This window comes from Mustela lutreola, chromosome 3 (assembly GCF_030435805.1).
Source record: "Mustela lutreola isolate mMusLut2 chromosome 3, mMusLut2.pri, whole genome shotgun sequence".
Classification (NCBI taxonomy): domain Eukaryota; kingdom Metazoa; phylum Chordata; class Mammalia; order Carnivora; family Mustelidae; genus Mustela; species Mustela lutreola.
This window is the reverse complement of record NC_081292.1, coordinates 59,717,463-59,839,875: the sequence shown is the minus strand read 5'-3', so window position 1 is coordinate 59,839,875 and position 122,413 is coordinate 59,717,463. Positions and strand designations below refer to the sequence as shown.

General features: G+C 38.0%; 3 protein-coding genes and 1 non-coding gene across 7 annotated transcripts; 2 read left to right on the top strand and 2 right to left on the bottom strand.

Moving 5' to 3' along the window:
* Positions 1–32,927: 32,927 nt before the first annotated feature.
* Positions 32,928–53,561, bottom strand: ELOC (elongin C). Of its 3 annotated transcripts, none has more exons than XM_059166200.1 (4): positions 53,412–53,561; positions 41,927–41,980; positions 40,530–40,673; positions 32,928–33,325 (listed from the first exon to the last, which is right to left on the bottom strand). In XM_059166200.1, the coding sequence occupies exons 2-4, from the start codon at positions 41,928–41,930 to the stop codon at positions 33,135–33,137; spliced, it is 339 nt and encodes a 112-aa protein (XP_059022183.1). In that variant the 5' UTR covers positions 41,931–41,980; positions 53,412–53,561; the 3' UTR covers positions 32,928–33,134. The 3 variants fall into 3 exon arrangements, with proteins under 3 accessions (XP_059022183.1, XP_059022185.1, XP_059022184.1); XM_059166202.1 differs by having other exon boundaries at positions 41,927–41,997; positions 53,412–53,522; XM_059166201.1 differs by lacking the exon at positions 53,412–53,561 and adding an exon at positions 52,898–53,254.
* LOC131828336 (U6 spliceosomal RNA) lies at positions 33,473–33,579 on the bottom strand. Its single transcript, XR_009352358.1, has one exon. It is a non-coding gene; the product is annotated as a U6 spliceosomal RNA (small nuclear RNA).
* A 3,998-nt stretch (positions 53,562–57,559) lies between the features above and the next one.
* TMEM70 (transmembrane protein 70) lies at positions 57,560–65,188 on the top strand. Its single transcript, XM_059166196.1, has 3 exons — positions 57,560–57,905; positions 59,122–59,227; positions 64,655–65,188. Exons 1-3 carry the CDS (start codon positions 57,687–57,689, stop codon positions 65,110–65,112), a joined length of 783 nt encoding a protein of 260 aa, XP_059022179.1. The 5' UTR covers positions 57,560–57,686; the 3' UTR covers positions 65,113–65,188.
* Positions 65,189–71,278: 6,090 nt separating this feature from the next.
* Positions 71,279–100,656, top strand: LY96 (lymphocyte antigen 96). Of its 2 annotated transcripts, none has more exons than XM_059166198.1 (5): positions 71,279–71,482; positions 79,374–79,463; positions 89,913–90,041; positions 99,334–99,386; positions 100,530–100,656. In XM_059166198.1, exons 1-5 carry the CDS (start codon positions 71,371–71,373, stop codon positions 100,626–100,628), a joined length of 483 nt encoding a protein of 160 aa, XP_059022181.1. In that variant the 5' UTR covers positions 71,279–71,370; the 3' UTR covers positions 100,629–100,656. The 2 variants fall into 2 exon arrangements, with proteins under 2 accessions (XP_059022181.1, XP_059022182.1); XM_059166199.1 differs by lacking the exon at positions 71,279–71,482 and adding an exon at positions 73,481–73,632.
* The last annotated feature ends 21,757 nt before the right edge of the window (positions 100,657–122,413 follow it).

The following is a 122,413-nucleotide window of genomic DNA, read 5'->3' as shown; positions in this document are numbered from 1 at the left end:
CACCAATTCATTGGTCAAAAAGGGGAAAGGGAAAAGTAACATTTTTTTTGGCCTTGACTCTATAAACTATTTCAAGGTAACCAAATGATTGATGCAAGGAAATTCTTCAGAGAAGAATTTCAGTTATTGTACATGGAAACTATGAAAGAATAAAAGAATAATAATTGTGCTAGCCCTAGTGAAATGATGGAGGCCGCCATCAATCATCAATGGGTGCTAAAGCAATCAGTTTGAACAAAAAGTTGAAGGGGAACTTTGTTAGATGGATCATGCCAATATTCCTGAACCAATTGATTAACTTTAATATAAGTAATAGTGGGACAACCAGATACTATATGCCTTTTGAACACAATAAAATAGAAAGTAATGTGAAGTGCTCTTGCCAAACAAACAAACAAAAAAGCCCCAAAAAACAAAAAACTTATCAAGACTCTATATCTCATGATCAGTTTATAGGAAGTAAGGATGAGAGACATGTGAAACAGAGAAACTTATTAAATTGCATCACAAGGCTGCAAATAGCTAAAGTCAGATTATAGGAAATTCTACAGGACAAATGATGCAGTTTTTTAAATAAATGGCAAAAAGGGAGGTAGAGGAAAACTCAAAAAATAAAAGATAAGAAGTTATTAAACAAATGTATTCTGTAAACCTTGTGTAGAACCTGATTCAAACAAACTATAAGAAGACATTTTTGAGAAAAATAGATAACAGATAAACACAGACTGGATATGTGGGTTTTTTTAAGGAGTAGAGAAGAAATTATAGATATGAAAGACATAAAAATACTATTAAATATATAAATATATAGGCATAGTTGATGGTTCCTGAAGAAAAACAGCAAATGGAACAAAAAGTATTAAAAGATTTAGGTGGTATAATAAGGAATATATGTTTGGTTTTTGTCTCTGGTTCCTGACATGGAGTTCCTAAATCCCTTGGAATTTTCTTAGTGACAGGAGCATCATATCTTAACTCTTGGCAGGCCCCTAGTTATCTTCAGGTTGGGTGCTGATTGCCAAAAAGGCAAGCCTTGATTAGAATCCTGAAACTTTCAGTCCAACTTCCCAAACTCCCAGAGAGGTGAAAGGTACTGGATGTTGACTTAGTAATTGAGCATGCCTACCTGATGATGTCTCTACAACCTCCCTTGCCCAAAACACTGAGAGTTTTTTGCATTTGTGAACATGTACCTATGCTATGAGGGCAATAGTTTAAAGAGACTGAATAAATACAAGAACCAGAGTTAGATATGGCAGGAATGTTGGGATTATCAGAACAGGAATTTTTTAAAATTATGATTAAATGCTAAGAACTTTAATGGAAAAAGTATACAACATGCAAGAACAGATGGGTAATTAAGCAGAGAGATGAAAATTTTAAGAAAGTATCAAAAAGAAATGCTGAAGATAAAAAACACTAACAAGTGAAGAATGGCTTTGATGAGCTCATGAGTAGACTGAACATGGCTGAGGAAAGAACCTCTGAACTTGAGGATATGACAACAGAAACAGAAACAAAGAGAAAAAAGACTGGAAAAAACCCAGAAGACAATATCCAAGAACTGTGGGACAACTACAAAAGGTGTAATATATATATAATAGGAATACCAAAAGAAAAGAAGAATCAAAGGCAATATTGAAGCAATAATGACTAAAAATTTCTCCAAATTACTGTCGGACACCAAATCACGGGTCCAGGAAATTCAGAGTTACCAAGCAGGGTGAATCCCAACAAACGAAAGCAAAAACCTTAAGCCTATGCCTATATGCCTATGCCTAAGCCTACATGCACATTATATGCAAACACCAAAAAAATCAAAGATTAAGAAAAAAAATCTTTTTTTTTGTATTTCTTTGTATAGATTTTATTTATTTATTTGAAAGAGAGAGAGAGAACGAGAGAGAGAAAGCATGAGAGGAGAGAGGTCAGTGGGAAAAGAAGCCACCCTGGTGAGTAGGGAGCCTGATGTGGGACTCGATCCCGGAACTCGATTCTGGGACTCCAGGATTATGACCTGAGCCAAAGATAGTTGTTTAGCCAACTGAGCCACCCAGGCACCCAAGGAAAAAAAAAATCTTAAAAGAAGTCACAGGGGGAAAACGGCCTATAAAAGAACAAAGAAAAAGCATTATATTCAACTTCTCAGAAACCATGCAAGCAAGAAGAGAATGATGTAAAATATTTAAAGTGTTCAGAGGAAAAAAACACCAAACTACAGTTCTGTGCCTTGTGACATTATCCTTCAAAAGGGAAAGAGAAATAAAGACTTTCTCAGACAAATGAAAATTAAGGGAATTTGTTGCCAGTGGACCTGCTTGGCAAAAAATGTTAAAAGGAGTTCTTCAGAGAGAAGGAATAAATGAAGTAAAATAAAAACTTTAATTTTTGTTTTTCTTAATTGATCTAAAAGGTAACATTTTTCTCAAAATAATGACAAAAATGTATTCAATTATGTATGTGCATATATATTTATATATATTTAGGTATAAATGAAATGAATGATAGCAAATAATACAAGAGATGGGAGGAATGAGTTAGGATTACTTTGTTACTACAAGTTACTTGCATTACTCATGAATCAATATAGTGTTATTTGAAAATGGACTTGGATTAGTTGTAAATGTGGAAACTAGGGTAATCACTAAAAAACTACACACACACACATATACACACACTGCTAATGAAGGAAAGAAAATGGAATCCTATAAAATGTTCAATTAAAATCACAAAAGCGGGGCACCTGGGTGGCTCAGTGGGTTAAAGCCTCTGCCTTTGGCTCAGGTCATGATCCCAGCATCCTGGGATTGAGCCCCACATCGGGCTCTCTGCTCAGCGGGGAGCCTGCTTCCTCCTCTCTCTCTGCCTGCTTCTCTGCCTGCTTGTGATCTCTGTCTGTCAAACGAATAAATAAAATCTTAAAAAAAAAAAAAACACAAAAGCAGGCACTTGGATGGCTCAGATAGTTAAGCCTCTGTCTTTGGCTCAGGTCGTGATCTCTGGGTCTGGATCTCTGGGATTGAGCCCCAGGGAGTCTGCTTCTCCCTCCTCCCTCCCATTCCCTGCTTGTGCCCTTTGTCTCTTTCCCTCTCAAATATTTAAAAAAACAAAACAAAACAAAACAAAAAACCCACAGGGGAACCTGGGTGGCTCAGTGGATTAAGCCTCTGCCTTCAGCTCAGGTCATGGTCTCAGGGTCCTGGGGATCGAGCCCTGCATTGGGCTCTCGGCTCGGCGTGGAGCCTACTTCTCCCTCTCTCACTGCCTGCCTCTCTGCCTGCTTGTGATCTTGCTCTCTCTGCCAAATAAATGAATAAATATTTTTTAAAAAACCCACAGTAAATAAATAGAGAAAGGTAGACAACAGGGAAACAAAAATAGGAAAAAAGAACTGCAACAAGTAGAAAGCAGCAAAAATATGGTGGTGGACATTAATCCAACTCTTATCAATAATCACTTTAAACATCAGTGGTCCAAATACACTAATTAAAAGACAGAATATCAAGGTGGATCAAAAAAACAGGATACAGTTATATACAAGAAATATACTTTTTTTAAAAAGATTTTATTTATTTATTTGACAGACAGAGATCACAAGTAGGCAGAGAGGCAGGCAGAGAGAGAGAGGGAAGCAGGCTCCCTGCTGAGCAGAGAGCCCGATGTGGGACTCGATCCCAGGACCCTGAGATCATGACCTGAGCCGAAGGCAGCGGCTTAACCCACTGAGCCACCCAGGCGCCCCAAGAAATATACTTTAAATATAAAGACATATTGACTAAAGGGAAAGGAATGGAGAAAGATATATCATGCTAACACTGATCAAAAGAAAGCTGGAGCAGCTGTTTAATTTCAAACAGAGCTGAGTTCAGAGCAAAAAGAGTTATCAGGGAGAAAGAGGAGCATTGTATTATGATAAAGGGATCAATACTTCAGGAGAACATAAAAATCCTGAATGTGTATGCTCTTTAATACAGGGGCGCCTGGGTGGCTATCGTTAACCGTCTGCCTTTGGTTTAGATCATGATCCCAGGATGGGCTCCCTGCTCAGTGGGGAGCCTGCTTCTCCCTCTCCAGCTCCCCTGTAGTTGTGTTCCCTCTCTCACTATCTCTGTCATAAATAAATTTTTAAAAATTAAAAAAAAATAAAACTATCAAAATATGTGATGCAAAAACTGATGTTACTGCAAGGAGAAATAGATGAATCCACTGCTTGAGACTTCAACACCCCTCTTTCAGAAATGGACAAATCCAGCAGGCAGAAAAATCAGTAAAAACGATGTAGTTGAATTTAAGAGAACCATCAATCAACTGGGTGTAATTAGCATCTATAGACGGCCTCATCCAACAACAGCTAAATACACATTCCCCTCAAATTCACATGGAACATTCACATTCTTGGCCTTAAAGCACACTTTAACAATTTTAAAAGAATAAAAGTCATACATTGTCTGATTTTAGACAACAATGGAATTAAACTAGATGCAATAGAAAGATAGCAGGAAAATCTCAAAATACTTGAAGATCAGTCAACACAATTCTGAATAATGCATGAGTTGAAGAAGAAAATGCAAGAATAGGTTTTTAAAATATTTTGAACTAAGTGAAAATACAACTTACTTTACAACTTTACAACTTACAGCAAGTGAAAATACAAACTTTAGTTCATGGTAGACAGTGAAAGCAGTACTTAGAGGAATTTACAGCATCATATATATATATATTAGAAAAGAAGAGGGGCACCTGGGTGTCTCAGTGGGTTAAGCCTCTGCCTTCGGCTCAGGTCATGATTACAGGATCCTGGGATTGAGCCCCACCTTGGGCTCCCTGCTCAGCGGAGAGCCTGCTTCTCTCTCTCTCCCTCTGCCTGCTGCTCTGCTTACGTGTGCTCTCTATTTCTCTGTCAAATAAATAAATAAATAAAATCTTAAAAAAAAAAAAAAGAAGAAGAAAGATCTAAAATCAATAAAACCTTCCACCTTTGGAAACTAGAAAAAGAGGAGCAAATTAAATCCAAGGTAAATAGAAGAAAAAGAAAAAGAAATAATAAAAATTAGAGCAGAAATCAATGCAATAGAAAAAAAATCAGTAAAATCAACAAAATCAAATCTGGTTCTTTGATAAAATCATAAAATCAATAAGCCTCAAACTATGCTATCTAAGAAAAAAGACACATATTACTAATATCAGAAATTAAAGGGAGAGGGACACCTGGGTGGCTCAGTTGGTTGGGCAGCTGCCTTCGGATCAGGTCATGATCCCAGCGTCCTGGGATCGAGTCCCACATCGGGCTCCTTGCTCCGCAGGGAGCCTGCTTCTCCCTCTGACTCTACCTTCCACTCTGTCTGCCTGTGCTCGCTCTCACTCACTCTCTCTCTGACAAATAAATAAATAAAATCTTTAAAAAAAAAAAAAAAGAAATTAAAGGGAGATATCACTACAAATTCCATGCACATTAAGAGGAAAATAAAGGAATATTCTTATGAACAACTCTGTGCCCACAAATTTGGTAACCAGGATGAAAGGCACCAATTTTTTGGAAGATATAATCTGCCAAAACACATACATAAAGTAATAGACATCGAAATAGTCCTACATATATTAAAGAAATCAAATCAATAGTTGGTAACCTTACAAAACAGAAAGCACCAGGCCCAGATAAGATTCCCTGGTGAATTATACTATTTATATATTTATCTTAAAGACTTTATTTATTTATTTGACAGACAGAGATCACAAGTAGGCAGAGAGACAGGCAGAGAGAGGAGGAAGCGGGCTCCCTGCTGAGCAGAGAGCCTGATGCCGGGCTGGATCTGCCTCGATCCCAGGACCCTGGGATCATGACCTGAGCTGAAGGTAGAGGCTTTAACCTACTAAGCCACCCAGGTGCCCCGAATTATACCATTTAAAGGAAAAAAATTATACAAACTCTCCGTAATCTTTTCTAGAAAATAGAAGCAGAGGGAATAGTTCCTAACTCATTCTTTGAGGCCACCACTACCCTAATATCAAAACCATACAAAGACGGTATAAGAAGTCCGGTGTATCTTGTGAAAATAGACTCAAGATCCTTAACAATATATTAGCATATCTAATTCAATAATATATAAAAAGAGTTATACACCTTGAATAAGTCAGAATTTACCAAAGTATGCAAGACTGTAACCTAAAAAATGAATGAATGTAATCCATCATATCAATAGACTAGAAAATAAAAATCATATGATCATATCAATAAGTACAGAAAAAACATTTGACAAAACCCAACACCCATTTGTGATAAAAACTCTCAGTAAGCTAGGAATAGAAGGGAACTTCCTCAACTTAATAATAATTATCCATAAAAATCCCATGGCTAATATCATACTTAGTGGTGGGAAATAGCCTTTCCCACTAAGATTAGGAACAAGGCAAATATGTCCCTCTCATTATTGCTTTTCAACCCCATACAGGAAGTCCTACTAATGCAACAAGATAAGAAGTATATGGTTTAGGAAGGAAGTAACAAGAATGTCTTTGTTCACAGATGAAATGAACATCTACATGGAAAATCTAAAATAAATGATAAAACTCCTGGAACTAATAAGTGATTATAGCAAGGTTGTAGGATATGAAGTTAATATGCAAATATCAATTGCTGATGTATTTCAAAGAACAAGTGGAATTTGAAATTAAAAACACGTGATTTACATTAGCACCCCCCTCAAAGGAAATAATTAGGTATAAATCTAATGAAATATAAGACCTATGTGAGGGAAACTACAAAACTGATGAAAGATATCAAATAAATGACAAATAAAGAGATAATCCATGTTCATGGATAGGAAGACTGAATATCATCAAGATGTCAGTTCATCTCAATTTGATTTATAGATTCAATGCAATCTCAATCAAAATCTCAAAAAGGTATCTTGTGGTTATAAACAAACTGATTCTCAAGTCTATATGGAGAGGCAAAAGACCCAGAATAGCCATCTATTTCTCTACTGAAGGAGAACAAAATCAGAGAATTAATACTACTTGACTTTAAGATGTACTATAAAGCTACAGTGATCAAAGCAGTGTAGTATTGGCAAAATAATAGACAGATAAATGGACCAGAATAAAGAGCCCAGAAGTAGACCCACATAAATATAGTCAACAGATCTTTGGCAAAGGAGAAAAACAATGCAATGGAGTAAAGACAGTTTTTTTTAAAATAAATGGTCCTGAAGCTAGGCATCCATATAGGAAAGAGAATCTAGACACAAACCTTACATCCTTTACAAAAATTAACTCAAAATGAATCATAAATCTAAATGCAAACACAAAGTTATAAAGCTCCTAGAAGATAATATAGGAAAAATCCAGGTATCATTGGTTATGCAATGACATTTTAGAAATAACACCAAAGCTATGATCTATGACATAAATAATGGATAAGCTGGACTTCATTAAAATTTAAAAATCTTGTCCGGAAAAGATAATTTTCAAGAGAAGGATAAAACAAGCCACAAAATGGAAGCAAATGTTTGCAAAAGACACATCTGAGAAATACTTATCCCAAAAATATAAAGGATTCAACAGTAAGAAAACGAGATAGCAACAAGAAAATGACAACTTAGATTTAAAAATGGGTGGAAGACCTGAGCAGATACCTAGTCAGAGATATACAGATGACGAGGAAGCATATGAAAAGATGTTCAATATCACGTGTCATAGAGTACTGCAAATTAAAACAATGGCATACTACTAAACACCTATTAAAATACCCACATGGACAGTTCCAAATGCTGGAGAGGATATGGTGCAATAGGGATTCTCATTCACTAAGGGTGGGACTACAAAATGGTAGATTTCCTTTGAAGACAGTTGGAGAACAAAACTAAACATATTTTTTATACAATTCAGCGATAGTGCTCCTTGATATCTATCCAAAAGAGCTGAAAACTTGTGTCCACACAAAAAGCTGCACACATATTTATAGCAGTTTTATTTATAATTGCCACGACTTGGAAGCAACTAAGATGTTCTTCAATGGGTGAGTGGATGAGCTGTGGTACATCCAGACACTGGAATATTAGTCAGCTCTTAAAGGAAATGAGTTGTCAAGTCATGAAAAGATACAGAGGAAACAAGCACATATTACTAAGTGGAAGAAGCCAATCTGGAGAGGCTAGATACTGTATGGTTCCAACTATATAATATTCTGGAAAAGGCAAAAACTACAGAGACAGTTAAAAGATCAGTGGTTGCCAGGGCTTAGGAGGAAGGAGGGATGAATAGGCAGAGCACAGAAGCTTGTTTTAGGGCAATGAAACTATTGTGTATGATACTGCAATAGTGAATATATACCCTTATACATTTGTCTAACACCCGAAGAATATCTAACACCAAGAATGAAACCTAATGTAAAGTATTGACTTAATGTGATACTTAAGTGTCAGTGTAGGTTCATTGATTCTAACAAATGTACCATTATGGTGCAGGATGTCACTAGTGGGGAAGGTGTACATGTGTGAGGACGAGGGGTATGGTAACTCCGTACTTTCCACTCAGTTTTGCTATGAACCCGAACTTCTCTAAAAAATAAAATGTAGGGCACCTGGATGACTCCGTTGGTTAAGTGTCTGCCTTTAGCTCAGGTCATGATCTCAGGGTCCTGGGATCAAACCCTGGATCAGGCTCCCTGCTCAACTGAGAGCCTGCCTCCCTCTCTCTCTCTGCCCCTCTCCCATGCTCGTGCTCTCTCTTTCTTTCTCTGTCTTACGGTACTAGTGTATGAATAGACAAGTCAGTGTAACAGAATAGAAAATCCAGAAAAAGAACAAAATACATATGAAAATTTAATATGTGAAAAACTTGGCATCTCAATCCACTAGAGAAGTGATAGACACTTAAATAAATGGTATTGAGATAACTAGATAGCCATTTGAGAAAAACATCAAGTTGGATTTATGTCTCACAGTATATATCATAATAATTTCCAAATGAATCGAAGATCTAAGTGTAAAAAATGAAACCACATAATGACTAGAAGGAAAGCAGTCTGAGCAAAATCAAAAGACAAATGACAAAATGGTAGAAAATATGGCAATATATATATCCCAGATGAAGGCATAATCTCCCAAATATCTAAGTAACTCTTTTTTTTTTTCTTTTTAATCTAAGTAACTCTTAAAAATAAAGGGGGAAAAAGACCAAACACCTGACTGGCAAGTAGTCAAAAGACACGAACTGACAACTTACAGAAAAAAAAAAAAGAGAAAGATTCTTAAGCACATGAGAAACTGTTCACCTTTACCAATAGGAAGAGAAACACAAAACTGCATGGAGGGAATATCATTTCAATGGGAAATACCATTTCTCAGCTTTGAGGTTGGAAGAAATTAAAATGGTGTAAACCTGTAAGATTACAGGCAGGTTTATACATTATTGTTGAGAATGCAAAATGGTACAACCTCCCTGGAAGGGAATCTGGCAAGTCTAACAAAAGTAAATAGGCATTTACCCTTTGTCCCAGCATTCCTGCTTCAGAGAATTTATTTACCCCTCCACAACTACAAAACAAAATTTCTATGAGGTTATTCGTTGTGACATTATTTGTACTAGAAAATTATTGGAATAACTTAAGAGCCTATCCATAGTAGACCAGTTCATAAGCTATGGTGTAGTTACACAGTAGAATTACTGTGCAACTATGAAAAGAATGAGAAAGAGCTCTGTGAATGTACATGGAATGATTAAGTGAAAAAAGCAGGGCATGAAAGAGGAGGTAGCATGCTATCTTTTGCATACGAAAAAAAGGGGGGAAGACAAGCACACACAAACATGCATACATTTTCTAGCTCTCCCCACTGAAATGGTACAGAATTAATGATCATCCAGTAACAATAAGTACAAGACTTGTTTTCAAGTATTATTCCTCACTCAAAGGAAGAACTCATTGGCAACTGGCTGATTCCAGGTTTCCGGCAGGGAGAGCTCAAGGTTAGCCAAAAACTATGCCGTGCCAGAAAGTTAAGTGTTTATAGAATGATGAGGACATATAAAAAAGACCAGATATCCATCTTGAAAGGATTTCCACTGGTCATACTGGGATATTTCGGTTATGAAAAAGAATAATGATGGTAATGAATTATAAAATACTGAGAAAAAATTGATGAATCATGGCAGTACTCCAAAAGAAAAGGGAAAGGGGAAACCTCTTTTACAGAAGAGTGCCCGCTAATAAATGAGGAAGTAATGATTGAAAATCACCATTTTGGGGGCGCCTGTGGGGCTCAGCCGTTAAGCATCTGCCTTTGGCTTAGGTCATGATCCCAGGGTCCTGGGATTGAGCCCCACATCTGGCTCCCTGCTTGGTGGGAAGCCTGCTTCTCTTTCTCCCACTCCTCCTGCTTGTGCTCCCTCTCTTGCTGTGTCTCTCTCTGTCAAATAAATTTTTTTTTTTAAATCTTAAAAAAAAAACCACAAAGAAAATTTCCATTTTGTAACTATCAGAGTAATAACTGATTCAGGCAAAGATCATACGTGGACACTAATACATTAGATAAAGTGTTGTTGAGGAACAGGGTAGTCACAAACCACCAACTCTCAGCTTACTCATAAATTCCAAAGGGTAAAGCATATTCTTTATTAATAGAGATATCTAACTGATGATAACTATATGAACTGAACCAAAGAAACAAACTGAATGCCTCCTACTGGGATTTGAGGTTAAATATACAGCATTACTTATTTAATGTTCTTTGACTAAAATATTAACCTGAATCAAATCATGAAGGAATAGTCAGTCAAATCCAGAATGTGAGACATTCTGTAACACAATTGGCCTGGGCTCTTAAAAAATGTTAGCATTTTAAAAAACAATGCCGGTGTGACAAAAGGGGAAAAAATAGGATCGTGCTAGAATTAAAGAAGAGCAAAAAGATGGAGTCCCTGGCTGGTTCAGTTAGCATAGTATTGACTCTTGATCTCAGGGTTACAAGTTTGAGGTCCGCATTAAATATAGAGTTTACTTAAACTTAATTAATTAATTAATAAGAGTAAAAAGACAAAACAAAGGCAATAAGAAATCTTCAGTAAATGCTAGATTTTAAAAAGTTATGACAATTAAGGAAAATTTAATGTTACTGTATCGAAGTTACTTTGTTGCACTCACTGTATTGTATAGGAGAGTATACTAGTCTTTAGGGCAAACATGTTTTAGTGTTTATGGGTGAAAATGTCAAGAAATCTGCAACTTTCAGATGGTCAGTCAAAATTACAAATTTTACACACACACATATATATGTATTCTACATAATGAGAGAGCTAATTTTAAATCAGAACTTACAAAATGGTGGGATTTCTAGCATACACTTTCCAATCATTTATTTCTGGGAAATTCCTATCATTTCATCTGTTAGTTCTGTTCTTCTTTTTGTAGTTAGGGATCTTTATATTTAAAAAACTTACTATGAGGGACCCCTGAATGGCTCAGTTGGTTAAATGTCTGTCTTTGGCTCATGTCATGATCCCAGGGTCCTGGGATTGAGTCCCACATTGGGTTCCTTGCTTCTCCCTCAGCCTGCTACTCCCTCTCGTTGTGCTCTCTCTCTCTCTGACAAATAAATGAACAAAATCTTAAAAAAAAACCCTACTATGAGACCACTATACGCTAAGTACTCTTAAACATATTATGTCATTTAATAAACTAGTAGTGTATTTAATTGTTCCCATTTTTGTATCCGAGAAATTAAATGATTTGGCCAAGGTCATGCAACAGGTGTGCATGGTAGCAGGTGAATAAGTGGTAGAATCAGTATTCAATCCTCTTTTCCTCTACACCACACAGTCACGTGGTATCTAGACTCCAGGGTTCAGCTTAAACTCAGTATATATTTACAAATTGGCTGTGCACAAGACCCAATACAAGATTTATGGAAATTAAAAATATGTCCAGTGTTCCACAATTTGTAAGGGTAACAGACAAATGTAAATTATAGAATTATATAGGCACATATAATTACTTATGATTTAAGGCTAGTTGTGGTACATGCTGAAGTAGACATACAAATAAAAGCAAATGAGCCTGGGTGGCTCAGTGGGTTAAGCCTCTGCCTTTGGATCAGGTCATGATCTCAGGGTCCTGGGATTGAGCTCTGCTTCAGGCTCTCTGCTCAGCAGGGAGCCTGCTTTCCTTCCTCTCTCTGACTGCCTTTCTGCCTACTTGTGATCTCTGTCAAATAAATAAATAAAAATCTTTAATTAAAAAAAGCAAATGAGAAAACAGAGTTTGGGAAAGGGATGTTTTGAAATGGGTCTTGAAGGAGAGCTGTGGGAAAAGAAGGGAAAGCATAAGCATCTTTTTAAAAATTAATTGATTTTTCTTGGGGCATGGGGTGGTTCAGCAGGTTAAAGCCTCTGCCTTAGGCTCAGGTCATGATCTCAGGGTCCTGGGATCGAGCCCCGCATCGGACTCTCTACTCAGCAGGGAGCCTGCTTCCCTTCCTCTCTCTGACTGCCTCTCTGCCTACTTGTGGTCTCTGTCTGTCAAATAAATGAATAAAATCTTAAAAAAAAAAGTCCAATATGGATCTTTTTGCATCTTATACATTTCTAACTCTCTGAACATATGGAATATAATTACAACAAACAGTTTTAACTTCCTCTGCTAATTCTATCATCTGTGTCAATTCTGTGTTCCCATGATTGATTAATTCCATTATGGGTCATATTTTTATATATATATTCATATATATATATATACATACATACATATGCATATATATATGTACATGTTTTTATACACATTGACTACTAGGGGCGCTTGGGTGGCTCAGTGGGTTAAGCCTCTGCCTTTGGCTCAGGTCATGATCTCAGGGTCCTGGGACTGAGCACCACATCAGACTCTGCTCGGCGAAGAGCCTGCTCCCCCTCCCCCGGCCACCTGCCTACTTGTGATCTCTGTCTGGCAAATAAATAAATAAAATATAAAAATAAAATAAAATAAAAATTAATTGATTTTTCTAATTCCAAATAGCATACAGTGCTATATTATTTTCAGGTATTACAATACAGTGATTCAACATTCTGTACATTACTCAGTGCTTGTCCTGAATGTACTCTTAATCCCCTTCACCTATTTCACCCATCCCCTCCCCGACCCACACAGGCAATCAGCAGTTCTCTAAGAGTCTGGTCTTTTTGTCTATTTTTTCTTGTTTGGTTTCTTAAATTTCACATATGAGTGAAATCATATGATATTTATCTTTCTCTGACTTATTTCACTTAGCATTATACCCTCTAGATTCATCCATGTTGTTACAAATGGCAAGATTTCATTTTTTATGGATGAGGAATATTCCGTTTTGTGTGTGCATATATATGTATATATACACACATATATGTATATATAAAAATTTTTTTATCCATTCCTCTATTAATCAACTTAATCAATTTCTTCCCTATTTTGGCAATTATAATTAATACTGTAATAACCATAGGAGTACGTAAGGATAAGAATCTTTTCATGAAGACAAAGGAGTCAGAATGTTTGTAAGTGATAATTAGGACGGCATGGCAGCTTGTGAAGGAGGGTAGGGATATAAGTTAGATATATACCATTTTGATTATGAAGCAGGACAGAATGTGAGTGGTGGACTGCAGGTGCGAGAGAAAGAGGAAAAAGAGGAAATGAGGGACAGGGGCTACAGGAAAGGCCTGGCTCTCATAGCAGTGATCTGTTGACACAACTTCCAGGAGGACACATGACCTGGGACAGGGGTCAATACCTGTCAAGCTTGCTTTAGAGAGTAGACACCATGGCTGGGATCTCTAGGCAAAACTCACCAGTGCAGCCAGCGGTGGAGGTGCATTACAGTTTCAAGACGTGTTTGAAACAGATCTCACTTTGTTTGAGTTTCCATGGAAACATTTTTAGTCCCATTAAGAACATTTTGGCAGGGCGCCTGGGTGGCTCAGTGGGTTGGGCCGCTGCCTTCGGCTCAGGTCATGATCTCAGGGTCCTGGGATCGAGTCCCACATCGGGCTCTCTGCTCAGCAGGGAGCCTGCTTCTTCCTCTCTCTCTGCCTGCCTCTCTGCCTACTTGTGATCTCTGTCTGTCAAATAAATAAATAAAATCTTTAAAAAAAAAAAAACATTTTGGCAATATTTAGGCATGGTGTTTGGGCCCCAGTCAAGCAGGAAGTCCAGGTCTACAACATAATTGGTAAGGGAATTGAATTAGAATCAGAACCTTGCAGCAGATGTAAAGTCAGACCAATAAAGCATGGAGTCAGAGATGAGAGACAAGCTGTAATTCCATACATATATCCCAAACTTACTAGATATGAGCCTGAGAGCAAGAAATTTCACCCTATTCACCAGCAAATAATGGGGATGAAGTTTCTAAAATGCATTAGTTAACCATATTCGGACTGGGGACTCTGCATGACTCAGAGCTAAAGATTCTTGTGCCAGCTGCTGGTGGGATGTAATGTTAGAAATATAGGTTGGATTCAGAATGTGGATGGCCTTAAAAAAATATGTATTTTATATATATATGGAATGATATCACAATATCTTTCAGAATCATCCAGTAATGACAGAAAATGGCTTCATTTTTCATTGGTCCATAATAATAGAAGAAAGAATCCAGAAAGAGACCCACACATACACAGTAACTTGATTTATAACAAAGGCAACTGTGCAGTGCAGCGGGGGGAAAGAATGGCCTTTTTAGTCAAAGATACTGGGTCAATTAGACATTAATGTGGGAAAAAAAAATCTTGAACTCTGCCTAATAACATACATAAATATCAATTCTAGATGGACTATAATTCTAAATGTGAAAGGGAACATAAGAGAATAGCTTTAGGGCCTTGGGGTAATCAAAAATTTCTTAACACAGTATTAACACAAAGCATAAAGGAAAAATAATTTTATTATTTAAAATTTAGAACTGTTATTCACAAGAATCTAAGAATAAGAGGGTGAAAAGCAAACCACCAACTGATAGAAGATATTTTCTCTTTCTTCTTTTTTCTTCAAGATTTTATTTTACTTTCCTAAGTAGGCTCCACACCCAGCACAGGGATTGAACTGACAATCCTGAGATCAAGATTTGCATGTTCCTACCGACTGAGCCAGCCTGCACCTTCGATGATATTTTCAATACATCTAGCAAAAAAGATGCATATCTAGAGTATATAAAGAAGTCTCATAAGTAAACAAGAGACCAGCAACTCAGTAGGAACAGGGCAAAAGGGGCACTTCACAAAAGAGAATATCTAAACAAAAACAGTATTGCAGTACCTCCTCTAGAATGGCTAAAATGAAAATGTTACTAAGTGTTAGTAAGGCTATAAAGTAGCTAGAACTTCCATGCACTGCTGGTGAAATTGTAAACTGGGTACAACCATTTTGGGAGACCATTAGCCAGAAATTTGTAAAGCCAAACATAAACATTTCTTATGAATCCACAATTTTACTTCTGGCTATTAGCATAAAATGTGTATATATGAGCAGCAAAAGCCATGTACAAAAAATGTTCATAGCAGCATTATTTGTAAGAGCTCAAAACTGGAAACAACCCAAATGTCCATCAACAGTAGAATAGATAAATGAACTTATATTGTTCTGTATGTCAGTTATAACTCAATAAAACTGGAAAAAAAAAAAGTCACTACCCCTTCCCTGGAGAGGAGCGACTCAATGTTTTGTTAATTATTGAATTTAAAAACAAATCTGAGATCTCTACATGATATCTGTTTCTACTCCAGTTCTCTTGTGATCCCCTCAAGGACTAATTATAAAGTTGAACCTCCACAAGGGCTAAATGATATAGTGGGGGGAAAAAGGAGATGGTGGAAAAAAGGGGAGGTGGTTGACACATGTAGATACACAGGACATAGCAGGAAAGAATATATAGTTAGAGGCGTACTTGTCATTTTTACAATTGGTTGTAAGGCTAAAGCAGGTTTTTTTTTTAAGATTTTATTTATTTGACAGAGAGAGATCGCAAGTAGGCAGAGAGGCAGGCAGAGAGAGAGAGAGAGGAGGAAGCAGGCTCCCTGCTGAGCAGAGAGCCCGATGCGGAACTCGATCTCAGGACCCTGAGATCATGACCTGAGGAGAAGGCAGAGGTTTAACCCACTGAGCCACCCAGGTGCCCGCTAAAACAGGTTTTTATGGTTTTCCTCTTCAATTGTATTTCCTCTGCCTCCACTCAGGAAACATTCTGGCTGGAATTCTTTACCAAGTGGGGTGGCCTAAACTCCTGGTGATCCTAGTGATCCTGTCTTCATGGAGTTACAGTAATCTTTCATTAACGTTGATGCTGGATCTAAGGAATCTCCAGGGTTCAATTTATATTCCTAGTCTGAAACAATGATGTATGAGGCAAGAATTAGCTCTCCCCAGAGTATATTTCCTAGGTATAAAGGAGTCCCTGCTTCAGAACATTGTGGCAGATTTAGTTGTCGAGAAGGGTCATGAGGGATTAGAAACTATTCCTATTTAATTTGAGGGGTTCCTACTCTTTTCTTAATCAATATCTTAAAATTTACATAGTAGACATGTAGCCACAGTTACCAACTCAACTGAAATTTTATTTTTATTAAATTAAATTAATTTTTTTTTAGAGGGAGAGAGTGTGTGAGCTGGGGGTGGGGCAGAGGGGGGGAGAGATGGAGGGCTTGATCTCACAACCCTGAGCCAAAATCAAGAATTAAAGTCTTAACCTACTGAGCCACCCAGGCACCCTTCAACTAACATTTTAATTCAGCAATTTATTGAGTCAATCTTCAAATTTAGTTTTATAATGATCAAAAAGCTGCATGTGGCTGAAGAACAGAATACTAGAAATTTCCTAGAATTCTAACTGCCTTGAAACAAAACAGATTTGAGGTTATCCTCTTTTTTCAAGCTATTCATTACAATTAAAAGCGATCCTTCCACCTCTCAGGCTATACTTTCACACTGTTAATTCTTTATATCTTCCATTTTCTTCTTTGGTAAGTGCTTTGCAAGCATTCAAAGCCCTGTCCTCAATGGGCAAGAAATAACTTGAATAGCTAATTAACCTCCCTGAGCTCTTAATTTTCAGATTACCATTTATCAATACTACAGAATTGCCACTCCTTTGACCCTATCTAGCCAAGGTAATTTAAAAAAAAATCAGATTCCCCCATTTTTCTTAAAGAGTTTATTACCCTTAACCTACTTTTAACATCAATTTCTATAAGACTCATCATCTTCAACTGAAGCCAAGATAGAAAATAAAAAGCAAGTATTGAAGGATGAGGGCTCCTTGATCACATCCCATTGCGTGGGTAGTCAGGAAGCTGGGAAGAAGTCTCTTTTTGGCTTCTCTAGTAGAAGGTTGGGAGCTCCTCCTTCACTTGTATTTAGATGATGGGTATTTTCCAAATCCAGGATGGGAACTTATATGATATACAGCTAAAACAAAAGTAAACAAACAAAACATCCCACAAAAATGTCCACTGCATTTTCAACTTCTTTCTTCTAGACTTCAGAATTTTTCAGTTGACACTTTGAAGACTTTCTGTGAGACATCACATTGCCTGCACACATTATTGTCTGTTTTTTGCCTCCAGTATTTATACCTAATTTAAAAAATGACAATTTTCTGGAAATTTCCAAGAAACAGTAGTGTGTTGATAGCAAGTATTCTTTTTTTTTTTTTTTAAAGATTTTATTTATTTGACAGACAGAGATCACAAGTAGGCAGAGAGGCAGGCAGAGAGAGAGAGAGGAGGAAGCAGGCTCCCTGCTGGGCAGAGTCCAATGAGGGGCTCGATCCCAGGACCCTGAGATCATGACCTGAACCCAAGGCAGAGGCTTTAATCCACTGAGCCACCTAGGCGCCCCAATAGCAAGTCACCTAGGCGCCCCAATAGCAAGTATTCTTATGTTGGTTCTCTCTCTCTCTCTTTTTTTTAAGTGATATAATTGACATAAACACCATATTAGTTGGTTTCAGGTGTACAACATGACTTGATATTTGTATATATTGCAAAATGGTCATCACAATAAGTCTAGTTTATATCTGTCACATACATAGTTAGGAATAAAACCTCTTATGATGAGAACTTTTAAAATCAACTCTCAGCAACTTTAAAAATATGCAACACAGTATTATTAACTACAGTCGTCATACTGTATGTTACCTTCCCATGACATATTTAATCAGGAAATTTGTACATTTTGATCTCTTTTACTTATTTCAGTCCCCCACCTTCCACCTCTGGCAATGTCCAGTCTATCTGTTCTCTGTATCTATGAGCTTGATTTGTGTTGTTTTGGTTTGGTCTGTAGGTTCCACATATAAGTGAGATTGTATGGTACTCGTCTTCCTCCTTCTGACTTATTACACTTAGCATAATGCTTTCAAGGTCCATCATGTTGTTGCAAATGGCAAAATTTCATTCTTTTTAATGGCTGAATAGTAGTCCATTCTCTCTGCGTATGTTTAAGTGTATATACATATATGTGTGTGTATATATGTATTTATACGGCATTTTCTTCATTCATTCACTGATGAATACTTAGATTGTTTACATATCTTAGCTATTGTAAATAATGCTACAACGAACATGGGCAGAGTGGGGGGTGGCATATATCTTTTTGAGTTAGTGCTTTTGTTTTCTTCGGATAAATATCCAGAAGTGCGATGGTTGAATCATATGATAGTTTCATTTTTAATTTTGTAAGGAAACTCCATACTGCTTTCCATGGTGGCCACACCAATTTACATTCCCACGAACAGTGCACAAGAGCTCCCTTCTCTCCAAACCCTCACCAACACTTGTTATTTTGTCCTCTTTTTTAATGAAAAGTCCTCTGATGAGTATTTTAAGTTCAGTGTGATAACTATTGGCTTGATATTGTTTTAAAATAATGTATGATATATTCTGTTCCTAGTGTATTAGGTTAAAATCAGGAGTAGAAATATTTTACCAAATGACTTTTTTTTTTAAAGATTTATTTATTTATTTATTTGACAGAGAGAGATCACAAGTAGGCAGAGAGGCAGGCAGAGAAAGAGAGAGAGGAGGAAGCAGGCTCCCTGCTGAGCAGAGAGCCCAATGCGGGACTTGATCCCAGGACCCTGAGATCATGACCTGAGCCGAAGGCAGCGGCTTAACCCCCTGAGCCACCCCGGCGCCCACCAAATGACTTTTAAATGTCTATTGAGATGATCTTTTTTCTTACTTTTTTCCTTTGGTAAATTTATATCAAGACATCTTCTTGCCATCATCTATCTTTGCTTTCTTAGAATAAATCTCAATTATGGTGTAGTATCTTTGACTATAGTCTGGTTTTGATCTGCTATTATTTCATTTAGAATTTTTGCCTCTATATGCCTGTGGAAGAGGCTTCTGTGAATATCTTTTTTTTTTCTTTTCTTTTTTTTTTTAGGAGGGGATGTTTGGTCAGAGATTGAATTCAAGATACAGTTTTATAAGAGTTACTTGGAAATTTGCCATCTTTTTCTATGCTAAAATAATTTTCTAAGGGAATTATGTTCCTTAAATATGAAAAAACCAAACACTTAACTGTAAAAATAATCTAATCTTATACCTCTTTGGGAGAAATGCCTTGAAAATTTTTCTTTTCTTTTCTTCCATGGTTCATTGGTCAACTTAGATTTTATCTTGGTTTAGTTTTCATAATTTATATTTTCCTAAAAAGTCAATCACAATTCAAAAATTTACTGGAATCATTTTTTTTGTGTATACCTTTTCTCATAACAAATATTGGGCATTGTTTTTTCTTTTGATTTTATCTGTGCATTTTTGCCTTTCCATTTTTCTCTTGGTATGTCCCATAAATTTGTCTATTCTGAATCATCTCATATTTATAAATGTCCTTATAATCTACTAATTCCTATTTTCTGTTTCTAGTTTTGTTAATTCTTTTTTTTTTAAGATTTTATTTACTTATTTGTCAGAGAGCGAGAGAGAGCACAAGCAGGCAGAGTGGCAGGCAGAGGCAGAGGGAGAAGCAGGACCCCCCCCACCCCGGAGCAAGGAGCCTAATGCGGGACTCCATCCCAGGACTCCGGGATCACGACCTGAGCCAAGGCAGCCACTCAACCGACTGAGCCATGCAGGCATCCCATAATTTTGTTAATTCTTTCATCCTACTTTCCTTGGCATTTTTTTCAAATGTTTTAAATTTAGTGCTTTATTTTTTTTTCTCATTCTGTCATATATAATCGAGGCTATGAATTTCCTTAAGATAAATAGTTGCCCCTCAAAAAATTTTACTCTCTTTTGGAAGAGTGTCTTGTAATCATAACTATTTTTTCCCCTTCAGCTAGCTATTTTGATGTTTAAAATTTCATTAGGAATTTTGAGTATTTATCTAGGAGTGTAAATCCTGAGTCATATGATAATTCTGTTTAACTTTTTAAACAGTTTTTAAAATTTAAATATAGGTGACACAAAATGTTACATTAGTTTCAGGTGTTCAATTTAGTGATTTGGCAAGTTTATACATTATGCTTTGTTCACCACAAGTGTAGTTACCATCTGTCCTATTATATCACCATTACAAAATCATTGACTATATTCCTTATGCTGTGCTTTTTATTCTGATAACTTGTATATCCCATAAATGGAGGCCTATATCTCTTGCTGCTCTTCACCCATTTTGCCCAACCTCTTACCTGCCTTCCTTCTGGCAACCATCAATTTGTTCTCTGTATTTATAGTTCTGATTTGTTTATTCCTTTTTTAAAGATTCCATTTATGAGTGGAGTCATATGGTAGGTATTTGTCTTTCTCAGTCTTATTTCTCCTCGCATAATAAACTCTAGGTCCATCAGTGTTGTCTCAAATGACATGATCTCAACCTTTTTTTTTTTTATAGCTGAGTAATATTCCATTGTGTGTGTACCACATTTTCCTTATCCATCTGTCTATTGATGAACACTTAGATTGTTTCCATTTCTTGGATATTATAAATAATGCTTCAATAAACAGGGGTAGGTATAACTTCTGTTTTTGTTTTCGCTGGGTAAATATCTAATAGTGCAATTACTAGATCATATGGTATTTCTATTTTTATTTTTATTATTTTTATTTATTTATTTTTTATTTTTATTTAGTTATTTTTTAAAGATTTTATTTACTTAGACAGAGATCACAGGTAGGCAGAAAGGCAGGCAGAGAGAGAGGAAGGGAAGCAGGCTCCCCGCTAAGCAGAGAGCCCGGTGTGGGGCTTGATCTTAGGACCCTGGGATCAAGACCTGAGCCAAAGGCAGAGGCTTTAACCCACTGAGACAACCAGGTGCCCCTCTATTTTTATTTTTTTAAGTTTATTTATATATTTTGGAGGGGGAGGTGCAAAGGGAGAGAAAATGAGAATCCTAAGCAAACTCTACACTGAGCACAGAACCTGATGTGGAGCTACGTCTCACAACCCTGAGATCACAATCTGAGCCAAAACCAAGAGTTGGACACTCAACTGACTGCACTACCTGGGTAGTGTAGTCATATTTCTATTTTTAATTTTTTGAGGAAACTGATTCTGTTTCCCACAGTGGCTATAGCAATTTACATTCCCACCAACAATGCACAAAGTTTCCTTTTTCTGCACATCCTTGCCAACATTTGTTGTTTCTTGTCTTCTTGATTTTAGTTATCCTAACAGGTGTGAAGTGGTATCTCATTGTGGTTTTGATTTGCATTTCCCTGATGCTTAGTGATATTGAGAATTTTTCATATATCTGTTGGCCTCTGTATGTCTATATGTCTACTCAGGTCCCCTGACCAGCTTTTAATTGGATTGTTTGCTAGTTTTGATGTTGTTTGGCTTCTTTAGAATTGTATACATTTAAAAAAATATTTTATTCATTTATTTATTTGAGATACAGAGTGAGCAGGGGGAGAAATAGAGGGAAGTGACAATTTAACTTCTTCTTTACCAATATGGATGCCTCTTATTTCTTTTTCTTATCTAATTACTATGGCTAGGATATCTAGTACTATGTTGAATCAAAGTGGTAAGAATAGACATTCTTGTCTTGTTCCTTACCTCAGAGGGAAAGCTCTCAATATTCCCCCATTGAGTATCATGTTTACTGTGGGGTTTTCATATATGACCTTTATTATGTTGAGGTGTGTTCCTTCTAACTTTATTTTGTTGTTTTTTTCATGAGTGGATGTTGAATCTTGTTAACTGGTGTTTTTTTGTTTGTTTATTTGTTTTGTTTGCATTTATTGAGATCATAAGATTTTATCCTTTTGTTGATGTGGTATATGACAGTGATTTGCAACCTTCCTTATATCCAGAGAATAAGTTTCACCAATCATGGTGAATAATCTTTTTAATATATTATTATATGTGGTTAGCTAATATTTTTTTGAGGAGTTTTGCATGTACATCACGGATTTTGGCCAATAGTTTTTTTTGTGAGTGTGTGTCTTTGGTTTTGCTATAAGGGTAATTCTGGTCTTATGGAATGCATTTGGAATCTTCCCTTCTTCTTCTGTTTTGGAATAGTTTGAAGAGAATAGTTGTTTTTTTGTTGTTGTTTGTGTTTTAAGATTTATTTAATTATTTATTTGATAGAGATATAGACAGAGCCAGAGAGCACAAGTGGAGGGAATGTCAGAAGGAGTGGGGAGAAGCTGGTTCTGCGCTCAGCAGGGAGCTCAATGTGGGGCTCAACCCCAGGACCCTGGGATCATGACCTGAGCTAAAGTCAGACGCTGAACCATCTGAGCCACCCAGCCACCCCTAAAGAGAGTAAGTTTTAACTCTTCTTTAAATGTCTGGTAGGATTCACTTGAGAATCTGTGTGGTCCTGGACTTTTATTTTTTTGATAGTTTTTAAATGACCAATTCAATTTCATTACTTGTAATTTGTTGTTAAGATTTTCTATTTCCTTTACAAATAGAGCTTCCCTATGACCCTGCAATTTCACTGCTGGGTATTTACCCCAAAGATACAGATGTAGTGAAAAGAAGGGCCATCTGTACCCTAATGTTCATAGCAGCAATGGCCACAGTCGCCAAACTGTGGAAAGAACTAAGATGCCCTTCAACGGACGAATGGATAAGGAAGATGTGGTCATATACACTATGGAGCATTATGCCTCCATCAGAAGGACGAATACCCAACTTTTGTATCAACAAGGACGGGACTGGAAGAGATTATGCTGAGTGAAATAAGTCAAGCAGAGTCAATTATCATATGGTTTTGCTTATTTGTGGAGCATAAGAAATAACACGGAGGACATGGGGAGATGGAGAGGAGAAGGGAGTTGGGGTCATTGGAGGGGAAGACAACCATGAGAGACTCTGAAAAACAATCTGAGGGTTTTGGAGGGGCGGGGTGTGGGAGGTTGGGTGAGTCTGGTGGTGTGTATTATGGAGAGCACATACTGCATGGAGCACTGGGTGTGGTGCATAAACAATGAATTCTGGAACAGTGAAAAGAAATTCAAAAAATAAATAAAAATTTCTTCCTGTTTCAGTTTTGGAAGATTGTGTTTCTAGGAATTTATCCATTTTTAAAAAAATTTTTCATAGTATTCTCTTATAATCCTTTGTATTTTTGTTAGTTGTTACTTCTCTCTCTTTCCTGATTTTATTTATTTAAATCCTTTCTCTTTTTTCTTTTTTTTTTTTATTTTAAAGATTTTATTTATTCATTTGAGAGAGAAAGAGCACAAGCACACACAAACATGAGCAGAGGGGAGAGGCAGAGGGAGAGGAAGCAGACTCCCCACTGAGCAGGGAGCCTGACACAGAGCTATTCCTAGGACCCTAAGATCATGATCTGAGCTGAAGGCAGATGCTTAACCATCTGAGCCACTCTCACATGCCCCCTCTCTTTTTTCTTGATGAGTCTGGCTAAGGGTTAGTCAATTTTATCTTTTTCTATTTTATCTTTGTTTTTCTATGGCTTTTCTAGTCTCTATTTTATTTATTTCTGTCCTGACCTTTGTTCTTTCCTTTCTTCTAGTTACCCTGTGTTTTGTTTATTCTTTTTCTAGTTCCTTTAGGCACAGTTGAGGTTGAGCTTTGTCTTTTTTTTTTTTTTTTTAAAGAAACTAATTTTAAGTAATCTCTACACCCAACACAGGGCTGGAACCCACAACCTCAAGATCAATAGTTGCATGCTCTGATGACATGGCCAGCCAGGCACACCTGTTTGAGTTTTTTCTTGTTTTTTGAGGCAGACCTGAACTGCTGTAAACTTACCTCTTAGAACTGCTTTCACTGTGTCCCAGAGATTTTGGACCATTTTGTTTTTATTTTCACTTGTGTCCATGTATTTTTTTTTTTTTTAATTTCTTTGATTGCTTCATTTACCTTTTGGTTGTTTAGTATCAGTTTGTGTTTTTTCCACTGTTTTTCTTGTGAATTATTTCTAGTTTCATACTATTTTCATTGGAAGAGAAGCCTGGTATGATTCAGTCTTCTCAAATTTATTGAATCTTGTTTTATGGCCTAATATGTGATCTATTCTGGAGAATGTTCCATGTGCCCTTGAAAAGAATGTGTATTCTGTTGTTTTTGGATGTAATGTTTTCTATATATCTGTTATGTCCATCTGATCCAGTGTGTTATTTAAAGACATTGTTTCCTTATTGATTTTCCTTATTGATTTTCAATGACCTATCATTGATGTGAGTGGAGGAGTAAAGTCCCCTACTATTATTGCATTACTATCAGTTTCTCTCTTTATGTTTATTAATATTTGCCTTGTGTATTTAGGTGTTCCCAGTGTTGGGAACAATTGTTATATCCTCTTGTTGGCTTGATTCCTTTACCATAATGTAATGCCCTTCTTTGTCTCTTGTTACAGTCTTTGTTTTAAAGTCTATTTTGTCTGATAAAGGTATTGCTGCCCTGGCTTTGTTTCCATTTGCATGGTGAATGTTTTTTTTTTTTTTTTTTTTTTTTTAAAGCTTTTTTTTTTTTATTTATTAATTTGACAGAGAGAAATCACAAGTAGACGGAGAGGCAGCCAGAGAGAGAGAGAGAGAGGGAAGCAGGCTCCCTGCTGAGCAGAGAGCCTGATGCGGGACTCGATCCCAGGACCCTGAGATCATGACCTGAGCTGAAGGCAGCGGCTTAACCCACTGAGCCACCCAGGCGCCCTGCATGGTGAATGTTTTTCCATCCCTTCACCTTTAGTCTGTGTGCATCTTTAGGTCTGAAGGGAGTCTCTTCTAGGAACATGTAGATGGGTGTTGTTTTTTTTTAGCCTTTCTGCCACTCTGTGTCTTTTGATTGTATCATTTAGGTCATTTACATTAGGCCATTTACATTTAGGCATGTACTTATTGCTATTTTAAAAACTTGTTTTCTGGTTGTTTTTGTAGTTCTTTGTTCTCTTTGTGATTGAGGAGTATCTGCAGTGTTTTGTTTGGCTTTTTTTTTTCTTTATTTTTTGTGTATCTGTCACAGGTTTGTGGTTATCATGAGGTCCATATAAAATATACTAATAACAGTCCATATTAATTCAATGGTCATTAAGTCCAAACACATTTTTTTTTTAAAAAGGGAAAAAAATATTCTTTCCCCCTCTATCTTCCTTTTTTACCTCTTTCCCCATACTTTATGTGTATTTTTGTCACATTTTACATTTTTTTAAAAGATTTTATTTATTTGACAGACAGCAATTATAAGTAGGCAGAGAAAGAGGGGGAAGCAGGCTCCCAGCTGAGCAGAGAGCCTGATGTGGGGCTCGATCCCAGGACCCTTGGATCATGACCTGAGCCAAAGACAGAGGCTTTAACCTACTGAGTCACCCAGGCACCCCTAATTATGGCCATTTCTTTTACACTTAAAGAAGTCCCATTTTTTTGTTAGTTTTTTTTTTTTTTTGTAAGGTTAGTTTTATGGTGATAAACTCCTTTATCTTTTGTTTGTCTGGGAAAATCTTTATCTCTCCTTCGTATTTGAGTGACAACCTTATTGAGTATTCTTGTTGTTAATTTTTTCCTTCCAGAACTTTGAATATATCATGTCCCTCTCTTATGGCTTGCAGTTTCTGCTAAAAAAATCAACTGATAGTCTTATAAGTTTTCCCTTGTAGGTAACTTTTTTTCTTTGCTTTTGATTCTTTTTGTTTTCTTTCTCTCTCTCTCTCTCTCTCTCTTTCTTTCTTTTTAAAGATTTTATTTATTTGACAGACAGAGATCACAAGTAGGCAGAGAGGCAGGCAGAGAGAGAGGAGGAAGCAGGCTCACCACTGAGCAGGAAGCCTGATGTGGGGCTTGATCCCAGGACCCTGGGATCATGACCAGAGCTGAAGGCAGAGGCTTTAACCCACTGAGCCACTCATGTGCCCCCCTTTTTTTTTTTGTTTTCTTTCTGCTTTTAGGAGTCTCTATATCTTGTTTGAACTTTCTGTGCTTCTTGGACTTGGATGTCTTTTTCCTATCCTAGGTTAGGAAATTTTACAGTTATTTGTTCAAATAAATTTTCTACACCTTTCTCTCTCTCTCTTCTTCTGGGACCCCTATAATACAAATGTTTGATTGATGTTGTCCAAGAGATCTCTTAAGTTATTCTCATTTTTTTTCTCTTTTTCCTCTTCAGTTTGCTATTCTTTCTTTCAGATCCTGTTATGTTCTTTTGCATCTTCTGATCTCGTGTTGATTCTCTCTAGTGTGTTTTTTACTTATTGTATTCTTCAACTTTGATTCTGTTTAATATTTTCTATCTCTTTATTGAAGGTCTCACTGAGTTCTCCAATTATTTTCTCCAACTCAGTATCTTTGTGATTTTAAATTCCTTATCAGGCATTTTGCTTGTCTGTTCCATTTTCTTTTTCTTAGTTTTTATTCTTTCTTTTGGAACTCTCCATTTGCTTGATTTTCTTTTTATTTCTGTCAATTGGTGAAATGGCTACTTCTCCTAAGTTGAAGCGATGGTCTTGTGTATGGTGTCCCCTATGCAGATTATGCGTGTTTAGTGACTTTTGCTGGCTACCTGGATATACCAGTTACTCTTTCTAACTGTGGCATGTCTCCATTTCTCTTGCTATTCTTTGTTTTTCAGTAGCTGTTCAGCCTGTTCTTCCTCAGGAGCAATTGTTCTGTTAAGAGATGTAATCTGGCATGCTCTCTGGAGGAGGTGAGTTCAATCTTCCACATCACCATCTTGAACTGGAACCCCTCCTTTTAATTTTTTGAAGTGCCAAACTGTTTTCTATAGCAGCTGTTACATTTTATGTTCACACCTGCAACTTTTTAAGTTGCAAGTTTTTACACATTTGGGCCAACATTTATTTTTGTTCTTTTAAAAAATAGCTATCATAAGTATCTTATTGTGGTTTGTTTTTTCCCTAAAGACTTATGACATGAGGTTTGCATTTATTGTTGGTTATTTCTATATCTTCTTTAGAATGTTTATTCAGAGACTATTATGGGAGAACATCAAGAAGCTGGATCATTAACAATGTTCTTGAACCAAGCTTTCCTTCCTTTCCATTCAGTACTCTTCCCTGCAAGTGGCGGACTAGATGATGTGCAGATATCTCCAGTTGGTCTCAGACTAATCTTTTATTTCAATAATTACGTATCCGTAATTAAGACATAAAACTTAAGGTTGCAGTGGAACATGACTGAGACACTACCTTTACACACCAGCGGGTTTGCTTCAACTCAACATTTATTGAATGCTTGCAGTGTAAAGGTACTGTGCTGGGTACCAGGAAAGATAACAGAGTAACACCCCTAAAAAATAAAATAATTCTCCCCCTTCATTCCTACTGTTTTACAATCTAGTTTTTAGAAGATGTGCAGAAGGCAAAAATTGCCACTAGGAAAAGAATGTTAACAGTTGCATTAAAAAACAAATAACATAAATTGTTTTAGTTTCACAAGCTTTTGGCCTTTTTTAACTTTAGTATAGCCATTTCCCTAGTCAGTGAAACTTCCTGGATTCAAATCTTTAGGAATAGGTTTTCATTAGAGTAACTTCAGTGTTAAAAAATGGTATGGTACTTTACCAGATAGAGCTGTTCTTGCCCAGAACAGGAATAGTCTTTCAATATGATGTTGGAAAAAAACAGCATTCCAAAATGTTGCAAGCACGATGCTTAAACCCTGTCTACTTTGAGCAAAGTAACAGAGATGTGCTAAATTGTAAGTGAGCAATTTTATAAAACCCATTGAATTACAGCTTTGATGCTGCTACATTCTTCTTTTTGGTTTTTGTGACATGCCATGATACCTAAACCAGATTAGTGGCTACATGAGAAAGCTACTCTAATTTTTCTAGTTATACACCTTCTTCCAGAATGAGCCTGGCCATTTACCTTTATTCAGTAAGTTTAGATTAAACAAAACAAAACAAAAACACACCAAAAAACATTTACTGGCTATTGCAAAACATTTAAAGAAAAGCATCTCACACTAATGAGCTTATTCAAAAGAACACTTATTATAAGCTCTAAAGTCTGGAAACATTTTGAGCAACAATAGCCCTAAGTGAAGGATAATGTTCATTTGGATAGAAATGTTATATATTTAAGCATTTACTATTTCATAGGCACACCTCATGCATTACCTCCCTATCTCAATGCTGCCATTTCAATATTCTGTTTATGTCAATATTCTAACAACCATGACTTCCTTTTCTGGATGTAGCTGTCATAGGTCATGTCTAGAATCTAAGCAGCTTGTTTATTCTAATTTGAACTATATTCTGAATCTAGAACCTCACCATAAATTAGCTTGTGACTTTCTTGGACTGTAAGTTTAGTCTTAGTTCTTCATCAAAATAAAAACCAAATGGCAAAAGGCAACATATTGGTTGATCCAAATGATGGCTGTAAGAAACTAAAGAAACATGCATTTTCAAAAATGGATGAATTATGGAAAGACAAAAAATGTCTGAAGAAAATCTGAAGAAAATGTACTTTCCAATTCAAAATTATACTTGACATGGGATTCACAGAAATGACACTACACTGACTCAAAAAGTAAAATGTATTTGGTAAATCTGCATCAAAACTTAACATGCCTTATAGTTAAAAATCCTAGTGATATATTACAAAAAATCCAACAGTGGAACTAGAGCAGTTGATATGCATAGACATAATTAATCACAAGCCTTACTTCATGATGTAAAAGGCTGATTAAAAGATTTTAGACCATTCTGATTGAATAAAGTCATGAAATTCGAATTTTTCATATCCTAAGCTATCATCATATACATGCTTCTCTAATGAAGCAGTAGATCTTACCACAAATAAAGGCCTTAACATATAAACTTATATCTAGGTAAATATTGTAAGACACTTTTATATTAAAAATGACTGTAAGCATCTCATACTACAGAGGGGTAAAGTAATCTAATTCTGATGCCCCTGGGTTCTATTTAAGAGTAACAACTAACACAAAACTTATAGAACAATTTGATGATTAAGATGAAAGTTCTATCTTAAAGCAACTTTAAAATATTCAACAAGGGTACCAAGGCCATTAAATGGGGAAAAGAATAGTCTCTCTTTTTTTAAAATAAATATTTTATTTATTTTATTTGACAGACAGAGATCACAAGTAGGCAGAGAGAGAGAGGAAGAAGCAGGCTCCCTGCTTAGCAGAGAGCCCGATGCGGGGCTCGATCCTAGGACCCTGGGATCACAACCTGAGCCAAAGGCAGCGGCTTAACCCACTGAGCCACCCAGGTGCCCCAAGAATAGTCTCTTTTAACAAATGGTACTGGGATGCCCACATAAGAAAGAATGAGGCTGGATCATTACCTCACACCATATACGAAATGTAACTTAAAATCAAAGGCCTAAATGCAAAAGCTAAAATTATAGAACTGTTAAAAGAAAATATTTGCAAATGACTTAGGGGCACGGAGGGACCAATTAAGGGAATGTGGAGGAAGGAAACAATATTCCAACAGGGCATTGGAGGGGGGAAACTTGTTTTAACCTAGAAATACATGAAGTAAGTAATTTACACATGTATCTGTTTCAGCGTAAATTACTGATTTAGGGTATGAATGAAAAATGAGTTTTGGGTTGAGCTTGCATTACATGATACTGGTTTGAAAACAGCCAATATTCCCTTTATATTAACGATTATTGATAACCAGAACTAAAATTGGATTTTATGTAGCAGGCAATGGAAAACTATAAGGATTCTAAATTAATTCTAATTAATATATGTAGTACTGATGTACGGTATTTAATAATCAAAAGCAGCAAAACTAAAAAAAAAAAAAAACCCAGCAAAACTGAAATTTAGTTTTAAGAGATGTAACAACAAAGCCATTTTCTCTCACTTGTAATCCTAATCTTATCATCTGTATTGTTTGCAATCTTGGATTTAAGTAATATCCACAATCTTGTTTGTTCATTAAAAAAGTTAATGTGGTAAACATTATCACCCAATTAATGTGTAGTCTCCTAATTTGCTAAATATGAAATTAAGGCCCAGTAATTTGTTCAAGATCACATGGCTAATTAACGTAAGATTCCAGACTTTAACTCCCAGTTTTGTGCTCTACCATACCAAAAATACTTCTGAGTTAATCACTATTTGCTTAAACCAAGAAATCATTAGATACAATATTTGAGTTTAACTTAATAGAATTGTAAAATCTTGGCACATATATGACTGGAATTAAAACATATTTATATATTGCAAATAAAATGCGATATAAAAATCAACGGCATTTACTGATTTCTAGATCTTAAATGTTTTATCAAACTCAGAGATAACCAATCAAAAGCTCAACTTAGCACTACTAAGTCTGGATACATCCAAACTTCGTTAAGTTGTATGAAATTTATTTATAGAAAATTATATAGACAGGAATTTCTAGGGTTAAACACCCATAAGTCTTTAACAGCATTTTTTTTTTTTAAGATTGACGACCATTCCATGCACTGCAAGATGTCTCTAAATGTACTTCTTTTAACATGAGCTGAATTTGTATTTTTTTTAAAAGATTTTATTTATTGACAGATAGAGATAACAAGTAGGCAGAGAGGGAGGCAGACAGAGAGAGGAGAAAGCAGGCTCCCTGCTGAGCAGAGAGCCCGATGCAGGGCTCGATCCCAGGACGCTGGGACCATGACCTGAGCCGAAGGCAGAGGCTTTAACCCACTGAGCCACCCAGGCGCCCCTGAATTTGTATTTCTTGGTATCAAGAAGACTTCAAAAGTAAGGAGACTGTCGTTTGTCAATAATTACATGAAAGATAACCAACCTAAAAATCATAAAGTAATCTTAGTATAGAAACAAAATATTAACTGAATAAAACAGAATTTTGTGGTAATAGTTTGTGTGTAGAAAAAAAAGGTTGGGCAGATTTGCCCATAATTTGGCAAGTAAACTAATTACCAAGTGTCAGAAAACTGTTTTCAATGCTATATAAAATGAGCTCTTTGATTTAACCAAATAAAAATTTTTGCTATTAAATCATATGGCAAGATGTCCTGAAGCAAGTAGTTTCATGAATTCTCAGGAGAACGAAAAAATTAAAGTTAAAAAGATCAAACACCAAGTGTTCATCAAACCTTTCAGTCAAGAGCCTTTATTAACATGCAAGTATCATTTGCCGCAAGATATACAGTTTTTCCTAACCTTTCAGTTCTATTTCAGTATTTTAAACTTAAGGCTACTTCTGGATCTCATACATAAAGTAACCTACTAAAACTGGTCAAAGTTAAATTTTATTCTAGTTGTCACTTTGACCTTTAAGATTTATTATTTAGGTTTTTGACATTATTTGTCAGCAAGTAGCAGAATATAATTCTTGTACTTGATAATCTTCTATACTAAAATATGTACCAGTATGTCTTGAGAAGTTACTAAAATATATGCAATTAATATATTTAATTGCTTTCAGTAAGCTGCAAAGTACAATGTTAGGTCTTCTATGAGGAAAAATTACTTTTATAGATCTTGGTTGCTTATGTTCTTGGCAGGTTCCAGAAAAACTGGTCCATATTAAACCAGTCTCAAAGACCTAAGCTGAAGGCTTAACTATGTATCTCCTATAATGACAGCATTACCGAACTACTAAGTTAGAGATAATAATAAACGCTACTCCAGTGCTCCTTTTCCCATGCCTAAGCAGAAGTGCTCTGTCAAGTTTTTCAAATTTCTTGTGTGTTTAGTATAAAAGCTGAATGACCTAAGTCTGATTTAAGTAGAAGACCCACAGATTATGGGTATCATACTTATTGGGACATATTTTAATTAACAGAAGATAATTCATATACTATATCAAAGTGCATCATAAGATTTGCACTGCATCTCCCAATGTTTTAAAATTTTTTATAACGTTTCAGTTGGTGGAGGAAGACTGGAATAGTTCAGAAAAGTCTAGCTTTTAAGAGGTAAATAAAGTCTGTAATGAATCCTTTAAAACATTTAAATAATCAAAAGTGCAGTCACAACAAGGGACTATGTAAGAAGAATGAATATTGTGAAGGAAGCTTTATAGTGAGTGAAATACAGTACTTTGGATTGGCCAAAATGCACAATGCACATGAAATCAGTCATGTAGTTTACTTGTTGACCATGTGGCTACAGTTCAAAAAGTGATTGCTCCAAAAGCTATACCTAGTAATCTTCCAAAATCTCTTTTAAATAAAGTTCTTAAATTGTAGCAATAAACAAAAAGACAAGATACACTTAATACTGCAGTTTATCAAAAGACACATAAGAAATGTCAACTCTTATGTCTTTGACAATTATAAAAATCAATGTTCTGGCTAAGTTATAAACATGTTTATCATGAAATTATTTGCATATCTCTAATAATGCTAACAACAGTTTTAAGATCAGAATAGGTTTAAAAAAAAAAACACTAAAAACACAAAAATACATAGCCCCATTATTTACCTGTAGAATGTGTTCATTTATTCTTAAATTTCAGTATTTACTATTTCACCACTGCTCTAATTTTAAAAATCACATCCAAAGGATAAGGCAAAACCACCTACGAATTGGCATACTTGTTTATTTCTCAATTTGTGAAAATGTCCTTAATTTGTTGATGTAGCAAACAAATTTCAACTCTGATTGCTATGCAAAAGAACAGAAGATAATCTGCACACAGGCAACATGCTATATATGAAAAAATTACTAACTGAACTACAGGTATTAAATACTGAAAAAAGTTAACAGTTTATTATAATTTATTTTATTTAACAATCTAGGAAGTTCGCAGCCATCAGCAGTTCCAGTGCAATTTCAGGTGCAATTGGGAATTCAGGAATCTCTGTGGAGCTGTTAGTGTAGCGAACCTTGTAGGTAAAATACATGCATACTTTTGATAGTACGTGTGAAGGAATCTCTCTAAAATTGACTTCATTAGTTTCGTTCTCAGCAAACTGACCTGTAAAAGAAAAGGAGTATGTTTGTTACAGGATGAATGAATTCACATGTTGAGAAGTCCTAACTCTCAGTACTTCCAAAAGTGACCATATTTCGAGACAGGCACTTCCTCCTCCCTGCTCTTTTTTTTCTGTTCAGAAAACATTTTAAAAATACGGAATGCTTCACAAATTTGTGTATCATCCTTGCATAGGGGCAATACTAATCCTCTCTATATTATTCCAGTTTTAGTATAGATGCTGCTTAATGACTCATGGATGGGGTCTTTGAAGAGGTAAGTAAGACAAAAAACAGGATTATTAGAATGGACCCTAATCTAATATGACAGGTAACCTTTTAAGAACAGGTGGTTAAGTCAAAGCCACACAGAAGGAAGAAAATGTGAAGAACACAGGGAGAAGTCAGCCATCAGAGCAAGGAAGAGAGGCCTCAGAAGAAACCCTACCGATACCCTGATCTCAAATTCCTACCCTTCAGAACTATGAGAAAGTAAACTTCTATTGTTTAAATCACTCTGTCCAAGGTACTTTGTTACAGCAGTCTTAGTAAACTAATACAATGTGAAAAGAATGAACCCAACTAGCATCAAAAGAAAGACATAATTGATTTGAGTATAAATATAAAAAAAATTTATTAAGATTGCAAATGAGATTAATCAAGACTGAATTTTAAAATTCTAATTTTCTTCCAGGACTTTGGACACTTTAGCTTTTCCTAAGAATCATGGTGGCATGATTAAGTGAGGGTGAACAGGATACAAAAAAAGACAAATCTTTTAGAAGATTCAGTTTAAGGAATCAAATCTTTATGGATCATTAGGAGCCCTGTGCTATATGGAGTTGCCAGGTAAAAATAGATAATAAATATAATACTATTTAAAAGCAGTTTTAAAAAGATTTTATTCATTTATTTGACAGACAGAGATCGCAAGTAGGCAGAGAGACAGATAGAAAGAGAGGGGGAAGCAGGCTCCCTGCTGAGCAGAGAGCCCCGACTCGGGGCTCGATCCCAGGACCCTGGGATCACAATCTGAACCAAAGGCAGAGGCTTAACCCACTGAGCCACCCAGGTGCCCCTAAAAGCATTTTCTTAAGAAAGCAAACCTACTGTGTCCCCTTTTAGTTTTCAAAATTTTGATTATGTTAGTGAGAGCTCCTCATAAGCTACTTCCCTTTGTTTTAGTAACACTTTATAAACTTTTTTAATGATCTCAAAATTTCTTTAGCTATATAGAGATTATAGTATTTAGCATTTATAGGAAGAAAACAGGTTCTTAGCAGTCTAGGACTAGCATTGTATAGTCAATATAAAAGGGAAAAATGCTAAGAATGTAGTTTGTTTTTTTTTTTAAGTTTTCTAATAACGCTCTACTGGTTGGGGGGTGGGGTGGGAAGAAAGGAGAGCAGGACTGAATGAAGAATTAATTCATAGCAATGAGGTAAATTTTGGTTTGTCAGTGACTAAAACTCTCTTTCTTGCATGAAGTATTACCAACAAACAGTAAGCTTTTAATTATTTATTTATTTTTAAAATTTATTTGAGGAAGAGAGAGATCTCAGAGGGAGAGGGAGAAGCAGGCTTGCCACTGAGATCTCAGGACCCTGAGATTATGACCTGAACCGAAGGCAGACGCTTGACTGAGCCATTCAGGTGCCCAGTAAGTTTTGATATTAAATAAACATTAGGGTTTTTTGAGGTAAAAATCATATAACATAAAATTAACCATTTTAGAGTATACAATTCAATGTACGTTCATGATACTGTGCAACCACCACTGCTATGCAGTTCCAAAACATTCTCATCATCCCAACATAAAAGCCCATACCCTTTAAGCAGTTCCTGTCCATTTTCCCATCCCCAGCCTCTGGCAAATGCCAATCTTTCTGTCTCTATGGATTTATTCTGGATATTTTATACAAATGGAATCATATAAATGCAACTTTTTATATCTGGCTCCTTTCACTTATCATATTTTGAAGGCTGCATGTATTAGTACTTCATTCCTTTTGATGTAAGCATTAGTTTTGGGCTGCAGATAAACTAAAGGAGATCAAGCTTACAAAAACCAAATATCTTTTAATTTTATTATTAACTAAGATTTATTAACTTCCATGACCTTGGTTTTCTAAGTACATCCAAGCTCTATCCAGTATAGAAGTCCAAAAGTAATTCAACCTATGAACAATGAGTACTGGTAGCAACCAAACTGGCGTTCCTAAGTACTATTTTCCACTATAAGAAAACAGCTCTTTGGAAAAATGTCTGTTTTCATGATTAGAGAATAATTTTTTTAAAAAAAGATTTTATTTATTCATTTGACAGACAGAGATCACAGGTAGGCAGAGAGACAGGCAGAGAGAGAGGAAGGGAAGCAGGCTCCCTGCTGAGCAGAGAGCCCGATTCGGGGCTCGATCCCAGGATCCTGGGATCACGACCCAAGCCAAAGGCAGAGGCTTTAACCCACTGAGCCACTCAGGTGCCCCAGGATTAGAGAATAATCTATTAAATGAGCTTGAAAGGGGTGTCTGGGTGGCTCAGACCATTTAGTAGCTGCCTTTGGCTCAGGTCATGATCCCAGAATTCTGGGATCAAGCCCCATGTCAGGCTCCCTGGTCCATGGAGAGCCTGCTTTTTCCTCTCCCTCTGCCTGCTGCTCCACCTGCTTGTATTCTTTCTCTCTCTGTGTCAAATAAATAAAATCTTTAAAAAAAATAAAAAGACAACAACAAAAAAATGAACCTGAGAAATCTTGTTATTACAGAAAGTAGTACAGCTATCCAAGACTACCAGAGCCATGTCAAAAGGACATGAGACCAACCTGATGTGGCTCCTTCTGGCATAAAAATGGAACAAATGGTACAATTTGAGCACCAGTGAGAAAGACTGCACTAGATTAAAAAGCATCAAATAATAAAAAGTCACAAGTTGAAAATGAGACACAAAAAAATCCAAACAAAACCCAAAATACTCTTTGCTACTACATTTCATTACACTGAAAAATTATATGTAAAGGGAAAAAAAAAGCATTTATTTTTTCTTTGCTCTTCAGAGTTATATTTCAGGATAACCAAATAGTTCTTTATAATAAGAATTCTAACTAATAAATGCAGAAGAAATTTTAAGAATTAGAAAAGCACTGTTTTGTAATTCCAAATGAAGTAAATCTCAGCAATAATTACAATGAACACTAAAAGCATTATATGGAAATCTGACCACAGACTGTTCATAGATCAATCAGCTTGCTAACCCTGGAACTCACTTATCAATCTCAACATCACTAAAAGATTGAGACAACAGGAATAGAATGGTACCACCTATAAAGTATTCTTGCCTAGAAAAATGAACTGGATTCTAATCAAGCCTCTAGAGTTGTAATTATAAACTTACAAGATGAAATATTAAATCTAATTTAGATGTGGACATTTTACAAATAACCGCGTTTCACCATAAAATTCATGGTCTGAAAAAAAGGGAGAGTCCTGGGGAACTTTCATAGATTTTGCAAGTCAAATGACACTAGCAGGGAATAATCAGCCTGAAATACTCATAGAAAAATGGTAACAGATGAAAATAAGATTGGCAAAACATTGATAAAATTGAAGGTGGATGATGGGTACATGGAAATGTATTATACTACTCTACTTTTGTGTGTGTTTTAAAATCTCCATAGTAAAAAATACAGACAAGGAATTACAAGTGACCTCAAATAAAAACAACCAACAAAACTAAAAGGCAACATATGGAATAGAAGATACTTATAAATGACATACCTGACAAAGGTGAATAACCAAAATATATAAAGGACTTATAAAACTCAACACCCGAAAAACTGAATAATCTAATTAAAAAACGGACAGAAGACATGAATACACATTTTCCCAAAGAAGACACAGATGGGGGCATCTGGGTGGCTCAGTGGGTTAAGCCTCTGCCTTTGGCTCAGGTCATGATACCAGGGTTCTGAATCAAGCCCCGAGTTGGGGGAGCTCTGTGGAGCTCTCTGCTCTGTAGGGAGCCTGCTTCCTCCTCTCTCTGCCTGCATCTCTGCCTACTTGTGATCTCTCTCTGTCAAATAAATAAATACAAATCTTAAAAAAAAAAAAAAAAAAAAAAAAAAAAAAAAAAAAGACACAGATGGCCAACAGACACATGAAAAGATACTCAATATCCCTCATTATAAGGGAAATGCAAATAAAAACTACAATGAAGTATCACATCTGTCAGAATGGCTAAATTCTGGGTGGTTCAGTCAGTTAAGCATCTGCCTTCAGCTCAGGTCATGATCTTAGGGTCCTGAGATCAAGCCCCCACTGGGCTCTCTGCTCAGCGGGGAGCTTGCTTTTCCCTCTACCTCTGCCTGCCGTTCTGCTTATTTGTGCTCACATGCTCCCTCTCTCCCTAAAAATAAATCTAAAAAAATAAAAAAAAAGAATGGCTAAAGTCAACAACATAATAAACAACAGGTGTTGGCAAGGATTTGGAAAAAGGGGACTCTTTTTGCACTGTTGGTGGGAATGCAGACTGGTACAGTCATTCTGGAAAACAGTATGGAGGTTCCTCAAAAAGTTAAAAATAGAACTACCTTATGATCAGCAATTGCACTACTGTGTTTTTACCCAAAGAATACAAAAATACCAATTCAAAGGGATACATGCATCCCAATATTTATAGCAGCATTATTTACCACAGCCAAACTATGGAAAGAGTCCAAGTATCCACTAACTAATAAATGGATAAAGATGTGGTATGTGGTGTGTATTTGTCTATGTGTACACACACACACACACACACACACACACAAACTGGACTATTACTCAGCCATAAAAAATTAAATCCTGTCATTTGCAACAACACAGATGAAGTTAGAGTATTATGCTAAGCAAAATAAGTTAGAAAAAGAAAATACCATACTATTTCACTCTTGTATGGAATTGAAGAAAAAAACCAAACGAGCAAAGGGGGGGAAAAGTAGAGAGGCAAAGCAAGAAACAGACTCCTAACTTCAGAGAACAAACTGATGGTGACTAGAAGGGAGGTGGGTAGGAGGATGGGTTAAACAGGTGATGGGAACTAAGGCATGTACTTGTGATGAGCACTAGGTGTTGTATGGAAGTGCTGAATCACTGTATTGTACACCTGAAACTAGTATCATGCTGTACAGTAACTAACTGGAATTTAAATCAAAACTAAAAACAAACAAACAAACAAACAAAACACAAAACAAACAAAAAAAACCCCAATACAAACAAGGGACCTCAAATAGCCAAAACAATCTTGAAAAAGTAAGATAAAATTAGAGGCCTCACACTTCCCCATTTCACAGCTTACTCCAAAGCTACAGTAATGGAAATACTGTGGCATTAGCACAAGAATAAATCAATGGAATGGGGCACCTGATAGGCTCAGTGGGTAGAGCATGCAACTCTTGATGTCAGGGTTTTGAGTTCAAGCCCCACACTAAGTGTAGAGATTACTTTAAAAAAAAAAAAAAAGAAAAGAAAAAAAAGGACTCTCAATGCAAGAGAGTTGAGAACCCATAAATAAACCCATATAGCTATGGTTAACTTATTTTCAATAAGGTGCCAAGACCCTTAAATGGGGGAAAGAATAGTCTCTTTAACAAATGGTACTAGGAAGCCCGTGTAAGAAGGAATGAGGCTGAGTCATTACCTCACACCATATATAAAAATTAACTTAAAATCAAAGACCTAAATCTAACAGCTTAAATCACAGAACTGTGGAGGCCTGGGTGGCTCAGTTGGTTAAGGTCTGCCTCTGGCTCATGGCATGATCCCAGGGTCCTGGGACTGAGTGCAGCATAGGGCTCCTTGCTCAGCAGGGAGCCTGCTTCTCCCTCTCCCTCTGCCTGCTGCTCCCCTTGCCTGTGCTCTCTCTGTCAAATAAATAGGTAAAATCTTTAAAAATAAATAAAATCATAGAACTGTTATAAGAAAGTATTTGTAAATGATGTCTAATAAGGGGTTAGGGTCCAGAATTTATGAAAAACTCTATGACTAGTAACAAAAAGACTCACAGCAGAACTGAAAAATATTTAACAGATTTGAATAAACATTTCTCCAAAGATGATATGCAAATATATAGCAAACACCAGAAGCGATGTTCAGCATTTCCCTAACAAGTCCTTAGGGAAATGTTAATCCAAAATACAATGAAGAGTGCCTGGAAGGTTCAGTCAGTTAGGCATCTGACTCTTGGTTTCCGCTCAGGTCATGATCTCAGGGTCTTGAGACTGAGTCCTGCATTGGGCTCCATGCATAGCGGGGAGCCTGCTTAAGATTCTCTCTCTTCCTTTCCCTCTGCCCCTTCCCTTGCTCATGCTCTCTCTTAAATAAATCAATCTTGAAACAAAATACTAGGAGAGGGGTGCCTGGGTGGCTCAGTGGGTTAAACCTCTGCTCTGCTCAGTGGCTTAAGCCAGGGTCCTGGGATCAAGCCCTGCATCAGGCTCTCTGTTTAGCAGGGAGCCTGCTTTGCCCTCCTCCCCCTCTGTCTGCCTCTTTGCCTACTTGTAATCTCTCTCCCTCTGTCAAATAAATAAATAAATAAAAATCTTAAGGAAAAAACCCAAAAATAAAAAACAGGAGAAACCACTTCACACCTGTTCGGATGGCTAGAATCAAAAAATAGGAACATAAATGTCAGTGAAAATGTGGAGAAACTAGAATACTCATACAATGGTGGTAGGAATGTAAGATGGTGCATCTACTGTGCATTTTGGTAGTTCCTTCAAAAGTTGAACACAGTATTGTTCATGCTCTAGAAAATTCCAAGCCTCAAAAAAAAAATTTCTTTGAGGTTAAAAAAAAATTATCTTAAAGGAACAAAGAAAGAAAGAAAGAAAGAAAGAAAGAAAGAAAGAGAATGTTAAGAATAGATGTTTGGGAAGTGGTAACTTCTAAAAAAATAAACTGTATATGTAATTATGAGCACAAATCACCAATAGTGTCCTTCTGTGGTGAGGAGATTAACGATGGTAACTAAGGTAGGGAAAAGAGCCCTTCCTAGGAGGGGTTCCTGAGTTCCTGAAAACAGGAACTGGCAGAAATCAATTTTTCCAAAGCAACATAATCATGCAATAATGTCAGAACACTTATTGTCTCATTTAATGTTATGAGTCATTTAATTCAAGTAAAAACACATTAATAGTGAAGATTTATTAACAGAAAAGAAAGGAATGTACCTACCTGGGCCACTCAACATGGCTTTTATTGTTCCGGATGTTAGTGCATGTTCTCTTTTTACAATAAATTCATGACCATCCGAAGATATCAATTTGACATACATGGCATCAGGGCCTTCACACCCACCATAGGTTTTCTCTTCTCCATCTAAAGTAAATGATTTTTCAATCACAAAATTAAAAATAAATAGGTTTACCAAGGTTAGTATTTGACTAACTCAAAAGAGAAACATTTCTGGATGGTAACACCTACCAAGATTTTAAGATTTTTTAACTCTTTGTTTTATTATTACCTGAACACATTCCAATGTCAGAATAAATTACATTCAAGGATGTTACTTTGGATAAAAATTTACCAGTATTCTTCAAGGAAGTATTAACATTTTTTTTTTTTTTTTGTGAACACAGCAACATGTCCAAATTTGAAAGCTTAATCAAATTTTCAAATAGTAAAACTTTAAATCATGGGGAATACTCATGTTTAACATAAGATGTATTATGTACATTTATGAAAGAATGTTTGTATGTCATATGATTTCAACTTCTCTGACAAAGCTGCTAATTCTTAAAGTTAGGGCTTCTCTTTAATCAGAATCTTTACTCTTGATCCATAAAAATAATCATCAAAAGCTTTTATTGCTGATTTTAAATGATTACATGACTGAAGTAAGGAATATAGACAAATACCAGTCTTTGAAATTCAAAGTAGAGGTGAGGAGATAGTGTAGATGTTAACTCTACTGCCAGCTACCCTCACTGCCACCACACTAGCTAGCTTCAGCCACAGTAGCTAGCTCAATATAACTTTTTTGGGAATATGTATTTTTTGTATATCCTTTTAAGAGCTTTCTAACACCTATAACTTACACAGAAAATTTTAATTTTTATGATTACAAATATCTGAAAGAAAATATCTTCAGGCTTATTCTAAAAATTTTAATTTTTATGATTACAAATATCTGAAAGAAAATATCTTCAGGCTTATTCTAAAAATTATTGTTTTTGTTATGGTGATCTGTGATGACTCACTAAAAGCTCAGATGATTAGCATTTTTTGGCAATAAAGTTAAATAAAATAAATAAATAAAAAATAAATTTAAATAAAAATTTAATTAAGGTACTATACATCTATTTTTACACATAATGCTACTAGACTATAGCACAATATAAACCTAATTTTTACAAACAGGAAACCAAAAAATTCATTTGACTTGCTTTATTGCTGTGGCCTGGAATCAAACCCACAGTATTGCTGAGGTATACCTCTGGTAAACAAATGCTGTGGATTTAACTAATTTTAATCTAGTCTGATCATTTTTTTACTTGCACTCACCAATGTAAAAGGTCTATCTTTGAGGAAAAAAACCCAGTTGAAATATAAAATTACTTTATATAACTTACCCATTATGTTCTTATGAAATTCTACTTTACTTCCACAGGAACTTTGGTAGTTTCCTGAAAATATAACAACACTATTTTAAGATTAATTCTGGAGTAATATGTTTTCACCCAGTACTATTTAACGTCCTTGGTATTACAAATTCAAGGACTCTCTCTGCTATGTAAGAGTTTCCCAGCCACCATTAATATGGAACAGTATCAAGTTTCTGAACATCTGAGAAAAGATGATCACCTTCAGAGTAGTAGTCTAAACATAGATTTGTTTTTTTCCCCCCTTAACTATTGTGAAAATTATTTAAAAATACAGATGTTGTTCCTTAAGAGTTGAACTGAACTTGAAGGAGACTGCTGGCCTTAATCATCTCTTTGTATATTTATATCTACTAGATAGTAGTGGAAACTAAAGCACATATTTGCTGAATGAATGACAATATGATAAATCCAAGGACATGATGTAGCCTTCATAAAAGGGCTTGTCCTTGTCTTATAAAAAAAAGTGTGGCATTTATAATGCATTTTACTGGGCCATCCTTGATGCAAAAGGTTATCAAAGTTCTGAAATTTAACAGCGAAGTGGTAGCAAATCTTTACTATTTTAAGAAATTTTAAAAGTTTTTAGAAGTTTTTATTTATTTGAGACAGAGAGAGAGCACAAGCAGGGAGGAGGATCAGAGGAAGAGGGTGTAGAAGACTCCCCACTGAGCAGGGAGCCCAGTGTGGGGCTCAATACCAGGACCCTGAAATCATGAGCTAAAGGTAGATGCTTAACTTAATGAACCACCCAGGTATCCCGAGAAATCTTAAATCTTACAAAATAAGATGAATGCTAAAGGAAAAGGGCTCATGTTGAATAATTTTAATTTTCATATCATTTCTTCAAGGAGCATTTCACTTAAACCAATATATTTATGTTATTAACAGGAAAAGATCCTGTTCTATGAGAAATCCCTAACCAGAATTTTATTCTAGCTTTAAAGAAAGGGCCAAGAAAATGAACCATAACATTTTAGAGCAGGAAAGAAACCTGGAGATAAACTGTGTAATCCCTCCTCTTAAAAGTGGTAGCATCACTAACGTATATGGGGGCTGAATGATTTGTTCCAGGTAATGACAGAGTGAAAGTAGGAATCAAATCTATTAGTCTAGAATACCAAGCATGGAGGGGAATATTTAAAGTACCATATCTAATAAGAGGTAAGGGCAACAGCGGCAATGTTACATCATTACCAACAATTTGAGGGGCTAATGAGTGGTAAACATCGCCTTACATGACTTGCGTACATTATTTTAAAATAACACTTACACAAGGGAATTATTATTCCCACTTTAGAGGTGAAGAAACAGTAAGAGGTTGCCACTGGCTTAAAGCTTCTACAGCTTAAGTGGCAGCATAAGTATTTAAAGCTAGGTAGGTTTGCTTTAGAGCAAACACCACTTTCCATTATTCCATATTACCACGGTAAACAATTCTGGCTCCCATTAAAACTTTTCTACTACTGTTAAGAGCTGCTCATACAGATCCTTAGATATTTATCTAAAACTTAAACAGTACTATGTCACTTTATAAGAAGAATAGTAAACAAAAATTCATCGGTCATTATTATTTTTTTCTGTTCACTGCTTTGTAATCTTTCTTCTAAAAAAAAAAAAAAAAAAACGAAAAAGGAAAAAAAGTGCTAGAAGAACTTCAAGTGCCAAGTTTCTATCTGGAAAATCTCTAGAGCAAAACATCTAGGACGTTTATTTAACTAGCAGTAGCTAAGCAACCATGCAAAGTCACATCTTAGAAGCCCTCTGGGTAGCAACAGCTTCTCTATAGACTTCTTAATATAGTAAATCAATCTCATCATTTATATGACAAAGGTGGAGAAGGAACTCCCCGTCACTAAGAAAACAGTAAATTAACATTAACAGTTAAAAGTAAATCCCAATTCTTACGTAGAAGTTAAAAATATTTAAAATACGATTAAATCTGAAATATCTATAGACATCCAAGTTTGGGGTTAGAAAACCTCAGTGTAAGCATTTGATCTCTTCTATACCTGAGGTCTGGAAATTTGAATTAGTATGTAGAGGCAGTGTTTGAACAGTAAGCTGAAAATAGTTCTAGGCAGAAGATAAAGCATGAACAAAAAGTCCTTGGATGTTATTCTGCTTTTACAGTGTTACATATGAACATTACTCTTTTAGAGTTTTTTATTTTTTAGTAACAAACAGAAATTCTAGATGAGGCTAGCAGCTACACTGAAATCAGTTTTGAATCTAGTATCACTGAACACTGAAAAGATCTTTGAACAGTCCATCCTTTGAATTTGAAATGCTATCATTATCATTTACTATATTATCACAGGAATTTCTAGACTATATTCTGTCTCACTAATCTTTTTATATCTGACCAAAATATTCACTATTTTCACTATAATAGTGTGATAAACATATTTGCTAAATATCTCATGTTTTGCTAAAGTCTCATTTTATCATTACACACTTCCTGTTTGGTGGACTTTTTGGTACTTTACAGTTTTTATTATGAATGCCCTCTGTTTTCCCATTATACTTTCTGAAAGATTATTGCTGGTGTTTTTAAAAAAAGCTTTTAAATCCATTAAAAGTTGATTTTGTATCCCATCATCTTTGCAGAACTCTCTTATTAGTACTAACAGTTTTTCAATTGATTTGTTTGGATTATTAAGCAGATGATAGCAACAGCTGCAAATCTATTCTTTTTATCTTTCTTTTTACATTGGCTATTTACTTAGAAAAAGTAAGAAGGTTAGGTGTCTGACATTACTCACAAAAGTATGCTATGGATTAAAGAACCAAATATAGAAAAATAGAAGAAAAAATGCAAATAACTCATAGACCTGTACAAAAATGCTTGATCCCAACAGTAATCATGGAACATGCAAACTAAAACATTAAGATGTGTTAAGAATCAAGTGTTGGAGGAGAGGGAAAAAGGGAAATACTAAATAAACAGCACAACAGTTTTTGGAGGGCAACAGCAGAATCATCAGAAGGCTAGCGATTATTGGTATCTACTTTAAAAAAACACTAGCCTTGTGTGCAAAGGCAAGTAGAAGGATACAGACTATAATAGTATACAAATGAAAAACTGAAAATATGCTAAAAAAAGTTCATCAATTAGGGAACGAACTATATAGAAATAGTGTCTATAATTATTAATATTTACTAGGAGTGGTGAAAAGGAAAAAGTTAAATCTATGGGTGTAACAATATGGAATTACCACCAGGATAAACTTAATTTTTTATAAAAAGCAGATTAGAATGATAGGTATAGTTTGGTGTTATTTATGTAAAATAAGTGGTTTCTTGCCTATTAGTCATATTTTCTGCAGAATACATAAAATGCACCAAAATACATGTTTAAAAGTGTAAATTATTAGAAAACTTTTTTTTGAAAACTATGATTTTAAATTAGATTTTACTTATGTATTTACTTATAAAAGATTTTTATTTATTTGACAGAGAGAGACACAGTGAGAGAGGGAATACAAGCAGGGGAGTGGGAGAGGGAAAAGCAGGCTTCCCATGGAGCAGGGAACAAGATGTGGGGTTTGATCTCAGGACCCCGGGATCATGACCTGAGCCGAAGGCAGACGCTTAACGAATGAGCCACCCAGGCGCCCCTATTTATTTATTTTTAAAGATTTTATATGAAAGAGAGCAAGTGAACGAGCACAAGTAAGGGGGAGGGACAGAAAAAGAGGGAGAAGCAGACTTGCAGCTGAGCAGAGAGCCCCACAACGGGGCTCAATGACCTGAGCCAAAAGGCAGACACTTGAATGAGCCGCCTAGGTATCCCTAAATTTCTTTTTTATTTTTAAGATTTTATTTAAGTTGTGAGAGAGAGAGAGACACAGAGTGCAAGCAGGGGGAGCAGCAGTCAGAGGGAGAAGCAGGGTACTTCTTACCGATGTGGGACTCGATCCTAGGACCTGGCCGAAGGCAGATGGTTAACACAACCAGCCACCCAGGCATCCCCCTAAATTTGATTTTTATTTATTTATTTATTTTTTAAAAGATTTTATTTATTTATTTGACAGAGAGAAATCACAAGTAGATGGAGAGGCAGGCAGAGAGAGAGGGAAGCAGGCTCCCTGCTGAGCAGAGAGCCCGATATGGGACTCGATCCCAGGACCCTGAGATCATGACCCGAGCTGAAGGCAGCGGCTTAACCCACTGAGCCACCCAGGCGCCCCTAAATTTGATTTTTAAACAAAAACAAATAGGGACACCTGGCTGGCTCTGTTAGAAAAGCATGTGACTCTTGATCTCTGGGTTGTGAGTTTGAGCCCCATGTTTGGTATAAAGATTACTTATATAAATAAATATTTAAAAAAGGGGGGCACTTCGGTGGCTGTCAGGTGTGATCTTGGGATCGAGCCCTGCATGGGGCTCTGTGCTTGGGATTCTCTCTCCCCCACATCCCCTCCCCCAACTCACTCTTGTGAGCAGCTGTGCGCTCTCTCTCTCTAAATAAATCTTTTTTTTTTTTTTAAAGACCATTATGAATTTTTTTTTCTTTAAAGATTGTATTTATTTACTTATTTGATAGAGAGCTTGGCGGGGGGGGGGGGGGAGAGACAGCACAAGCAGGCTGAGCAGCAGGGAGAGGGAGAAGCAGGCTCCCTGCTGAGCAGACAGCCCCATGGGGCTTTATCTCACAACCCTGGGATTGTGACCTAAGTAGAAGGCAGACACTTAACCAACTGAGCCACCCAGGTGCTCCATAAATAAAATCTTAAAAACAAAACAAAACAACAAGAAGTGTAATAGAACCAAGCAGCTCATAAGGGAACAATGGTCAGCCTGATGATTAGTTCTTAACTCTGTAAAAACCAGGATTAATTTGGAAAACAAAGTAATACAAATGGACAGAAGTTAGAAGGTAATTCCAGTTTATTAGAAGACATCAAACTATCCTGCCCAGAATGTCCTTATAGTGTCACTGGATTTATGGCTCTCAAGAGGAGTTAAAATTCTCATTCTGGCCTCTTTTAACACAACAATACCCCTATATTTAGTTCTTGTGTAAGCAGTTTTTTTTTTTTTTTTTTAAAGATTTTATTTATTTATTTGACAGAGAGAGATCACAAGCAGGCAGAGAGGCAGGCAGAGAGAGAGGAGGAAGCGGGCTCCCTGCTGAGCAGAGAGAGAGCCCGATGCGGGGCTCGATCCCAGGACCCTGAGATCATGACCTGAGCCGAAGGCAGCGGCTTAACCCACTGAGCCACCCAGGCACCCTTGTATAAGCAGTCTTAATACTTTTAGCAAATGGTACCCTCCCCCATTTTTCCTCCACTGTGGAATTCATAGTTTTTTTCACTATTAGATGTAAATGCTTGTTTCTCTTTTTAGATATATTTTGTCTTGCTTACTAGCTTGATGTTTCCACAAGGCAAGGAGGTCCTTTCTCTTTGTGACCAAGATAATCGATACAAGGTAATTATGTGGTAATGTTAACAATGTGAAGCTTCATACAATAATGTTATCTGCCACTGACACAGATAGTACTATTCTGAGCTTTCTAACAGAATAAAGTCATTCAATGATACACTGTTTTTTTTTTTTTTACCAAGATTGATCATGTTTTTGTTTTCCCATGATGCTGGCATTCTTTCTAGGAAAGAAATATTTAAGTTGATGGAAATATTTTGGGCTATACTGAAGGGAGGGAGTGACTAAAGAAGGAGACAGTATTCTACCTTTCACAATAACATTTAGTCAATATGAATTCTAATTCTGAAGACAATTTTTATTTTAAAGACTTCGAGGACATAGTCACATTTTATGAAATTATGGTTACTAAAAAAACATCAGTCTTCACAATTTTGCACTGCGAATTAAATGCAAGAAGCATGTGTTCCTGTACATGATTTCTGGAATTTTATGTTTCCTAGAACTAAATCAGTTATCTGAAAATGTTTGTTTGATAATGTCCTCAAATCTCCTAGGGTTAAAACTTGTTCCCAAACACCCAAGTTGAAGAACAAGTTTTGTTCTCAGTGGCCAGTCTACAGTACATCAAAGAGGGCAGTTCTTCGCTTTTACTAAGGGAGTCTATCAGGTCCTTTAAAGTAAAAGCACTGACCACAATTTCCGATCTGTTTTTGATGGTTAACAATTAGTCATGGCCTAATCGTCCTAAATGATCAAGTTTTTATTACTAGAATAATGACTCAACTAGGAATACTCAGTAATCAACTATATTATAATATTTCATTAGCAGGGCTTGGTTTCTAAAAACAAGCCCTCTGCCTGTCATCAACTGTGGGGCTTTAGGGATCTTGATTAGCAGAGATCCGATATTTGAGAACTCTATTTTAGACTGGCCATAAATGATCAATCAAAAATATTTTTATACAGGGTGGTGCAGACCACAACAATCATTACACTGATGTTAAGTGGTCTCCAGATCACTGGGAATGAAGGTTCTTGATTATTTATGTTTTGGTAAATTATAGCTGTTTCATGTCTATTTACAAGTGGCAAAATGATAAACAAGACTTTCGTAAATCCTTATACTGGATTCCTAAGTATTAATCCAAGAAATAATCTGCCCACAAAATACCTTTTACAAAAATGTTCACACAGAAGTTTTACTCAAAATAAATGAGAAGCCTGACGACACACAGGCTGTGATCTATCTGTGCAGAGGAATACCATTCACAACAAAAAGGAATGATCTACTGATACACAAGACATAGGTGAATACCAAAAATATTATACTGAATGGAAAAACAAAAAAGGTACACACTACATTATTCCATTTATATGAAATTCCAGAACAGGCAAAATGAACTTATGGTGAACTTATTGCTGCTTCTGGAGGAATGATTGGGAAGAAGCATGAGGCAACTTTCTGGAAAATTAAATGGTACACTGAGCATTCCAAGATACGTTAATCAGATCTCAATTAAAAGAATAAGGTTAGAGTAAGATTTTTAAGAAATTTATTATTTTTCTTAAATTTAGATATCAATTCAAGTGGTTTTTCTGTCTCATTAACCTTTCAAAAGATACTTATGCTAATAATTTAAACTGACCCAAATTCTCTAGGTATGGAGAAACTAATAGATTGGGAGTAGGATTTGGGGAGTCCTAAAGAAGTAAATCTGGAACTATGAAACTTTTAAGTGAACAGCCACAAAAAGAAAGTAGCTTTTGATCTGGGTCTCAATGGATGGAGGTGTTTTTACCAAGCAGAACCGGAAGGAGAGGGAGATCCAGGCAAAATAAACAGTATGAGCCAAATCAGGAGAGGGGCGGGGAAGGCATGTACACAAAGCCACAGTGTCACTGCAAGTCCACATCTGAATTTCTACTCTCCAAATTTCTATCTTGAGACCCTGATAGGTTAAAGTGATAAGACTCCTGTTTATCTCTCAAACACAATGGACTAAACTGTCTAAAAGTTCCTTCCAGCACCACCATTTCATGTTAATACTCATCTGAAATTCCCCCTCCCTCTACCAATGCCTATAATTCCCAATTTCCCATCTTTATTAAACAGAGTTGTTGCCCTCAAACAGCACAGGGCTCCAGACTGCTACATGCTTCCATGGAGTCTGTCTGCCTCACCCCTGTAAACTACCTAACCTCTGTCTTAGACAATGATCTTCAAACTCCTTTGTTTTCGGTTAAAAAGGTTTGAACAAATATTCCCACTATGTAATATCTAATTATAGATTCTAAATACTATAAAATCCTAGTAAACAATCCTCCTAGTAAACTAGTTTTTCTACTCTGAAAAAATCCTAGCTTCTCCTAAACCTCCAATACCTTCTCCTCCTCCTTGCCCTGACAACTTATTTTATCAAGAGAACAGAAAGATTATCACTTCAATTGCCTTGTTTTTCCATCTTCGTCCTACCTGCGTCTATATACCATACACCCTGTCCACCCTCCTGTTTCAAAAGTTGAATAAAAAAGGGATGCCTGGGGGCGCCTGGGTGGCTCAGTGGATTAAGCCGCTGCCTTCGGCTCAGGTCATGATCTCAGTGTCCTGGGATCGAGCCCTGCATCAGGCTCTTTGCTCAGCGGGAGCCTGCTTCTCTCTCTCTCTGCCTGACTCTCCGCCTACTTGTGATCTCTCTCTCTGTCAAATAAATAAATAAAATCTTAAAAAAAAAAAAAAAAAAAAAAGGGATGCCTGGGTGGCTCAGTGGGTTAAGCCTCTGCCTTCAACTCGGGTCATGATCTCAGGGTCCTGGGATTGAGCCCCGGCATCCAGCTCTCTGCTCTGTGGGGTAACTGCTTCCTCCTCTCTCTCTCTCTCTTCCTGCCTCTCTGCCTACTTGTGATCTCGGTCAAGTGAATAAATAAAACCTTAAAAAAAAAAAAAAAGATGGAATAAAAAACCATCCTTCCAGGGCGCCTGGATGGTTCAGTTGTTAAGTGTCTGCATGCGGCTCAGGTCATGATCCCAGGGTCCTGGGATGAAGCCCTGCATCGGGCTCTCTGCTCAGCAGGAAGCCTACTTCTCCTTCTCCCACTTCCCCTGCCTGTGTTCCCTCTCTCCTTGTGCGTCTTTAAAAACCAACCAACCAACCAACCAAAACCATCTTTCCTATTCAAGGCCAACCTTTCCACTTAAGCACACCTCTCTGAGGACTTTGGGCTGTTATTATTCCCATCAGCACATCAAAATGCTACATAATCACTACCATTCACTTCTTAACCCACTCTGATCAGACTTCTGGCCCACTAGTACATTCAAGGGGCTCATCTTATTTCTATTACTTTACTTGCTTTCATGGTGAATTTTTAATCCTTATCTAACTCTTAGTTGGATTTTATAGATGACTACTCCCCTCCTTCCCCGAACAGCTTCTTCCCTTAGTATTACAGATGCCATACCCTCCTGGCTTTTCTGCTTCCATCCCTGCTTGCTGCTCCCAGTCATCTGCCCTCTTCTCCATTAATCCTCTCCACTTGATGTCCTCTAGTCCACAGGCTTAAATATTACCCATTAAAAATGACCCCCAGGGGCACCTGGCTGGCTCAGATGGTTAAGTGTCTGCCTTCAACTCAGGTCATGATCTCTGTGTCTTGGGACTGAGCCCCAAAATGGGCTCCCTGCTCAGTGGGGAGTCTGCTTCTCCCTCTCCCTCTGCTCTCTCTCAAATGAATAAATAAAATCTTAAAAAAAAACAAAAAACAAAAAAACAAAACCCCAGATAATCTTCCTTCCTAGCTTGACTTTACCCCTGAGTAACAGTTGTGGATCTCCAACTTGCCTATTTGATAATAATTATGAAAATCCTCATTTATTCCTATACAAAACTCTCAATTTATTCCTCAGAAATCAGTGTACTCTCCTGTGTTCCGTATTTCAGTAAATGGTACTACTGTTCACCCAGATGCTCAGGCAAAATAGTTGATTTCTCAATTTTTTTTCTGTCCTGGGGTGAAGGCAAGACCTACCTGGCTCCATCTTTAATTATATTCCAGATCACACCATTCCTCACAAACTTTTACCTTACATCTCTAGTTCAAGCTACCACTTCTCAATTGGACTACTACAAGCCTCCATAGGAATTCGTTTCCTTACTTTCCTCCAACTGGTCTATTTGCCACCTAGTAAGTAGTCATCAAGAACAGAAATCAGGTATCATTCCCCTGCACAAAATCCTCTAATGCCCTCTCATTACAAACAGAAAAAGGACTATAAAGTTGTAATTATTCAGACTTAGCTAAGTACTCTATTTTATTTCTCATCATTCTTATTTAACTATGCTCCACCTATACTGTATATTGGCCATTTTAGTATCATAATAGGTTAAGTTCATTCGTTTCTTAAAGTCTTTAGATTTATACATATACATTATACATTTATAGTTACTGTTATCTTAAAAGCTCTTCCATATTCCCTGAGAGAGGCAGGTCTTCCTTGTTCACTCCCCTATCAAAATTAGACACCCCTATGCTAATCACTTAATTTGACTCGACATAACTCTAATCTTGACCTAATTTCTTCACATTTATCACCACTTGAAACTATATTTGCTTATATATATACTTATTGCATCTCCTCTCTTTCCCCAAGCTCCACGAAGGCAGGCCTGGTAAAATAGCTAGCATATAGCAGGTGCTCAACAAGTATTTCTTGAGTGAATGGTACTATTATTATCTTAGTCACCAAGGCTTGAAATTTCAGGCATCACTCCATGGGCTTTTCCTGATCTTACTTAATAATGGAAGAGTAAATCCTTATTAACAACTAAAATCCATGTACACTTATCAGTATAAATGCAAAAAGCTTCCAGATTACTTAATAGTACGGAAAAATCTGTATTAAAAAAACCAAACACCCAAAAAGCACTTTATAAGGTACACTCAAATGTTACTTTAGAGCTTGATATACAAGGCTCACTATAACTTCTGCTACTGTCTAATTACGTTACAGAATTATTATAAAGGTAATGAAACTGGCATCTACAAGGTGAAATAAACATACTTATAAAAATATATATTTTGAAATGGTAGTTACTAGTTTAATTTCATACTTAGGGAAAAAAATAATAGCCATTAAAAATTAAACATGAACGCAAGATCACCACTGGCAATAAATAAATATCCACCATGAGAGGGCTCAGAGCTGTTTCCTTACCATTTTGTTTCCAGAATGAATGAATCCATGTGTGAACTGTAATCTTTCAACATCATGAATTACAAATATAATGTAAACGAGATCATCTCGTTTATCATCTTAGTCTACTAAACAGAAAAGGAAACAACTATTTGAGGATCAAAAAGCGATTTAGCAGTTTGAAAAAAAGGATTTTAAAACTCAAACTAAAGGATTTCGGTTGTTTTCTACACAAACCTGAAAAAGTAAAATGCAAAGTAGAAATGCTCGCACGAATGGCATGAACTTTACAACTGTATCTTACGAAAGAGATTTCAGTTCCATAAGATAAACTCAACGGCCACTGTACTAGATACCTTTCAGACAAAACTGGAAAGCAGATGCACGACAGTCCCAAACTATCAAGTCGGGCACAGATCGTCCGACAAGTTGCCCAGAAGGTAAACGTCCCGGGGTCCTGCCGCTGGAAAAAGAGGGCTGCGACTGTGAGAGTCACTCCTCTGACTGGGGACCGACTCCAAAAAAAGGACGCATCTGAGTGCACACGGGGAAAGCAGAAAGGAAGGGCGACTGGGCTGCCATGCTCCTAACTCCACCCTCCCGGCGCTCAGCCCCGGGAAGGCCCAGACTCGCTGGCCGCCGCCCCTCCTTTCGCCCTCTCCCGAGACCACCAAGCAGCGCCTAGAAAGGTCCCGCCGCCCTCTTCTCCCCTCCCCCAAACCAGGAGCTGAGAAGGCCCGGGGAGGTTAAGAGCTTCCGTTCCTTCCCCGCCCAAATGGGAAGGGGTGGATCGCGAGCGCGCCCAGTACGAGCCTGCCTTGTCTCCCACGCGGATCCGGAGTTCCGTTCCCACCCCAGCCCGAGACTCACCCGTCAGTCCTGCAGCCACGACAGCCACCGCGCCGGGTCCCCGCGCACCGCCACAGCCCCTACTCCAGGGCCACCCCCCCACCCCAGCTGCCTGCCGCCGTGGGTTCCGGGGCAGTTAAAGGAATCACTTCCGCCGGGTCACGGATGCTTTCTGCGACGCGCGGGAGATTGGTACCTGGTGAGGCGGGGACGCCGTCTGTTACCCACTTCCGTCTACAGGAAGTGCGCAGCGCCCCCCTCCCTTCTCCTACAGTACCACTGGCCAACCTCGGAGGACCGCGGTTATTTGCAAATCCCAACCAATCCAGTTCTGGGTCTTCTGCTTCCCAGCATGCAGCACCGACTCTGATTCTATTTCTACCGGGACATCATTCTCAAAGAGGTGCTCGGGGGGGCTGGGTGGGGGGGGGTGGTGTCCGAGGCAGCACTGCATCCTGGGATTTGTAGTTTCTCTGAAGGCCACTGTTTCTTCGCGGCCGCACTACATCCTGGGACTTGTAGTTTCTCACGTTGAATGTTAAGACTTTAGTAATTTTAGAGGTTGTCCAGGGGTCCTTCTGCGGGTCGGAGATAATCTGCAGAGAAAAGATTGAAAATTGGGAGTACGGTTTCTATGCTAACAAGATCGTGCTCTTTAAGAAACACCATCTGTCTTTTTGTGAAAATTTGCAAGAGCATCTTTACGGCTAGCGCAGTCGGCGGGCCTCATTTCCTCTCTTCCCGACACCTATTACTGAAAACTAACCACGCCCCCACCCCAGAGGGTTGGGGCCTTTCTCCATCCTTACCAACTCCTCCCAGCTCCGGGTTGCTCAAACTTTCCTAGATTCAGAGATCACGCCCTGAAATTCCAGCCGTCTGCCGCGGATGCTGAATTCCGAGACCTCTTTGACATTCCACGCCCCAGCACTCTCGCTCTTTGAGCCCCTCTCTCGCTCGTCGATCGGCCTGTCCTGTCCTTTTCACTTGCTTTGCTGTGGTTAAATTCAGTTATCCTTCCAGAAAAGCTGAAACAGCTAAATAAAGTTTGTTCTCTGTTTACGAGCCCGTGGCAAGAAGGGAATGTAGGGCCAAGACACCATTTCAAATTGCTCAAATAGGCGCTGTTGTGTTAACGAGGTCCACAAAGGAAAAATAAATACAGGGGAAACAAAATTTGTTGACCTAATTAATAATTTTTGCTTGAAGGACATATTTTGTTGATTTGACAGATAAAAGTCATTGCTTTTAACGGAGAGATTGCTTTGGGTTAATTTTTCAAAGCCTTTGCAAAAAAAATTTTTTTTTTTTTTAAATTTTAAAGTTTTTGGTTTTAACGACATCTCAGAGTAGAGTTTGGTAGGGAGGAGAGACCGTGGGATGAGGAGAGGAGGCGTGGGCTCATTTTCAATAAAATTTTCCTCCTTTACTTCAAAAGTGTTGCTTTCTTCCCCTCTCTTCCTCTTTTCCTCATTGTATCATCACTCTCTAGGATGATACAGGATGCTTCTATAGGCTTCCTTCCATAGCAAGGATGACTATATTAGTTGCCTAGAGAATGATAGAATTTTCCAGGTGAAAATACTGAAGCTAGCTAATAACAGATTTAGGGCTAGGACTGTCATGTGTGTGTGTGCGTGCGTGCAAAATTTTACTGTATTTTAAAAATTTATGTAGTCAATATAATATATGCCTATTACAAAAAATACAGATTACAGATGTTTGTTTTTTCCATGCACTTTTACATCATCATACTGTGTGTATATGATTTTGAATACTGTTAAATTTCCAATTTCTCTGTAACCAAAATCTCAACAAGCATCCTGTTTAATGTCTGTATAGAATTGCATCATATAAACATACCATGATTCACTTAAGTATTTCCCTAATGTTACACATTTACCCATTTGCCTTGTTTTCATTTTTAAATTTTTTTTCAAGAGAGATGGAGGGTGGGGAATGGGAAGAGAAAGACTCAAGCAGATGCCACATTCAGCACACAGAACTGGATGTAGGGCTTGATCTCATCACCATGAGATCATGACTTAAGCCAAAATCAAGAATCAGATACTTGGACTGAGCCATCCAGGTGCCCCTACCTCATTTCCATTTTTTAAATCATTTTAAGTAATGCTATGTTAGTATATCTCCACAATAATCTTTGACTATGTTTCTGATTATTTCTTTAGGATATGAACATTTTAAAAGCTTTGATAATCTGTTGACAGAGTCTTTTCAGGAAAGATTCTCCTAGCATATGCTTTAAACCAGTAATGTATGAAGAAATAATTAGGGTTCTTATCAATACACTAGCTTTATCAAAATTTTTCTTTTCTTTTTTCCATCATGCTATTCTGCCCTTAAGCTTACCTTAAAGAAAGGAAAGAGAGAGCTGGTGGATGGGGAGAAAAAACAGCTAAAATACAAACAGGATATACAATAATGATGGTTATACTTTCTAAAAGTGATAATTGGTTTTTAATTTTCCATTAGTCTCCATCTTTAAAGGGAAGCTCTTAGATTATATGAATGGAGTATCATGTTTTATTTTTTAAAGCCTTAGTATCATTCCAAAAGTCACACTCAAGTAGTTTATTTTCAACAAATGTCTCTATATTACTAGAATTGGGAAAATCTATTTAAGCATAAATAACAATTCAATGTAATTCCATAGCACAGAATTTTCAGAATATGATCTCATTTTAGCTATTTAGACACATTGAGAAGTAAACCAAATATTTTTTTCATTTGCTTACAGAATCTGTTGGAAAAAACTAAGCTTAACGGAAGTTAAAGTTCAGGTTCTCTCAGTATATTATTAAAGAAATCAATCAAGGAAGCCATTAGACTGAGATGGCTCTAAAACCTTGGTAGCCTATGGAAGCAAACCAAAACCTAAGCCAGAGTCAATTCCTGTAAATGTCTAAGAACAACCAATCACAAATAGCTAAGTAGATTTTCCCAAATAATGCAAATGTTTAAACTATAGTCAAATAATTTCTTGCTTTGCTTCTTCATTTTCTCTGTAAAAACCTTAGCTCCTCTCAGTGGAGGACTCAATCACTTTCGGTTTGGTGCTGCCCAATTTGAATAAATTTTTGCTCAAATAAACCAAAAATTGTTGATATCTCAGTTTATCTTTGTAACAATATGAAAACACTATATTAACAGAATATTTTAAACATATCAGTAAAATGGATAGTTGATGTTTGTAGTGTCACACTAAACAGAAGTTTTTAAAATGTAAAGTGGAACATAAAGAAAATTAAGTCATTCATGAAGAAGCAGTATACTTTTATTCCTTTGAATGCCCAGAAAGAAAGTAGACAGGATTTGGAATTGTCAAGGTGATATTATTTTAGACTTTTAGTTTGATCTTCTATACCAAAAGCATTTGGAGTCAGAAACATTCTGAAATAGTAAACAGGGGAGTGTCAAGCCATTGGCTGTTCATCTTTTAAGACTCAGGTAACCTGAAGCTTTTAAACGTTCTGAGGTCAAAATAATCACGCTATTTTTTGGGCTTCTGAAGAATTTTGTAAGTTGGTATTTAATTTAATGATATTGCAGCATTATGCTATAGCTTATTTTTAGGTGTTTCCTCCATTGTGTTAGTACAGTGGATTCCCACTTTTATGCAGTATCTTTATATCCCGGGCTCCTTAGTCTTGGCAACAGGCTCTCAATACCTGTTTAACAAGTAATGAACAAACGTGTATATAGGTGTGAAGGATTCCAGAAGACCAATCTGTCAAGTATCAGCATCACATGAACAAGCTCCATTTATTTTCCACCCAACGGTTGGATTAAATTACCATTCATTTTTGTCCAAGTCGTATAAAGTATTATTACCCTGTGTAATAGGCTAGAGTCATTTTTCCCAGAAAGAAAATAGATTTGGGGGCCTAGAAAATGACGCCCACGAGAATAAAACACTTAGCCCGGGCTTCCAGGCTTTGTCTTTTCGCGCAGGGCTCTCCTCTCTGTCCCTCCACATTCTCAACAAGAGCGCTCAAGTCTGCGAAAGGGAAGCCGCGCGCAGGCTGGGCGTTTGCGCGTCGCTGCAACTAGAGGCGGCCGTGCGGGGCTGAGCTCCGCCCGCAGGGAACGCGCGTGGCAGGGAAGGTTGCAGGCGGGCTACGTATCCTGCGCACGCGCGTGCGGCCAATCCGCCCCAGCGGGCGTCTAGGGGCGGGGCATGCGCGGCCGGTTCCCGTTGCGGTCGGATGGGGAACTGGGCCTCAGGGTTCCCTGCTGTTGCCGTAGTGCCGCGTGCCGCCCCTTCTCACGCGCGGAATGTTGCTTCTGGCGCTGGGCAGCTCGTGGGAGGCCGGACTTCGGCTTGGCGGGAAGAGGACGGTGCTGTGGGCGGCCGCCGCTCTTCGAGGCTTTAGGGCGGCCGCCTCGCGGGTGGTCCCCTGTAGCGGCTCCTCGGGGCTGGTTGGCTGCAGAAGCGCGTGGCTGCGGGGAGCTTCTGCGGGGAGCCCGGTTCTCGGGCGGCGGGTGCGAACGCAGGTCGGCCTTCGGAAGGCGTGCGGACTCAGTGAGGGTGCGGGGTGGAGGGAGCGTCGGGCACGGGGACTCTGGTGCGGAAGGAGCCCTCTGCGGGGCGCGCAGAGGCTGCCTTCCTCGGCCTCCGCCGCCTCGGCCTCAGGCCTGGGGTCCCGGGGTTTATGGCACCCACGAGTCTAGGAGTGTCCGTTCGAGAAAGTGGTCATTTTCTGGGCGGTTCCAAGTCATTCACAGCTCGTTGCAAACCCAGCGGGTTTCCGATGACTCTAAACTATTTTGTCTTCTACCTCTGAGCGGAAGGAAGCTCGGAAGGGTTAATTTGCAACGAAATTAGATGCCCCACCTGGTGATCGAACTAAAAGAACTCAACCTGACTTTGAAGTCTGTTCTGTTTTCTATTAGATGAGGCTACTTTAAGGAATTCTTTTGCTCCCTGGAAAAGGGGATGGAGACGTTAATCTTCACATTTTAATCTAAGTACATTGCCTCCTAGTCTTGCTCTGTAAAATACCAGAATTAGCAAACATGGTTGAAACTTGGAAGAAATGCCCAACATGGGAATTGGAATCTAATTACATTTCAGCATAAAGGGATTAGGCATACCTTTTGCATTTTGAAGGGTGTGTACTGTGAAATTCATTTTTAGACGTTCAGGGACCTCTTGTTCCTGTGAAATTTGATGAAGATTTCAAGAAATATTTTCTTAAGAGGAAGGGATGCAATGAACAGGGAGCGTTACTCTTTCTTTTCAAATACTAGCTATAGTATAAACATTTTAGAGATCCTAAAAATGGTCTGGACTTGAAACAGTTTGCATTTGCGGTATTTTATTTATATTAATATCATTTTTTGGAAAAGCCAATGCGTTTAAAATTTTGACAATGGAGCAAGAGTGATATTTTCCTTAGCCACAGGATGAAGAAATTATTCTGCTAAAATTTTGTACTTGTTCAAGTCCACGCTTATCAAAAAAGCCTTGAGTTGGGATGCAGACCTAGGTTTTCAAACTTTAACTCATCAGGTGACTGTGACTGTAGTTAAGGACAGCTATTTTTCTAGTTTGATTTCTTCAGCTCTGTAGATTATTTGGGGGTATTCCTTAAATCACCTTATGTGACAAGTTCTCTTTTACTCTTCATTATAATTTAAAAAAACATAAAAGTTGGTCTAAAATGCACTTTGTTATGTACTCACATTATAACGGTCTCTGTTTCAATAGGTACCTCTTTGTTGGGAAGGATGCATTCGATGCTTACATACACAGCTTGAAAAATCCGAAGATGGAAGGCTGATTTATACTGGGAATCTGGCACGAACAGTATTTGGTGGGTAACCAAAAATGAGGGTAATTTTCTTTTTTACCCCTGTTTTAGTTGTAAAAAATGTTCTTGGGATATGTTATTTCTTATTTTAACATCTCTTAATTGCAAGATATGAGGAAAAATTAGGTTATATATTTTTTCTTGTGGCATGTTGAGACCTTTGCATTTTTAGGAGAGTTTAAACAGATTTTTAAGACTGTTATGACTTTGTGATCTTATGGCTGGGTACTAAAGCATCCATCCTTTGGTCACTTCCCAAGATGTGTAACAACAAAATAGAACAAGAAATGTATATTTGTGTAATGTTTGAATATGGAGAGAAAAAAAATATGGAAGTATACCCCCTAAGTAGTTATTTTGGGAGGGTACATATTTACTTTATATATTTTTAAATTTGGCAGTTAAAATAAGCATATAATACTTTTATAATTAAAAAATATATTTCTTTTATGTTTTTTGAGTCACCTTAGCATTTTCAAGAAACATCTTTATTTAGTGCCCTTTCTAGGTAGTGTAGAGTACTGGAGAATACAAAGACAGTCTGTTATTATTATTATTATTATTATTAAAGATTTTTATTTATTTGCTTGAGAGAGGAAGTACAGAGGGAGGGAGAGAAAGAGACCCCCTACTGAGCAGCAAACCCACTACCCGTGCCAGGCTCTATGCCAGGACCCTGGGATCATTACCCTAGCTGAAGGCAGACGCTTAACCAACTGAGCCACCCCAGCGCCCAAGACAATGTATTAAATAGTTACAAATTTAAAACTCTTTCCTTAGCTCTTAATTTGGTATTTAGTCTGGAATAATTTATTAGGGAGGTCAGAAGAACTTGGGAATGTGTTTTGTTCAAGTTCCTGAGGTTGTATTTCATTTCAGTAATCTTAAAGTATAGCCTGAATATCGGAAGGATTACTTTATAGCCAAGTCAGCCACAAGATTTCAGCACTGCAGTTGCATTCCTGTTTTTGATTATGCTGGTGTCACTCACAATCTAAAATGTACTCTGGAAATCTGTGTGTTCTAAAATGTGTGGTATCAAAGTAGACTGTTTGGAATACAGTTTTAGCTATTTATAACTTTGGCATTAAGAACTGATTATAATTGGGGCGCCTGGGTGGCTCGGTGGGTTAAAGCCTCTGCCTTCGGCTCAGGTCATGATCCCAGGGTCCTGGGATCGAGTCCCGCATCGGGCTCTCTGCTCAGCAGGGAGCCTGCTTACTCCTCTCTCTCTGCCTGCCTATCTGCCTACTTCTTTTTTTTTTTTTTTTTTTAAAGATTTTATTTATTTATTTGAGAGAGAGACAGTGAGAGAGAACATGAGTGGTGAGAAGGTCAGAGGGAGAAGCAGACTCCCCATGGAGCTGGGAGCCCGATGCGGGACTCGATCCCAGGACTCCAGGACCGTGACCTGAGCCGAAGGCAGTTGCTCAACCAACTGAGCCACCCAGGAGCCCAGTCTCTGCCTACTTTTGATCCCTATCTGTCAAATAAATAAATAAATAAAATCTTTAAAAAAAAAAAAAAAAGAACTGATTATAATCACTGTTTTTAAAAAAGATTTTATTTATTTTATTTGACAGGGATCACAAGTAGGCAGAGAGGCAGGCAGAGAGAGAGAGAGAGGAGGAAGCAGGCTCCCTGCTGAGCAGAGAGCCCGATGTGGGGCTCGATCCCAGGACCCTGGGATCATAACCTGAGCCCAGGGTGGAGGCTTTAACCCACTGAGCCAGCCAGGCGCCCCTGATTTTAATCACTATTGAGAGGAGTTCTGAAGTTACTGAAAAATCCATTTTGGGTGATTAGAAATTTCTTCTGGAATCAGTACATGAATAGGCCATTGAGCCTGTGTCATATCTCTGGCCTGGGATACCTGGATTTATACTACTGAGAGGTGTTAACAGTGATACCCATGATAGCCTTCCTTCTGAACAGACATGGTTCCTTCAAATTCAGGGAAGGCTTTTTAATTTATTTTCTATTTCCATTTAACTCCATTCTGTAAAGAAGAGAATATAAATAGGGATTAATTTTGGTGTGGGTAGGATGTTATATTTATAGAGGAGCATAGCTATCTATGGTATTTAAAGTTCTAGAATTATAACTTGTATAGGAATCTAATGTTTGAGTTCTTTCAATGTTATGGTAATAGAAACTCACTCTATCCTTTTCAGAGATTGCTATTTTTTCTATGTGGAAACTGAGGGAGAAACATTTTTTCTATATAAAACTGAGCAAGAGACTTTGGGATAGAGGTTCCATTCTTGAAGATTCTTTAAACTGCCAAATGGAGCCTCATTTAAAGACCTCTTTTTTTTTTTTTTTTTTTTTTTTAAGATTTTATTTATTTGACGGAGTTTGAGAGAGAGAGAGAGAGAGAGAGAGTACAAGCAAGGGGAGAAGCAGGCTCCCTTCTTAGCAGGGAGCCCAATGCGGTACTCGATCCCAGGACCTGAGATCAAGACCTGAGCTGAAGGCAGATGCTTAATGACTGAGCCACCCAGGCACCCCTCGTTTAAAGACATTTGAAGGGTCTTTTAGTTGGTAGTTCTTGCTAATTCATCAATAAATAATTACTGATGTCATAGTAGTCTTACTGTAGGAAGAGTAGAACTTGAACATCAAGAAGTGTGTAAAAAGGGCCTCTCAGGCATGGAAGTAGTATGAGCAAAGACATGAAGATGGGAGAGCCCAGAATATGTTTAGAAATTAGTAAGTACTTCAGTTCAGGCAAAATAAAGTGTACATGTGTATTGTTTCTTTGGGCTCTTATAATACATTACCACAAACTTGGTGACTTAAGTTTTGTCCCCACAGTTCTGAAAGCTAGAATTCTGAAATCAGGGTGTTGATAAAGGCCATGCTGTCTCTGAAGGCTCTAGGGAAGAATTCCTTGCCTCTTCCAGCTTCTGGTGGCTCCCAGCAGTCCTTTGTGTTCCTTGGCTTATGGATGCATAACTGCATAATTCCAGTTCTTGCTTCCAAATTCAGACAGCTCTCTCTGTGTCTGCCCTGTTCTGTCCTTACAAGGGTATTCTCATTGGATTTATGGCCCACCCTATTCCAGGATGATCTCATCTCATTTTTTACTGTCTGCATAGACCCTATTTCCAAATGAAGGAAGTCACATTTGGAGGTTCTGGGTGGACATGAATTTTGGGGTACCCTCTTCAACCCTGCATAGTGTGACAAAGTCATGGAGGAAAAAAGGTAGTTGGAAGGAGTAAGGAGGCTTTTATATAGGCATCTTGGTCCCCATTGTATTCCTGTTGTATTGTATGTGTACTGGTGTCATAGCAATTACCTGTGGGAGGAAGGAAGGAATTATTTTTAAATTACTAATAAGATTATTAAGCCTTCAACCAATAGCAATGAAGAAGAGTGTTGTTAGACTTCTGGTTTTTGGCAGTTTTGGTGAAAAATATCTCACTATGCTTTTAATTTCACGTACTTAGGATCGAAGTTTATTAACATTTCATCTGTTTAAGGGCCATGTGCATTTTTGATTCAGTGAGCTGTCTGCTTATATTTCTTGCATGTGTGTGTATAGGGTTTTAATCTTTTTCTTATATACTAGAAACCTTCTATATGTTGGGGATATTAATCCTCTACAATAGAGGTTGCAGAAATTTTTCTCATTTGTCTCTACTTTGTTTATGTCCCTGTACATTTATAATGTAATCAGATTTACCTGTCTTTCTCCTGGATTGCTTCTGTGTTTTGAGTCATAATTTTTTTTTTTAAATATTTTTATTTATTTATTTGACAGAGAGAGACACAGTGAGAGAGGGAACACAAGCAGGGGAGTGGGAGAGGGAGAAGCAGGCTTTCTGCTGAGCAAGGAGCCTGATGTAGGGCTTGATTCCAGGACTTGGATCATGACGTGAGCGGAAAGCAGATGGTAACAAGTGAGCCACCCAGGTGCCCCTTGAATCATAATTAGAGAAGTTTTCCCATTCTCAGATTATAAAGGACTTCATGGATGTTTTCTTATATATCTATGATTTTATTTTTTACATTTAAACCTCAGGATTATTTGGAATTTTCCTAGTAGATGCTATAAGGGATGGATTGAATTTTATTTTTTTCTATGTAGCTATCCAGTTGTCCAACACCACTTCGGCCCACATATTTGAGATTTTTTTTTTCAAGGTTTTATTTATTTATTAGAGAAAGTGCATGTGGAGGAGTGGAAGGAGAGGGACAGGCGGACTCCAAGCTGAGCACAGAGCCCTGTGCTGGGCTCAGTCTTACCACCCTGATACTGTGGCCTGAGCCAAAATAAAGATTCAGACACTGAACTGACTGAACCATCCAGGTGCCCCGAGACTGTATCTTTATACTACATTTTCATATGCAGTTAGGTTTATTTCTAGATTTCCTATTTTGTTCTATTGATCTATTTATTTGTGCACCAGCACCACACCATTTTAATTATAGTCTTAGTTTCAGTATCTGATTCTTCCCCCACCTTTCTTTTCTTTTTTTGTTTTTCCAAATTAAGTTTATAATCAACTTGTCTAGGATCTCAACTTGTCTGTTTTCTAACCAGATGGTGTTTTTGTTGGGATCATGTTAAATTATACAATCAAACTAAGAAATTTACATTTTAAGTCTTTTATTTAGTGTGGTAAAATATACATAACATAAAATTGATCATTTTAACCATTTTTAAATATGCATTTCAGAAGTCATTGATTTTTAATCTTTTTAATATGACAGGTAAAAAATATCCCACTATTTGAATTTGAATGTCTTTCTTGGTAAAGAAGTTGAATATATTCATTTCCCACATATTTATTAACCACTGGTGGTGTGTTTTTTGGTAATTTGCTGTTTTAATCCTGGGCACTTAGTCTAATAATGTTAGTCTCATATTTATTTAAACATTTAATGTTAGGTATGTGGAAGTGCTTGTTAATAGAGAGTTTTATTTAATAATCTGCTAACTGAATTAACATTTATAGTATTCATAAGGATCTTTGAGTAGTATTAAATTTTTATTGGGGAACTGAGGTGGAGACCAGTTAACCCTAAAGCAGGTTTCCTACCTGGAGAGGCAGTGTGGTGTATTGGCGAAAGACCTGGACACTAGAGTCAAATTGCCTGGGTTTGAATCCCAATACTGCCTGCTTCTAGGTAGCTTTGTGACCTGGAGCAAGTGCTTTATTTTTCTCATGTTGTAAATGGGAGTGAGGATGATAATTACACATCTATTTCATAGTGCCTTTTTGAAGATGTCATGAATAAAGTACCTAAAATATGTAAAGTACTTAAAACAGCTTGGAAAATAATAATCTTTATATATGTGTTTTGATTTTGTTGTTTTGATGATATAAGAAGAAAGGTAGAAGAATTAAAGTGGATAGATTGATGCTTTTATAAAATCTATAAATATTAATGTTATCCCTTTTTTTTTCTCCTGTGTAGGTGTGAAATGTTTTTCTTATTCTACAAGTGTCATCAGCCTTGCATTACTACCATACATTTTTGCACAAAACAATATTATATTTGGAAGTCTACCTTTGCAGATATTATTTTATGGCATCATAGGTAGCTTTACAGTGATCACTCCAACACTGCTTCACTTTATTACAAAAGGCTATGTTGTTCGGTTGTACCATGAAGCTACAACAGACACTTACAAAGCCATTACTTACAACGTTGTGCTTTTAGAAACAAGTACCGTGTTTCACCAGAATGACGTGAAGATTCCAGACAGCACACATGTGTTTACCACATTTTATGCTAAAACGAAATCGCTGTTAGTTAATCCAAGGCTCTTTCCAAACCCTGAAGATTATAACCATCTAATGGGTTATGACAAACCATTTACTTTTGATATGGAAGAAGACAGTGAGAAGAAACAGGTTAAAGATGAGAAATGAGTCTATTGTTTTTTACATTTGTGCTTAAATGTGATTTATGTTCTAGTGTATATTAATTAAGTTGCCTTTACTTTTGTTTTCTGTTAGTGATTGAAAATAATTTGAAACTGTATCGAACAACTTTTAATTTTTACGGAATTATATTCCTATATAATTATGCTATGTTTGAAAAATGAATCATGTAATATTCTACCACTTGTGTTTTTAAAAAAGTAAAAATATATTTTCATGCTGGCTTATGCATAGATAATTTTTTTTTAAAGATTTTATTTATTTATTTAACAGAGATCACAAGTAGGCAGAGAGGCAGGCAGAGAGAGAGAGAGGGGAGGAAGCAGGCTCCCTGCTGAGCAGAGAGCCCGATGTGGGGCTCGATCCCAGGACCCTGAGATCATGACCTGAGCCGAAGGCAGAGGCTTAACCCATTGAGCCACCCAGGCACCCCTGCATGGATACTTTTATATAGTGTGGTTGTCTCTAGTCTGGGGATCAATGTCAGACACAAATGGGAGAGTTCTTTTTCCTTTACGTTTGGATTTTTCTAGGTGTATAGATACTAATTTCGCATGCATTAAAAACTTTTAAAAAATTTTAAAATTATGGGAAGCAGTGTTACTTTCACTTTGGTTCTAGCACAGGTTTTTGCTTATTTTTTCAGGCATAGTTGCCCATAATAGGAATCTCTGTCCAGTAGAGTGTGGTAGCTACAGGAGAAATGGTGACCCAAGTAGTGATGTCTTTGGTGGCACTCTTCTCCTTTGGTGTATCCTATCAGAGTTGGAAAATCATAGGTACTAAATAGATGTACAGTAGCTTTTATAAAGTCATAATCTCTATGCTAATTTTATAAAGTATTGGCATTTTCAGATTTTTAAAACTGTAAAATGAAAATTAGTTCTTGTGAAGGATTTTCAGCAAGGAGCAAAAGGCCCTAAGTCATGCTCTTAGATCAGTAGATAACTTTTTAAGTGCCCAGTGTGTGCCAGATACTGTGCTAGTTGTCAAAGTCATAGTTAAGAACAAAACACCCGGGGTGCTTGGTGGCTTAGTTGATTAGGCCTCTGCTTTCAGCTCAGGTCATGATCCCAGGCCCTAGGGATTGAGCCCCGTGTCAGGCTCCCTGCTCAGAGGGGAGCTTGCTTCTCCCTCTCCCTTTACCCTACCCCCTGCTCATTCTCTCTCTCTCTCTCTCATTCTTACTCCATTTCAAAATCTTGAAAGAAAAAAGAACAAAACACTCAATCTCTGTGGAGCTGCCTAATGTCTTCTATTGTCTGTCATGATGGTAATCCTAATCTTTATGGCTTACCTGTGTATGAGGAAGGTTGATGGGGAAGCACCAGAAACCTCATACGTTCATAGACAAAGATCAGGTCTGCAGCTGCTAGAAACTTATAGGAGAGTGTAACATAGAAAAGTACTCCCCTTTCTGAGGTCTAGAGCCTGCCCTCTGGTAGGATCAGCCAGCTTGTGATCTAGCAGAAGGCAGGCTCTAGGTCTCAGGAAGATGAACAAGTTGGTGCCTCCCTATCTTCTGTTTGAGCCTCTGCCTGCCTGTTCCTCTGTCCTGTCACCTAGATATATACCTGTTGCTATCTTGGCAGTTAATGTATCTTCCTATAAAATTCTCCACGATAAAATGTTGATCAAATATTAGTAGAGGCAAGGAAAAAAAAACACACTTAGTTCCATTCCTAGAAGAAAAAACAGCATTACTAATAACTTAATGTTTTCTCCAGTTTCTTCATAAATTGTTCTGAGTGTACCGTTACCTCTTTAAGTGTCCTGTATTCTTATAACCATTCTATCACCTGCGGAGTGGAGTGAAAAACCTGTTTGTATTAGTATCAGAATAATTCAGAAGACAACTTGGTTGTTCAGGGAAAAGAAAAAAAAGCTTAAAACACTAAGTGAGAAAGAGGACTTCTCAAGTGCATGGTCTGGAGCCACACCGGAAGAAGACAAGGAACAGTATGTGTAGTATATGATTCATCACTGAAATAATCAGAAACAATTCAGGCCAATGTGAGGAGGAAAAATTTACACACCTCTCTATGCCACTTTACTACATTCACCACAAGTGGAGTAAAATCTTGGAGAGGCTGGGGGAGGTGAGGAGTCCCACTATCTACAGGAAGGGCATTGAGTTGGTTTTGAGTCTCAAAAGGCAGGGTGATCCTGGTTTAACATTGGGGTTGTATCATGTAATATGCCTGTTGATAATAAAATGTCTTGTAATCCCTTTTCTAAACATCAGTTTCATTATTCTGAAAGACTTAAGCTTTTAGAAGCAAAAGTAAAGTGGCCATTAGGTCTCAAAGATAGCCTTAGCTTGGACACAATTCTAGAGATGGTATTCTGATTTTTTCAGGTAATTTTGTTGTTGACTTCCCTTTCGTTGAGTATTTCAGTCATTCAAAGTTAGAAGAGTATAACGAATCAACATAACTGTCATTCAGATTCAACATTTACCAATTTGTTGTCAATGTTGTTTGACTTCCATCCCAACCACTTGCCCTCTACTTTTATTTGGAAGCAAAACCCAGTCATTGTAACATCTCTTTCTTGAATATTTTTTTAACTCTACCAGATAAAGATGTAAAAACTATAATACCATTATAATACCCAAATTACTCCCCTCTTTCCAAGTCACTCCCGACTCCCCAAAGTTATCAAATATCCAGTTTGTTCAAATGCCAATTTCCTCCCCACATTTTGTTTGGATTAAGATCTTAGTAAAGTTCATGCCTTATTCACACCAATTTATTAAATGGCTTTCAAGACTCATCTAATCTATGGACCCCTCCATTTCTTTCACTTTGTTTTTTTCTCCCTTGTAAATTACCTGTTAAGAAACAGAGTCCTTTGTCCTTTACATCTTTTCGTGGTCTAGATTTTCTGATTGTATCCCTGAGGTGTACATTAACATGTTTCTCTGTCTTCTGTATCTCCTATAAATTGGTGGTATGACTTGAGATTTCATCAGATCGAGATTTGATTATTTTGGATAATTCATAGATGATGTTGCCTTTTTTTTTTAAGATTTTTTTAAAAATTTGACACAGATCACAAATAAGCAGAGAGGCAGGCAGAGGGAGAAGGGGAAGCAGGTTCCCTACTGAGCAGAGAGCCCTATGCAGGGCTCCATCCCAGGACCCTAAGATCATGACCTGAGCTGAAGGCAGAGGCTTAACCCACTAAACCACCCAGGCGCTGATGATGTTGCTTTTATTAACTATTGTTGCATTAACAAATTGCCCCCCCCCCCCAAATTTAGAGTTTTGTTTTGTTTTTTTAAATTTTTAAGACTTCTTATTTAAGAGAGTATGTGTGTGTGAGTGAACAGGGGAAAGGGCAGAGGGAGAGGCAAAGAGGCAAACTCCCCACTGAGCAGGGATCCTGATGCGGGGCTGGATCCTAGGATCCTGAGATCATGAGCCCAAATCCTAGAGTTGGATGCTCAACAGTCTGAGCCACTTAGGTGTTTCAAAAACTAGAGGCTTAAAATGTAATACTGCATGGTGCCTGTTGGTCCAGTATCTGGGAGTGGCTTAGGTGAATGCTTCTGGGTCAGGTTCTGTCGTGAGGTTGGAGTCAAGCTCTCAGCTGGTGCTGCTGTCATCTGAAGGCTGAACTGGGGCAGGAGGGATTGTTTCCAAGGTGGCTCACTCGCATGACTGACAAATTGGTGCTGGCTTTTGGTAGGAGGCCTCAGTTTCTCACCACGTGGTTCTCTCTTTAGGGCTACTTGCTGCCCCCAGAGCAACTGATCCAGAAGAGTAGAGTGGAAGCTGCAAGGATGTGTATGATCTACCTTGAAATTTGCACACTTTTATTATGCAATATTTTATTAGTTACAGAATCAGCTTCATTCATTGGTGGAGGAGATTACACAGGGATTTGAATACTAAGAAGGATCATTGGGAGCCATCTTGGAAGTGGGCTACCCCAGTGTTCATTCATCAGGAAGTTCACAAATCCTTTCTGTCTCTCACTCTTTTGTGAAGTTAGCAACCATTGATGCTTGGTGTCCAAGCTCAGTAATTCATTAGGTGTTGCAAAATGGTTATATTCTATTTTTCCTTTTTTCATTTATTAGCTGAATACTACTAAAAACAGAGAAAAGAGTAAAAGGAAGCAAGGGAAAATTGTCCCAAATCTACTCTCTGGTTACCAGTATTTCAGTTTCATTAAATCAGGATAAATGTTTGATTCTTTCCCTTTGTTTATCAGTTTTCAAAAGAGTTGACTTCCTAGCATCATCTAATGATTAATTATACTTTTAAAAAATTATGAGCTCAGGGCACCTGGGTTGGTCAGTTGGTTGAGCATCTGACTCTGGGTTTTTGGCTCAGGTTCTGATCTCAGCATTGTGAGATCAAGCCCCACGTTGGGCTCTACATTCAGTGCAGAGTCTGCTGGAGATTCTCTCTCTTCTCCCTCTGTCCCTCCCCTCTGCTCATGCTTGCTCTCTCTCTTTCTCTCAAATAAGTAAAATCTTTTAAAAAATTATGAGCTCTTAGTTTTAAATACATTTGGTGTATTTCAGTTCATTGTAGTTACTATCTTAATGTTTGTATAGTCTATAGGTAGGTTGAATAATGGTCCCCCAAGATGTTCATGTCTGAAAACTGAATATTACATTATATGGCAAAAGGGATTTAATAGATAGATCTTGGGGAGATTACCCTGGATTATCCAAATGGTTCTAGTGTAATCACAGGGTTCTTATAAGAAGGAAGCAGGAGGTCAGAGGAGGTGATGTGAAGATGGAAGCAGGGATGGGAGTGCTAAACTTTGAAGATGGAGGAATACATGGGTTCAGCTCTCCAAGATGAGAAAGTAAGGAAATAGGCTGTTCCGCCAGAGTCTCCAGAAGGAACCAACTCTGCTGACACCTTGATCTTGGTCCAGTGAAACTGATTTCAGACTTTTGACCCCCCAGAACTGTAAGAGAATACATTTGTGTCGTTTTAAGCCACCAAGTCAGTAGTTAGTCATTACAGCAGCAGTAGGAACCCCATCTTTGGTCAGTGGGGTCTGTCTTCATATTGGTTATCTAATATGCTAAGATGTTCCGAGCTCCATCTTGTGCATTTCCTGCCCTATATCTGGAATCAGCAATCTCTTCAGAGTCTTTGTTTCTTTTAGTGGGAAATGGTATTTTTGAGACCAGTAGGGGCATTCATAGTTTTTTTTTCTTGTTTCCCCCCCCCCACTTTTTAATGTAGTAAAAAATAAAATAAAAAATTCACCATCTTAACCAATTTAAAGCACAAGTTTAGTAATGTTAACTATAGTTCCACTGATGTGCAACATACCTCTAGAACTTCTCATCTTCCAATCCTGAAGCTCAGTATCCATTAACAACTTCCATTTCCCATCTTCCCTCAGATTTTTGACTTTCTAAAAATGAGAAAGTAGCATAGTTCTTTAGTGGAAACTTTTACTAGCATATGATTATTTTCCTCTGAACCTGTAGACTTTTAGGCCCTGACTCCATGCTATTTTTATTTTTGGCTACTAATCCCAAACTATGTCCTACAAAGGATTTTATGTAGCGAAGTATCTAAACAATGAGCTATTTTTATAGAACAGTGAGAATTTTGAAATACATGCTACATCAAAATAATGACCATTTCATCATCAGGGCCCACAATATTTCCTGGAGCTGTACTTTGCTTAAGTCAGTGCATTCTGAAGCCTACTGTGGTCCCCACCCAAAGTACAGAACTATAGCTAATATCCCATGTCTGCAGTCTCATTTAGTCTGGCTCAGCCTTGTGGCAGTACCTGTTGTAGAACAGAAATAATTTGCATCAGACTATTCAGTTCAGATCTATAGGTCCAGTTCTCTGGGCCATGAGAAATTGTAGTACCAAAAATTGTATAAAAAAAATTATAAAAAAAAAATAGCAACACAGATGGAAAAGGAGTGGCTGTCTCTTGGGATTCCAAAGGAGACCTACAGACTGGTTTTGTTACTATTGACCAGGAAGTACCTTGTTTTGTTTTGTAAGCTCTGTGTTCTCATTTGCATTACGTGTTCTCAAAGAGTATATTCTAAATCATTTTCCTTTTTCCCCTTGCCGGAAGTGCTCGAATATTAAACACATACACTCAAAAGAGGAAACTCAGGAACTCAGAAATCATGTGACCGGTGACTAAGTTAAACCTTTTCTGCTTACTGAAAGGAAAGAGTCCGATGATTAGCTGCTGATCCCCCTTGTATTTGTAAAGTTTTGGAGATACTGAATCATGTTCTCATATATGCTTTTTTCCACTCTGTTTTCTTCCATATTCGCTGAACCTGGGGAGCAACGCTGGGTCTGCAACTCCTCTGATATCTCTGTTTGGTATACCTATTGTGGTAAGTAAAACAGCAGCAAGAGGTTCAGGGTAGGTTTTCCTAAGAGCTTTGCACTGCTGTAGGGGGGAACTCAGGAAATGACAGTGTGTTCCAGCTGCTGCTGCGGGCAGCAAAGGTGATGGCTGGTTGCTGTCCTGTGTGGATTTTCTCGATCCTTCACAGACCTCACAAGTCTCTAACCTGTGCTGTACTTGCCCTCCAAGGGCTTCTCGTGTTCTCTATTGTCCGCTCTCTCCACCTCGAGCTCAGTGTCAGATTCTTCCCAGTTTTGGCAGAACTCTGCTTCTGAGCTTTTGCCTCAGCCCCAAGACTTACTGGTTCTTCTTGAGAAGGTAGACCAGTCCTAGCTGCCTTTTGGAATTGATTATTGCTCTGGTATGTGTCCTTTTTTTTTTTTTTTTTTCCTTCAGCACAGCAGTGGGCATATAACAGGTGTTTCATAAGTGTTTGAGGCTGTGACTTTTGAGGAGCCTGGGAAATACCTCTCTAATAGGATGTTAGCCTGGTTCTGTCAGTTATTAGCTGTGTGACCTTGAGCAGAAAGTACTTAGCCTCTTTGTGTCCCAGTTTTTTTGTCTGTAAAATGAAAGTGATTTTATAAGTTTTACCTATTTATTTAAAGAAAGTGGGGGTGGAGGGGCAGCGGGAGAGAGTGAGAGAGAATCTCAAGCATGCTCCATGGCCAGCATGGAGCTGAGACAGGCCTTGATCTCATGACCCTGAGATAATGAGCCAAAATTAAGGGTCGGACACTTGAACTGACTGAGCCACCCAGGTGCCCCCGAAAGTGATTTTAAGGCTATTTTACAAGGGTTGTTGTAGGTTGTCCTTAGCATGTAGCCGCATAGAAACAACAGTATTGACGAGATCAGCCATACCCTAATACTATTAACTAGCTCTGTCACTGTTTTTCGGTTTTCCTCCCTATTTCTCTACAAATGTCTGCAATCTGAAAGCACAGCTTCAGGGCTAGACTGCAGTTTTGATTTGGTATTTTCCAGTGGTTTGCTCGGCATGGGTTGACTGGTCTTTTCGACCCATTAGTAATATCAGGAAGGTTTGATGCTTCCAAAAATGCTAGCTCCTTGAGATTCTGTTAGGAAAAAGGATTGATGGTGTAATACTCGGGGGAGATTTATAAATGTACTTTGAGTTCTGAGAAGTTCTGTAAGAAAGAAACCTATTTAATCCTCCGATTTTCAATTTTATTTTATTTTATTCTTTGAGTGTGTGTTGGCTATCTTGAGAAACACATTCTGGAAAATGCTAATAGAAAGTTACTTCCAAGGAATTAGCGTAATTTCCAGGTCTGAGAACAAGAGTTAGCTGCGTGACCCATCTTACCTTCATGGTTATTTGCTGTGTGTGGATTGTACTGAATTCCCTTGCAACTAATCTCTGAAATTTTCCCATCCTAAAAGGTCAGTATACCTCTCCCCCACCAGAAAGCCTCCCTAGTCCACTCTGCTGCCTAGTCTCTCCTTTCCTTTGGCTTCTATGTACCACACATTGATTATATCACCTTCTATTTAAAAGAAACAAAAGCTGTTATTTTAAAGTAATCTTTACATCCAACATGGGGCTTGAATTTACAATCTCGAGATCAAGAGTCACATGCTAGGGCACCTGGGTGGCTCAGTCAGTTGAGTGTCGGACTCTTGATATCGGCTCAGGTCATGATCTCATTGGTGATAGCCTCAAGCCCCACATCTGGGTTCTGCACTCAGCGGAAGTCTGTTTGAAGTTCTCTCCCTCTGCCCTACCCACGCATGCACTGTCTCTCTCAAATAAATAAATAAAGAGAGAGAGAGAGATAGTCACGTGCTCAACTGACTGAGCCAGCCAGGTGCCTCAATTATGTTACCTTCTCTGTGCCATGTTTCACATGGCCTTTATTTGTATTACACTTCCTGTTATTATTCAAGCTTTTAATCTTTTAGTAATAATAATCGATTTGTATTTTGATTTTTGATGGAGGACCTTACGCTTTTCTGTCTAATGCTGAGAAGTCCTGTCGTCCTTTGCTGCTGCCCTACTGCTCTGGGGACTGAGGGGAGCAAGCAGAGTACACAGCTACAGCACAACCCTGCTTGGGACCATGGCCACTGCCTTATCATTATCTTCCTTCCCTACCTTACAGAATCTATCTGGTGAGTCCAACATGCATGTGTGGGAAGCTCTGATTCCTGTAGGTATTCTGTGAGGAGAGTGGTAACAACAACACTTGATTGAGTCTTTCTGTGAGGATGATTTCCATTTGATGATTCCATTAGATCCATTTGATTTCCATTTGATCATTCCATTGGATGATTTCCATTTCCATTTCCATTTGATGATTCCATTAGATCCATTTGATTTCCATTTGATCATTCCATTGGATGATTTCCATTTCCATTTCCATTTGTGAAGCTGTGGGGTATTAATAGTGGATTGGTTTGCTAGGACTCCCACAATAAAACACCAAAGACTGGGTGACTTGACAGAAATTTATTTCTCACAGTTCTGAGAGCTGGAAGTCCAAGACCAAGGGTAAGCAGATTTGTTTCCTTCTTGCTTGCAGATGGCTGCTTTCTTGCCATGCCATGTCATTATTTGGTCTTTTTTCTGTGTGCACTTATGCCTGGCACTCCCTGTGTGTCTAAATCTCCTCTTCTTATAGGGACACCAATCATGTTGGTGTGGGACTTTACCGTAGCAGGTTCTTTTGAACTTAATCTCTTGTTTAAAGACCTAATCTCTGCATATAGTCACACTGTAAGGGACTGGGAGGTTAGAATTTCAACATATGAATTTGGTGGGGGGGGGCACACAATCCAGCCTATAATATATAGAAATGGCAAGAATAAGCTATGTGTTCCTCAACTTTGGAAAAGGCAGAAAATGGGGTGTGTGTGTCAGTCCATAAGACCCTGGACACATACCCTCTGGTAACCTAGAATCATCAGACTCAGGTTAGGTTCTAGACTTTTTTTTTTTTTTTTTTTTTTTTTTTGCTATAGGTAGTCCAGAAACCCAAGAATTAATAGATCATTTAATTAAACCAATATTCACTGAGCATCCAGCATGTCTATTCTAAGCACTGAGGACATTATACAGCAGTGAACAATAAAGACAAAGTCCCTGCCCTAGTGAAGGCTTTTTTTTTTTTTTTTTAAAGATTTTATTTATTTATTTATTTGAAAGAAAGAGAAAGAGAATGAATGGAAGGAGGTGTAGAAGGAGAAGAACAAGCAGATTCTGTCCTGAACACGGAGCAGGACATGGAGCTTGATCCTGTGACTACCGGAGGTCACTTCCGGAGCCTAATCAAGAGTCTGATGCTTAACTGACTGAGCCACCAAGATGCCTCCTTTCTTTATCAGTAAAATAAAATATTCAGCATGTTAGATGGTGGTAATTTCTCTGAGAAAAAAGTAGAGCAGGAGAGGGGACAGAGAGCAGAAATGGGGAAAGGGGTTGCATTATAAAGTGGAGTGACCAAGGAAAGCATCCCTGGGAAGATGACATTTAGTAAAGACCTGGATAGTTGAGGGAGTGGGCCGTGCAAAGGCTGATGTGGGACATGTCCGGTGTTTTGGAAGGATAGTAAGGAGGCCAGTGTGGCTGCAATGGAGTGGGGGGAGGGGAAAGCAGTAGAAGATGAGGTCATAGAGGATATGGGGAGGAGATGAGGACCTTGTAGGTCAGGGGGATGGCTCATCTTTTACTGTAAACAAAGATTGGTCTGGCTCTTGTGCTGATGATAATCCATAGGGGGGCACATATGGGAGCAAGAGATGTGTTGGAAGGCTGTTGCATAATACTCCAGGTGAAAGAGATAATGGTGACTTGGACCAAAGGAGCTGTGGTGGAGGTGATGAGAAGGGGTCAAATTCTGGAAAGAATCTGAAGGTGGAGCTGACAGGACCAGCTGACTGGGTGTGAGCTTGCAGCACGGCCCTCCCAGCTAAGCAGGTATATCCCCATATCTTGTGTATCTCTACACCCCCCTCCCACCCCCGCCCCGAGTGGGCCAGCCCTTTCCCTGGCCTTGAGTTGTACTTCTTCTGTTCTCTAACTCAAAATATCCTTGTCTGTTTCATGCCAACCTTTTGTGGTCCATCAAAAGTCCTACAGAGCATGTCAAGTCAGCTGAATTTAATTCAGTTTAACAAGCTTTATTTAATAGGCACTGAGTTTAATTATTATGCTAAGGAATACTGAGAATGTCAAGTTGATGTGCAATATAGCTGGAACATTAAGGAGCTTCTGAGTTTTGTCTCATGTGTAGTAGGAGGAGTAACTGTAACATGAGGATTCATTCATTTATTCTATGAGCTCAGCATGCCCCCTGGGAAGCCCAGTAGCTATTTGGAGCTAAAACTCCTGACTTAGGGCAAGCTGAGCCTCCTTCTTCCTATGTATCCATTGCATCTTCCATCTAATTCCTTAGGCCCCCAACCAGGGGTATCCTTTATTTCTTTTCCTTATTCCTCCCATTCAGCATGTTGCTGAGTCCCATTCTCACGATCTCCAGAGTATGTTCTCAAGCTAATTACTTTTCACTGTCCTCTGCTCACCACTCATACCCCCATCTCTCCTCTGGACTGATGATGACAAGGGCATTCCTGTCAAAAGGGGCCACATATTTATGTATCAGAAATTCCATTAAAGAAGTAAAACGAAGTGCCATGAAGGTTCAACTCCACCTAATATTTCCTCCCTAGACCTCCAAAAATACTTAATGCCAGCACTCAGAGGGACACTGGTTCGTTTCCAGTGCCAACTGAAGTTGCAATTGCAGTTAAGAAAGATTCTGAGGCAGAGCTCAGTGGGAGAAAGTCCTATGATGGATTAACAATGCTGACCTTTATGGTTGCAGTGGAAATCGGAGCCTCTTGTACTGTGCACTTGTTAAAACAGGTCACCACTTTCTGTAACAACCCAAATAGAGGATTTTGTCACATACTTGGTGACTTTATTTTATTTTATATTTTTTAAAAAGATTTTTAAAAAATATATTTGACAGGCAGAGAGAGAGGGGGAAGCAGGCTCCCTGCTGAGCAGAGAGCCTGATGCAGGGCTCAATCCAGGACCCTGGGATCATGACCTGAGCCGAACGAAGGCGGAGGCTTATTTATTTATTTATTTATTTGACAGAGAGCACAAGTAGGCAGAGAGGCAGGCAGAGAGAGAGGAGGAAGCAGGCTCCCCGCTGAGCAGAGAGCCCGATGCGGGGCTCGATCCCAGGACCCTGGGATCATGACCTGAGCCGAAGACAGAGGCTTTAACCCACTGAGCCACCAAGGCGCCTCTACATGGTAACTTTAAAGTAATGAAGCTACCCTCTAGTAGGTCCTTGTAAATAATAAAGTTATATTCCATACAATGCTATGTGATGTTTTGATTCTTACATCTAATTATTTTTTGTATGTTGGTCTTGTCTTCCCAGAAAAATCATAGACCTCCTGATGTAAAGACTAAACCTGTTCTAAAGACTAAACCTGATCTCTGTTCTCCACTCTCTAACACCCTGCCCCCTGCCCACCCTGCTCTGATGCCTGGCCCAACACTGAGCACCCACAGGAGCTCTCTAAACATTTGTCTGATTGAATTGAGTTGTTGATGTTGTCATCATAATCAGACAATTTCAGAAACTGGGAAACTTAATTGGAAGGAGAGAATTACCCTTAGTAACACAACTCTGGTGATTCACTACTTTAAACTTGTTCTCAGCTTCTGCTCCAGAGTCTTTGGTCGGCTTACTCAGGATTTTCTATAAGGATACGGCTGGGAAAGAAGGTGCACATTACACTATGCTTGGTAATGCATATGAAAGGGCCCACATTTCAATACCCTAACAACCTTTTTCTTCCTAAGAAAGGTAATAATGGGTATTATTTATGCAAATCTTTTAAAATATAGGTGAAAATGAAGACATAATGTACCCTAGGCCTGTCACAATTCAGTTGACCACTGTCAATATTCTAATTTTGGTGAATATCCTTTTGGATATATAAAGGCGTATATTAAAAACCATAAAATACCAGAATCATACTGTATATAAGACTAGCTTGTTTGCCTTAGAATAATGTTCATAGGATTCATCCATGTTGTAGCATATTGCAAAATTTCCTTCTTTCTCTTAAGACTGAATAGTATTTCACTGTATGTATAGGCCAAATTTTATTCATTCATTCATTTATTTAAATATTTAATTTATTTATTTGACAGAGTGCACGTGCACAAGGAGGGGGAGAGGCAGGCAGAGGGAGAGAGATAATCAGGCTCCCTGTGGAGCAGGAAGCCCAACGTGGGGCTCTATCTCAGGACCCTAGTGGTTTAACCAACTGAGCCACCCAGGTGCCCCCAAAATAAAATCTTAAAAAAAAAAAAAAAAAGAAATAGTGTTTGTATGCAAGGAAAATTTTACTTCTTCCTTTCCAATTTGGAAACTTTTCATTTATTTTTGTGGCCTAATTGATCTGAAGGAGAGATGGGGTCTGTTATCTAAGGAACGAGACCGAGACAAAGTGAAAGTTATGCAAAGCCTTATTCTCTGCCAAGCAGTAGAAGTCAGAGACCAGCCAGGGCCGCCTCTGAAGAGAGCAACCCCGTCCCAACCTCACAGGCTGGTTTTATAGAGCATAACCGCAGACCTCAAGGTATGTGGCTTCTATTGTTAGGGCATTTCCTCCCAGAACCGATACCCGGAACCAATACCAGGAACTACTGGGATGTTTGGAACTGCTGGGGAGTGCTGGGGCATTTAGAGCTGCTGGGGGCGTTTAATTCCCGGGATGAAGTCTGTGGATGTAAACAACAATATGGCTACCTAGGCAATATGGAGTCATTCTAACTAAGCAGGCCCTAATAGTTAAACAGGTTTCAACATTAAATCGGCCCTAACACTGACTAGGTCTTTGGGTGCTATGTAAGGAGTGGGTATCCTTGCTTTCTTTCTAATCTTAGAGGAAAAACTTTCAGTTTTTTACCATTGAGTGTAACATTAGCTATGGACATTCGTATATGGTTTTTATTATTTTGAGGCCATTTCTTCTAATCCTAGTTTGTCAAGAGTTTTTATCACAAAAATGTATAAATCTTGTCAAATGCATTTTCCGTATCTGTTGAGATAATCATGTGATTTTTATCTTTCATTCTATGGAATTTTGCATCTATATTTATTAGAGATATTGGCCTATAGATGTCTTTCCTTGTGGTGTCTTTTTCTGGTTTTTAGTGTCAGGGTAATGCTGGGCTCATAAAATAAGTTTGGAAATGGTCCCTTTCAAGTTTTTTGAAAGATTTTGAGGATTGGTATTAATTCTTAATTTAAATGTTTGGTGGTAGAATTTACCTGTTGAGGCCGTCTGGTCCTAGGCTTATTTATTTTTTGGGGGGGATTTTTAAATTACTTATTCAATCTCTTTATTAGTTATAGGTCTGTTCAGACTTTCTAATTTGTCATTCCTTTGGGTATTACTCTTGGGAAACTTGGGGCTCTTGCTTCTTGAGTGAAGCTGGTGGCTAGGGGATCTTTTCCTGATTATGCTGTGCCAGATGCAGAGTTTCAGGTAAAAGGATATCCCCTGCTAACTTTGATGAGTCTGATTTCACATTCTCCTGGGATAGAGGAAACTTTCAATTAGTTTCTGATTATTCCAAAGGGAATTTGTCCATGAGTTGTTGCTGAATTGGTATGTTTGTGAGGAGAATGGGGGTCTTGGACTCCTTGCTCTGCTGTTTTGTTAATGTCACTCCTCCAGTGAGGGAGATGTTTTTAACTATCCTCAATTTTTCTCATTACATGATTTTAATGGCATCTTTCGGAGAATGATATTCAGAATACTCTATTTACTAGAAATGATTTATAATAATTTATTGACATTGTCTTTATTCTTCCATTTAGATGACATGAAAGCCCCTATTTCAATAGAGGTGAAACCTTGTATAACACTGAAGGGAAGCAAGGGATATTTGCATCTTTCCTACATTCCAAGTAAGTTCAATGTTTTGTTTTTGTAATTCAACAGAAAGGTTCAAGAAGTATGAATGATAAATGACTGTGTTCCAAATGTAATGTATTAGTTTTCTCTTTCAATGTAACACATTACAATTTTAGTGGCTTAAAATGGTACACATCTGTTATCTTGCCATCTTTGTGTGTCAGTAGTCTAGGCATGGCTTAGTTGTGTCTGCTTCAGGAGGTTTCATTTAAGGTATCAGCCAAGACTGGAGTCTCTTCTGAATGTTCAAGTAGGGAAGAATCCACTTCTAACTCATGTGGTTGTTGACAGTATTCCGTTCCTGTCTGACTGCTGGACAGCACTCAGTTCCTTGCCACGAGGGCCTTTTCAACATGGCATCTTGTTTCATCAAAGCCAGCAGGAGGGACAAGCTAACAAGATAGAAGCCATAATCTTATGTAGGCTACCTTTGCTGTACACTATTTGTTAGAAGCAAGCCAGTAGGCTAGCTCACACTCATGGGGGAGGGAATTCCATATGGCATGGGGAAAAAAATGGAAATAACTCAAGACTTCCAATAATCTGATAGGTATATCCTTTGTCAATCATTAACTATTCAGCTCATAAGTAAAGTTGGGTTTCCGCTAACCAAAGATCTGCATATGAGCAAGCCATAACTTTTTAATTTTTTTTAAAATAAAGACTTTTCTAGAAAAAACTATGAAGATGATGGTATGAAAGAAGGTAATTTTTTGGTTTGTTTTGCATTGTATCTTGTTTTTCCTGTCTTTGATTTTACTTGTAATCATCAGCTTAGTAAAAATGAATTTGGGTAATGGTGATGGCATCAGGATGGATGAGTGTCTGTGAAAACGTACAAAATGTCCTTCCTCTCCTAGTCAGCTCTCTTGCCTGTAACTCCTAGGAAACTTCAGTTCTAGTCATCACCATTATCATTTTTGTTTTCATCATCACCAACATCATTTACATCCTAACTTATATTTGGAGCTTATACTTTATAAAGTGCTTTCTCATAAATAAACTTGAACACCCCCCCCCCATTTTAGTTCTTCAGTTTACAAGACAAAAGACAGCTGAGAACCCAGAAATATAGACAATAAACTTATGTTTTAATTTTTCTGAATCTAATTGTTTAAACTGTATTTTGAAACTGTCTTCATTTAAAAATACTTAAAAAGGCATATTATATTTCAGGTATTGTGATAGGTCTTGTGAATTTATTGATAAATAAGATGTTCCCTTGACCTTCAAAAATAAGTGCAATAGGAGAGAGATCTATAGATAATATGGTAAGATAAATGAAATGATATCATTAAGGCTTAGTGGTAGCTCAGAGGAAAGAATAATCAGCTATGTTCACTCCACTTTGTGGCCAAAGGTGAAAGAAATACTCTTTTTCTTGGCTAAAGTTCTGCAATTTTTTCCTCTTTTCTCAGGTTTTGTTTTCTATTTTATGTTTTGGACTTTATCTGCCCCCATGTTTGGCAGGAGTGATTATTTACATAACAACTGACCTCATTTTCAAGTGAACCTCTTGCCCTTACACACAGGGAGTGGAATGTATCCTTCTAGGCTGAAGTAATAATACAATACAGTGTACTTGGGGTTCTCTGAAAAGCAGATACTAAAAAAGGAATTAGACATGCAAAAGATTCATTGGGGGAAGTGCTGGAAAGATTTAAGTAAAGAGGAAGCCAGAGTAGGCAAGGAGAGAATTCAGGTTAACCTGCAGGTCTGATACCTTTGAAATGAAAGAGGAAAGGAAGGAGTATTTGGTAAGATGGTCATCAGACCAAAATGAATCCCTGAGATACTCTGAGACAGTCAGTGGAGAGCCTTAGAGCAAAGATTGCCTGTCACATCACAAGTGTCCTATGGCAGGCAGGGGTAGTTTGGCTATCGTGTCCTTGTGGAGTTCAGTTATTATTGGAGCATCCTTGGTCATTATAGAAGCATTATAGGAATTTGGCTTCTAGATGATTTTGGAGATAGATTTGAAGGTGCAGCAGCTAAAGGCTATCTGCCAACTGCCTTTCTTTCTCCCAGCATTTCTTTGAAGGGAGGTTTGAGTACCTCACTAATGTGACCACCACAAATACCTTAATCATTCACTAAATACTACATTTATATACCATTGTATTAATTCAGTAACAAAAGAATTTAGTCATATTTTATTTTTTAAATTTTTAAAAATTTTATCTATTTTATTTTAAGTAGAAATGAGATTAAGTTTTATTTTGGATAATTTTCAAACATTGTTCCTATAAGTTTCATAATAGTTCTTTTTTATTTTATTAACATATAATGCATTATTTGCTTCAGGGATATCATCAGTCTTACACATTTGGAGTCTATTTTTGTGTGTGGTGTAAGGAAATGGCCCAGTTTCATTTCTCTGCATGTGGCTGTCCAATTTTTCCTATTTGTTAAAAAGACTGTCTTTTTTCCATTGGACATTCTTTCCTGCTTTGTCGAAGATTAGTTAACTGTAGAGTTGAGGGTCCATTTCTGGGCTCTTTGTTCTGTTCCATTGATCTATGTGTCTGTTTTTGTGCCAGTACTATACTGTCTTGATGATGACAGCTTTGTAATAGAGCTTCAAGTTTGGAATTGTGATACAACCAACTTTGGCTTTCTTTTTCAACATTGCTCTGGCTATTTGGTGTCTTTTCTGGTTCCACATAAATTTTAGGATTATTTGTTCCATTTCCTTGAAAAAAATTGATGGTATTTTGATAGGGATTGCATTAAATGCGTAGATTGCTTTAGGCAGCATAGTCATTTTCACAATATTTGTTCTTCCAATCCATGAGCATGGAACATTTTCCCATTTCTTTGTATCTTCTAAAATTTCTTTCATGAGTACTTTATAATTTTTTGAGTACAGATTCTTTGCCTCTTTGGTTAGGCTTATTCCTAGGTATCTTGTGGTTTTGGGCGCAATTGTAAATGAGATTGATTCCTTAATTTCTCTTTCTTCTGTCTTGCTGTTGGTGTATAGAAATTCAATGGATTTCTGAGCATTGATTTTATATCCTGACACTTTTTACTGAATTCCTGTATGAGTCCTAGAAGTTTTGGAGTGGAGTCTTTGGGGTTTTCCACATAAAGTAACATATCATCTGCAAAGAGTGAGAGTTTGACTTCTTTGCTGATTTGGATGCATTCTATTTCTTTTTGTTGTCTGATTGCTGAGGCTAGGACTTCTAGTACGTTGAATAGCAGTGGTGATAGTGGATAGCCCTGCTGTGTTCCTGACCTTAAGGGAAAGCTCTCAGTTTTCCCTTATTGAGAATGATATTTGCTGTGGGTTTTTCATAGATGTCTTTGATGATATTGAGGTATGTACCTTCTATGCCTACACTGTGAAGAGTTTTTTTTTTTTTTAAAGATTTTATTTATTTATTTGACAGAGAGAGATCACAAGTAGGCAGAGAGGCAGGCAGAGAGAGAGGAGGAAGCAGGCTCCCTGCCGAGCAGAGAGCCTGATGCGGGACTCAATCCCAGGACCCTGAGATCATGACCTGAGCCGAAGGCATCGGCTTAACCCACTGAGCCACCCAGGGGCCCCCACTGTGAAGAGTTTTGATCAAGAAAGGATACTATACTTAGTCAAATGCTTTTCAGCATCTGTTGAGAGTATCATATGGTTTTGTTCTTTTATTAATGAGTTGTATCACATTGCTTTGTTTGCAGATGTTGAACCAACCTTGCATCCTAGGAATAAATCCCACTTGGTTGTCGTGAATAATCCTGTTAATGCACTGTTGGATCCTATTAGCTAGTACTTTGGTGAGAATTTTAGCATCCATGTTCATCAGGGATATTGGTCTGATGGGGTCTTTGTCTGATTTGGGGATCAAGGTAATGCTGTCCTCATAACATGAGTTTGTAAGTTTTCCTTCCATTTCTATTTTTTGGAGCAGTTTCAGGAGAATAGGTATTAATTCTTCTTAAATGTTTGGGAGAATTCCCTTGGGAAGCCATCTGACCCTGGGGTCTTGTTTATTGGGAGATTTTTGATGACTGCTTTAGTCTCCTTAGTGGTTATGGGTCTTAGTGGTTATGGGTCTGTTCAGGTTTTCTGTTTCTTCCTGGTTCCATTTTGGTAGTTTATATGTCTCTAGGAATGCATCCATTTCTTCTGAATTGTCAAATTTGCTTGTTTATCGTTGCTCATAATATGTTCTTATAATTGTTTGTATTTCTTTGGTGCTGGTTGTGATCTCTCCTCTTTCTTTTATGATTTTGTTAGTTTGGGTTCTTTCTCTTTTCTCTTTTCTTTTTGATAAGTCTGGCCAGGGATTTATCAATCTTATTAATTCTTTTGAAAAACCAGCTTCTAGTTTCTTTGATTTGTTCTGCTGTTCTTTTGGTTTCTATTTCATTGATTTTTGCTCTAATCTTTATTATTTCTCCTCTCCTGCAGGGTTTAGGCTTTCTTTGCTGTTCTTTTTCCAGCTCCTTTAGGTGTAGGGTTAGGTTGTGTACTTGAGACCTTTCTTGTTTCTTGAGAAAGGCTTGTTGCTCTATACTTTCCTCTCAGGACCCCTTTTGCTGTTTCCCAAATACTTTCAACAGTTGTATTTTCATTTTAATTTGTTTCCATGAATTTTTAAAATTCTTCTTTAGTATCCTGGTTTACCCATTCATTCTTTCATAGGATGCTCTTTAGCATCCATGTATGTGGGTTCTTTCCAACTTTCCTCTTGTGATTGAGTTCTAGCTTCAGAGCATTGTGGCCTGAAAATATGCAGGGAATGATCCCAATCTTTTGGTACCAGTTGAGATTTGATTTGTGACCCAGAATGTGATCTGAATGGGATTTATTCTGGAGAATATTCCATGTGCTCTAGAGAAGAATGTATAATTTGTTGCATTGGGATGGAATGTTCAGATATATCTGTGATGTCCATCTGGTCCAGTGTGTCAATTAAAGCCTTTAATTCCTTGTTGATTTTTTGCTTAGATGATGTGTCCATTTCAGTAAGGGGGGTGTTAAAGTCCCCTACTATAATTGTATAACTGTATTACTATAATTGATGTGTTTCTTTGATTTTGTTATTAATTGGTTTATATAATTGGCTGCTCCCATGTTAGGGGCATAGATATTTAAAATTGTTAGATTTTCTTGTTGGACAGACCCTTTAAGTATGATATGGTGTCCTTCTTCATCTCTTATTATAGTCTTTGGCTTAAAATCTAATTTATCTGATATAAGTATTGCCACCTCAGGTTTCTTTTGATGTCCATTAGCATGGTAATTGTTTTCTACCCCCTCACTTTAAAAATGGAGGTGTCTTTGGTTCTAAAATGAGTTTCTTGCAGACAGCATATTGATAGGTCTTTTTTTTTTTAATTTAAATCCATTCTGATACCCTATATCTTTTGATTAGGGTATTTGACCCATTTACATTCAGGGTAACTATTGAAAGATGTGAATTTAGTGCCATTGTATTGCCTGTAAGGTGACTGTTACTGAATATTGTCTCTTTTCCTTTCTGGTCAGTTACTTTTAGGCTCTCTCTTTGCTTAGAGGACCGCTTTCAATATTTCCTTTAAGGCTGGTTTGGTGTTTGCAAATTCTTTTAGTTTTTGTTTGTCCTGGAAGCTTTTTATCTCTCTACTTTCAATGACAACCTAACTGGATATAGTATTCTTGGCTGCATATTTTTCTCATTTAGTGCTCTGAATATCCTTTCTGGCCTGCCAGGTCTCTGTGGATAGGTCTGCTGCCAATCTAATATTTCTACCATTGTATGTTACAGACCTCTTGTCCTGAGCTGCTTTCAGGTTTTTCTCTTTGTCACTGGGACTTGTAAGTTTTACTATTAGATGATAGAGTGTGGACCTATTTTTATTGATTTTGAGGGGGGTTCTTTCTGCCTCCTGGATTTTGATGCTTGTTCCCTTTGCCAAGTTAGGGAAATTCTCTGCTATAATTTGCTCCATATACCTTCTGTCCCTTTCTTTCTTCTTCTTCTGGGATCTCAATTATTCTAATATTGTTTCATCTTATATCGCTTATCTCTCTAATTCTTCCTTGTGTTCCAGTAGTTGTTTGTCTCTCTTTTTCTCAGTTTTATTCTCCATCATTTGGTCTTCTATATCATTAATTCTCTTTTCTGCCTCATTTATCCTAACGGTAAGAGCCTCCATTTTTGATTGCACCCCATTAATAGCTTTTTTGATTTCAACTTGGTAAGATTTTCGTTGTTTTATTTTTCCAGATTGGGATTCTCTAGTATCTTTCATGCTTTTTTCAAGCCCAGCTAGCACCTTAATAATCATCATTCTGAACTCTAGTTCTGACATATTATAATGTCCGTATGGATTATATCCCTAATCATTGGTAATGCCTCTTATTCTTTTTCTTGAGGTGAGTTTTTCCACCTTGTCATTTTATCCAGATAAGAATAGATGAATGAGAGAACAAAATACTAAAAGGGTAGTAATGACCCCAGAAAAATATACACTAACCAAATTGGAAGAGACCTGAAATGAGGGGGAGATAAAAGGAGGAAAAAAAAGAAAAAGATATATTAGACTGGTGAATAGAGCCATACACTTGATTTTGGGTGTATTTTGGTCTGTTAATAGAAACTGCCTCCCAAAATTTTAAAGAAAGAGAAACACACACACACACACACACACACACACACACATATATATATATATATATACATACACACACACACACACATAAGGGTAAACACAATGAAGGGATGCAATATGACTGTATAGATGAAAATTTAAAAAGATTCTAAGAAAGGCATTGATAATATAAGAAGTTGCTTGAACAAAGAAAAAAAAAAGAGTAAAGAATGTGATCAGGCTGGAGACTAGAACAAAGCCATGCACTAGATTTAGGGTATATTTTAATTAGAAGAGACTGTATCCCAAATATAAAGAAAAGAAAAACCTATGTGTATACAAAAAATAAGGTTAAATACAATGAAGAGGGGCACCTGAGTGGCTTAATGGGTTAAAGCCTCTGCCTTCAGCTTAGGTCCTAATCCCAGGGTCCTGGGATTGAGCCCCACATCAGGCTCTCTGCTCGGCAGGGAGCCGCTTCCCTTCCTCTCTCTCTGCCTGCCTCTCTGCCTACCTGTGATCTCTGTCTGTCAAATAAAAAATATAAAATAAAATGAAGAGATAGAATATGACTATAACAATAAGAATTTAAAATGATTTTTTAAAAAGGTATTGATAAGATAAAATAGCAAAAAACCCCACATGTTAAAATAGGAAAGAGGAAAAGTTTTTAAAAAAGAATAAAAAAATAAAAAAAAATTTAAATCATGGGAAAAAAGCCATGAATTCTATGTGCTGTATTCCCATAGCTCTGACGTTTTGCAGCTCTCATTTATCAGTGAACTTGGTCTTGGATGGATGTTCTTGTTGATCTTCTGGGGGATGAGCCTATTGTATTGATTCTGGAATGTCTTTGCCTGAGGAGGAATTGCACTGCCTTTGTGAGGGCCAGGCTAAGTGGCCTTGTTTAGAGACTAAATCTGCTCGGGTTTGCTCTTGTTAGCTTTTGTTCCCTGAACACTTTCTGTACAGCTTTGGAGAATGAAGATGGTGGCCTCCCATCAGAGGAGAAAAGCAGTCAATCCCTCCTGTCTCCCTGATCTCTGGATGCAGTCTGTGCTCACCCAGCATGTGACTGAGCATTTCTATCTCTGGTGCATGGTTCAGTCTCTGTAGCTGGCTTCCCCAGCTCCAGTACCTGGGAGCTCTGCCACACTCACACACTCCTGGTCTTTCTGTGACCCTGAGGGACCTGAGCCTACACTGTCCCTGCGAGGGCTCCATGCCTGGCTTAGTCTCTGGAGCAACATCACTCAGTAGAGCAGAATTCCAGAAGTTCCAATTTTGTGCTCCGCTGCTCTATCACTTGCTGGAAGCTGGCCTCTCCCACCATGGTCTCTCTTCCTATATATCACCTCTGATTCACTTCTCCACACATCCTACCCTCCAGAAAGTGGTTGCTTTTCTTTTTTTTTTTTTTTAATATTTTATTTATTTATTTGAGAGAGAGACAGTGAGAGAGAGCATGAGTGAGGAGAAGGTCAGAGAGAGAAGCAGACTCCCCATGGAGCTGGGAGCCCGATGCGGGACTCGATCCCGGGAATCCAGGATCATGACCTGAGCCGAAGGCAGTCGTCCAACCAACTGAGCCACCCAGGCGTCCCAGTGGTTGCTTTTCTGTTCCTAGAATTGCTACTCTTTTTCTCTTTGATCTCCTGTTGAGTTCGTAAGTATTTAGAACTCCTGAGACCTGATGATATTTAGGTCTACTATTCCTCCACCATCTTGCTCCTCCCCTATTTTATTTATGTATTTGACAGAGAGGGGAGAGGGAACATGAGTAGGGGGAGGGGCAGATGGAGAGAGAGAAGCAGGCTTCCAAGAGAGCAGTGAGCCCCATGCAAGGCTCAGTCCCAGGACCCTGGGATCAATATCTGAGCCAAAGGCACATGCTTAATGACTAAACCATCCAGGTGCCCCAATAGTCATATTTTAAACATTGGGTTATTTGTCGGTATTTTTGGTGTTGTTGTGTAAGTTCTTTATATATTTTGGATATTAATCCCTTATTTAAACCTATCATTTGCAAATATCTTCTCCCATTCAGCAGGTTGTCTTTTTGTTTTGTTGATGGGTTCCTTTGTTGTGGAAAAGCTTTTTATTTTGGTACAGCCCCAGTAGTTTAATTTTGCTTCTGTTTGCCTTGTCAAAATAAACATATCTAGAAAAATATTCTATGGCTGATGTCAAAGAGATTACTGCCTATTTTCTTCCAAGAGTCTTATGGTTTCAGATCTTACATTTAGGTATTTTAATCCACTTTGTGTTTATTTTTGTGCTTTGTTATAAGACAGTGTTTCAGTTTCATTTTTTTTTTTTTTTTTTTTGCATGTGGCTATCTAGTTTTCTCAATCCTATTTGTTGAAGAGACTGTTCTTTTTCCATTGTATATTCTTGCTTCCTTTGTCATATTAATGGACCATATAACTGTGGCTTCATATCTGGGCTCTCTGTTTTGTTCTATTGATCTATGTGTCTATTTTTGTGCCAGTACCATACTTTTTTAATTACTGCAGCTTTGTGGTATATCTTGAAATCTACAATTGTGGTATGTCCAGCTTTGTTCTTTTTCAAGATTGCTTTGGCTATTTGGGGTCTTTTGTGGTTGCACACAAATTTTAGGATTATTTGTTCTGTTTCTGTGAAAATGGCTTTAGTATTTTGATAGGGATTGCATTAAATCTGAAGGTTGCTTTGCATAGAATAGGTATTTTAGCAATTTTGTTCTCCTAATCCATGAGCATGGAATAAATTTCCATTTGTTTGTGTCACCTTCAATTTCTTTCATCAGTGTTTTCTAGTTTTCAGAGTAAAGGTCTTTCAACTCCTTGGTAAAATTTAGTCCTAGGTATTTTATTGTTTTTGGTACAGCTGTAAATGGGATTGTTTTCTTAATTTCTCTTTTTGCTACTTTATTATTAGTGTATAGAAATGCAATAGATTTCTTAATATTATTATTTTTTTTTTCTGTGACTCTGCTGAACTCATTTACCAATTCCAGTAGTTTTTTGGTGGAGTCTTTAGGATTTTCTTTATATAGTATCATGTCATCTGCAAATAATGAAAGTTTTACTTCTTCCTTACCAGTTTGGGTGCCTTTTATTTATTTTTGTTGTCTGACTGCTGTGGCTAGGACTTCTAATACTAGGTTGAATAAAAGTGGTAAACATTCTTGTCTTGTTCCTGGTCTTAGAGGAATAGCTCTCAGTTTCCCCCCCTGGAGTTTGATATTAGCTGTGAGTTTTTTCATATATAGCCTTTATTATGTTGAGGTATGTTCCCTCTAAACTTTGTTAAGAGTTTTTACCAAGAATGGATGTTGTACTTTGTCAAATGCTTTTTATGCATCTATTGAAATGATCGTATAGTTTTTATTCTTTCTCTTTTAATGTGATGTATGATGTTGATCGATTTATGAATATTGAACCACTCTTGTATCCTGGACTTGTATATAAGAACTCTTTCATCAAAACTCCTAAGAAAGTGGGCATGAGTTGATTATCCTCATTTCCTTTCCTTTCCATTTCTCTTTTCTTGAACTTCCTAGCAGAACTATAATTAGAACTGGCAATTTTACATTTGATAGTTTTCTCAAAAACATAGGCTTCTCTCTTTCCAGGCACATGTAATTCTTACTGTGGAATATCCTGTTTGGTTACATTCTACTAATTATCCTCTTAGAACTTCAGTTTTCTCATCTGTTACACAGGGACAGCAATGCCCACATGGTAAGTTGTTATGATGATTAAATGAAATAATATAGGAAAAGTGGTGGGCATGTTTTAAGTATACAGTACATGTTAATTATTATTTATGAAAGAACCTATTATTTGGAAGACTAATGGGATTTTTTTTTCTTTTTTAAGGAAGAGATATTAAAAAACTATATTTCAATATCTATTTATCTTTCAACTCCATGGATTTTCCAATGCGCAAAGAAGTTGTTTGCAGAGGATCTGATGATCTTTATTCTTTCTGCAGAGCTCTGAAGGGAGGTAAGCATTAAATTCATATTATTTTCATAATAGAACAGAATAGTTTATGTGAAAGTTCTGAATATTAAATGCACTGAAAATGTGCAATTCCTTTTCTAATAATTTTTTCATCCAAAGTTTTGCTTTTAGCAGCTTAAACAACATTGAACAATTATGTCATTGAATTATTATGAAAATGGTACTTATTTAAAGTGTGTTTGATGGTATATTAAAATTTTTACCTTGTTCAGATTAATATTGTACATTTACCATTGGTTACGGATCCCTTTTTCTAAACATTACAGTTATTATTTTTTATAGAAACTCACTGAACCACAGCCCAGGGAACAGGATAGGTGGAATCAGAGGGGGAAAAAAAAAGGAATTAAAAAAATTTACTGAAAAAGAACACCTCATGGGCACCTTGGTGGCTTAGTGGGTTAAAGCCTCTGCCTTCAGCTCAGGTCATGATCTCGGGGTCCTGGGATCGAGCCCTGCATTGGGCTCTCTGCTCCACTGGAAGCCTGCTTCCCTCTCTCTGCCTGCCTCTCTGCCTTCTTGTGATCTCTGTCTGTCAAATGAAAAAATGAAATCTTTAAAAAAAAAAGAAAAAAAAGAACACCTCATTAGATTTTTCTTTGTTTTCTCCAATGTCTTCCCCCAATTTTTTCCACCCTGATGTTATTCACAGAATCACAAAATTTCAGAGCTTAGGACCTTAAAGGCTACTTATTGCAAACCCATGAATTTTTCCTTAATAATTTTTAAACTATTATTTTAAGTAGTTTAAATGTTTATAAATATTATACCATCACATTACCAAAAATTGCAAAGTCTAAACAATGAAAATATCACAGAATCATATTTCTAAAAACATTTTGGAATATTTCCTTTCAATTTTTCAATTTTGTGCATGGCATTGCTTATATACTTAAAAGTATACTACACTATAATAGTTTTTTCTTTTTTTTTTAAAGATTATATTTTTCAAATAATCTCTACACCTAACATGGGGCTTGAACTTAAAACCCCAAGTCAAGAGTCACATGCTCTACCAACTAAGGCAGCCAGGTGTCCCAATAACTTTCTTTTAAAAATTATTGTATAAATTTTTTGACTAGATGATCCATGTGGTTCAAAAACCAAGATATAAACATTACATAATGAAACATTTTACTTACTGGGTGTGCTCTGGTTTATTTAACCATTCTCCTGTTGGATATCACTTTACTTATGATAGTTTTACTATTATAAATAATACTGTAATAAATATATTTCTATACATAATTTTTCTCATATTTCATATTTGAATATGTTTACAAGGAGTTACATATAACTCCCAGGGAAATATTTGAGCTTAATTGAATTGACTATGTTTGTGGTTTTGTCTACATAGGACAAATTGCTTTTCTAAAGGAATGTATCAATTTATACATTATATCATCACCAATGTGTAAGTACAGTATTTTAATCTCTGTCTTCTTAACAGTGGACATTATCATCTTAAAAAAAGAAGTTTTTTAAAAAAACTATTAGGTTAAAAAACACAATTGTTTTATTAACATTTAATAATTACTATTGTAGTCAAATATTTTCCTATACAATTGTTACCATTAACCTGTGCCCTCTTTTTTTTTTTTTTTTAAAGATTTTATTTATTTATTTGACAGAGATCACAAGTAGGCAGAGAAGCAGGCAGAGAGAGAGAGAGCAAGAGAGAGAGAGAGAGGGAGAGGAGGAAACAGGCTCCCTACTGAGCAGAGAGCCCAATGTGGGGCTCGATCCCAGGACCCTGGGATCATGACCTGAACCAAAGGCAGAGCCTTTAACGCACTGGGCCACCCAGGCACCCTGTGCCTCTTTTAAAAAAAAAAAAAGTTTTTAGGTAGGGGCGCCTGGCTGGCTCAGTTGGTTAAGTATCTGACTCTTGATTTTGGCTCAAATTATGATCTCATGGTTGTGAGATTGGGTCCTGCATTAGGCTCCTTGCTCACTGGGGAGTCTGCTTGGGATTTTCTCTCTCTCTCTCCCCTTCTAAATCCCCCTGCCCAGTTCTCTCTCTCTCTCTTAAAAAAAAAAAAAATTTAGGTAGTTAACGTGTATACATTAAATATAGCAACATAGCATAAATTAGATATAGATGGGATAAAAAATGGAAAGTAAGGCCTGAGAACTAATAGAAGGAGAGCAGTATAAAAATTCATATCAGGCTTATACTGGCTTTGACATTTGTTATCAATTTGATTATATATTTTCTAGCAGTCATTAAGCAAATAGTTTCTAAGTACATCAGGTTTTTTTTTTTTTTTTAAGATTTTATTTATTTATCAGAGAGAGAGAGAGAGAGTGAGCACAGGCAGACAGAATGGCAGGCAGAGGCAGATGGAGAAGCAGGCTCCCTGACAAGCAAGGAGCCCGATGTGGGACTCGATCCCAGGACCCTGGGATCATGACCCGAGCGGAAGGCAGCTGCTTAACCAACTGAGCCACCCAGGCGTCCCATCATCAGGTTTTTTTTGCTATGCAAGTGAAACTTTGAGATATGTCTCCTAGCCAACCATCTCTCCACAGCTCTGACTTGCCTGCCACCCCCAAACCATATGCAAATAATGGAGCTGGCATTGCTGCTAAGTCTGGGCTCAGAGTTGGAAAGACCTGAGTCTGTCCCAGCTTTTCCTCCTACCAACAATGTGGCCTTGGGTATATTACTTAACCTCTATCCGCCTCATTTTCCTCATCTGTAAAATGGGGACAGTGAAATCTATTGTATGCGATCTTAAGCATATAATTAGAAAATGCATATAAAAAAGATTAGTACAGTGTTCAGAATAAGAATCCAAGAAGTACGGTTCTGGAATAATACTCATGTGGGTAATGGGAGTCTTTTTGTTCCTGGTTTTACAGTCCTGTCACTTTTACAAGTGGGGAGACTGATTCCTGGGGTGACTCAGTAATGTGTCTTTGGCCATTTGGAGAACTAGTGACAGAGTAGCATCATGACTCTTAAAGCCCACTCTTTCACTGTACCATGCTTTCTCTTTGAAAAAACAAAACAAAACAACCCTCTTGGAAGATCACTGTTTCTTTAAAAACTTTCACAATCCCACCTAATCTCTGAGATTATGTTGACATATTATCTGAATTTTTAAAGTTTCACTTTCTTGATATCTAAGACATGTCAGACTAAATCCAGTCTGCTGGCTTTTCCTTCCTTCCCTCAGTTCCTTCCACAAACATCTGTTGAACCTAATTTGAGCAAGTCATGATTTAGGCTCTGGTGATCCAAAGTTCAATAATAGGGTCTTCCTCATCAGAGGGTCTCTCTGTTCTGGGAAAGACAGTCATGGAAACAAAAATTATAATGAAATGTCATAAATGCCAATAGAATTATATGGTCCTAGTTTTAACTATATAGTTATCAATTTGCTGTGGCAGAAATTAGATAAGGTTTCAGAGACGATTATTAAAGTCTTGAATCTGGGAACATCAGAGAAGAGGAGGAAGGACATTCCTTGGAGAGGAAACAGCATATGCAAACACATCTAGCCATAAAAGAATATGGTTTATTTGGAGAGTAGGTTTTTTGTTTTGGGTGTTTTTTTTTTTTTTTTTTTTTTTTTTGTAGCTAGAGCAGAATTTGCTGGAGAAGAGCCTAGGAAAGGGGGCAGGAGTAAGCATGTAAGTCATGCACAAAATATTGGCCTGCATCTTGTTATCCCTGGGTACTGATGACCCACCGAGATGATCAGTTTTGCAGATAACTGGTGTCCATATGGAAGGAGGCGGGGGTTGGCTGAGGCACGAAACTGGGATAGAAGGAAGAGCAGCCTGGAGGCTGTGTAAGAGACCATGAGGGATGAGCAAAGATGGCAGCCTGAGAGCAGAGGGGAAAAGAGAGAGGCCATATTTGGAGACAGAATTGGCAGGATATGCTGATTGATTTGATGTGGCAGGCAAAGATTAGGTAAAATCAAGGACTGGCAGAGGACCAGTGACTGGGATTAGCAGAAGTACCATTATCTGAAATGATAGGTGCAGAAGAAGGGACAGATTTTTAAAGAGAAAGCAATGGGTTCTGGTTTGGGCATATTGAGCTCAAGGTAATTTTGGAACACTCAAATAAACATGTCCATCTGGTAGCTGAGTATATGGGCTCAGAGCTCAGGGCATTCTGATTTAAGAAGCACTGATGTCATCAAGAGACCCTTGAAAATTTAGGAATCAAATTAGTAAGTGCCATACGTATCTAGTTTTAAAATAATTTTCTTTTTTGTATTTGTTATAAAAGTCATATATTTTTAGGGTATGATATTTAGAAAATATAGGCAAGCAAAAATAAAATAAAAATTACCCATAATATTACCACTTCTTACACACACATACACAAACACACACACATCTTTGTTTCTTTTAAAAGCACATTTGAAGGACACCTGGGTGCCTCAGTGGGTAAAGTGTCTGCCTTTGGCTCAGGTCATGATCTCAGGGTCCTGGGATCCAGCCCCATGTCAGGCTTCTCGCTCAGCAGGGAGTCTCCTTGTCTCTCTCCTCTGACTCTAACCCCAGCTCGTAATCTCTTTCTCTCTCATAAATAAATAAATAAATATCTTTTTAAAAAACCACATTTGAAAATAAATAAATGGATATTCTAAAGGCATCTTTTTAAAAAAATGATTTTATTTATTTGTCAGAGAGAGCGAGCGAGAGAGAGCACAAACAGGGGGAGCAGCAGGCAGAGGGAAAAGCAGGCTCCCCACTGAGCAAGGAGCCTGATATGGGACTTGATCCCAGGACCCTGAGATCATGACCTGAGCTGAAGGTGGATGCTTAACCTACTGAGCCACCCACGTATCCCATAAAGGCATCTTAAACTTAATTTATCTGTTAGCCCTGTTTCCAGAATCTTGGTAGCATTTCTGTAACAAAGTACTACAAACTGGCTAGCTTAGAACAGCAGGTATTTATTGTCTGACAGTCCGGAAGCTAGAAGTCCAACATCCAAGTATTGACAAGGCTGTGCTACCTCTGATGGGGCGAGGGAAGGATCTATTCTGGACCTCTCTCCTAGCTTCTAAAGGTCCCAGGTGATTCTTGCCTTGTAGATGGCCATCTTCTTCCTGTGTCTCTTCACAGTCTTCTCTCTATGCATGTCTATATGTGTGTCTAAATTTCCCCTTTTTATAAGGACACAATTATATGAGATTAGGGCCCACCTTAATGACCTCATCCTTGCAAAGGTGCTATTTCCAAATAAGGCCATGTTCACAGGTACCAGGGGTTAGGACTTCAACATCTTTTTGTAAGACACAATTCAACCCATAACACCATCTGAGATTTGGGTCCTCCCATTCTGCATGGTTGCTAGGAACATTGTGCTGGACCATAGGTGAGCTGCATGAGAAGTAGAGAGGCGCCTAAGCAGGAAGGGCTCTATCTTCTTTTCCTCGGGCCCAGCTTTGGTTCTCTCCTGGCTTCTTGAATGTGGGCAAAAGTGTGGAGCTAATTTCCCATAGAATAGAATGGGATTTGTGAGCAACATATGAGCTTTCTTAGAGAGACAAAACAGTGGAAATAGAAGATTGCCCTACAGAAAAGGCTAGCAGTACCCCTTCTTCCCACCTGACCTGGTAAACATTTGGGCAGTCTCCCCAGATAGAAATCTTGGAGTTACTCTTCGTTTCTTTCTCAAATCCTCAAGTCTCATCCATCTCCTTTCTTTTCTCTCTCATACAAAGTTTTCAGGATTATCGTCACAACCAGGGCCTCGTGTTTAGAAAAGGCTTCACATTTAGAGTTTAATATTCTGTGATCATAGTCTTGAGATTCTTAATGATTTTATCTTTGAGTATGTATAGTATGTATTCTGTAAGTGAAGTCTGATGGGACATTAGGGTATGCATGCAGTTTCCCTAGATTGGTTCTTGGCTTCCTGCTGCCCAATCTTCTGCTGGTACCCTGGACCCTGCTTGGTACCCCGCTCCTCAGCTACAGCCATTGATCCCTTTCACTTGGTGGGAATCTGGATGCAGGGGGGGTCAGATGCCCTGCAGTGTCTGAAGTGGGGTATGGCCATGGTCACCCCACTTGGGCAGCCCCATGGCACCTTTCACTCTGAGAACATTCCCTTGGATCATTCCATGACTGGGGGTACCTTCTCTTCTTTCAAATTTCCTGAGCCAAGCTGGTGTTGGTTTTCTCTGGTCAGCTTGAGATACATTCTGGGGGTGAGCCACCAAATACAAATTGTGTTATTTCAGTGGTTCTGCCTCAGAGTTAAAAGCTCTGATATTTGGGGCGCCTGGGTGGCTCAGTGGGTTAAGCCTCTGCCTTCGGCTCAGGTCATGATCTCAGAGTCCTGGGATCGAGCCCCACATCGGGCTCTCTGCTTAGCAGGGAGCCTGCTTCCTCTTCTCTCTCTGCCCGACTCTCTGCCTACTTTTGATCTCTGTCAAATAAATAAAATCTTTTAAAAAAAATACGAAACTTCCCACTTAAAAATAAAAAAGCTCTGATATTTGTGTTTAAAGCTGTCATTGCACAATGTAAAGGTGAATGGAAATTTAAAATTTTGTTTGACTTTAAATGATATTAAATAGCAAATAAAAAATATGATCGCAGGGGCACCTGGGTGGCTCAGAGGGCTGAGCCTCTGCCTTCGGCTCTGGCCGTGACCTCGGGGTCCTGGGATTGAGCCCCGCACTGGGCACTCTGCTCAGCGGGGAGCCTGCTTCCCCCTCCCCGTATGCCTGCCTCTCTGCCTGCTTGTGATCTCTCTCTCTCTGTTGAATAAATAAAGAAAATCTTAAAAAAATATATGATGGCAAGTCTAGGGAGAGACTGTGGAAGAAAGGAAAAAGCTTTCGTTTCCCTACCTTTAATAAGATGTCTCTCCTGCTTTTTGATCAAGGGACCCCCATTTTCATTTTGCACTGGGCTTTGTAAATTATGTAGCTGAGCCAGGGACTCAGGGACCGCGTACTGGGAGCCAGAGATTCAGAAGTGACCAAAGCAAAGAGCCTGTCCTCGTGGAGCTTATAAACTAGCAAACAAGGTCATAGCTATGTCCTGAAATATCATAAAAATAAAACAAGATTCACTTTAGGAGAAGTCCTCCTAAGGAAAGCAGCAGGCTAATGAGATGGACCGGATCTGTCTATGCGGGAGGGCACCTGAGTTGGTGGGCACGGAAGGCATTTACCTCTCTTCTCACCACTGTCACGGCCTCCTGGCCTCTAAGTGGTCTGCCGGACTTAGTGCCCCCTTAAGTCCATCTGTAATATGGCCATGACATCCATCTTTCTAAACACAATCTGACCATTTCACACCCTCGGATGTTCACTCATTGCCTTCCGTCTCTCAAATGTGGAACTTGAGCACGTTATGTTTACTTCTTCTTTGCAGGTGTATGCATTAGTCATACTGATCTTCGTATTCCTGCCTTTGCTCCCTGCCACCTGGAGTGTCCTTCCTTTCCTTCCTCCCCATCCTTCATGACAACTCAACTCACTTCCCTCTCTTTTCTAGGTTCCCTTCCCATGGCATCTTGTGAATAACAATAATTATGATATTGATGATAATATTAAGGATGTCATTATTATTTATAAGATGCCGTGGGAAGTAGGACTAGAAAGGAGAAGGAATAATATTTAATGTTCTAATAAATAACATTTTAATGTAAAGGTTTTATTTACTTATTTGAGAGAGTGAGAGCGTGCACAAGCCTGGGGGAGGGGCAGAGGGAGAAGTAGACTCCCCACTGAGCAGGGACCGATTGCAGAACCCTGAGATCATGACCTGAGCTGAAGGCAGCCGGCTAACCAACTGAGCCACCAGGCACCTGAAACATTAATTATGTTTAATGAGTGCTACGTTCCAGGCATTATTCTGAGCACATGCATGTCTTAGCTCACATAGCCTTGATGTTACTCCTATCAGATAGGTATTATTATCCATTGTCATTTTACCGAAGCACAGAGAAGTTAAGTGCCTTGTCCAAGCCCACACTCCAAGTAAGTAGAGGAGCTGAGGTTCAGATCCAGAACCGTCACTCTTACCAAAAATGCTATATACTGCTTTTATCCTTGCTACATCTTTCCATTGCATTGTATTTAGAATGGTTTCTTTGCATGCCTATATCTCCAATAGATGTTAACTATTTGAAGGAAGGAACAGTGTGTACTAGCCCATTGTCTCCTCAGTCCCTGGTAATATAGCTCTCAGTAAATACTTGTTGAACTATTAAATTTGCATTTGATTGGCCTTGAATGAAAAATCATAACATCATGAAGACATGATGACTTTACTAAGCTCAAGAACTAAGATCTCAGTGTATGAATACACCTAATAAGGATATACCCAGAAACGAATAGGTGCTTTTTTATGAAAATAGAAGTATATATATGCAGACTTAATCCATTCCTTTGCTATCAAGGATTGTCTTTAACTAATTAGGAGAATAATAACTATTATAGTTTGCATTGGACTCTTCATATTATTTTAAAAGAGATTTTTGGCCACTATTGCTTTTGTTAGAGATTCAAAACATTTCTACTTTTCTGTCTTTATCCCGCAAGTTCATTCCTTTGGTGTATCTGATTAGGTTGATGGTCCTTCCTGCACTTCTGACTGTCTTCCACAGCTTTTGCAGGCCCAGGCCCATGGCCGTGCATTTCAACAGTACTACTTAGGCTTCCCAGTGGTGGGATTAGAAGGAAATTTGGTATCCTGGCTGCCTCCCAACTCTCTCCTCCACTTTTAGGAAGGTCTGTTATACTCTGCTGAAGGAGCAACAGTATTAAATATGCACATATGAAATTTGGGATGAAGCCTATGAGCACCAGCTTGTTCACTCATTCCCTATTGAGACTAGTAGGCCTAAAAATTTCGCATCCCCTGAGGGATGAAATAAGGGCTGATATGGAGAGATGCTTGGAGTGGCAGAGGATCATAGCCATCAGAGAATCAGCCAGGATATAAAATTCATTACTTCTACAATTAGCTTGGGACTGCCTCTGCCAGCAGCAGTGTAAAAAGGTAAACTCCATACTACATTAAAAAAAAAAAAAATTGGGGCACCTGGGTGGCTCAGTGGGTTAAGCCTCTGCCTTCGGCTCAGGTCATGATCTCAGGGTCCTGGGATCGAGCTCCGCATCAGGCTCTCTGCTCAGCGGGGAGCCTGCTTCCTCCTCTCTCTCTGCCTGCCTCTCTGCCTACTTGTGGTCTCTATCTGTCAAATAAATAAATAAAATCTTTAAAAAAAAAATCACCTAATGATGACCAGTGTAACTTTTTGTATTTTGTGTTTTGTTTATAGAGACTGTGAATACAGCGGTATCCTTCTCCTTCAGGGGACTACGATTTTCTAAGGTATTTTTGCTCAAGAGTCATTTGTACTTACCTAAGAATCTTTTGCAGTAACAAATGTGTTAGAAATTTGAAACAAGGGGCGCCTGGGTGGCTCAGTGGGTTAAGCCGCTGCCTTCGGTTCAGGTCATGATCCCAGGGTCCTGGGATCGAGTCCCGCATCGGGCTCTCTGCTCAGCGGGGAGCCTGCTTCCTCCTCTCTCTCTGCCTGCCTCTGCCTACTCGTGATCTCTGTCTGTCAAATAAATAAATAAAATCTTAAAAAAAAAAAAAAAAGAAATTTGAAACAAGCCATTCACAACTTCAAAAATAGCTATTCAACATTAAGTGTTTTAAGACTGTGTTTTTCATTTTAGTTTTGGATATTTTGCTGGTTCTTCTTTCTGTAGAATATGGAAATGTGGAAAAGTAAAACAAAAGGAAGCTCTTTTTCACTTCGTTTTTCCTCTAACATATATGGCTAAAAGTAATACGAATGCTCATTATTAATATGGCAAATGATCTTTGGGTGAGAGCACTGCAATGACCCCTTGTCTGACTCAATAACTGCCTCCGTGAATAGTAATAATGTAATTTTAGATATTTGTATTAGATACCTGGCAATGAAATTTTGCACATGTTTCACTTTGGGTGACTATTTTATTTTATTAAAAAATTTTTAAAAAGATTTTATTTATGTATTTGAAAGAGAAAGAGAAAGAGGCTGAGGGAGAGGGAGAACCTCCTTCTGAGCAAAGAGCCCAATGTGGGGCTTGATTCCAGGACCCTGGGATCATGACCTGAGTCAAAGGCAGACACTTAACCAACTGAGCCACCCAGGTGCTGCTGGATGACTATTTTAAAGTAAATTTCAAGAGCGTGCATTACTTTCCTATTATGTTCTAAAGGATATTGAATGTTTGAAAATCTCACAGGGTAGTTTCAAAAAAATCGTTTAAAAAAATCCTCTTGTAGTTGGGAACTAAATAGGTTTATGCTCGCCAAATTCAAAGGCATACAAAATTTCATCTCATTGGAAAACCAAGATAATGATAACCAATTTCATTTCAATGGCTTCCTCCTACTAAGACAAAGTTCTTATAAAAATCTTACAAAATAGAAGCATCTAACATTTTATTTGCTTGTATTTCTTATTCCTTGTTTTAGGGACGATATAGATGTGTTGCAGAAGCCATCTCTGGAGATCCTGAAGAAATGCTCTTTTGTTTGAATTTTACCATCATACACCACCCTGATTTCAATTAGAATAAATAAAGTGTATTTTTATTTTTCAGAGGTCTTAGTCTTCACTTAAATCTTTTTTCATAGTGTATTAGTGTCTGCCATAACAAATTTAGGGTGGCCTAAATTTGTTTCCTCACAGTTCTGAAAGATAGAAATGAGAGATAAAAGTGTGGACAGTGTTGGTTCCTCCTAGGGCCTCTCCCTTTGGCTTGTAGATGGCCACCTTCCCAGTGTCTTCACATGGTTTCCTCTGCGTGCGTGTGTCCTAATCTCTTGTTATAAGGACACCGGTCACAATGGCTTAGAGCCCACCCTGAGGACATCATTTTACCCAGCTACCTCTTTAAAGGTACTACCTAAAAAAATCCGTCCATCTTCTGAGGGGTTAGGGGTGAGGGCTTAAGCATATGAATTTTGGAGGGACAAGATTCAACCCATAAAAAACAGGCAGTGAAATCTTTTGAACTGGTTGATTTCTTCCCATTTCCTGCTTCTCTACTCTGGGGCAAGTTACCCGATTGCTCTCCTGGACTACTCTGCTACCTCCTGACTGATCTTCCTGCGCCTGGCCAGCTGCCTCTGGTCAAGTATTCCCCACAAGGGCAGTTCCCCAAATACTTTCAAAACACATGTCCAGTTACATCACAACAATGCCAATGGAACAAAATGAAGTGAGACCAAACAAGGTCCTTCCTGTGGCTTCTGATTCCTTTTAGGATAAAGTTAGAATCTTTTGGAGAGCCTGCCAGGCCTTGGCTATGCTTTCCCTCTCCAACCTCTTCTCTCACCACCCTCCCCTTGCTTTCCGTGTTTCAGAATGTGCTAAAGTCCTTCCCCTCTAGAATCTTCTGCCACAGTTTCCTCTGCCTCTATTCCACTCCTCCACTCTGCTCTGCCCAACCCCTTCACCTCTGTAATGGGTGTGGATCTTTCTTGGCTCAGGGGCTACTTCCTCTGGGAATCATCAGTAGGTAGTACGGAGTGCAACTCTTAACAATTTTGATGCTCAACAGAGGTAGTCCTGAGCAAAATCTTAGAGAAATCGTAGAACGTGGAGCTTAGTTACAGGTCCTTTTTTGCTCTACCCCCCTTTATCTGGTCTAGGCAGGGCTATCTTTCTTTTTGATATGCTTTTGTAGACTTGTGTCCCCGTCTTCCAGTCCTTAACACTCATTTTGTCATTATTTCGATCATCTATCACTAGACTAAGCTCCATGAGCCCAGGTAATGTAGTCAGCCCAGTTATGCTCACCACTCTTTTTTTTTTTTTTTTTAAGATTTTATTTATTTATTTGACACACAGAGATGACAGGTAGGCAGAGAGAGAGGGAGGAAGCAGGCTCCCCGCTGAGCAGAGAGCCCGATGCAGGGATCGATCCCAGGACCCTGAGATCATGACCTGAGCTTCTGAAGGCAGAGGCTTTAACCCACTGAGCCAGCCAGGTGCTCCTATGCTCACCACTCTTGACTCAGCACCTAGCATAGTGCCTGGGTTTGGGTTTGCTCTGAGTCCATCTTTGTTCAATGGATAAATGAATATTTTATTCTTGTAAAATATTCATAATCTGTAACTACAGAAAGCAAAATATTCATGCAATCATTTGACTGATAATTATTGAACACCTGTCATATGTCAGGCCCAGTTCTAGATGCTGGGGATACAGAATTTCACCACCCAGACCAAAAAAAAAAAAATCCCTGCCCTCATGGAGCTTATATTTTTATGGGCTGAGACTGACAAATAAGTAAATGATAGCGTACCCTAGAAGCAAACAGGCTGTGTACTGTGAAGAACAATAAAACGGGGAAGGGGGCAGGGCCATGGGGAGGTGGTGAGTGTTGGGTCCGTTATCAAAGGAACGAGACTGAGAAAAGTTACGCAAAACCTTATTCTATGCCAAGCATTAGAAGTCAGACTGACCAGCCAGGGCCGCCTCTGAAGAGAGTGACGCCCCTTGGTCTTACAAGCTAGTTTTTCTAGGGCACAATCGCAGACATCTGCATATGTGGCTTTGGCTGATTGGATGTCTCCTACCTGTGTGTTTTAGTAATGGTTACCAATGGCCTTGTTTTAGGTATATGTTTTAGTAATAGTTACCTGGAATTGGCCTTGTTTTAGGTGTGTGTTTTAGTAACAGTTACCTTGTTTTAGGTGTTGTGTTTTAGTAACAGTTACCTGGAACCGAGAGCAGTAACTTTTCTAGACAACAAAATGTCTACCTAGGCAACATGGAGTCACTATGGCTAAGTAGGCCCAGGCAGGCCCTAGGGGGTTAACATGTTTTAACATGGAATCGACCCCAACATCTGGTTCCCTAGAAACGAGTAACAAAACAGACAACAAAAAGACAAGACCCAGCGGCCCTCACTTGCTGATGGGGGTTTTCCCGGCCTCCTACGGACCCAGATGACCGCCTAGGGGAGTTCTGGTTTGGAGGTGAACATTTGAAAGTTGTTAGCATATAGGGAGAATACGTGTAGGCAGAAAAAAATGAGAGGTTCAAGGTTGGAGCCTTGGAGTGCTCTCTCAGTGAGTGGTTGGGGGTGAGGAGGAGCTAGGGAAAAAGGAGGGACCATGAAGGTAGGCAGAAAACCTGGAATGCTGGCCTATGAGAAGCCAGATGAAGAAAATGTTTCAACTGTTCTGTTCTGCTGATATGTTAAATAAGATGAAGACTGAGTCTTGAAGTTTCATGAGCGGAGGTCATTTGTGATTTGATATTGTTACCAATAAAGAGCCTTCTAAATTTTGTAAGCATCATTTCCAACTGTGGGCCACCCAAATGTAGAGGTCATATATTAAGCTCCTTTAGGCCTGTGGAATGCCCCCTCACTAAGCTTTGAAGGAGGAGGGCAGCTCCATTTCACCCTTTAAGGAGAGGGGTGTGGGGAGGCAGCTTACAGCACAGCTTTCTTCAAAAGCATCTTCTACAACCCTCTTTTAAAAAAAAAGATTTTATTTATTTATTTGATTTGAGAGAGAGACAGTGAGAGAGAGCACAAGAGGGGAGAAGGTCAGAGGGAGAAGCAGACTCCCCGTGGAGCTGGGAGCCCGATGCGGGACTTGATCCTGAGATTCCAGGATCATGACCCAAGCTGAAGGCAGCTGCCCAACCAACTGAGCCACCCAGGTGCTCCACAATTCTCCTTTAAGATCTTCCCTTAGATTAAATGGTCTCTTGACCTTTTTATTTACTTGATGCAGATACTTTTTACTACTTGCTGTAAACACTTTATATGCCTAATGTAAATGGTTTTTATGTACTTGATATCTGATAACCCATTGCACATCTTTTGAAATCTTGAGGGGCTTCCTATTTCCTACTTCCTGATTTTGTTCTGGTGTATGCCACATCCCTAGCTCTAGGAAAGGATCCTGACTTGCTCTATCAGTCAGTGTGAGGTATTCCTCAGGGGACTGTTACTGGTCCAGACTGGATGCATGACTAGTGTTGGCTTAATTAGACTATAGCGAAGACTGAAACTTCTTGTCTGTCTCACTGGATGTAAACAAAGAGGGATGTTGCCTCCATTTCTGCTGATAGTCTTCTGATGACCATAAGGGGAACTGGATTAGAAAGAACCTAAAACTTTGCAGACACTATTGAGTCACTGAGTACTAAGCCCAGACCTTGCCATACATCAGCGCTTTCCTGTTATTGGTTTAGTGAATTGGAATCAGGACTCTGTTACTTGCAGATAAAAGCACTGTAGTTGATTCGCAGTTACACTGTCTACCACATCTTAGAAGTCAGGCTAATCTCTGATTCTGGCCCTCCCTCTATTCCCCTCTGACTTTTTCCATTGTTTTTAACTCCTCTGTTGCTGATGCTTGTGGGCCCAACTTATCTATTAGGCACAGTAGGCACAGTGCTTATATTTATAAATATCTAATTTTATGCAGATGGGGCCCATGAAAGTCATAATGTGGTCCCGAGTGTTTGGTTACTACATTCTCTGATTTTTGTTAATATTATAAGTTTGCCCCATGAATTGATTTCTTCAGTATCTATTTAATGCCTACTGTTTTCCAGGCACTGTGCTAGGCCTTGAGGATACAGGGGTGAACAAAACAAACAACAATAGTTCTTTCCTTTATAGAGTTTTTGATCTAGTAGGAAAATAAAACAAAACAAGTAGTTATTGGAAAATATGATGGGGGTAACTATTGGAGGGTAAGTATGGAGTGGTGAGGCAAGAGACAAAAAGAGAATTGAATCTCATCTATGGGATCAGAAAAGGCCTCCTAGAAGCAGTGATATTAAGGTTGGGAGTTGGCAGAGGAGTCTGGAATTAATTAAACCACCCTTTTTTCCTGGACCACCATAGGTGCTTTCTAATTGACGTCTACTCATCTACTTTTACTTCTCATTCCCCAAACCCTCTCGCCTAAGAAATCACCCTTACGATGAAATCCCTCAATCTGGACCATCTAGTCCCAAAAGAACCTTTCAACTCCATGAGCTCTTTCTCTTGGCATCTTTCACTTGGTTCCAACCACACGACCTCCTTTCTCTTTCAATATGTTTAGCACATTCTTTTTTTTTTTTTTTTAAGATTTTATTTATTTATTTGACAGAGAGCATGAATTGAGGGCAGAGGCAGAGGGAGAAGGAGAAGCAGACTCCCCGCTGATACAGGGCTCAATCCCAGGACCCTGAGATCATGACTTGAGCCAAAGGCAGAAGCTTAATTGACTGAGCCACTTGTTTAATACATTCTTATCTCAGATTCTTGAGTCATCCTTTCTTGAGCATAGAAGGTATATCTTCCAGATATTTACATTATTTATTCCTTTTTTCATTAAAGTTTCTGCTCAAATATAACCTCTTCAGAAAGTCCTTCCTTGACAGTCTATGTAAAATAGTATTATTACTTTATGTCACTTTCTCTAATATATACATATATGTGTCACTTTCTCTAATATATATATGTCCCTTTCTCAGATATATATATCTATCTATATATATTTGTTTATTTTCTAATTTCCTCATTAAAATGTATTCTCTGAGAGCAGGGGCTTTGCTTTGTTTACTGTTCTATGTCCTGGGATTATAGCACTCAATAAAGCATTAGCACTTCTACCTTGCTTCAGGCTCTATATAACTAATAAGTAATATACATATTATACATATAATATACTATTGCACATTATCATATATATGCATATAAATGAGCTATTTCTCATTAGTTGTATTTAAGTTTAATTTTTTTTCTTAGTAAGAAATGAGATTTTAATTCTACTTTCAAGACGTTTATCAGGGGAAAGCATGATTTTTGAGTGCTGGGATCTATCCTGATTTCATCCGACAGCACACTTACAAGCATTTCTTGCAGAGTGGGAGAAGACTTTGGAGAGAAACATCCAAGCAGAAGACCACCTGATTGGATTGTAATGTCTTGATGAGATCACCACATTCTGGGGGTATTATCTTTCCTTTAGTAGATACAAAACAAAACAAAACACAAAATAAACCAAACCGACCAACCAACCAAACAAAAACCTCAATTTTTTTTTTATTTCAATCAGACGTCATCAATGTTTGTCGATACAAATTTGGCTCACGGGACAAAGACCCTATATAGCAGGGAATTAAATAAAGTAGAAGCTTATTTCTCTCTCATCTGGGACTGATATGATACCTTGAAGTATCATATCTTCCTTGAAGACCCAGGAACCTTTAATCTGACCTTGGTCTGAATGGTCCAAAATGGATCTTTACTCTATCTGTGACCCAGATAGCACCTTTCCATTAATAACACCACTTAAGAGAGAATTTTATGAAATTATAAGATTCAACTCTTTTTGTTTTTATTTATTACTGATCTTTCCATGTTCATAAAGAGTTAATGACTTGTAAAACTATTGCTTAGGTGTTATTTATATTCTTTCTCTTGGAGTCATTTTAAGATTTTTCAGCATAATTGCACATTGAATTTCTTTACTGTATATTATAATATTCTAACTGGCTTAGTTCATCCTGGTATCAACTCATCCCATAATGTCCCAATACTAAGGAAAAAAAAGTTTATGGAGCTGGACTTTTCCTTGTGCCTGAGCTTTTTTATGATCTTGTATTTCTCCCATCAATCTCTTTCCCTGCCCCCACCCCTCAAACAACTGGTTTTGCGGTTCAATGAATTCCTCAACTGACTTTTATGAGAACTGTTCCTAAGGATTTCCACATTGCGCAGGAAGAGTAAATTTCATTTGTGGAGGCGTGAAGTAAATGGCTATCACATTATGCTAGTTTTCTGAAGCTATTTGAAGATTACATCCTTTGTTCTTGGTTCTCATCTCTTGCCATATATGTTTATAGAAATTAATAGAGTAAATATGTTTTTAGAAAGTTCTCCTTGATCTACAAATATAATTCAAGGATATCCTGAAAATTGCAAATCTATATTTTGATTAGTTTATGGTACCATCATAAGCATATAATGGAAACCACCACAGTTTATGGAAAGAGCCTTTTCCTTCACTGTTGATTTCCTTTAGGAATTAAGAAAAGACCATGGTTATAATGGTTTAGCTGTATGACCCTGGGTAGCTGAGGCTAAAACATTTATATGGATTGCTGTTTGGTATAAAGAAAGCTGGTGTGGAAAATTTTTGAATGAACAAGAGGCCTAGATTAATAAAAGCCAGGGGAGATCTAGATGTTTATTTTATCCCAGAACAATCCTTTGAGGCCAGAAGTTTCAGATTGATCTCGCAAGTCCTCCTGCAGAACTGCACTGATGGAAACCCTTCCTGATATGATTTCAAGAGAAACATAGAAGGAAAGTTTTAGGTGACCTATTTGCTTTTGTTATTTTTATTTATTTTAAATTAATTAATTAATTAATTAATTTGAGAGAGACAGAGATGGTGAGAGAGAACATGAGTAGGGGCGAGAGAGAGAGAAGCAGGCTCCTCACTGAGCAAGGAACCTGATGCAGGGCGCGATCCCAGGACCCTGGAATCATGACCTGTGCTGAAGGCAGCTGCTTAACTGACTGAGCCACACAGGTGCCCCACTTTTGCTATTTTTAATTAGAAATTGTTCTTCATAAGGTGTTAAGGTTGAAAAATAGAACAACAGTTGGAAGGTTCTGTAATGTAGTTCTGTAATTTAGTTATTTTTCCTTTCAAAAATAGAATTTCTCTTTAGACTGGGGTGCCTGGGTGGCTCAGTGAGTTGAGCGTCTGCCTTCGGCTTGGGCCATAGTCTTGGGGTCCTGGGATTGAGCCCTGCATCCGGCTCTCTGCTCAGCAGGGAGCCTGCTTCCCCGCCCCCCCCCCCCCCCGCCTGCTCTCTACCTACTTATGATCTCTGTCTGTCAAATAAGTAAATAAAATCTTAAAAAAAAAACAACGAATTTCTCTTTAGACTAAAAAAAATCTTTGCTAGCCTCTTAATTACAAAACAATGCATTTCATTTTAATGATCTCACAGAATGATTATGTGCAAAAAGCAAATGAAATCTTTTTCATTTCTTTTTCTGCCCTGCTTCCTTTTAAGACTTTGGTATGTGACTGTTCAGACCTTTGTTTCATATGTATGTCATGCTATACATGTTATTTTTATGCACATGTATAGGCAGATGCACATGAACATTTTATTTTATTTTGTTTAAAGATTTTATTTATTTATTTGACAGACAAGAGATCACAAGTAGGCAGAGAAGCAGGCAGAGAGAGAGAGGAGGAAGCAGGCTCCCTGCTGAGCAGAGAGCCCCACTCGGGGCTCAATCTCAGGACCCTGGGATCACGACCCAAGCCAAAGGCAGAGGCTTTAACCCACTGAGCCACACAGGCGCCCCAGCACATGCACATTTTAAAATATGAAGTTACTTTTTTTATTTTTTAATTTAAATCTGAAAAATATTTCCAAGTGAGTACATATAGATCTACCTCATGATTTTTAATAGCTATATACATTTTTTATTGTTTGGCTATACTATAATTTAGTTACCCATTTCCCTGTAGAATCTGTAGCATAGATATAGAATATAGTGCTATGTATGATCCTAAGTATTTTTAAAAGCTTTCATTTATTAGCGAATGAGAGAGAACGTGAGTAGGGGCAGGGGTAGGGAGAGAGTGAGGCAGACTCCGCACTGAGCAAGGAGCCTGATGTGGGGCATCCTAGAACCCTGGGATCATGACATAAGCTGAAGGCAGAGGTTTAACTGACTGAGCCACCCAGATGTCCCACATCTTCCTAAGTATTACTTCATTTAATTCTCACAAAACCTCCTAAAGGTAGACATGATTGTCTTCATTTTATATGTGAGAAAACTGGGGTTAGTGAAATTAAGTCACTTTCCCAGGGTCACATAGTTGGTGGAGGATCTAGGATTTAATTTCTGTACTATAAATCCCCCGAATCCGTATATGTTGCCTATCACTTTTGTAGGATTATAAGTGTTTTAGATTTAGTCCTTATATTTTTCTGCATTGACTTTTTTACAGTGTGTATGTATTGATTTTTATATTCAGCTAAAATAATGTTAAAAAGACTGCTTTCATTATTAATCGCTTAAGCCAATGACTTAAAGTTAATGGAACATTTAAGCAATCCCAGGCAAGATTAGTGAAAATTGGAAACAATGTAAGTGATAATCATTTTGGATAAAGGTCACAGGAAATTGTCGTACTGTTAATACACATTATACAGTGGTTTAAAAGAATGAGGTAAATATAGATGTATTTGTATTAATACGGATAAATTAAGCAATATTTCTGAGTTAAAAAGTTAAGCTGCAAGTTGCAAAATTCATCCTAAAATTAAAATGGCATCTCAAGGGACCTTGAATTACCAAAACAATTTTGAGAAAGAATAAAATAGGAAAATTCAAAGTTCCTGATTTCAAAATATAATACAAAGCTACAGTAATCAAAGCTGTGAAGTATTGGCATAAAGAGAAACAAATAAACCAATGGAATAAGATAGAGAACCTAGGAATAAATCTTTGTGTATATGGTCAATGATCTGCAACAAGGGTGCAAGACCACTCAAAGCGGAAAGAACAGTATTTTTAACAAATAGTGCTGTGAAAATTGGATGTCCCCATGCAAAAGAATTAAATCAGATACTTACTTTATACTATTCAAAATATATTAACTCAAAATATATTAAAGACTTAAATGTAAGATCTAAAACTATAAAGCTATAAAGCTTCTAGAAGCTTCTAAAACTATAAAGCTCCTAAAAGAAAACATATAGGAAAAGCTTCATGACAATGAACTTGGGAATGATTTATTTGGAATGACGTCAAAAAATGCAGGCAACAAAAGCAAAAATAGACAAATGAAACTGTATCAAACTTAAAAACTTTCTTCCATTAAAGGATACAATGCACAGAGTGAAAAAGCAACCTAAGGAATGGCAGAAATTATTTATAAATCACTTATCGGGTAAAAGGTCAACATCTAGAATATATAAAGAATCCTACATCTCAATAACAAAAACAACCAATAATCCAATTAAAAAATGGGCAAAGGAGGGGTACCTGGGGGGCTCAGTCAGTTAGGTGTCTGCCTTAGGCTCAGGTCCAGATCTCAAGGTCCTGGGATGGAGCCAGGCATTGCTTGGGGCTCCCTGCTCAGCGGGGAGCCTGCTCCTCCCTCTCCCTCTGCTGCTCCCCCTGCTTGTGTTCTCTTGCATTCTCTCTCTAGCCAATAAAAAATAAAACCTTAAAAAATGGGTGAAGTATTTGAATAGACATTTCTCCAATGATGATATATAAATGGTCAATAAGCATATGAAAAGATTCTCAACATCACTAATCATTAGGGAAATGCAAATCAAAAGCATCCTGAGATATCTTTTTCCCATTAGAATGGCTGCTATCAAAAAAACAAGTGCTATTTGTGGATGAGGAGCAATTGGAACCCTTGTGCACTGTTTGGGGGATTGTAAAATGGTGCAACTGTTATGGAAAACAGGAGTTTCCTTAAAAAGTTTTTAGTAAAACTACCATATAATCTAGTAATCCTACTTCTGGATATTTATCCAAAAGAATTGAAAGCAAGGTTTCAAAGAGACGTTTGCATACCATATTTATAGCGGCATTATTCAGAATAGTCAATAGGTGGAAGCAATCCGAATGTCCATCAACAGAGGAATGGATAAACAAAATGTGATGTATACATACAGCGGCTTATTATTCAGCCTCAAAAATGAAAGGAATTCTGGGGCACCAGGGTGGCTCAGTGGTTTGGGCTGCTGCCTTCGGCTCAGGTCATGATCTCAGGGTCCTGGGATCGAGCCCCGCATCGGGCTCTCTGCTCTGCAGGAAGCATGCTTCTCTCTCTCTCTCTCTGCCTGCCTCTCTGCCTACTTGTGATCTCTGTCTGTCAAATAAATAAATAAAATATTTTTTAAAAAAATGAAAGGAATTCTTCCAAATACTACATTGATCAAACTTGAGGACATGTCATGTGAAATAAGCTGGTTACAAAAAGACAAATACTGTATGATTCTACTATATGAGGTATCTAAAGTAGTCAAGAAATAGAAAGTAGAATGGTGGTTACCAGGAGCTTGATGGGGGAAAACGAGAATTGCTTAATGCATAGTTTCAGAGTTGTAAAATGGAAGTTCTGGAGATCTGTTTCACAACAATGTAAATATACTTAACTTTACTCCTTTTTTTTTTTTTAAAGATTTTTATTTATTTATTTGACAGAGAGAGACACAGGGAGAGAGGGAACACAAACAGGGGGAATGGGAGAGGGAGCAGCAGGCCTCCCGATGAGCAGGGAGCCTGATGCAGGACTCGATCCCTGGACACTGTGATCATGACCCAAGCTGAAGGTAGATGCTTAATGACTGAGCATCCCAAGGTGCCCCAAGTTTACTCTTAAAAATGGTTAGAATGATAAATTTTATGTGAGTTTTGCCACAATAAAATTTTTATTTTAAGGGCGCCTGGGTGGCTAGGTGGGTTAAGCCGCTGTCTTCGGCTCAGGTCATGATCTCAGGGTTCAGGGATCGAGTCCCGCATCGGGCTCTTTGCTCAGCAGGGAGCCTGCTTCCTTCAATCTCTCTCTCTGCCTGCCTCTCCATCTACTTGTGATCTCTGTCAAATAAATAAATAAAATCTTAAAAAAATTTTTTATTTTAAAAACTCTATTGATAGTAAGTGTACAGTGAAATGGAAAAATATGAAAACTAATATTTATTTAGTACACTGTAATTTAAAACATTGAGGCATTAAAGTGTCTTATTTTTACAAAAATAAAAGAAAAATACAAATGTTAAGCCATAGATAGACATGTATAGTACGATACATTGAAAAAAATAAAAGTCAAAAGTCAAAACACATCAAAGTATACAAAGCTGGTTATAAAAATCCTGTATACAAAGTATACAGTATACTTTCTACAGGGATGTATTTTCATATATAAAGACCTTAGAGAAAAAAAAAAAAAAAAGACCTTAGAGAAGAACTGGAAGGATACACACCAAATTGATCACAGTAGTTATCTCTGGGTATGGGGAAAGGGGACCAGATGGTGGGTGATGGTTAAAAAGAACTTACCCATAGTGCTTCAAGTTTTTATAAGGGGAATCAATTTATATATTATTTATATAAAATAGCCTCTAAACAAATAAAAAGATGTTCAACCTCACTCATAAAAAGAAATTCAATTTAAAACTACAATGAAATTCCATTTCTCTTCTTTCAGACTAGCAAAGAGTTGTAAGCTTGATGATACATTCTTTTGGCGAGGCTATGAGGAAATATTGCTGCTAGAAAGGAAAATGATACCACGCCTGCAAAGGGGAATTTGACAATATCTAAGAAGCCCAGCACTCTACTTCTAGAAATTCAGCAGGAACATACGCCTCTAACAATACAAAAATAAACACCCAAGGTGATTCACTGCACCATTACTTACAATTGCAAAATATTGGTAAGTACCTTAATGACCAAACATAGAAGACTGACTTTCATCACATATATACAATCAGGTTCTAGGTAGGATGATGTCTATGAACTGGTAGGGAGTGATTTCCAGAATATGGTAAATGATAAAGGGGGGTTGCAAAAGTATATGTGTAGTGTGCTACCTTTGTATAAGAGAGAAGGAGAAAAAAATGCATATATGTTCATAAACCAGAATTTAATGTACTTAGTGGCCTATACTGAGTGGTAGTGTAGAGGAGACATGGAAACTGTGGAGGTAGGAGTAACAATTCTCTGACCATTCATTTTTATATAAGGTTGATGTCATTGTATTAATGTTCTAAATTTTTAAAAAAATTTTATTAATTTATTTGACAGAGTGAGATCACAAGTAGGCAGAGAGAGAGAGAGAGAGAGAGGAGGAAGTCTCCCCAGCAAGTAGAGAGTCCAATGCAGGGCTCGATTCCAGGACACTGGGATCATGACCTGAGCTGAAGGCAAAGGCTTTATTTAACCCACTAAGCCACCCAGGTGCCCCCTAAATATTTTTATTTTTATTTTTTTTAAAAAAGATTTTTATTTATTTATTTATTTATTTGACAGAGAGAGAGATCACAAGTAGGCAGAGAGGCAGGCAGAGAGAGAGAGGAGGAAGCAGGCTCCCCGCTGATCAGAGAGCCTGATGTGGGACTCGATCCCAGGACCCTGAGATCATGACCCGAGCTGAAGGCAGCGGCTTAACCCACTGAGCCACCCAGGCACCCCACACTAAATATTTTTAAATAAAATATATCAACATAGATCAAAAAATTCCAAAAATGGAATATAAATAGAAACACTTAAACCCAACGATATTTTTAAATGAACATAATATTGACATTGAAGGGGGAAAAAAACTAATTCAAGTAACTTTTGACTATACAATAATTTGACTATATATACTGCCTAAAGGAAAAAAGGAGTGCTAACAAATTTTGACTTCTTCATAGTAGTTTTTTTTCTCATAGTAGTGTGGGAATAGCAATTCTAAAGATACTTTATGTGTATTGTAGGATTGACCAGAGGAAAAATATATTGATTTTTTGGGATTTAGGGTCCCCATTATATAAGAAAGGAGATACAAATATGGGAAGTGGGGATGAGAAGTGGGAAGGAGAAGAACTTTCTGAGATTTGCTAGAATTGGTATTAGTTAAACTTACAATTTCTTTTTTTTTTTTTTTAAAGATTTTTAATTTATTTATTAGAGAGACAGAGATCACAAGTAGGCAGAGAGGCAGGCGGAGAGAGAGAGAGGGGGAAGCGGGCTCCCCGCTGAGCAGAGAGCCTGATGTGGGGCTCGATCCCAGGACCCTAAGATCATGACCTGAGCTGAAGGCAGAGGCTTTAACCCACTGAGGCACCCAGGCGTCCCTAAACTTACAATTTCTAATATTTTTACTAACTCTTTTTATTTGAGGGCACTAGGTACAATTACACCCCAACAGAAATTAAGTGCACACGATGAAATTCCACAATAATAGGAATTGGCACTTTTTTTTTTTTTTTTTTTACTTTCACCCATTTCTCCTATCTCCCCAACCCCCAGCCTCTGACAACAACCAATATGTTTTCTGTATCAATGAACTAGTATTTTTTGTTTGTTTGTTTTGTTTAAAGATTTTATTTATTTATTTGACAGAGAGAGAGAGACAGTGACAGAGGGAATACAAGCAGGGGGAGTGGGAGAGGGAGAAGCAGGCTTTAACTGCTGAGCAGGGAGCTGGAAGCAGGTCTTGATCCCAAGACCCTGGGATCACAACCTGAGCTGAAGGCAGATGCTTATCAACTGAGCCACCCTTCAATTCCCCTGTGTTCATCTGTTTTGTTTCTTAAGTTCCACACATGAGTGAAATCATATGGTATTTTTTTTTCTCTGACTGGCTTATTTCACTTAGCATAATTCACTCTGGTTCCATCCACATTGTTGTAAATGGCAAGATTTCATTTTTTTGATGGCTGAGTAATATATATATATATATATATATATATATATATATATATATATATATATATCTCCTACATCTTCTTTACCTACTCTTCAGTTGATGGACATTGGGGTCTCATCAAGAGATAATGTTTGGATATTATTGATAATGCTGTTATGAACATTGGGTGCATGTGCCCCTTCAAGTTAACATTTTTGTATTCTTTGAATAATACTTAGTAGTGCAATTGCTGGGATGTAGGGTAACTCTATTTTTAACTTTGAGGAACATCCATACTCTTTTCTCAAGTGGCTTCACCAGTTTGCAACTCCACCAACAGTGTCGAAGGGTTCCCCTTTCTTTGCCTCCTCACCAACATCTGTTGTTTCCTGAGTTGTTAATTTTAGCCATTCTGACAGGTGTGAGGTGGTATTGCCTTCTCCCTTTCTATTGGTTCTTTCCTTTGCTGTGAAGATGCTTTTTATCTTGATGAGACCCCAATAGTTCATTTTTACTTTTGTTTCTCTTGCCTCTGGAGATGTGCCTAGTGAGAAGTTGCTATGGCTGAGGTCAAAGACGTTGCTGCCTGTTTTATCCTCAAGGGTTTTTGATGGTTTCTTGCCTTACATTTAGGTCTTTCATACATTTTGAATTTGTTTTGTGTACGTTCTAAGAAAGCGGTCCAGTTTCATTCTTCTGTATGTTGCTGTCCAGACTTTTTTCCATTGGATATTCTTTCCTGTTTCATTGAAGATTAGTTGACCACATTGTTATGGGTCCATTTCTGGATTCTTTATTTTGTTCTATTGATTTATGTGTCTGTTTTTGTGCCAGTACCATACTGTCTTGATGATTATAGCTTTAAAAAAAATTATTTATTTATTTGACAGAGAGAGAGAGAGGACAAGTGGAGGAAGTGGCAGGAGAGGGAGGCGGAGAAGCAGGCTCCCTGCTGAGCCAGGACCCCAATGCGGGGCTCCATCCCAGGACTCTGGGATCATGACCAGAGCCAAAGACAGATGCTTAACCAACTGAGCTACCCAGTAGTCTCTGAATATAGCTTTGAAATACAGCTTGGATCCCTCCCACTTTGCTTTTCTTTTTTAAGATGCTTTGACTATTCAGGGTCTTTTCTGGTTCCATACAAATTTTAGGATTGCTTGTGTAAGTTCTGGTGTTATTTTGATTGGGATTGGATTGAATGTGTAGATTGCTTTGGGTACTATAGACATTTAATAATATTTGTTCTTCTGATCCATGAAGATAGAATGTTTTTCTATTTCTTTGTGTCATCTTCAATTTCTTTCATAAGTGGTCTATAATTTTTAGCATACAGATCTTTTACTCTTTGGTTAGGTTTATTTCTAGGTAGTTAGTGGTTTTTGGTGCAATTGTAAATGGGATTGATTCCTTGATTTCTCTTTCTGCTGCTTCATTGGCATACAGAAACACAAAAGATTCCTGTACATTGATTTTCTTTTTATTTATTAATTTAATTTATTTTTTATTAATTATTTTTATTAACATATAATATATTATTTGCCCCAGGAGTACAGGTGTCTGAATCGTCAGACATACACACTTCACAACACTCACCATATCTGTACATTGATTTTCTATCCTCGGACTTCACTGAACCAGTTCTGACAAATTTTTGGTGGAGTTTTCAGAGGGTTCTTTCTTATATGCCAACTAATAATGGGGTTAGAAGAATAATTGAGTTACAATACCGCCCCTTTAAAACCACAATAGTCAAATTTTACTTAAGCAAGAATCATAACTAGATACTAAATCTAAGAAGGGAAAATTTGAAAAAAAAATGAGTAATTACAACAGGAAAACCAGTAATTATCCAATAGAGAAGTTGGACAACACGTTAACCAAATGATCACAATTAATATCACCGATGAAGTGTAAAGGGACATCACTGTGTGCCTCCTGATGGGACTTCTTAAAAATGATGCAATGCCATTTAGGTAGCACTGCAGCCAAAATGCACCAAACTTATCAGGGGAATGCATTAAAGAAACAGAAATGAAGATCATTATACCAAACAACTGGCTTGTGTTCTTCAAAAATACCCGTGTCATGAAAAGCAAAGAAAGGCTGAGACATAGCAGCTAAACGAAATAAGTGATCCTGGCCTAACCTAAACATAAATTGCTTATAAAAAAATTATTAGGACCATTAATGAGATTGAAAAGGGGGCTAAAGATTTAATTCAAATTACTTATTAAATTTTCTAAATTTAATAACTATACTGTAGTTATGTAAGAGCATATCCTTATTTATAAGGGTTAAAGGGCATGGTGTATGCAATCTGCTCTTGAATGGCTTAGAAGAAAGAAAAGTACATATTTTATATAAATATATACATATATGAAAGGATAGTTAATAAAGCAAAGGTGGTAAATGTTAAAAATTGGTTAACCTAGGTATATGAGACTTACTATTCTTGCAACTTTCTGTAACTTTGAAAACTATTTAAAATCTGAACTTATATAAATATTTATTTAAAATTATCTAAAAAAATTTAAAAAAATTTATCTTTTATTATTATTATTTTTTTTAGAGAGAGAAAGGGAGTGCCTGGCTAGGAGCAGGGGACTGGGGGGAGGGGCAAAGGGAGAAGGAGAGAGAGAGAATCTTAAGCAGGCTTTATGCTCAGTGTGGAGCCTGATGTGGGGCTCCCTCTCACAATCCTGAGATCATGACCTGAATTGAAATCAAAAGTTGGGTGCTTAATCAACTGAATCACCCAGGCACCCCTAAAAATTAACTTAAAAAATAAAAAAGCACGGATATTACACCTTTTTAGTCACACTAACAGAATTTGAAATGTGGACTCACTAAAAAAAATTTTTTTTTAAACATTTTATTTATTTATTTGAGAGGGAGAGACAGAGCATGAGCGGGGGCGGGGGGGGGGGTGGTAAAAAGAGGGGGGAAGCAGCCTCCTTGCTGAAAAAGAAGGCTCAATCCCGGGACCCTGGGATCATGACCTGAGCTGAAAGCTGACACTTAGCTGACTGAGTCATCCAAGGACCCTCAAAATTCTGTTCCTTTACACAAGAGCACTGATATATTCCAACAGGAGTGTAGCACTTAGGTAGGAGGTTACATTAGGAATGAGTGAGTGCTAGAATCTTGCAGAGGCAAAAATTTAGTTGTAGAGATAGTCTAGGTTCTAGTCTTTTGCAGTCCTTAACAGTGTTGAAACTTTAGGATCTGGAGATCTTTTGTCTTATTTCCTTTTAAAGAGGAAATGGCTGATTGGAAAGGTTATTGCAGAAATCAAAATAGTGTCATTCATCAGTCCCTAATGTCTCGCACACAGGAGGTGTGCCAGTGAATATTTATAGTGGCCCATTAGGATCACTAACAAAAAAAGACTACAGGGGAACTCAGAGTTACGGTTGCCATGAGTGAGGGTGATGCGAGGTGGTGAGTTGGGGAGGGATGCTGAATGGAATGACTGCCAATGATTGATTGTCAATGAAGCTAATGACCACATCTCGTATACCACAATAGTGTCAGTGTTGGATTCTGGCTGTTCTCAGAGTTCAGGAGGATTTTATGCAGGGCTTTGGAGAGGTAGGAGGCAAGCTTAGACACAAAACAATGAAATGAGATACTTAATGAGTGTGGCTAGGAAGAAGGCATGTGGCAGCAGTGGGGCACTGCCATTGTTAGCAACATTTTTCCAGTTGAGGTTGACTGGAATTTGCTCATGTTGGTTGTTATTGGTTGACACACATATATTTGTCATTTCTAATTGGCCCAATGTGCTTCATTTTACTTCTCTCCTTCTTATTGTTGGGAAGATGAATTATTTATAATGCTTACAATTATAAACCATACTATGAAGATTTTGAGATGTTAACTTTTTTTTTTTTTTTTTTTTTTTGGTGTGGTTTACTTTCTTGGTATGTTTTCTTCCAAAAAATGGACAAAGGACATTCATAGTTTAATAGGTTTTTTTTTTTTTTTAATACTACCAGATTTCTTTCTAGAAAGATGAACTAATTCACATTGTTTCTTGTAACGTATAAATATACCTGCTTTCTTGTAGCACAGCCAACTCTGGGATACTTGTAAATACTTTTACACATTCCACATCTTAAATTGTCACGAGCAAAGTTTAATTGAGATGATAAAAATGGATGAATTCCCAACTATGATTCTAATTAGAAGAGGATGATTAAGCATGTAAGATAAAAAACTGAAGTTTTGACATTCTAAAGATTAAAACAATGGCGAAATGCCAGGTATAGTTTAGTAGAAACCAAATAATAAGAATAGAATATATATGAATAAAGATGTTCTGAAGATTCAACTTGCCAGGATTTTAGGAGATGAAACTCATTATAGGTACTTGTCTGGAGACTTTGACTTTGGCATTCAACAGATCTTAGTTGAATTCTTGTTCTGCCATTAACTAGCTTTATGACCTTAAACATGTTCCTTAATTTAAAAAGGTGAATAGTTTATAGTTATTTAAAATAACTTATTTATTTATTAAAGGGAGAGAGAGAGAGAGAGAGAGAAAGCTCATATGAGTACAAGTCGGGGAAAGGGCAGGGGGAGAGAGCATGGAGCCTGATGTGGGGACTGACCTCATGATACTGAGATCATGACCAGAGCTGAAATCAAGAGTTGGTTGCTCAACTGACTGAACCACCCAGACACCCCATTTTTTTTTAAAAGATTTTATTTATTTATTTGACAGAGAGAAATCACAAGTAGTCGGAGAGGCAGGCAGAGAGAGAGAGAGAGAGAAGCAGGCTCCCTGCTGAGCAGAGAGCCCGATGCAGGGCTCGATCCCAGGACCCTGAGATCATGACCTGAGCCGAAGGCAGCGGCTTAACCCACTGAGTCACCCAGGCGCCCCAGACACCCCATTTTTATTATAAATAATTTAATGTAAAACTTGCACAATGAAAAAAAAAATCCACAGCATAAAAGGAAATTTGGGGTAGAACTATTTACTTCACGAAATTGGTACAAAGGTTAGAAAAGGAATGTAGTAGGTCTGTCACAAATGATATTTATCTCCCCTGACCTTGCTTTTTTCCATGTTTTCCTTTCATACTAAACTTCAAAGATGGAAATGTCAAATGTTTTTGAAAAAATACCAGGGCCTGGTCCTCCAGGCCTCTTTTGTGTCTTGGTGAACTTTGGTTGTCACCAAGCACAGCTGTTTCTTTTGTGGCAGCTTTACCCGTCATTCTCCAGAGTCTGGTTAGTTTCTGTGAGCCAGTGGGTGGGCTTTAAAAGATGACTAGATAGTGCCCAAGTGGGCTAAATTCTGTATCACAGGACTAGTCCAGGGGTCTAGAGCCCTCCCTTTGTAGTTGTTTTTCCAGTGGGAAGCCAGGGAACATTGGTCTCAGACCTGAATCTACCACTGATCTGACCTCAGGTTTTACTTTCCTCATCTGTCCAGAGAAGGGTCTGGATCATTTCTAGTGGCCATGGCTTGATGGAACAGGAAAACCTACACATAACTTACTCTGTAAAAGGATTCTATTATTTTCTAATTTTGCCTTGAATGTCGTAAACCCTTACAGCTTAGTTAGAGCTAGGTTGTATAATGTGAGTCAAAAATTAGGGATGAACCCAAACTCTCACTTTCCATTTCGAAGTAAATTTTTCTTCGTAGAGAATAGCAGAGTATTAGGAATGTAAAAAGAAATCTTTCAACTTGACAACCCCTGAGTACAAGATAGCTGAAATTTATGAGACAGAAACCATTACTTCTTCTTTTTGTTAGAAGTAAGTTACTGTGGTTAATTCATGAATGTTTAAATGGGATAATTTTCTCAGAGAAGAAGAATTGGTCATCTCTGAATTTTTGAAGAAGAGAATATAAGACAGCTAAGTCTGTGAGCTACCTCAGCTTCTGATCGCCTGCCCCAACTAAGCTCTGCATGTGCTTTGCCCTCACTGCAGACACACTTCTCTGACTTGATTACCAAGTGTTGTTTACTTTTCTCATGTATGCTCTCGAAGGAGACTCCTGTCTGATGATTTTGGTTTCCTAATAACTGATATCCAGAATAGACATCATTCTCCACTCATTCAAAATGTCTGTCCTGGGCTCCATTCCATGCCAGGCTCTGTGATTGATGCAGAGGATACAAATAGAAAAAACTTCTCTGTCTGTGAGGCCTTCACAGGCTTTGGAGTCCAGAGGTTAGAAGATAAAAAGCGAATCAAGGAAAGATCAAATGGGAGGGAACAGTTTCATGCCTTGACATTATGTAAGTATAAAGACTTCTCAGGGAACAACAGATGGAAATAAAAACACAAAGGCTATAAATGCCTGTGACAAGAACAAAGAGATCGTTCAGTTCTACTTACAGCACAGTGACTAAGAATCAAACATGGACACTTGCATTTCTAGGTCTGTTGTTTAAAAAAACTTGAAAAAAAAAAAACTTGAGAAAGTGTTATCCAAGTACAAATAAATTAATGAGAAAATGTAAAAGCTTTTAGCTGTAAGGTATTATTACTGTGTCAGTCAGGGTCTCAGCAGAAAACAGATGACACATTTAAAGGAGGATAATTTGGGCACCTGGGTGGCCCAGTGGGCTAAGCCGCTGCCTTCGGCTCAGGTCATGATCTCAGGGTCCTGGGATCGAGTCCTGCGTCGGGCTCTCTGCTCAGCAGAGAGCCTGCTTCCCTCTCACTCTCTCTGCCTGCCTCTCTGCCTACTTGTGATCTCTGTCAAATAAATAAATAAAATCTTAAAAAAAATAAAGGAGGATAATTTAAGGAGAGTTTAATAAAGAGCTATTTACAGAGGATCAAATGTAGGGAAACCATGCAGAATGGTGGAGTACCAAGGGCTAGTATCAGTGGGCTCCATTATTGCTGTAGATCAAGGTTAAGAAACCACATACAGGATCTGGAGACAGACAGGAGCTATCTGAGAGACACTGAGGCCCCCTACCTCCTTTGTGCAACTAGACCAGCTGGAAGTAGCTGCAAGGGGGTGGGAGGATAGGGGCAGAATCCCACTCTGCTACTTCCCTCAGATCTCCTGCTGGGCTCCTCACTGGCCGGATCCAATGGACCAAAACACGAGGGAGCTAGCTGTCCTAGTCTTTACTGTTCAACCTCCCAGGGCACAAAGCAGGGTAGAGAAGACAGGGATGGATGGAAGATGTCCAGAAGAGCTATATAAACAAGAACCTGAATGTCAGTGTTCACAATGATGCTGGTATCGTCTTCCCAGCCAATATTTGACAAACATCCTACAACTGGTCACTTAGTAGTTACTCTGTGGATGACAAACCTTGACAGCAAATCCACAAAAACATTTGCAATTTATGAGGGGCACATTTTCCAAGTTGGTTAGGCAGCGTAATTTGAAGAAAAAGGAGCTTCTGTATATGGGAAAAAACACTTCCGTATTAACAACAAACAGAAAGCTGACCTGACGTGTATTTTTTGGTAACATATGGTCAAGTATATAGACCAAGAAAGTTTACCAAGAATGTCAGGCTATTCTTATAGTAGGCTCTGTGAAACTGCAAAGAGTAAGTTATGAATTTGTCTTCATAATCCTTCACCTTTTCTTCCAGCAATCCCCTTTCTCCTTCTTACTTACCTGTTTTTGTTTGTTCGCCATTTATTAGAATTTATCTCTTGAGGCTTTGTTGGGGGAGATGAGAATGTTTCCTGATCCACTCATCCTGTATGGATTTTCTTCAGGAAAACTTCAGTTCTCATTTCATGCAGGAACCAGTTCCTCGCTCCATTCCCTTTCTAATAAAACTCCTAGAACAATAGCACAGAATCAGAGAATCAAAATCAGAATCAGAATCAGAATCACCATTTGGCTTCTTCATGTAAACAAGGAGATATGGTGGACCTATCCCTCACACTGTGTTTTGGGGCCCATGACTTATGGGAAGTCACACAGGCTGACTGT

Coding starts and splice junctions, on each gene's coding strand:
- ELOC (XM_059166200.1), bottom strand. Junction 33,326..40,529: donor AGCCATGTTGAGTGGCCCAG/GTAGGTACATTC, acceptor TTTCTTTTACAG/GTCAGTTTGCTGAGAACGAA.
- TMEM70 (XM_059166196.1), top strand. CDS start 57,687: ATGTTGCTTCTGGCGCTGGGCAGCTCGTGGGAGGCCGGACTTCGGCTT. Junction 57,906..59,121: donor GGCGGCGGGTGCGAACGCAG/GTCGGCCTTCGG, acceptor CTGTTTCAATAG/GTACCTCTTTGTTGGGAAGG. Junction 59,228..64,654: donor TCTGGCACGAACAGTATTTG/GTGGGTAACCAA, acceptor TCTCCTGTGTAG/GTGTGAAATGTTTTTCTTAT.
- LY96 (XM_059166198.1), top strand. CDS start 71,371: ATGTTCTCATATATGCTTTTTTCCACTCTGTTTTCTTCCATATTCGCT. Junction 79,464..89,912: donor GCATCTTTCCTACATTCCAA/GTAAGTTCAATG, acceptor TTCTTTTTTAAG/GAAGAGATATTAAAAAACTA. Junction 99,387..100,529: donor GGGGACTACGATTTTCTAAG/GTATTTTTGCTC, acceptor TCCTTGTTTTAG/GGACGATATAGATGTGTTGC.